The following is a 144,179-nucleotide window of genomic DNA, read 5'->3' as shown; positions in this document are numbered from 1 at the left end:
TTCTCAATGTCAACCCACTTCTTTTAGTTACCTCCAATGCATCTTTAACTCTAAAATCATGTTCATCCTGATTCTTGCCATAAACCAGGATATCATCCTGAAAATACACCACTCCAGTCTCATCCTTAAATAAATTGCTCATCAATCACCAAACCGAACGGCATTTGCACATAACTGTATGCTCCCTCAAATAACTCTACTTGATGGTAGCCTGAAGACATGTCAAGGAATGTGAAAAACACAGCTCCCTTCAGAGTGGTTAACATCTCATTTATATTGTGGTGGGGTTGTCGATATACTCAAATGCTGGTATTCAAACCACACATATCCTCAAGTATTTGTCAGCTTAGTGTGCAAGAAGTATGGGGGGAGCCATTCAGTTGGCTAAATCATACCCAAAACACATAATTTCTCTAATTCCGATTTCAATTCTTTCCTCACTCTCAGAGGCACTCTATGTACCTTATGCTCCACTGGGCGGGCTTTTCCCTTCAAGACTATACAATGTTGGAATCCTTTCAACCTCCCCAAGTCATGCTTGAATACACTAGGATACTGACTAACCCACTTGCAATCATCCACTTGGCACACGTTAGACCCACTTTCATTAACGAGTCTCTTCTTAGATCTTACTTGATCTGGGTGATTAAGATCCGCCCCAATGTTGCGATCCCCTTGTTTCTCTCAAACTAAAAGGTTTAAACCCCTCTTTATTATATATGTCATGCTCTCTATAGAGCTGTTTTCAAAAGTCAATTCAGCATTAAAATTCCCAATATTTTTCCACCTTAGGCAAACATTTTTAAAATGCGATTCTTCAAATTGATGACCTGGAAATCCCTTACATTTATCCAAACATAAATAAGTGATCTTTCTACAATTATCCAATGTCTCACAATATGGTAATTTTCTCTTCTTAGTAGAACTTAGGGATACAATTTCCACAATTTCTCCTTCTTAAGTCTCAAATGCAGATAATGTTAACACTTCATTCTCCTCTATCTTAGTTCTATCATCATCCAAAATGTTCATATTTCGACTAAAACCTTTTTGACTCGCTTCTGATTTTCATACACATGCATAAATCCCTTTTCTGCCACACTTGAAACACAAAACATTGACAGCAGGACATTTTTTTTACTGTTACTCAAATGCACTTTGCTTCCACAATGAAAACAAACAAGTTCACTCTTACCTTGAACAAACATGTCACGCACTGTGGAAACATGTGATAGCATCTTGTCAGCATACTCCTTTTCACGCAATTTCTCTGTTTGTTTTGATGATTGTTTCACCTCATGCATACTAGCATTGACACTTGTTTCCTTCACCCAAAATTCTAAATGTTCAATACATCTAGGTATAGTAAGTGCCATTGCTAGATCTGGATCCTCAGTTGATACCAATCTCTCTTGAATTTTCCTATTGTTTTTTCAATAAGCTGGTCACAGAAAATATCATCTTTAAATTCACAATAGTCGCATGTTGCTGATAATATGTGCAATGTTCCCACAAATTCAGCGAAAGATTCACCAGAAAGTTGCGACTGTTATAAAAACTTGTAACATTCTAAAACTGTATTATTCCTGAGAATAAATCTTTTATCCAAAGTTTTATTGACTGAAAGATACTCGTCAAGTACTTCATTGGCACCACTCTCCTCATAACGGGTACCGCTATGCACATTCATAATTTCTAAAGGTAGCGTTTCCAAACATTTCCATATTTGGGTTGCTAGATTAGAGATTAATAAAGCTTTCTTCTTTTTAGACGTGAAAGTGTCACAATCAATGGCCTCTAACGAGACTTCAAAAGCTTCCCGACATTCTTCCCAGCATTATGGAGGACTTCATTGCACAGATAAAAATAGAGGTGGTGCAGCAATTCTTTCCACAGTTATACTCACTGCTCAAAATATGCAAAAATGCAATGACACTAACTTGCATGGGTGAGTTGCTACCTCCAGAGAACTCAGAAGATAATCTGCAGTACTAAACGCAATGTATGGCCTGCCTATTGCCCAAAACGATGTAGGTGTGCCTGTCACAGAAAATGTAAATGTTGTTAACAATGCACAGAGTACAATTGCTTATGTTGGTAACTGGGGTTCCCAAGCCAAAATGGGTACTAATCAAACTAAATTTTCTTCAATGGTTTAGATGCCCGCCAAATTCTTCTGTCCGTCTCAGATCAAAATGGTGGCACCCAAATTGGGATGTTTCACAAGGAGTCAAAATGGCCACTAATAGTGAAACACATGATTTGTGCATCACCTGTTCAGCGCAGATCCGCAAATGTAAATGCCTGCACCCGAATTGGGATATTTCCAAAGGAGTCAAAATGGTTGGTAAAAGTAAAACGCATATACATCACACCTCACCTGTTCAGTGTGTATTTCTATAGGCGGTGGGCAGCACCAGGCCAGGGAGCACATCAGCAGATCACAGTCAGCACCACTGTGGAAAAATGGCAATGCAGGCACGAAAACCGTCTTAACCATCAGCTCCCCCTCAATTTGCTCTGGTGTTTACCTTGGCAATCATGGGAACATGCTCTGGTAATCACCTCGGCAATCATAGGGAACATCAGAAAGGCATCCTACAGCTCGAAGGCAGCAGGTGATGGTCACACAATCCCCAGCTGGGGTTGAGCCCAGTGTTGATGGTGTTCTTCTCCACTGAAAGGACGAAGAAGCAACGTAGGTAGGAGTATATCTTTATGATGTGCAACTATACCAGACTACAGGCAGCAACTACCATCCCGGAACCCCACATCACCTATCATTCCACCGACCCAAGATTTCATACGTACATTCCATTCAATCAGTACCCATCAGCTACACAAAATAAAAAGAAATTCATATTGCCAATGCTTGTTTTAATGCATGGTGTGATGAAGGAAAGAGAGAACACATAAACTACATGACTAGAGTCTACTCTTGGTTTTATATGTGAAACTAGCTGCTTTCGCAAATAGCTTAATGACTTTGTAAAATTTTAGAACATTGCTGACAAGGTGCTCCATGTTAATGTATAATGATTTTGGCCGATTCTCACATTTTAACCTACAGTATTTCAAATGCTGGAAGTTAATGCCAATGACAGTGTTAAAATCCGAATAAGGAGCCCCACAAAGCAGCATGATGTTTGCTGAACAGCCCGAAATTGCTAATAGGTATCATATATCATAGTGCCACTAGGCAGACTTGTGAAATGCAAAATAAAATGTAGTTCCTGACTTTCTGACTTTTTTTGTTGTCGGCAATCAAGGTCTCATAGGCCTGGAGGGTAAGAGGGCAGTTAGCTTTTCGAACGCAATTGAGAGCATCCCACTGCTGATCAGCTAACATTTTTTTAACAAAGCAATGCGAGCACCGCAGCAGCACACATTTGAAGAGACACCGAGAAAAGTAAAACAATGTCCTGCTAGCAATCTACCAGAGCCCATCTTCGTCCTAGGGATTGGTGTGATTTAGGTAGAGCATCTGTAATACTACTGTGACCAGGGCCGGCTCTAGGCTCATGGAGGCCCTGAGCAGGGAGTGTAGGTAGGGGGTCCGAGGCCGCCAAATCCCTGCCAGGGGCCGCCACGCAAATATGTATCTAAGGATATATATTGGCGTGGCGGCCCCTGGGGTTTGGCGGCCCTGTGCAGGTGCTGTGACAATGCCCTGCCTCGTAGAGATGCGGAACATCCTGCAGGTGATGTTCCGCAAGGGCCACCATTTTGCATCAAGGTCCCAGCATTTTTCAGAATAAAGTCACTTCCAAGAAATCTGATTTTAGCCAAATGCCGCCATTTTGTTTTGACTGCAGCCAGAGAAAACAGCCACTCTATTGGAGCTGCAAGTGCAGCTCGATGTTAATGATTATATATAAAAGATCTACGCTTTTGCAAGTCATCAGCTGTTGAAAGTTTCTAAACTTTTGAAAAGAACTATAGAATCTGCCAATGAGAAGTTGTGGCATAATACAGAGTCACATATGATTTCATATATATCCTCTGACCTTCTTTTGCTACAGTAGTTCATAAAACAGTAGGAAATCCTGCTCATTAATCGGGATTTGTTCTAACATGCCTTTGGCAGAAAGGGAAATAAATTCAAATATTTTGAAGTCTACTAGAATGCTCCTGATATTGCATGAAATGATTTTAAAAGAGAAATGATTGTTGCAAAAGGGAAATGAAACTGAAATGGCATGGAATGCAGGCCTATACTGACTGGTAACTCCATATATTAATCTATCTGCACATTTTGAAGGTAATATAGTTTTGTGCCTATGCTGGCCTTTGAACGGGGAGACTTGAGTTCTAATCCTTCATTAGGCATTTGGTTGAAAATTCTTTGATCCAATTAAATCTTCTCACCTGGCCCATTACTTGTTAGTTTCTGTAATCTGATCTTTATCAGATAGAACAGATCTCATGTTTGAGATCAATGGAAATGAAAGGAATGAATTAATTAATGACTGACTGTATAACTTTATTATCAATCTTAAACCCTATTTGGATGTTCCTAATAAGCTTATTTTAATTAAGCAACTTTCAGTGAAACCTATGTTACCCGCCCTTGCTGTCTACCCCAGAATGCACATGGTGTCTTCTTTCTAACCAACCATGACATTAAATATCCAGGTCCGCAGACCTCACTGTCCCGCTCCCACTCCTTGCCTACCAAACAATTCTACTGTTTGGTGGGCAAGGAGTGCGCTATTGCAGCACAGTTCACCTGTGACCTTGAACCCGTTTGTTGCTTCGAACGTTCTGCGCCAGTGCTGAACGTTCGAAGGAACGGGTGCAGCTGCGTCGGCCAACGGATGTGTGCAGCACTACCAAGGTAGTGCTTGCGACGACCGTTGGCCGACGGCAGCACTCAAGGGGTTAAAGAACTTTACAGTCCTCTCTCTTTTATTGCATCCATTCATGCCAAGTCATCAGTCGTGTTTGCCACACCTGAACTTCAGCAGCAACGTAGAGAGCCTTTTGACTCTCCTAAAGGCCCAGTCATGACATCCAAACTACTAATGCTACCACTAATACCTTCCCTGAATGCACCTACGCTACATTACAGACTCACCAGGGGCTTTACATGTCGACACTTTAACAAATTCCGAGAGGCCCTCTGGTCCTGTATATGCACTTTAACAAAAACACTGGGACCTCCTTGTTGGACCAGTACTCATGTCAGAGGCTGAACAGTGGAAAGCACATGGCTTCCAGGTGTACAACTCCCTTGAGTTTCTGGTCCAGCAACTGTGGTGGAAGTCCATGTTCACCCAAGTGAGCTTCTACAGATCCTTTGGCATGCCCTCAGACCATCACTTTTTACCTCACTCAACATGGCCTTCGACAGCACAGAGATAGAAATGTGGTTCCACTCAATACGGTTTCTAAAGTGCTGAAGGATTGCTGAAGGAGTGTGCCCTCTAGCCATGTTGAAATGACAGACAGCTTGAAGCATTCTGAACTACTATTATATTCCAAAGTGTTAGTTAGTTTGCATCCAAGCTATCATTAATAAAGTAATGAATGTAGCCTACCAAAAATATATTACAAAGAAAATACATCTAATAGGTAAGTTGGAACTTTACAATTGGCACAGATAACTCATTTGGGCTTCCAATATTAAAAGTAAATGGGTGCATACAGTCCCTTTCTTACCTCCCCAAATGTTTGACCGTAGCATTCACACTTCAAAAGTTTCTCACTACGAATATTTCTTAAAGGGAGCCTTCCACACAAATGGCACTACCAATCAGGCAAAAATGTGAAGCCGGAGCAGCTAGTGCCACAAAAGAACTGGCCTTTGATTTAGGTCTGATAAAGAAATAAGAGAGACCACAAAATCAGTAATGCTTTTTATCAAGCCTGACCTTTCTTAGGAGTTCCACGACAAATGTAATAACACTCTTTAATGTCCGAAAATGGTAAAAATCTCCACATTGTAGCTGTCAATGCAACAAAGACACAAGGCTTACATGCTATTCAACCATCACCCCAAAATAAAGGTATTCTGTCACATTTGTAATATTGTGCCTGTTTTCCTTCTGTGCATGCTACCCTTACCTCATCCAAAGCTATCTGCCCCACAGAATACTCTCAGAACACAAGCCTAAACAATGTCTTGGCAGCCCAATAGCTTTCCAGTCCATCTTTTAAACCTAGCTATTCTATTGCTGGCAGCCACCGGAGACTTGTTTGAGCATTGCTTCACATTTTAAGCCACAACATTATCACTTTAGATGTCCCGGTTTCCTTGGATGCTTGGTTCTCCCCTAATTCCTTCCAAATATAAATTCCTGCTATACATGTGATCCACATGGAGGTATACCTACCGCTAAAAATGGGCTTCATTAACATGTGTCTGCCCTGCACATATATTTTCTACACAAGAGCTAAAAATCAGGAATGACTACCCAGTCAACATCATTGGCATGTGATTTAGAGATATGTCAATTACCATCCTCATCAAGGTGATTCTACTTGACTTCAAACTTCGAAACAAAAAAGGAATTGAGAATGGGGGAGAAGTAGCCCTACTGCACTTCATGAAATTGATCTGTATGGAAAAACCTGTATGTATCATTCAAGTTTATAGTGCACTTTGGACAGTGTTGGACTTTGTTCTCTCTGCAAGGTCAGCCCCAAACTTTTTGCCTTGACCGTCCACCTTTATGTTAAATTCATTTTGACTGGCCCTATGACTCTCTGCACTTAATCACGGCTAAGCTGTGTTAAAGTGCTTATGCTCTCCCATCAAAACATGATAGAATTGGCTTACACCCATTTGGCCTACTTAATTTACTTGCAAGTCCCTAGTAAAGTAGTACTACATGTACCCAGGGCATGTAAAATAGGTGCTACTAGTGGGTCTGCAAGACTGATTGTGTCACCCCCTTAATTACCCCTTTTAACATGTCTCAGGCCTGCCATTGCATTGTGTGTGTGCAGGTTTAAACTGCCAATTCTACCTAGCAAAACAGACCTTTAGCCAGGCCCAAACCTTCATTTTGAAAACATATATGTCATCCCCAAGGTAGGCCCTGGGCAGCCCAGTGAGCAGGGTAAGGAGTATATAAAAAGTTGGACATGTATTTTTAAGTTTTACATGTTCTGTTAGTGAAAAACTCTTACATTTGTTTTACCCTACAGCAAGGCCTACCTCTCCCACGGCTAACATTGAAGTTACCTTATTACATCTAATAAGTGATCATTTTCGATTGAGAGCAGGTGACTAGTTCATGTTTGGTGTCTTTGTAATTATAAGGAACAATCCTCACTCAAGGGAAAGTCAGATCTTAAGTTAACATTTTGAAAATGCCAGTTGTAGAAAGTTTACATTTTCATGCTTAAGCCAATTAATGCCTGTAGCCTGTCTCTGGGTCCCATGACTGGGTGTAGTTGACAGTTGGACTTTGTGTATTCCTTCTAAACACCACACACAATAGAGAACTTAGGTGAGCCTGGATGGACCATCCCTAGTTGGGTAGGAGGCTGGAGCTGGGCATAGCCTAACTTAAACTTGAATAGGCTGGCATCCTTCCTCCACACAGAGAGCTGCATACCCCTGTAGTTAGTCTGGAGGCAGGGCAGGGAAGTTAAGATGCATGTGGACTTCAAAGGTAAACCTCTAGAAGCATGTCCCACTTCAAAGGAAGGCCCAGGAATACATATTAAACCCCATACTCCACCTATGCAGTACATATCTGGACCTGTGGATACTCATCCAGGAAGAAGGACTGCTGTGCTGCTGAAAGTACTACCAATCTCTGCTGCTACCCTGCTGGACTACTGGCCTTCTGGGCTGCTGCCACACTGTGCTGCCCTGCTGCCTGCTGCCCTCTTGAGAAGGTCTGGCCCTGCATCTTTTGAACTCAGGACCCCAATGTGACTCCAAGGGAAAGTTTCTGGCCTGCTGACTAGAGTCTCGGGGACAAAAGGCTCCAACAACCGTGCACCCAGCACCTGGACTCCACCATCTGTCGGTCTACCCTGCCAAGTTGTGCCACCCCAGTCCTGGATCCTTGGAAGAGGGACTAAGGTGCTATGGCAGCCTCTGTGGATCCAGTGGAACTGACGCATCCCGTCTGGTGCATGACGCAAGCCTGAATAGAAAAGATTTATTGCCACTGCTACCTACATCGGTGACCTCACAAAGACCCACACCACAGCCTGTTTCCTCATCATAGCCACTGCTGCATGATGCATCCTTGGTGCATGCCCTAACATTCCTCATCAATGGTAGACTCAACGATGATGACAGACTCTGCATTGCAGCCTCACAGCTCCCTAGAATCAACAAATTTCCCTGATTATACGGCGCTTCTTTTAATGTTAGACTTTTCATTGCAAGTCCTTGTTTTTGAGATCCTCAATTATGATGCAGGTCCCCACACAGCTGCCTCAGTGCATCTCAGAACTGATGCATCATTTCAATGACATGCAGCATCTTTGACTTATAATTTCAAGACTGTGGATGCACAGCAGTAAAGTACTGTGATGTACACCAATGGATTATAGGTGATCGTACTGAGCAGAATGGATAAAGTCCGCTACATGAGAGTGCAGTTTCAGTTTCATGGATGTCCCACTGCCCCAGTTTAATGGGTTAAAAAATGTATTAGAAGAAAGATATGTAGTGAGTCAGTTGACATTAGGTGCTTCAGTATCTTAGAGATTAAAGCGAGCAGGGATACTTGTTACAATGAGAGGAGCCATAGGCACTTGTTCTTTTTAAACTTTGGTTAAATATATAGAGTTTCCCTTTCTTTATTTATGAAGCTGCATTGGTTTCATTTTTATGGGGTTGAATCTTATATTTATGGAAGTGTGGGTTCTATCATGGCGAAGTTCTGGTGCAACTAGTGGTGCTCCGTAAAAACGGATTTGACTTTAGATCCTGACAAGATTTCAAAATTCTCATATAATTTCCAGGATTTTGCGTTATGACTGTTAGACGAAATGCCTGAGATCAAGCCGTTATGCCATGTTGTGTAATTGAGATCTTGTGCGGGTACAGACCCTATTGCAGGAGCATGGAAAGAAATCGCACAAATCGAAGGTGTACTTCTTCTGTGAAGTGGTCATTTTGTACATAAAATGCATTCTCAAGCCAAAAAGGAATGCGAGGACGTATTTTGTGGTAAAAAAATGTTTAAAATGCCAAAGCTGGCTTGTGCTTAATAACGTGTGATTTTGTGCAATTTGTAAAAATGTTGATTAATTTCAGCAAAGGAAATTATGCAAATTTCACCCAGACCAATATTGACTTGTGGTATTTGTAAGTACACGTGCTATGGAGACTCCAACAGTGAAGTGCAAGTCTAACTCAACTGCTACATAGTTACTAACTTAGATATTACAGAGCAGTACAACACATTGGAGTTCTCTGTTATTTTACTGTATTTTTCTAGATGCTTCTTGCCCTAAACATAGATTTTCTAGAAGCCCAGAGTTTGCCTACCATGCAATCTTTGAATCAATTTAGAAAGAATTAAGAAAACTCTCTTAATTTTATTGTTTTCCTTTCTATTTTTTTGTGCGTCTTAGGGCTATGTATGAGGGTTTTTTAATTGCCGAAGGTGACCTTCATGAGGATTTTTAAGAGTTTTGCTATGAGATGAGATGTTCTTGCGTTTCAAAATTATAAAAAATATGTAAAATATTAACCCACCAAACCAAAAGGTTGAAAAAGCAATTCAGTTCAAAACTGCCACCGTTGTTTCCACTATTGAATTGTAGAGATGTGTCTATGTCGAAAAGAGCATATTTCACATTCGAGGCTTCCTGTGCTGCAGATCTGCTTGCAGTATCTAAATCATCTCTAAATGATACAGGACTGAACCGGTTATATCCTGTAAACCTGCGCCATCAGATACTTTCAACCGGCAAATAAATCTGAAGCCTTTTTGAATGCCTGAGTAGCAGAGTCACAAGTATATCTTCAAAAGTTAACAAGTGTGACACCTTGCTGTACATCATGACATGCCTTCAATGCCAATAACATTAGAGAAGCAGAAAGCCTCCACAATTCATCAAGTTGTTTTTGTTCTTAAATTCACTTTTACTAATGCCTCATTTACGAAATTTATGGTGGAATAACACGAGATTAAACCTGCCTTTTAGCTCCTCGCCTTAAAAATGTAGAGGGCATTCAATTGTGTTAAAATCATTTATGTTAGGGAGAAATCATTCTCATAGCCATGGCAGTCAATATTGTTGTTTTCAACATTTAGAGCCTTATTTATGAGAAGTGTTGCATCATTCTGACAAAGCAGCGATCCAAAACTTCTCAGTGCGCCCTCCTTGCGACACCGTCGATCAGCCATATTTACTGTATGGCACATTATGTCGCAAGGAATGACAGATACGTCAGTATGGTGCATTTCTGGCGTTCTGTCGGAAGCGTGACGCAACTCCAGCAATGCAGGGGGAGGGGTATGATTATAGCACTGCGTCACCCTTACTCCTGCTATGAAGCAGGTGTAATGATTTCACGCAGTTGCGTCCTAGAAGTGATGCGCCACTTCTACAAGGCTTCGATGCAGGGGAACACACACCCTACATACATTATGCCTGACGCAGGTATAATGTAGTGCAGGGCCTTACGAGGTGACGCATCTGCCTAGATGCGTCACTTTGTTAATATGGAGCAATGTGGTGCATTATTTATGCCGCTGCAGTGTCACAAAAAGTGATGCAACGGCAGCATAAATGAGATGCATGGGTCCATAAATAAGCCCTATAATCATCTGGGGGTGACGGTTACTTATGGGAAACATTAATTTACCCTTTTCATCCACTGAGAGGGTTAGTTACAACATTGGTTGTACAAAATCTCATCTCAGCTTGAACATTCACTGCCTAATTCTGAGGCCTGTGGTTATTTCCTGCGGAAATATCTAAACCACTCCTTGTATTTTATTGCTCCCATGTGGTTTTACTTCACCTTTCTGAGCTCCTCTACTTGGAATTAGGGAAAATGTGCCAGACTGTTTTTACCATGCACAATGTCCTTCATTCCAAGCTGCAAAACTTGAAATCTGGACTTTTTCTCTGTACATAGTCCTCTAGGTGAATTGTTGTTAAATTTTAGTGCTGAAGAATCATGGGTGGAAGCAAAACTGTCCCAAACATCATATCTCTGACTGTTGATTCACCGTTGGCTACAGAATGTAGTCCTTACTGTCCTAACAAGAACCACAGAAAAAGAGAAATCACATCTTCACGTACACGCCACCGTATTCAATAGTCTACATCACATTTTTTAGACAAACTATATTGTAATGCATGTTGAATAAATAGCAAAATAGCTTGGTAGTAAATTTTGTGCAAGCACATGGCAAAGTGCAGAAGTTGGAGCATTATGTTTGAGGAAGACAGAAGGCTGACTGAATTAATCATTATTTCAAGAAAGAGAGTTTTTTTCTTCTATATTTATTCTTTCAATTGAGTTTATAGTTATATTACATAGGAGTGAATAATGCTGGGTTGGGCTTTAAGATACTATGTTTAACTGTGCACTGCAGGGGTAACCTGGGTCTTAATACAGCCAAGGAAAAATACCCTTTAAGCCACCTGGTTGAGTAGTAAAAGACTGTAATTGTAGACAGGACCACTGGACTTATGTGGCAGAGAGGGCCAAATTATGTGGCAGGGTTAAGTACATTATTCTGCAAGAAAAGACAAATCAAGCAGCATAATGCAGATCATTTTCTGATACTATTATTACATTATTGTTTACATATTATACGTGTTAACACTGTCTAGGCATTGGTTATACCTCATTTGTAACAGTTTAACACCCAAATATGGCAATAAGCAACAGAAATTTGTCCAAGGTCTTCCACTGCGGGGCAACATGCGTTGCTTTCGTTTTTTAAAACTTTTGAACTGCTTGAGCTGGAAAATATTTTGTTTTGTTGAAATCAGCTGATTATGTGGAAGATGGTGGATTATAAGGCAAACACAGCCACTCTATAATTATGCGAACAATTCCATTGCCTCACAATATCATGATTCCAGTGGCCCTGATTATTGGACTGCTGTGGGCCATGAACAACCCGTGGGCCTGTGCTTCAACTAAGGCTGCTCTAATTACAGCTATGCCACTGATCATCAACAATTGTGTGTCCCACTTTGACTGGTTGTTATGAACTGCATGTCCTAGTGTACTGTGATAGTGTCCCTGTACATGCACCAATAGAGGACAAAGCCTGGCTTGAACTGTTAGCTAAAGACCAAAAAGATCTTGAGACTTCTTCTGTTACTCACCTTGGCTCTTGAGCAACATTCCCATGATGATCCATCTAGCACCATCACTTTTACATTTCAGTAATAAACTGGAGAGCCATGTTTTCAATAGACACCTTATCGACAAGAGGGATATTTCTTACATTGTTTCATTCCTCGCACATGGCAACGTTCAACATTGATAGCATGACTCCGCTATTTGTACCTAAGTGAAAGTAATGAAAAGGTTTGATAATGTAATTACATTTCAGAGCAAAACTTTTTTTGTACTATGAAGTAGCCCTAAAAGTAATTCAAATAGCGCTGTCTGCTACTCTGTGCCAAGGGACATTCCATGGATGTTACAGGAGTGTTCCCACACTACGGCCCGGTGGTTTTTGACAGAAAGACCTCTCCACTAAAATAAGTAGGCAGGCTTTGTGGCAATAAATAGGGCCTCCCTCAAGGCAGGCACTAACATGGAGAAATATTTGTATTTCTCCTAATATGTCACACTTATGTTGGATTGTACAATGTTTTAAAGTTAATCTAAGCATAGTTTGCTCTTTCACAAAGATTTGCACAGGGTACCAGGGAGCCTTATGGAATGTCAGTGATGGGGACGAGAGCAGTAGAAATGACTCTGTGCTACGCTGCCCCCCCAATGCAACACACCATGAAATGCAGAAACTTTGGTTGCTGGGCTGTGTTGCACTATGGAGAACCAGCTAATGGGAAATGGAAAAAGACACCTTCAAAGCCACTCAGCATGTCGAAGACGCCGAGAGGAAGGCCCTGGTCAAGTGAATAAATGTCAACACCTACAGCAGCAAATAAATCTTTGCAATCATCAAAGACTTCAGCACACCCACAGCTAGCACGAGGGATATCAACCAATCTCAAGATCTTTGCAATAACCTCTCAAATTTCTTTTGCTGCAAAATTGCAACCACACATAGCAACTTCCCCCTGCAACCAGATGAAGAAGGAAGTCAACACAATCACCACATGGGACACCATTAGCAAAGATGAAACCACAACAATCATGAAATCCATTCACTCTGGGGACCCGGCCGACCCTTGCTCCCACAACGTCTTTGACAAAGAAGAATTCCTAAGCCACAAGGCCTTCACCCCTTACCTCAGCACCTCCATCAGTACAGCCTCCTTTCCAGAAGTATGGAAACACACAGTCATCAGTATTTTACTAAAGAAACCCTCGGCTGACTTAACCAAACTTGCCAACCATTGACACCGTCTTCCACCTGTTAAACTCGACGAAGCAGACATCCAGGGACTTGCTTTTTAAGTGACTCTACTCCTTCCTCACTAGAAGAACTTAAACCATCAACATGCCCCCCTACGCCTCTGAAGCTTGAGATTATATTTGCATAGTCTGGCAGGGCTTCTCACCCAGGCCAACACTCTTCAACATTGCATGACCAAGCTAGCCGATGGCATACGATCTCACAACATAAACATCCTCACTTACGCCGATGACACGCAGCTAATATTGTCCATGTTGGACAAACACCCAGCACCAAGAAACAGTTCAGCACATGCCTAACAGCAGTGGCCATCTAGATGAAATACAATTGCCTCAAATTGAAATCGGACCAGACCAAGGTGGAAGTCTTCAGGAAGAATGCCTTGCCATGGGACTCATCCAAATGGCCCATAGACCTAGGACCCACTCCCATGCTTCACTTGTAAGCAAAAAACCTTTAATCACCATGGACAAAAGACTGGATATGATCGCCCAGCTCAACATAGTGTTCTCATGCTGCTTCAATACACTAAGGATGTTGCAGAAAATCTTCAAGTGGCTACCAGAAAAAAACAGGAAAATGATTGCCCAAAAACTTATCACCAGCAGACTAGACTATGGAAACAACCTTTACGCAGGTATTACCAACCAGCTCACAAGAAGAGTGCAGAGTATCCAAAACGCAGCAGCTAGACTAGCCCTTAACCTTCCACGCCGAGCCCACTTTGCTCAACAGCTCAGGGAACTCCACTGACTCCCGATACACAAGCATCCACCCTTTAAAGTCCTTACCCACACCTACAAAGCTCTCCACCTCACTGGCCCTACCTACCTGAACAGCTGAATTTACTTCCACAAACCTTCCAGACCCCTTTGCTCTGCTGTTCGCCCAATAGCAACCACCCCACTCACACACAAAATAAGAGCAGCTGGCCGGGCCATTGGGTGCTTGGACCCTAAGGGCTGGAATGACCTCCCACAACATATCAGAGCCTCCTCCTCTCTTCTTGTCTTTAGATAAAAGCTTTTACAGAAACCTCATAGGGGTGGCCTTGCAAACCTGCTACAGAGCACCTGGATACGCTCACATGTGATTAGTGCACTATAAAACACTGGTAACATAACATAAATTTTAGTAATTGTGCCACACATTTTCAAAATGGAAGTGAGGCATTACATCCTGAATCTATTTTTAGCACACCAATTCTGCCTGGTTTGTCTGGGCTTTCTCTACTGATAAATGTTGACAAATTTCACCTGGAGGAATCTGTTTGGAAAACTGTGAGGGTGTAATAATAATTACACAGCTTGTAATTGTGTCTCTTGCAATCAGGATTTATCCCTCTATTTGTAATCAGGGTCTAAATCAAGTAATCTGTTGTCAAATAGCAAGATCTACAATCGCCATTGTAATATATTCACATTTGTGCCTCATTTGAATTCATCAACAGTGATACAAGCTGCTAGATATGTACTTATAGTACCTTGAAAAAAACGTCCTGCTAGCAATGGCTGATAATGTGATGCTAAAATGTTCTCTTCCTAGTCAATAGGTCTAGGGAATTAGAACATCTGTGAACCATATATTGCCAATTGTGAGTTCTTTTAACCCAAAGTAATCAGACTGATCCTTGTCCCTGCAAAGTTCCAATGATCTCTTCTTTCAAGGGTTTCTATCAGCACTCACAAGGACCCAGGTAAATCTTTTGGCATTATATTTAAAGTCAGATATTGGCATATATGTAGCAGAAGTTCTGCTTTTATTAAATTAAATTAAGTGATTTTAACTGCCATACCAAGTAGCAACTTTTTGAATTGTACAAAATACTTTCTGGAGATGAGGTTCCTAATACTTTAAATACTTTTGACAAGTGAATACGATACTATGCTTTGTTTCCTGGCACAAGTTTTTGCTGTGTGGTAACACAAAATGGCAAAGTACGTTTTCACTGGATTGGATGGAGCCCTATGTAGAAAAGTTGGTCAAATATCCGGACACAGACAAATGGAGTGTTATTTCCCCTGAGTGAATGGACTAGCTTTGAATTAAATTATCAAAGAAGCTTTTCCTCCTCCATCTGACTTAAATGACAAGACTCTAGACTCACAGATTTTTTGTGTCTCACACATCCATTAAAACAAGTTCCTTTAGAGGACACCAACAATGGTCCATAACTGCCCTCGTGGCGATAATATGAAACCAAAATAAGTAATCGATAATGTTCTAGCTTTTGTTGAACATGAACCAAACAGAAAACGAGGCATTAGTTTGCTGGTTACATTAATATGATTGCAGGTCACATTTTGATTTAGAATGTGTGGATGAAATATCAATTAAACATTCCAAAGTTATGTGTATTTTTAAGGGTCAGAGTTACACTGCTACGTTGCCTTATCTCTGGCAGATGTGGTGCCTACCATGTTATAGCCAGCCAGCTCATGGATATGTTTATTTACAACAGTACAGCAAAATGCTATGGGTTGGGGACCAGAAATCACACATGCTTGGCCGCCAGTAGAATTGCAGGGCTGATTCCTTTTCTGATCTTAGCATCCTCAATTGCCAATCCTAAGCCACTGAGAGTACTGGGAAAGGACAAGGTTTGAAAACACAGAAAGAAAAGAGGACTTTAGCTGTCTTACTCAGTTATGGCTTCTTCCTTGTGGTCTCTGCATCAACAGTGGGCAGGTTTGGTGGTACTGTGGACACTGTCAAGCCTTGGTTTAGGGTGGATATGTGTCTCCCACAATGGGTGAGAGGGTACGATCCAGCCCTCAGATCAAACTGCATTTGCTAGGGCACCCTGGGCATATCCAAGCAGCTTTCTGTATGCCAGGGCACATGAGCATTTGTAGCACTTCCATGGCTTACCTACTGCAGAGTAGTATGTTCTCAAAATGGACCACACAGTCCTATTGTGCAGCCACACCAATGGAGAATCATCTTCTTTATTAGCCCTCGACTGGTGCATATCACCATCTCGCTTGAGTAGAACACAGTGGGGCAGATTTATGAGGCACTTGCGCCACGTTTACGCCGCTGTTGCGTCACGCAAGGCGGCGTAAACGTGGCGCATCCCTACGAACGATTTACAACGTGACGCATCTAGGCAGATGCGTCATGTTGTAAAGCCCTGCGCCGCTTGTGGGCGTTCCGGCGCAGGGTGGGCGTTCCGGGGCAGGTGCGCCTCGCAAAAGTGGCTGAGTGAAATCTATAAGATTTCACTCAGTCACTTTCAGGCCAATGCTGCGTCAAAACCCTGCGCCTGCTTGAAGCAGGCGTAGGTCTTGACGCAGCATTGTTAAGAAGGGGCACCCCAGAGCCTTGCTGGAGCTGCGTCGCGCTTGCGACGCAACTCCAGCAATGCGCCACCTTTACGGCACAGATGCGTCACGCATCTGTGCCGTTTTTGCCCCATGGTGCGCCGCATTATAAATGCGGCGCACCATGGGTGGCGGAGCTGTGGCGCACTGTGGCGCACATTAACTGGCGCATCCCTGGGGATGCGCCAGTTAACATAAATCTGCCCCTAAGTCTTAAAGGGTAGAAGAGGGGCTTTTTTAGCTGGTCACCGTGGTCTGCGGTGAACTCATCCATTTCCCTCACATTGCTGAAACTTGTATAGCAAAGGATAGATAATTTAAGACAACAGCCAAGGGGCATAAACAAACAACAGATGTGTGAATGGAAGGAAAAGGGAAATTATAAAAAGGAAGAACATCAACCTGCCGCTTCTTGCAACAGAACACAGTTGAAAATACTTTATGCTGCAGAATATTTTCAATATAATTCAAGGGACTGGGTTTTACCAGCATATAAATCCACATATAACCATTACAAATCTTGACAGTTTCAAATCTTCTTTGCTGTTTCACTTTCTCAATCCCCCACTTTATTTCCTCAAGACATAAATCATGGATGGATATTGTGAAAGCTAATTAAACCTTTACAAGAACATCACTTTCAATACAGAAACATTAAAATATAGCCCCTCTGCATTGTATTTGACAAATACAAATGAGAGCCATGATTGAAACTAAAATAGCGAAAGGCAGCGCCAAGGAAACCCATTAAATTATACTGGAAAAGAGACATTCTATGTTTTTTAAATAAAAACTAGGCCTCCTGCCCAAGCTAGTGAAGTAAAGTTATTGCCACCCACTTGCAACAAAATATGGGGGCCACTTCGGAATGTAAGTACACAGTAAAATCCCTGTAGCAGCCCTGGTCTCCTCAGTGACGCAGTGTCTTACAAAATAGATGGGGAAAGTCACAAAGAAAGTAGCGAATCTTAACTTGTAGATTTACAACTACGCATGAATGTAAATTTACTACTTTCTGGAATGCACAAAAATTCCCAGGAATCCGCATTGAAAACTACCAGGCGCAAGTGTCTGTGAGGATTCCTGGGCAGTCTTGCGATTTTCCATTAGTTATACCATTCCTGTTTTGCAGAGTGGTGGAGAATTTCGCACAAGGGAAATGGACCCCCTCTTCATATGCCCATTATTTATTTAAAACAAATTCTCTCAAGGGCTATTTGATACCCAACGCAAGACCCTCTTTCTCCAGTGCGGGTATTCTACAGGCCTTCCGAGGCCCAGGCAGCAACTACCCTCAGTGCCTATGTCACTGCTGGGGGGGGACTCGGTCCCCCAGCAGGCTCTACTCAAGGCGCGGGAGGTGATGTTACCCTCCTGATGCCAGAAAACTGGCTTCGCTCTCCCGCAGCAAGGAATTCTCTCAAGGGCTGTTTGAGTCCCAACGCAATACCCTAATCCTCCAGTGCCGGGATTCTAGAGGCCTTCCGAGGCCCAGACAGCAACAACCCTCAGTGCCTCTCTCACCGCTGTGGTGGGACTCGGTCCCCCAGCAGGCTCTACTCTCGGCGTGGCGCGGAAGGCGACATCACCCTCCCAATCCTAAAAAACTGGCCTCACTCTCCCGCAGTGCCCGTCAGAGCACGGAAGATGCTGGGCCACCACCCTAACTTCTTGGATTGAGGACATCCTAAAGTACTGTACTCCACTGTTTATCGCATTCATAGTGGCGCCTATCTCATTTGTGTGGGCATCTCTGTTTGTCTAGGCACTGGGCCACACCTCCATGGGTCAAGGTCTTGTAGTCTCATAGTTACGAGCCTTTTTCTCTGTTTGCCCCCCCATTCACCCACCTAGGTACACTATAATCCAATGATGGGGAAATGCACTGGCCTACCATCTGCCCACCACACCATTACCCTGGACAGCAGGCTGGAGAGGGTGATCAGCATAGTGTCCTCAGAAATTGAACTAACAGAGCACAGACTGTCCCTGGGGAATGAGGCCATACATATTGATCTTACATCTGGAGGGTTGCCAGGGGAGCACCAGTGGATCTAGCACTTAACACCGCACCCTGTCACCCTGTGCACTAGACAGCTGGTCCCAACAACTCCCTACCCCCCAGCAGAGTCACCTCTGATGCTCAAGGGTCCACCTCACCTAGGATACCGCAAGCCACGAGCATCTCAAATGCGGTACTCACAGCCACAGTGACCTTCAAACGCAAAAAGACTGTCGGAAAGCAAGTCTTCTACAAAAAAAAGGAAACAGCCTCCACGGGCCAGCTCCTCCCGCAGCTTCCTGTCTTCATAGATGCAACCCTCATCATCATCTGGTAGCACCCTGGGCCTGGCAAAGAGCAGTAACCTTAGTCACTCTATCTGCACACAGACTGAAGTGGGTACAAGTGCATCAGACATTGGGGAAGTTTCTATTAATCCTGTTTGCTCACGGATCATCGATGTAATAGACATGACATTTAAATCGCTATGGGAACAACTGGATCATTTGGACTTCGTAGTAAACAAGCTTTCTTTGTGGGGGGACAGAGTTAAGTAATACAACACCCGGGTGGTACCCACCATTCCCTCACAGAACACCTGAAAAAAAGCCAACCTACCCACTGCTGTTTTGTGTCTACCTGTCGGTCCCCTATTCTCTCCTCTTGCAACACCTGCACTAAACTAAGGGAATACTTCCTCCGGAAGGCTAATACCGTGCCAAAATCTCTCCCTCTCTATAATGACTGCCGTGCCCCAATCCATCTGTGCCATTTATCCCCACGCTTGTACCCACCAAAAGCTTAATCAGTGAACGACTACCCCGAGCTTAACCTGTAGCACCATCCCTGACCCCCCGAGTGATACTCATTACAGACCCAACACAGACATACTGAGCCTGCCGCCAGCAGCATGCTACTAAGTTCTGGTACTGGCAAGGGTGCTACCCCTTAAGAGGGAAAAGAGGGAAACTTGGGATCAACTGCACAATAAATGCGCAGACTGGCTGTCAAAGAAAAAAAGGTCTAGGGTGTCAAATATGCAAGAGATTATCATGGTACGAAGAGTGGGCTGGGTCGGCGAAACACTCAAAAAATATTGAGGGGGGCTCAAGACTGTCCATGCTCAAATCACTGTTTAGCTGCCAGGAGATCATAACCAATAATTCGCCAACTATTTGGTCATTACCATTGGGCTATTACTACTAATACAAATATCAGTACAGAAGACCAAGCACGAAGGTCGAGGTAGGAAAAGGTCACTCCAGAAAGTTTCTTGGAGAATTTGTATACCACCTGTGCCTCGGAGCTTCAAGTATGTGTGGACCCGGGATTACAGGACAGAGTTACTTTATATGCCTTTGAATCCATAATTAAACCGGCTGCTTCTAATCTAGTGATTAAAACCAACGCGAAATCCCCAAAACTAAAAAGGTGGTTTGATGATACTTGCTCAGCCGCCCATAAGGAGTTAATGAAGGTTGTTAAGCAAAAACCGAGGGACCCAATACTAACTAGGAGCTGAAGGAAGGCGTATACATTAGCATTTAATGAGAGGAATAAACGACTAAGAGAGTATGCCTGGGAAGAGCTAAGTCAAGCTAGCGTCCTATCTGATAGCTCTAGATTTTGGTCTATAGTTAACAGTCCCCTTTTTCTGATGTGTCCAATTCTAGCAAGGATTGCATAATACGTGCAGAGAAATGGGTCCAGCACTTTGGCAATATTTATAGTAATACCAATTTAGCAGAAGTCGTGGGACATACAGTTCCCTGACTAGCTGGTTCCCCTCTTCATTTCAGAACAGATGAGATCTATAAAGCTATCATTTCAACATCAGGCGGAAAGGCTCCTGGTCCTGATGGGGTACCAGCTGATTTTTATAAGACTGACCCCAAAGTCTGGGCCAAGATCTTAACACATGTTGTTAAAGCTGCATGTGCTTATGGGCAAAGGCAGTTATTGTCCCCATCTTTAAAAATGGTCCCCGGGATGACCCGGCATGTTGTAGACCAATTTCGCTTTTAGATTCTGCATCCAAAATTATGGGTAAGGTAGTTCTGGTTCGCCTCACAGCCTGGCTAGATCATGCCAATGTTATTTCTGATCTCCAATATGGATTCAGGCAGGGGAAAGGGACACTAGATCAATGCCTGAATCTCCATTTGGTGATCAGAAAGTACACCGTTGCCAAGGGAGGGGTCCTGCATCTGGCCTTCATGGATCTAACCTCAGCTTTTGACCTTGTCATTAGGGCTAAGCTGTGGTTGATCCTTCGTGATATAGTGCTAGATGCAGAACTGATCTGCTTCCTGCATACTACGCATGCTAACACCACGGCCGCGGTGCGGTTTAATGAAGACGGCAGCCTGACAGACTCCTGGCCAGTAGGAAGGGGGGTCCGGCAGGGGTGTATTTTGGCTCCCCTACTATTTATGCTATACATTAATAAATTGGGGGTCACTTTAATATCATGCTGCAAGGGCATACCTAGGGCCGGCACCAAAATGATCCCCGCATTCCTGTACGCCGATGACGCGGTTTTATTGTCCAGAACTGCAAGGGGCCTGCAACAACCCTGAAACTGTTTTATAGATTTTATGAATTCATTATACTTAATCACAAATTTTAAGAAATCTCATGCCATGTCCTTAGGCTCTCGAATGGTGGCCAAGGCCAAATTTTACTGTAATGGGGATGAATTAACTATGGTATCCACGTTCCCATACTTAGGGGTTCTCTTTGATGACGAAGGGGCTTGGTGTGCACAACGAACACTTAAAAAGAATGTTCTAGCGAGAGCAGCAGGAGCCACTCCGGACTTTGCAAAGAGACTAGGGTCAAAACCACTCCCTGCACTACTGAAGGTCTATAACGCAAAATGTATAACTATGGTTACGTATGGATGTGATATTTGAGGCTACAGGGACGTAAAGGGTGTACAAGGAGCGGAGTATAACTTTATGCGCAAACTTCTTGTGGTCCCTGTTGCTACCCCCGTCTACAGTCTTCATGAAGAATTGGGGGTGGGTTATGTTTCGGACCAGATTGCAGTTGCCCCGTTGTTTCCTTGGCTCAGAATCTGGACCCAACCTTCCCCAAATTTAAACCAACTCATAATATCGGATTGGACTGTGCTAGAGGGAGCCCTACACATCCCTTGGCTGAAATACATAAAGGAAGAGACAATATGTCTTGGTTGTCCAGAATTGTTTTTGACCCCGAGGCCCTTGGGCAAGACCACGATTAGAGATTTTAAATGGCAGTTTTTGGATAGGCGGAAACGCCTCAGGGAGGAAGTTGAGTTAGCTAAACCCTCGGTTAGAGGGTCTGTTACATTGAGCTAAGGTCCGCAGCTACAACCATATTTATCTTATGTCAACAAACCATACCATTGTTTTGTCTTGACGAGATTTTGTCTGAATATGGTTCCCTCGCTGCTGGCATTTCCGAGAGGATACTCAAAACCGGAAACACTAAAATCCTGCCCCTGTGATAACTTCTTGGAACAGGATACCTGGCACCTAGTGTTCTTCTGTGCTTATTATGATTCTTTGCGCAGGCCGCACATTCTTTCTTTACTTAGAGATTGTCATTTTGTCCCAGTGAGGCCAGCCCTGCTCATCTACAAATGCTAGCCTCACCTATGGTTTGTTTTGGGTTCGCAAGCTTTTTAGTCTGGCCATTAGACATAGGACTAGACTATCATTGTAATAGCAATCTTTTGTTACTAGTTGGTCCAAATATGTTTTCTTAACTAAAACCTTGCATTTCAAATGTGATATTACCTACGTACTTGGTGTACTATTCTAGCACAGTTGCATTTTATATTATATAGCTTTTAAAGGTTTGTGTTTTCAACAGATTTGGATATCATACCGAACGTCTCGTCCGGCATATTATAACCAGGGGTAACCACACCGCCTTAGGAGGACATTTACATTTAATATTCAGACCAACAAAAGAAAATAAAGTGGTGTTTTTGAGAATACGATCTAACCTTTACTAAGAAAATTTGACCTAACGATTGGAGATTTTAGCTTTTTGAACTTGGATTCGATTAAAGAATAAATAAAAACACAAAGAGCCTTGAAGAAATCTCATGGAGACAAAACGCGCCGTGCCGGCTATGATGGCTATGATTCTGTACTGTGTTTTTAAAATATTCGAATGAAGTATCATCTATCAAATACAAATTAAAAGAAGAAGAACGTTTTTCATAATTGAAGTCTCAAACAATTCTTTCTTGGGAGATTACTTTTTCTGATTATGAATGACACTGCCTTTGAGAACTATTAATTTTGCTACATTACTTATGACAAAGTAATATATGGGTATGTGCTGAGTCTTTCTGAATCTTGTGTTTTTGGCTCTCCAAAATTGAGGGGACTAGGGAGGTCAGGTTCCCAGCTCTTGCACTACCATTATCGCCCACACTTGATAGAATCATACATGTACCATTGCAGGTCTAGGGTGCCTTGACCTTTCAACTTGTGTGTTTTTAGCTTTTAAAGGTTTTTTAACACGAATACTGGAATTATAATTTATAATCAGGGATGATTTTAATATAATATATTGTGATGGAATGTGTATTTCTATAATGTTGTACACTTTTATGACTCTTGGCTGTCAAATAAAGTACTTTTGACTGACTGACTGACATTGGGTTATTTTTACAAACCAACTCCCAGCAGTCTTTCAAATGAGCCCGCTTTCCCAGTTGCCCAAAACACATTTTTGGCTCTGTCCGACATGGACTCCCAGGACTGGCCACTACCACTTCCTGTCATTGTCGGGCCGAGCATACATCCATACACGCCCCAAATTCACCTGAACCACCTGAATCACATGAACATGTTGCCATACCAACCCCTAAGGCTTGCGTAAACTCAGACTTAAATATACTCAGTTGGAACATCGCCAGCCGACAATCCAAAATAGACCTAGCAGACTGGCTGGAACTGGTTGGACCGCAGGACATTTTGATGTTTCAAGAAACCTGGGCTACCAAAGATTTATATCTTAAAGGGTTTCACTGCTTTAATCTCCAGGCTCCAATTCCCAAATCTGGTCGACCATCAGGTGGCTTTTCTATCTGGGTGAATATAGTCGCTGGGGGCCGCATAAAGGCCCTACACACCCACAGCAACAAATTCTAAGCCTTGCTATATAAAAGGGGGGTATCCATATATTTACAACATTTATATAATAATGATTTTTAGAATTCACTCAAAATAAATTTCTCTAACCTATTTGACTTTGTAACCGCCTTAGAGAATAGTAACGGCCTTGACACAAAATTTTTGTGAACTTTTCATGGAACAAAAGACACGGGGCATATTACCAAGCAGGGAGATAGGCAATTATCGCCGCTTTAGCGGCCGTTTTCGGCCGCTAAGCGGCGATAATTCTATCGCTCTATTAGCAAGCTGTCGCTAACAGCAGTTAGCGACAGCTTTAGGCGATAGCGAGCGGTTTGGGTCCTGCTTTGCATGTCAGCGATATTAATTGCTAATGACATGCAAAGTGGGCGTACCCAACCTGTTAGCGAATGAAATCAGTCCCTAACGTCGCTATCGCCTATTAGCAAGGCAGGCGTACCGAGGGAAATATTCCCGCTATCGCCAAAAACTAACGCCTGCTCTGACCAGTTCTTAGCCATGTTATCCAATGGGAGGTGGATAACATGGCTAAGAGCATTTTGTCGCTAATGCGTGAATATCGCTGTATTCTCAGCGATATTTACGCTATCGCCGGAAAATTTATCGCTTTGGAGATAAACGTTGCTAATAGCACGTTATCTCAGCGATAATTTCCGGCGATGCTTAGCGATAAAAAATTTGTTGCTAAGCCTAGCTAGCGATAAATATCGGTAATCGTTGGTAATATGCCCCACTGTCTTTTTAAAGGGTTTCAGCTGAACGTCTTCATAGTTTTTACTCTTCAGTGTTCTTTGCTTCCAGTGTAAGCGATTAACCTTCTATCTGAGACACCCTATCTACATATGACAAGAAAAAGATTTCTAGTTTTCAGAACAAGGATTTTCAACCATATTAATGACCACAAAGGAACACCATCTCAATGGAAATAGCTGATAATAGCTAAGTAGTTTCACACAGGCCTCAGTTTATACCACATGTAGGGAGGATCTAGTAATATTTGATTGTTGTAGGGAATATCGAAGCCAGAATATCAACCGGTCACAATATCCTGAACAGATTATCAATGGACAAAATATGGAAGCGGTAAGTGCACAGAGGGAAACATATTTACTATTCTTAGCTCCAATACTACAGAATTTGATGATATATGTATGTAATTTATATTTTATATATATATATTTGGGAAGTTTTATTTTTATATAGTGCAAACATCACCCGTCTGGGTGTCAGAGCACTGTTCACATAAGCAGGCATGTGAACCAAGTAGACATGCAAATAGCAAATACTGTACATGTAACAACAGGTAAGGCATACAAAATGAGAAAAGGAACAACAAGAACGAAAGTAGCTATAGAGTAACAAAATTGCATGGTAGAGTAGGCTTCCAGAGCTGTATACACTAAATTATAGTACATTTGAATGGACTCAGTTTCATTGTTGAAGGTAATTATTCAGGTGCAACTGATTTACTTCTTTTTTTAATGAAGAGGTCGAAGGGTTAGATCTAGTTTCAGGAGGTAGTGCGTTCCATAACCTTGGGGGCATGAGTGGACCAGGAGCGGTTATAGGTTCTCTTCATTTCTATTTCTGTGGTTTCAACAGTTAGAGAGTTAGAACTTCTTAAGGACCGACTCATCCCAGATAGTTTGAGTTTTTTGCCAGGTAAGCAAGAGTTTTATCATGAAGAGATTTGTGTGCCAAGCAGGCTATCTTGACCTGAATCCTTGCTTCCAGAGAGAGCCTAAGGTACGTATATGTGGAGTTAGGTATAGAAAATCTATACAAATGTCTCTTTCAATATTTTATCCCATGATATTCAGGTCACAATATTGTGACTAATCAATATCCTGACTTCAATATTCCCAGCCCACAGAGTGACATTTCCTCCTTTGCCATCTATGGTGGTACACAAAATTCTACAGTGTAAGAATGGGATGGTACATACTGTAACGTAATTTTTACATGACATGTGGGACAATTGGATGGGTATTAGTGAAGTGATGATGGTGTCCGCCAGCTCAGACATTAAAGTAGCCTCTGACCGAAAGTTGAGGGAATCTCCTTGGGGCTGCCCACATGCCTATTGACAGGGTAGAGTATGCCAACTGGAAAGTTCAAAGAGTTTCTGATTTCCATTGAGATGAGCTCCCATCACACCCTACCATAATCAACCACTGTATTTCTAAGGATAACATTCTGTTGGCTACGCAAGCAACCCCAGAATAAAGTAGAATCACAGAGCTTTATTTGTCAATAGCACAGACATTCATAATATCACAAAGAGTTTCATTATTTGATACCAAAGTTCATTCTGTTGTGATAAGAAAGCTGCCACATTAAAGACTTTGGGATGCAGTGAACAGAGATATCATCTTGAACGTATGCATGTCAATCCAGGAGTGGAAAGTCAAATCAACTTGACAGGTTGAAGCCTTTGCAGAATGGACAGCCCAATGGCTCTTGAAGACACAAGTTGACCATAAGAAGCAGACTTTTAAAAAATGTAAACTTGTCATTGCTTCTTGTGAAGCTAGATTGCTGTCAAAGCGCACAGTAGATTTATTAATAGGAAAGTTACTCTCTGTGTCTATAATTTTATTGGAAATGTATGGGGGTTGTCAACAATAATCAGATGAAAATGATAACAAGATAAAATGACTCATTCAAATATATTCAAGTAATGAAGAGGTAAGCTGGAAGCTTAAGCATGCATTTTTTTCTCCCAAATAGCACTGATGTATATTAAGAGGAAACAGTTGGAAAGGTTGAGTGCCTAACACATTAATAAGCTGCCTTTGCCCATGTAAGTCTTAGCCTATGTCCTATGATAACATTCTGTAATTTGTTTTGGGGGTAATGCATCAGTCATTGCTGACATATCAACAATGAACTATCAGGCATTAACTTTTTCATTAACAGCAATGCTGCTCCGGAAATATTTAAATAAGGCTAAGTGTCTCTTCATGTGCATTGTCATGGGAGAGAGTTTTTCTACTTTTCCTAAACACATGAATAGACATGTTTTCTTGTCACTCTTCAGAAAATGGTATTCTACTTTTGACTATTATCCAGCACTATAAGATATTTGAAACAAACGTATAATCAGGCTGTAACCCTTTTTCTAACAGTTAGAAAGTGCCTGCACTTTGATCGTGTGCCATGCATGTGAGGAGGTCCAAGACGGACTGGCTAAAGGTCCCTGCACTTTTGTCTGAGCTTGATGTCAAAGAAAATAGCCCTCTGATCGGACCAGTAAAGAGGAAGTGTTTATGTGTTCCTCAAAGATGAATTATTCGTACAAATGCCATCTATGGTGTGGCCAACTTGGTGCGTGGTACCATCCACCAGTTGTTCCAAGCCAAGAGAAGACATAGTCAGAAGTAAAGCTGCAGTGTCATTCTCAGAGTGAACAGCAAGTTAAAAGTTAAATTCGCATAGCACCACGTGGTCACACAGCAAGATATCAGCCTCCAATAAGCTGCTGATTTTCTGGGCAAAACGTGGGTCTAGTGGGCGATAGATAACAGTGCCTTTGAAGGTCTGCATGTTAGACAAATCCCCGCAGAAAGAGACTGCTTTGCATAGCGTTGACTATATATATATATATCCAAGTCAAGGCAAAGCGGGGTCCTTCCTGAATCACTCCCACAGTCAGGTGGCGCAACAAGCCGGCAGAGCCCCAGCGCCGGTAGTCATTAATTGCAAAAAGCCAAAAAGGAAATCCAATGCGCACTCAGAGAGGGAAAGGTATCACCAGTTTATTCCAAAGTTATCGCTACGCGTTTCGACACCCGGCGGTGTCTTGATCACACGATCGTGGAATAAACTGGTAAAACCTTTCCCTCTTTGAGTGCGCATTGGATTTCCTTTTTGGCTGTTTGCAATATATATATATATATATATATATATGTATTCCAATGGCCTCAGCTTTTCAGGGTGCACTCAACAGCGCGTTACCACGAAGGTCATTGACATCTCTCGCCATCATCCGGGAAGTTACGTTCGCCTGACGCGTTTCTGTGGTCCCATTACCACTTCATCAGAGGCGTTCTCCTGCTTTTCATTGGAACGCGCTTCATTGACGCATGCTCATTTATTCATTGTCATTTGTGGAACTTACATGATTTTTTTAATTAATCCACACTGCATGCTGGTCATAGTAGTTCTTTTGCGCTGCATTGATTGTTCCATTAAAGCAGATTTGGAGATAATGTTTGTTTCCTTTAGTAGGATCCGATTTGTGAAAGCGAGTCATTTTTCCCACAACGTGCTGTGCTGACAGATTGGAAGGGTTCCTCTGCCTTGGCCGCTCGCTTGTCTGAGCCGGTGCATCCTGCACGGGAAGGCTCCCGTGTGAATTTTTGTATTCCAATGGCCTCAGCTTTTCAGGGTGCACTCAACAGCGCGTTACCACGAAGGTCATTGACATCTCTCGCCATCATCCGGGAAGTTACGTTCGCCTGACGCGTTTCTGTGGTCCCATTACCACTTCATCAGAGGCGTTCTCCTGCTTTTCATTGGAACGCGCTTCATTGACGCATGCTCATTTATTCATTGTCATTTGTGGAACTTACATGATTTTTTTAATTAATCCACACTGCATGCTGGTCATAGTAGTTCTTTTGCGCTGCATTGATTGTTCCATTAAAGCAGATTTGGAGATAATGTTTGTTTCCTTTAGTAGGATCCGATTTGTGAAAGCGAGTCATTTTTCCCACAACGTGCTGTGCTGACAGATTGGAAGGGTTCCTCTGCCTTGGCCGCTCGCTTGTCTGAGCCGGTGCATCCTGCACGGGAAGGCTCCCGTGTGAATTTTTGTATTCCAATGGCCTCAGCTTTTCAGGGTGCACTCAACAGCGCGTTACCACGAAGGTCATTGACATCTCTCGCCATCATCCGGGAAGTTACGTTCGCCTGACGCGTTTCTGTGGTCCCATTACCACTTCATCAGAGGCGTTCTCCTGCTTTTCATTGGAACGCGCTTCATTGACGCATGCTCATTTATTCATTGTCATTTGTGGAACTTACATGATTTTTTTAATTAATCCACACTGCATGCTGGTCATAGTAGTTCTTTTGCGCTGCATTGATTGTTCCATTAAAGCAGATTTGGAGATAATGTTTGTTTCCTTTAGTAGGATCCGATTTGTGAAAGCGAGTCATTTTTCCCACAACGTGCTGTGCTGACAGATTGGAAGGGTTCCTCTGCCTTGGCCGCTCGCTTGTCTGAGCCGGTGCATCCTGCACGGGAAGGCTCCCGTGTGAATTTTTGTATTCCAATGGCCTCAGCTTTTCAGGGTGCACTCAACAGCGCGTTACCACGAAGGTCATTGACATCTCTCGCCATCATCCGGGAAGTTACGTTCGCCTGACGCGTTTCTGTGGTCCCATTACCACTTCATCAGAGGCGTTCTCCTGCTTTTCATTGGAACGCGCTTCATTGACGCATGCTCATTTATTCATTGTCATTTGTGGAACTTACATGATTTTTTTAATTAATCCACACTGCATGCTGGTCATAGTAGTTCTTTTGCGCTGCATTGATTGTTCCATTAAAGCAGATTTGGAGATAATGTTTGTTTCCTTTAGTAGGATCCGATTTGTGAAAGCGAGTCATTTTTCCCACAACGTGCTGTGCTGACAGATTGGAAGGGTTCCTCTGCCTTGGCCGCTCGCTTGTCTGAGCCGGTGCATCCTGCACGGGAAGGCTCCCGTGTGAATTTTTGTATTCCAATGGCCTCAGCTTTTCAGGGTGCACTCAACAGCGCGTTACCACGAAGGTCATTGACATCTCTCGCCATCATCCGGGAAGTTACGTTCGCCTGACGCGTTTCTGTGGTCCCATTACCACTTCATCAGAGGCGTTCTCCTGCTTTTCATTGGAACGCGCTTCATTGACGCATGCTCATTTATTCATTGTCATTTGTGGAACTTACATGATTTTTTTAATTAATCCACACTGCATGCTGGTCATAGTAGTTCTTTTGCGCTGCATTGATTGTTCCATTAAAGCAGATTTGGAGATAATGTTTGTTTCCTTTAGTAGGATCCGATTTGTGAAAGCGAGTCATTTTTCCCACAACGTGCTGTGCTGACAGATTGGAAGGGTTCCTCTGCCTTGGCCGCTCGCTTGTCTGAGCCGGTGCATCCTGCACGGGAAGGCTCCCGTGTGAATTTTTGTATTCCAATGGCCTCAGCTTTTCAGGGTGCACTCAACAGCGCGTTACCACGAAGGTCATTGACATCTCTCGCCATCATCCGGGAAGTTACGTTCGCCTGACGCGTTTCTGTGGTCCCATTACCACTTCATCAGAGGCGTTCTCCTGCTTTTCATTGGAACGCGCTTCATTGACGCATGCTCATTTATTCATTGTCATTTGTGGAACTTACATGATTTTTTTAATTAATCCACACTGCATGCTGGTCATAGTAGTTCTTTTGCGCTGCATTGATTGTTCCATTAAAGCAGATTTGGAGATAATGTTTGTTTCCTTTAGTAGGATCCGATTTGTGAAAGCGAGTCATTTTTCCCACAACGTGCTGTGCTGACAGATTGGAAGGGTTCCTCTGCCTTGGCCGCTCGCTTGTCTGAGCCGGTGCATCCTGCACGGGAAGGCTCCCGTGTGAATTTTTGTATTCCAATGGCCTCAGCTTTTCAGGGTGCACTCAACAGCGCGTTACCACGAAGGTCATTGACATCTCTCGCCATCATCCGGGAAGTTACGTTCGCCTGACGCGTTTCTGTGGTCCCATTACCACTTCATCAGAGGCGTTCTCCTGCTTTTCATTGGAACGCGCTTCATTGACGCATGCTCATTTATTCATTGTCATTTGTGGAACTTACATGATTTTTTTAATTAATCCACACTGCATGCTGGTCATAGTAGTTCTTTTGCGCTGCATTGATTGTTCCATTAAAGCAGATTTGGAGATAATGTTTGTTTCCTTTAGTAGGATCCGATTTGTGAAAGCGAGTCATTTTTCCCACAACGTGCTGTGCTGACAGATTGGAAGGGTTCCTCTGCCTTGGCCGCTCGCTTGTCTGAGCCGGTGCATCCTGCACGGGAAGGCTCCCGTGTGAATTTTTGTATTCCAATGGCCTCAGCTTTTCAGGGTGCACTCAACAGCGCGTTACCACGAAGGTCATTGACATCTCTCGCCATCATCCGGGAAGTTACGTTCGCCTGACGCGTTTCTGTGGTCCCATTACCACTTCATCAGAGGCGTTCTCCTGCTTTTCATTGGAACGCGCTTCATTGACGCATGCTCATTTATTCATTGTCATTTGTGGAACTTACATGATTTTTTTAATTAATCCACACTGCATGCTGGTCATAGTAGTTCTTTTGCGCTGCATTGATTGTTCCATTAAAGCAGATTTGGAGATAATGTTTGTTTCCTTTAGTAGGATCCGATTTGTGAAAGCGAGTCATTTTTCCCACAACGTGCTGTGCTGACAGATTGGAAGGGTTCCTCTGCCTTGGCCGCTCGCTTGTCTGAGCCGGTGCATCCTGCACGGGAAGGCTCCCGTGTGAATTTTTGTATTCCAATGGCCTCAGCTTTTCAGGGTGCACTCAACAGCGCGTTACCACGAAGGTCATTGACATCTCTCGCCATCATCCGGGAAGTTACGTTCGCCTGACGCGTTTCTGTGGTCCCATTACCACTTCATCAGAGGCGTTCTCCTGCTTTTCATTGGAACGCGCTTCATTGATGCATGCTCATTTATTCATTGTCATTTGTGGAACTTACATGATTTTTTTAATTAATCCACACTGCATGCTGGTCATAGTAGTTCTTTTGCGCTGCATTGATTGTTCCATTAAAGCAGATTTGGAGATAATGTTTGTTTCCTTTAGTAGGATCCGATTTGTGAAAGCGAGTCATTTTTCCCACAACGTGCTGTGCTGACAGATTGGAAGGGTTCCTCTGCCTTGGCCGCTCGCTTGTCTGAGCCGGTGCATCCTGCACGGGAAGGCTCCCGTGTGAATTTTTGTATTCCAATGGCCTCAGCTTTTCAGGGTGCACTCAACAGCGCGTTACCACGAAGGTCATTGACATCTCTCGCCATCATCCGGGAAGTTACGTTCGCCTGACGCGTTTCTGTGGTCCCATTACCACTTCATCAGAGGCGTTCTCCTGCTTTTCATTGGAACGCGCTTCATTGACGCATGCTCATTTATTCATTGTCATTTGTGGAACTTACATGATTTTTTTAATTAATCCACACTGCATGCTGGTCATAGTAGTTCTTTTGCGCTGCATTGATTGTTCCATTAAAGCAGATTTGGAGATAATGTTTGTTTCCTTTAGTAGGATCCGATTTGTGAAAGCGAGTCATTTTTCCCACAACGTGCTGTGCTGACAGATTGGAAGGGTTCCTCTGCCTTGGCCGCTCGCTTGTCTGAGCCGGTGCATCCTGCACGGGAAGGCTCCCGTGTGAATTTTTGTATTCCAATGGCCTCAGCTTTTCAGGGTGCACTCAACAGCGCGTTACCACGAAGGTCATTGACATCTCTCGCCATCATCCGGGAAGTTACGTTCGCCTGACGCGTTTCTGTGGTCCCATTACCACTTCATCAGAGGCGTTCTCCTGCTTTTCATTGGAACGCGCTTCATTGACGCATGCTCATTTATTCATTGTCATTTGTGGAACTTACATGATTTTTTTAATTAATCCACACTGCATGCTGGTCATAGTAGTTCTTTTGCGCTGCATTGATTGTTCCATTAAAGCAGATTTGGAGATAATGTTTGTTTCCTTTAGTAGGATCCGATTTGTGAAAGCGAGTCATTTTTCCCACAACGTGCTGTGCTGACAGATTGGAAGGGTTCCTCTGCCTTGGCCGCTCGCTTGTCTGAGCCGGTGCATCCTGCACGGGAAGGCTCCCGTGTGAATTTTTGCATTCCAATGGCCTCAGCTTTTCAGGGTGCACTCAACAGCGCGTTACCACGAAGGTCATTGACATCTCTCGCCATCATCCGGGAAGTTACGTTCGCCTGACGCGTTTCTGTGGTCCCATTACCACTTCATCAGAGGCGTTCTCCTGCTTTTCATTGGAACGCGCTTCATTGACGCATGCTCATTTATTCATTGTCATTTGTGGAACTTACATGATTTTTTTAATTAATCCACACTGCATGCTGGTCATAGTAGTTCTTTTGCGCTGCATTGATTGTTCCATTAAAGCAGATTTGGAGATAATGTTTGTTTCCTTTAGTAGGATCCGATTTGTGAAAGCGAGTCATTTTTCCCACAACGTGCTGTGCTGACAGATTGGAAGGGTTCCTCTGCCTTGGCCGCTCGCTTGTCTGAGCCGGTGCATCCTGCACGGGAAGGCTCCCGTGTGAATTTTTGTATTCCAATGGCCTCAGCTTTTCAGGGTGCACTCAACAGCGCGTTACCACGAAGGTCATTGACATCTCTCGCCATCATCCGGGAAGTTACGTTCGCCTGACGCGTTTCTGTGGTCCCATTACCACTTCATCAGAGGCGTTCTCCTGCTTTTCATTGGAACGCGCTTCATTGACGCATGCTCATTTATTCATTGTCATTTGTGGAACTTACATGATTTTTTTAATTAATCCACACTGCATGCTGGTCATAGTAGTTCTTTTGCGCTGCATTGATTGTCAGCACAGCACGTTGTGGGAAAAATGACTCGCTTTCACAAATCGGATCCTACTAAAGGAAACAAACATTATCTCCAAATCTGCTTTAATGGAACAATCAATGCAGCGCAAAAGAACTACTATGACCAGCATGCAGTGTGGATTAATTAAAAAAATCATGTAAGTTCCACAAATGACAATGAATAAATGAGCATGCGTCAATGAAGCTCGTTCCAATGAAAAGCAGGAGAACGCCTCTGAAGAAGTGGTAATGGGACCACAGAAACGCGTCAGGCGAACGTAACTTCCCGGATGATGGCGAGAGATGTCAATGACCTTCGTGGTAACGCGCTGTTGAGTGCACCCTGAAAAGCTGAGGCCATTGGAATACAAATATATATATATATATATATATATATAACTTGAATTGTTACGATAAAGTTGATTATCGCCGTTATAACCTGACCAAAGACACCCTCAATAAATTGTTGTTAAAATGGAAAAGAGAAGGAATGATATTGAGTGACGAATATAAATTCATGAAAGTCGCGTTTCCAATAATACCTAGGATATATTTCATTCCAAAAGTCCATAAACACTGTACACCAATACCAGGCAGACTGATTATTTCAGCCATAGGCAGCATGGGTAAACATATAACTGAATATGTAGACTTTTTTCTACAAGGATTTGTTAAAAAATTGCCAACATATGTAAAAGACTCTGGGGACTTCTTGATAAAAGTGTGTAATATTACTTGGGCGGAAGATCTTATTTTCATCCCCCTTGATATAGAATCGCTCTATACCAGTATTGAACATCAGGCGGGTCTAAATGCTGTTGAATATTTTCTTAACTCTAGACGTGCAGAAATGTTACACTCACAACAAGATGCTTATGGAGTTGATCACTTGGTGTCTGAATGACAACTTTTTTTTATTTAATAATGAGGTGTATATCCAAAAAAGAAGCATGGCTTTGGGGGCCTTCTTCTCCCCCAGCTATGCGTGTTTACACGTAGGCTGGTGGTAGGAGCAGGTCCTCAGACGCCTGCATGCACAAATGTATGACAATCATGTACTATACTGGCTAAGGTACATTGACGATATTTTTATTGTATGGCGGGTGATACAAAGAGTGCTAGTGATTTTATTGCCAGTATCAACCAAAATTCAGTTAACTTGAAATTTACATCATAAATTGATAAAGACAGCATTGAATTCTTAGATGTTACGGTGTTCATAAAGGAAGGGAGAATTGCAACCACTCTGCACAGGAAAGCCACTGCTGGCAACTCCATCTTACATGCCAGCAGTGCACATCCCAAGCACCTTATTAGAAACATCCCTTATGGAGAACTTCTAAGATTCAAGAGAATATGCAGTGACCAAAGTGAGTTTGACTCATGTGCTCATGAGGCCCTGAATAGATTTCCCGCCAGGGGTTACAATGAAAAATGTCTACAAGAGGCATTGAGAAAAGTTAACACCAGATCTAGGGAATCCCTCATGCCCAAAATAGTTGAGAACTTTGAGCAAGTACAGGAGGATGAAGCGCCTAGATTTATTATAACCTATCGTAGGCAGGAAAGAAACATTTTAGGTCAATCATGAGACAAAATTGGCCAATAATTTTGACAGATGGGGTACTTGCTCCAAGGCTTCCCGAAAAACCAACAACCATCCATTCGGTCACAAATGGTGAAAAATAGTCCTGAAATCACCACTTCCAATATGTGGCTTTCCTCTAAAAAGGGATTCTGTAATTGCAGCTCCTGCAAGTTTGGGAATAACACCACCCACTATATGACTCCTTTCAGTCCGACTGCGGTTGCAATTGATGGCAATTGATTTCAATTGCCGAACTGAATTTGCGGTCTATGTTCTGACATGCAACTGTGGCTTAAGATATGTCGGCAGTACCAAGCTACAGGTGCATGTCAGAATCTTGCAGCACTTACGCGCAATTGTGAACAGTGACCCTTTGTACCCAGTCGCAAGACACTTAAAAAATGAACACAACAATGACCTTAAGTGTCTACAGTACTATGTTATAAAAGTAGTACCCAAACAGAAGAGAGGCGGGGACAGGGAAAGAAAGCTGCGCCAATTCCAATCTAGAACAATAATTGAATTAGACAGTAAGGACTCACTGTGGGTATGAACAATGTTAACTGTCCCGACATTTACTTAATAGAGCTACAAAGCGCACTACGAATCCCAAAATGCACAAGGCACACTAAATGCCATAAAAGTAAATTGGATACACGTGGGACAGCATCTGCAAAGCCTCCACGCCCAGAAGAAAAAGTAGACAGCTTTGAAACGCGTCGGTGGAGGGAAGTAATTACGGGAGAAATGCCACTTCGGAATGTCAATTAAAAAGGTTTACCTACCTGCTGTGGAGTGCGTCCTTGCTGCAGAGCATTTGGGAAACAAATATATATATATATATATATATATATATAAATAAATATATATATATATATATATATATATATATATCTATATATATATATATCTCAAAAGAACACCTCCGCTTTACCGGGGGCCACCGGTCCTGCAGGGCGGGCTCTAGCCAGGAACGGAGATCCTGGAGAAACTGCGCTTTCAGCGTCTCCAAAGAAAAGAGCCCCACAGTGTCTGATGATGCAGATGACTTTATTCGTCACATCCTGTGCAACATGCTCGTGTCCTTACGCGTTTCAACGTCACTGACGTCTTGATCACAGGTGAGCACAATTATTCAGACTCAGTGGTCACGTGCCTGTTCAACATACTTCAGGCCCCATAATGCATCACAATAGTTCTTAGGGACATGCCGAGTATTGCAGTCTTGCTTAATAGCGTTATTGTCAGCTTACTGTCCCAGGTCGGTGCAATTAAAATTCACATTGCTTAGTGCAAGAGTTGCCACAAGATGTTAAATTGTATACTGCATCCGCACTGCTTCCAAGAAAGGCGTTGTCCTCTCTTATCTCCCTTTCACCTACGCCTTTTGCCACATTGCTTCGGAAGTCCATTAGTGCTGGCAAACAGGCGAGGAGCGGTCCATGCCCCCTCGTTAAACATCAAAAGAACACCTCCGCTTTACCGGGGGCCACCGGTCCTGCAGGGCGGGCTCTAGCCATATATATATGTTGCAAGGATGCCTGTGTTGCATGGAGGATTGTTTGTGCTGGACACCTTCTGCACAAAAATAATCCTATGAGGAATATTCCTCTTTCTATGTGTGCTGCAGAATGAAAGTAAGGCAATGCAGTGATTTGCACTGCATTGCCTTACTCCAGATTTATGGAGCCACTGAGGACCATGCAGAGTGAGGTTGCGTGACATCATAAATATGACTTACGGTTTGCGTCACTCTTGCACCACATTGTGTTTTGCAAGAGTGATGCAAACTCGTTCATAAATAGGTCCCTAAGTTTTGGGCAGGTGTGGGAGACACTGTCTGGAAAAAATATGATGCACAAAAACTAAACCTGCAGGAGACATTTCGCAGGCTGAAAGGACATATTACTTATTATATATTTATACTACCAGTTGAATTTTACAAACTTTTGAATAATTGAGGACCTTTTGTGACATATTGAGGCAAATGTCACCACAGTGAATCACCATGAAGCACCAGGAATCATATCAACAAATTGGCAACATTCCACAGATTTCACAAGTGGTTTGCTCCATCCTTTCCTTCTGCATTTTGCCAAAAACGAAATCTAGGCCTATTTTTGGTGCAATCAGATATTTGGGTTGCACTGTTATACAAAACAAACTAAAACAAGTATTTCGAAAAACTTGTGATCACAGATAAACCTTTCGAGCAAACAGCATATGCAATGAAGTCACTGTAAGCAAGTCAATGCACTAATCTATAGGGCACATGCTGGCAAAATGAAGACGTCTGCCACATTATAATCGATACAAAATAGCCACTTGGTGAATTCCACCAGGATAGAAACATCAATGAATCTACTTATACCTTAAAGTGACTGCCGATGGCAGCGGCAACCAACCAACCAACCTAGCCCTTCCTTTTCAACATATGGACAAGGCTGTATGGAACACATACATCTTCTGTTGGCACACATATTCAAACAACACCTAAGGAGGAGGAGAGCAAAATGGAAAAGATGGTTCGGGAAAGGACAACAGACAACACTGAAAGACTACACTGACCAGGAGTGCAGGCAGAGGTTCAGAAATAGCAAAGAAAACAATCACTGAAGGTAACACTCTAAAAGAAAGAAGTGCTCACCTCATGCCATGACTATAAAGAGAGATCTCTCAGGCACTCTATGATTCTATGTTGTTGAGTCCCTCTACGGAACCATTAGAGATAAGGTACATCTTAGAAAGATTTATGACAAATCAACAAACATTCAAATCTAATCTGATGCATCACATTACATTTTGATGAACAACAAGAAGTCACAGTAAACATGGAGAGAATAAAGCAGCTTACTTGATGTCAATGTTTTGCCCTCATCATAGAGCCCATTAACTAGTCATAAACAAGACTTCAGTTTCTTCTTAATTTATTTTATATATTTGAGAGCCTCAACATGCAGTTGCCATATAATGCTAAGATACACTTCAATGTATAATGAGTTCTCTTCCCAGGTTGAAGAAGATGATACATCAATCTTGGAAGCCAGTCAGCAAAAACGCAAAGGCATGATACCAGGACTCTGTCCAGTTTAGTAAGTTATTCATTGATGTCTCATGTCAATCAGAATACAATGACTCTTCATGAACCTCCAAACACTCATGACTCTAGGTCCAAAAGGGTCAAAGTAGATTCCACCTGAAAAGATTGATGAAACTCTACCAAAACCCAGAAAAGAGGGAACAGAGATGGGAAAACAGGACATATGTCTTTGATTGGATTTGATGTGTGATTGAGCAGCAATTAGAGTGAAATATAGAAGCAAATAAGAATCATTTAAAAGCATAAAACCTGCTCTAGGTCAACCGTACATTCCACAAAAGAGCTGTCAATTGAAGACTCACTTTCATGTATAATTGTAATTATCAGGAAGCCGCTGGTAGCTGTCTCATGCAAAATTGATGTGTAAAGAAACCTGGCAATTCTCCATCTGAGATGTTTCCAAATGTACTAATAGTGCTAGCTGATCCCTGATCTGCCATCTCAAATTCACCACCCCCATAAATGTGGTTCTCACCCACTAATTCAACGGTACTAGATCTGAGATGTCAAAGGTTGTTTTAGGAGGGCTATCTCTATTCCAGATTTTCTGAACAACCATTAACTGGGCCAGTTCTTTCTATTTAGATCTACTGTAGGCACATATATGTTATTCAGATATCCTGAAGATTAGGCATGGTAGGGCCCTTCTGTTTTCATATTAGACACCCCTGCACAAGATGTCAAAACCCTGGCCAAAATATTTCAAAGTTTGAACGTGATGAAAGTAACACATTTTGGCAACCCAAATGTCAGAGGTGACTTAAAACAGGGAACTTTTGTTGTTTTGGGATAATCGTGTACGTCTTCCAAACACTAAAGTCCTCTAAAAACCTAACCACTATTACCTATGCTTGGTCAAAAAGCTCAGTCATATTCTCTTTGAATTGAGTATATTCCACAGTGGCCTTTGCAAGGAAACTACCAACCACACTGATTGTGTGGGTGACAGAGGCAAAGCAACAGTACTTTACTAATTTTATAGATTTGGCAGTTAGCACTTTGTTGGCTTTCAGTACCACACTTCCTTCATGCCACTTCTCATGATTAGCAAACAGAGTAGAATATGAATGTGATGTTTCTCCATAACAAAGAATAACTATATGTGGCCAGCGAGCAGTGACATCAAGCAAACTAATATTATTTTGTAAATTGGACGAATTTATGAGAGATTGTGGTACAAAGCAAACACTTAAAATTCCCAACCTACTGGAATTGTTGCAGAAATATATATCAAAAGGGGGTGACAGAAAAAGGGACTCTTAGCTACGGTAGCTACACACATATATGTTTATTATATCCCGAGCATTATTCTGGGATAGGCTGGGTTACTCAAAAAGCTGTTACAGTTCAAGCCGAATATGATCGCAATATACAGGACACACCATTTAAAAGATCAAGAACATTGAGAACGCTCTCTTTTAGGTAATGGAAAATGACCATGCTGTGCACTTGTCTCAAAAATGTAATAACCATATTCTGAGTGGTCAAGCAGCATGGTTGCAAAATTGTTAACCTAACTTAGAGCTCCATTTATTGATACTCTGTGATCAGAATGGTGCAAGGATTTTAAGTGCATCAACCTAATAGAAGTCTGCCAGTTTCATTACTACATTCACTTAATAAATGCATTTTTTCTAAACTTTTGCCGTAACTGAACCATCTTCCATCTCTGCCTGTTCCTTATCAACCAATTAGAATATTTTCATCTGCCAATAATTGTGTATTGTTGAGCCCAGTATTGCGATAGAGGAAATTTGGCAGTTGCTCCCTCTGCATTCAGGACTCTATGCTTTGCAAACTTTTGCTCTGTCCCCTGGAGCTTGAAAGTGACTACTACAAGTGTAGGAACTCCTTATAAATGCATCTTTTACACAGAATTCAACTTCAGCTCTCTCCGATGGCCTGCTGGTCAGATGCCTAGGCCTTTTTGCCCATCTAACCTGAGTATCAGGACTCCTGCTTGCTCAATGCGTGACATCTATTTTATGGTCATATTAGACGTAGAAGGTTGAACAGAATTGTCCATCATGGTGGAATGCTAAACTGGTACCCAACACCAGTTGTGGCATCAGTACTTCAATGCTATTATGATTTTCTCATTCATGTTCCCAGATTCAAAGTGCTCTCAGACCATAAAAGTGTGGTCTCAGAACACTTTAGTATCACCTTATGCACCTCGCTTTATGGAAGTCCTGACTATAACTCTAGTGAATCCAATACCAGGTTTGTTTAAATGAACTAAGCTTATCCCAAATACATTTTCATCTATTAAATCCATCACTTTAACAACAAAGTATGTAATTATACTATGACAGAATTACACCCGAAAACAATTTTAATATCAGCACATTTTTGGTGATGGTTGGAGGAAATTGGGTTTTTAGGTTGAGGGGAGTGTTAACTCTCCTCAAGCAACAACCACAATGCTTGTCAGTGTGAACCACACAAGTCACTAAATTAATCTGTGCTTAATCCTATGGTAGCTTGGCACAAAATCTGTCAATCTTAACTTAGAGGAAATGAGTAAAATATGTATGCAGTACACAAACAATAACAAACTGAAAACACAGCACATGAAAAATCCCACACCAATTTAGAAAAACCAGTAGATACATAGTTATGAATTGTTAAAGGTTTTTAGCAAAAGCAACTGATGGGCATTGCACCTTCAGTGTAACAGCGAGCACATCCAAGTGTCCAGAACTGGGTGGAAACCGCTCGGAGGGCAGGTCTCACAGGCAAGCTCCAGGTGTGGATTCAAGGTTAAAGGAACCTTTTGTGTCCCTGTAGGTCTGTACAGGAGGTCAGCAAACTAGCCCTTGGAGTCACTCTGGTAGCTATGGGATTCAGCAGTAGAGCATTCTTCTGAGGGTACAAGGCAGGCTTCAACAGCAGGGCTGTCCTCTGATAGCAGCAGGGCAGCAGGGCAGTCCTCTGAAGTACAAAGCAGGCTTTAAGCATCGGGGAAGTACTCTGAAGTACAACACATTACTTCTGTGGCTACTCTGCTGACCCAAGAGTGTACTGAAAAGTTGGTCTGAGGGGCCAATATTTATGCCTGGTGCCATCTTTTGAAGTAGGAGAAACTTCAAGGCCCTTCAATATCTGGTTTGTGGAAATGTTTCGCCTTCCCTTGCCCAGGCTCTAACAGCTGTAGGATGATAAAAGACTGGTGTGAGCTCTTTTGTAATGTATTTAGAGCAGGGAATGGCTCTGTCCCACACATATTGTTTGGATGGCCCATCCTGTCATTATCTACTTTCCTTTGTTTCAGTGTCTGGGAGGAATACACAGAGGCCAACTGCATGCTAATCACAGCCATGTGACCCACGACAGAGACTGCAGGCACCAAATGGTTAGGACCAAAAAATACAAATTTCTTAATGTGGCCTTCTCAGGATTATTACTTAAAATCCAACTTTACCATTAAAGACAATTTTCTTTTAAATTACAGTTCATTTCAGTCTAAACATGACATTTCTACCTGTTCCCAATCAAGGTTAGCAGGTATTAAATGTAATGAGGTAACCCAATGTTTTTTAGTACCAGCACATAGAAAACTTAAAAGTAAATGTCCAACTTTTTAAATACAATACACTCTGCCCTATGGGCTGTTTAGAGCGTGCTTTAGAAGTGACTTACATATATTAAAATGGAAGGTGAAGGCCTGGCAAATGTTTATTTCGCCAAGTCGAGTTGGCAGTTTAAAACTATACAGGCTGTAATGGCTGACCTGAGACATGTTTAAAATGGCTACTTAAGTGGGTGGTACAATAAGTGCTGCTGTTCCAATAACATCATTACATTTATGGGTCCTAGGTACAGACAGAACAAAATGTATCATGCTTAGAGGAGTGAGCACAAGCACTTTAGCACTGGTTAGCAGTAGTAAATTGCACGGAGTCCTAAGGCCAACAAACATGAACTCAGCAAAATAGAAGAAGTGGAGGTAAAAAGATTGGGGGGAAAACCACACCTAGGGCCCCATTAGGATGGCGGGCGGGCTTTGCCCGCCCGCCCCCCTTGCGTAAAACGGGACCGCCCGCCTTAAGGGGGGGGTCCCGATGTCTGCATTAGGATGCACCCGCCACATTGTGGCGGGTGGTGCTCACTGCACCGCCCACCACAATGTTAAAAATGAATGCGAGCATTTGCATAAAAGAAGCGGCAGGCACCGCACGGTGCCTGCCGCTTTGTTCATGCAAATGCTGGGGGGTACCACAGGTACCCCCGTGTGCACCCCCCACCCCTCCTTTACTCTGGGGGCCCATAGGGGGCCCCCAGAGTGAAGACCTCATGCCTTTCCGTGGCGGCGCATCCGATTTGGCCCATACTAATATGGCTGGCGGTGTCTATGAGACACTGCCACCATATTAATACTTTTCCGCCCCGGCCGCAAGGCGACCCGGACGGAAAAGCGGCGGGCGGTCTTCCCGTCCGCCGCGAACCCCCCCGCCATACTAATATGGCGGGGGGCATTCGGGAGTGGATGTCGGGCGGATTGCGCCCGCCAGGCCGGCGGTGGCTACTGCAAGCCTGGCAGGGGCAATCCGCCCGACATCGTAATGGGCCCCCAAGTATGTCAAGTCTAATATGGACTTACTCCAGTTCTGAGGTAGATTACATTTATAACTGTTTTGGCTCCTTTTTAGCTGCATAAGCTGTAGAAGTGCAGTTTGTAAATAGCAGTGGGCTACTCTTTTGTGGGTGGGAGCGTATCCTGCCTTATATTCGTCCTTAAACCACTGATAACCTTCATCTTTGCAAAACTCTTCCGTTTAGTCATAAGTATTGCCCATTTTCTAGCCCCTTTCCTATCCCTCCTACATTTACTACATAAACGAAGGCGTGCAAGTGCGGAGATAATAGATAGAAAAGGCATAGCTTCCGCATGTAGATTTGTGAATAGTATTTTGTAGAACATTAGTAGTACTATTGTAGTACAAATCAACGTACTACAAATTGCAGTTTGTGAATACGCTCCATTGTATCTATTTAAGCAAAAAAACAGATCCCTTTAAATGTTAAGAGGGAATTTAAAAAAAAGACATCTGATACAAATAAAAATTGTTCATTGGACCTATTGTGATAACAAAAGATTCCAACAAATATTCCAGACACACAATTGCTTATTGCGGTTTTGTTAGCAATGTCACCCTCAATGACAGGCTCTCTCTTGCTTGTTTGAATCTGTTTCCCTGACAGACAAAAACACAGTGCTTTGAAAACCCGTTTTAATATTTAATACTTCACCATACTGTTCCTACACCTCCAAATGCAGCTAGTGATTTAGATATGGGCTGCGCTCTGTGTAATTTTAAAAGCTCTTTTGGCATTTTCTGTTGTCAGCATTTCAGCGACAGTGTTTTCCTAGCATTAAAAATGAATTAATATCTTTTTACATAAGTACTCAGCTGCGCACCAGGAACCAGGGAAGCATGATGGGTTATTCATGTTTCACAAAGGCAGAACACTTCAGCGGGCCTCTTTGTGTTCAATGTTTTCAAAAAGAGCCTGCCTGTGAGCACAAAGAAAAGCTGAATAGCTCACAGGTCTTCCAAAGGAAGATCTACAATGAGACAAGGAAGATATTTATGTGTTTAATATTGTATAAGAGACAGTTCTAATCTCTCTATGTTCAGTCATTTTTATAGTGTGTTATGTTGTTTAAAACAGGGGTATTGATTCGCAAAACTATTCGGGGTAGCAGAAGTGACATTGTACACTCTTTTACCCTGAGGCCAGCACTATGGGGCATATTTACAAGAAAAGGTTGGAGCATGGAGCTACGCCAAATTAGGCAGCGCCATGCTCTGACATTTTGAAAATGCAGGGATGCACCATATTCACAAGCAAAGGGCACACCTCTGTGTTTCCCCTAGCACTGGTGCAAAAAAAGCTGCCTAGCGCCAGAGCAGGGACCGTGCTGCCATGTTGCAAGAGTGCAGACGCTGCTTGGATGATTTGCACATAAACAATCAATAATGGTCATTTGCACGCTCTATTCTGCAGCACACATGGAGAGATTGAAAAACGCGGAGAAATTAATCATTTCTCTTCATTGCGCTATTCTAATGCCTGGTATTCCATGGCATTAGCCTCAGTGTTCTAAATCTGGGGCAGCATCAAAAAGCAATGGCTATTACGGTGTATCGCCCACAGCAACACCCATTGAACGCCCCTTTACCACAGAGTACTGCATCGGAAAGGGGCATATTTACAAGGTGGCGTTAAGCCATGCAAAGTGGATTAGCGCTACCTTGTACATATGGAAAATGGCACTGCTCCACCAGAGTGTCAAAAAAAGTGATGCTCCGGGGCACATATGACATGAAAATATACCCCTATGTTTATGGTATTTCTTAAGGGCAAACCAGTGATAGGTGGGCTGGCTTGCTTGTGGGTGGTTAATATAATGTTATATAGTGTTTTTTAAAGAGGTACGTTTTCAACTCTTTCCAAAATTGGAGCAGTGTTGGGGCGGGCCTGATGGATAGTGCGATGGCATGATGTTAGAAATGGAGGTCTCTAATTGGCAGAGGTAAGGGTATGGGAGTTACACACTTTAGATAACCCCTGCTCGCCCCCTTGGTAGCTTGGAATGAGCAGACAGGCTCATGTGTAAAGCATTTGCACCCAAACACACAGTAACACAGTGAAAACACCACAAATGGACACCACACCAGTTTCGAAAAATAAATGATCTTTATCTAAACCAAAAGAGCCAAAACGACAAAATCCAGCATACATGTATCAAGCGTTATCTTTTAGAACAGTTATTTCAAAAATAGCACTTGTAGAAACAAATAGCTCCATCTGGGGCTATTACGTCGTTGTGAGAGGCGTAAATCCATAGTACAGTGCAGACCACAAAGGTGTGTGGGCCAGCCACAGAGTGACACCAACCCCCAAATAACAGTACCATGGAAAATTAAGTCAATAGGCGATGCACAGCGTTGTGGAGGTGAGGAGTCAGTGACGAGGCAAAGCCGGTTCCCTTCTTCCACAGGGGAGGCAAGGCATCGAGTCAGTGAGGAGGCGCGGTATGGAGTCCAGGAGAGGAATGTTTGGCGGTGTCGGCAGCAAGGCATCGGTTCTGGTGAGGCAATGCAAGGTCAAAGAGTATGTGTAGTCACACTTGTCGGTTATCGACTCTGTGATAATGGGAGGCTGGCTCTGGCGGTGACAGCGGTAGTGTGAGCACTGGCACCGGGAAGGCCGATAACTGCAGATGTCGAATGCGTCTGAGCTGCAGTACAGGTAGGGAAGTGCGTTGTGCAGTTCACTAGCAGTGTCCCTGACCTCGGTGCAGGTCGCGGCATCACTGGCGGCGGCGCTGATGGCATCAGAGTTCTTCTTCTTGCTTTGCAGCCCCAACCACACAATTCACAGGGCCCAAGATCAGGAATTTGTGCGCTTTTGAATACAGGAGTTCACAGAGGAGTTCAGGTGCTGGTCAGTGGGTGGAGGTGAAGTCTTTGTGGCCCTGAGACTTTTGAACAGGAGGCAAGCACACATACGCCCTTGGAGATTCTTCTTCAAGTAGGTTTGCAGCAAGGTTACAGTCTTTGTCCTCTCCTTGGCAGAAGCAGCAACTGCAGGCCAAACCCAACAACTCACACACAGCATAGGGGCAGTAGTCCCCCTTACAGCTCTCCATCTCCTCTCCTTGGCAGAGGTTCCTCTTGAGTCCAGAAGCTATTCAGACCTGTTTGCACAGACATGGCAGTGACAGGTCTGAGGTACATTTACATGGCAACTCATGTGGTTGGCGCAATCAGTGCTGCAGTCCCACTAGAAGCATTTGATTTACAGGCCATGAACACACATAGTTCACTTTACTGCTGAATTACCAGTAAATCAAATGTGCCAATCATGGAGGCTCACTGGCGTGATCTTAAATCCGCCTGTGCTGCAAAGAATCAAAGTCAATTCTGGGCCCTGGTCAAGTGGGACAGAGGAGGGAGAGCACAACCCCCGCAAAATAATGTTGCAAAAAAACAGTAGGTAGACTTCTTTAAACCACAATACGCTCGTTACCTAGCGGAAGGAGACAGTATACTACCCCCTACTGTTCTCTATCAAAGTCAGGTATTCACAAAAAAAGATGTTAGTCTAGCGCTAGACTGTGTAATAAGGGGCCGAGCCCCAGGAATGGATGGCATACCTGCCGATGTGTTTTTAAGTGATCGATTATCTTGGTGTCAGTACTTTGAGTGGCTAGCCAACTCTGTGGCTAGGGGTGCACCAATACCGACCTCATGGAAGGGTGCAGAAATCATTCCAGTTTTAAAAAAGGGAAACAAATCACTACCCAGTAATTATAGACCTATCAGTCTTATAGACTCTGCCCAAAAGATAATAGGTCGATTAGTGCAAAACAAACTGCAAACTTGGATAGTAGAAAAATATATTTTATCCCCTTATCAAGCTGGTTTCCGTCCCTGCACAAGTTCAGTTGACCAGGTCTTTTTTTTCATAGGTCTATACTGGAGGAACGTGATGTTAACTAATGGGACTCTTTACGCTGTTTTCGTAGATCTAAAATCAGCTTTTGATCTAGTTCCTCGTTCTAAACTTTGGAGGGTACTCGCTGAAGCTGGGTTGGCCCCGGAACTGCTGACGCTTCTTGTCCGCTTGCATGAGAACAATTATGCTAGAATCAGGTGGGGGGCTCAGGGTGAGGTGACGGACACTTTCCCTGTCGAGCGAGGGGTTTGGCAGGGGTGTGTTCTGGCACCCACACTGATTTCTATTTACATCAATGGCATTGTAGACCACCTAAGCCGTTCTCCCACCGATGCTCCTGTTCTAGCAGGGGCACGCGTGCCAGTCCTCATGTTTGCGGACGATACGCTGATAGTTTCTCAAACCCCGAGTGTGCTTCAGAAGGCAGTTAGTGCTTTCGGCGAGTTCTGTCAAACACGTGGACTTGAGATAAACACCTCCAAAACCAAGTTCATGTGTTTGAACCAGCGGAACACATTTAAGGGTTGAATTAACTTTAACGGTACTCCCCTAGAACAGGTTGAGGCCTTCACGTATCTAGGAGTATCCCTTCAGTGTAATATGAGTTGGAAAAAACATATTGACATGGCTGTTTTAAAATTCCACCAGCTGGCGGGTGTAGTGGCCCTTAAACATAAAGCCTCATTGACTAAGCCAATCACCCCTGCTCTAGAAATTTACAACATGAAGGTGATTAGTGCCTCTTTATACGGCTCGGAACTTTGGGGATTCTCCAATTTGAAACAACTAAAACTGGCGGAAAACAAGTTTCTACGCCGTCTTGTTGGGGTTCCCCAAAGTACCCGTACCGTTCCACTGGCATACGACCTTGGCAGGAAGAACATTGAGGATTTGGCACGGCTGCGACCCTTATTATACTGGAGACGCATTATGACTACCCCTGAATTAGTGCATTACGCCACGGCCCTGAAGGATATTACCAGGGCAGATCGCTTCCACTCGATCCAGTGGTTAAAGGAATTAAGAGGTTTGCTAATTAAGCTGGAACTAGACCACCTATGGAACACTCCAATTGCCGAAAGCATTCCATCAAAGGAAACACTGAAAAAAATGTATTGGGAAATGGTATGATTGACAGCTTATAGTATAGGATACAACACTAATTTAACAAGACGTTTCCTGGACATCAAACCTTTACCATCTTGTGAGCCTTACTGGGACATTATTGAAAGGCCGTTTGATAGAAAATTGTATTTTCAATTCCGAACCGGGACCCTTCCTTTAAAGGCATTTACCCGCAAATGGTCAGCAATTCAGGACGACAAATGCCTCCACTGTAAAGACTTGATTGAGAATATTGCTCACTTATTGTTTGTTTGTCCCCTTTATGTAAGTCCACGACGGAAGTGGATAAAACCTGTGTGTTTAAATTTAGGCACACGTAGGTACATAGAGGCATTAAGAGTGCTGGAATCAGATTGTACACCCAGCATGGCGATTGCCGTTGCAAAATTTCTAGGTTGGGCATGGACTATACGCACCCGCACTTTACAACAGTTAGATACTGCCCAATGAATTAACTGACACCGCTTATTGTAGATCTACTTTTAAAAATTCATGTTTTATTGAACTATTTTTAATCATCATGTATAAATTGTCTTCTTATTTGGAAAACGACAGCATTATGGTTTAAGGAGTTTTTAAAAAATAATGTATTTAATATTGTAGTATTTATTGTGTAGCGTAGGATGTATAACTGCTTTTATGACATGCTGTCGAATAAAGCTTTGAAATTTGATTTGCCAATCATGGATAACCAATCATAGTAACAATTTACACAGGTAGCACTTGCATTTTGACACTGATCAGCAGTGGCAAAGTGCCCAAAGCATCTAAGCCAGCAAAAAGAAGATACTGCATTCCGGCAAAAATGCAGGAAGTAGAGGCAAAACGTCAGGGGAATCCACACCAAGGATGTCAAGTCTCACACATGATGTCTTCTTTTTCCCTTTTTTACACTTCTTAGTCTGCAGTCCGGTAGTGCCCTAACTCTGATTATGCCAACAACCACCAGAGATGGTGAGCCTGTCTGCAAGGAAAAGCAGGGATGCTGGTCATAATGGATTTGTGTAACTTATGCAGTCGATTTTGAACATGATGACGGCTGGTGAAAGGAGCCAATGGAGTTCTTTAGGCCGCAAATGAGACATGCTGCACCTAGCAGGATGGTCTTAAGGGGTGCCCATGGAGAATATGGGAGGCCATAGAGCAGGGGTTAGACACCATCCAGATGTGAGAGCTATGAAAGTATGAGTGGTTTAACAGCAGTTCTGACAACTACTAATGGCTGCTGGATTGCTAGGAAAGGCCATGGAAAGGAAATTAAAGAAAGTAAACTACTTTGTTTTATTGCAGTTTCTGCCACTGTCTTCTCGGTTCCTGAGATCCGAAACAGGAAGGAAAGAACCTGGGATAGAAAGGCAAGTCAAGGGTCACAACTTCATTACCAGCTGATTCTCAATCATGATGGTCAATGGAGTTGTTTTACTGCAATTTCTGTCTTCCCTGCAGCTGCCCAGGTCCCTAGGAGCTGGTCCTTGGTGCTTCTATCACCTGTGCTGCATCAGCGCTATAAAGCGCGTCCTCTAGTCCTGCTGCGCGGGTCACCGGAGTTGTTTTACTGCTATTGCTGCCTTTCCTGCAGTAAACTACATTGGCCTGCTGCCCAGGAGATGGTCCTTGGTGCTTCTCTCACCTGTGTTGCATCAGCGCTGTATGCGCATCCTTTAGTCCTACCACTTAGGTCACCGGAGGTGTTTTAATGCTATTGCTGCCTTTCCTGCAGGGAACCACATTGACACGTTGCCCAGAGCCCCAGAAGGCAGTACTTGATGCTTTTCTCACCGGTGCTTCATTGGTGCTATCAAGCTCACCCCCTAGCGCTGCTGCATAGCTCCCAGCAGCTGTTTTATTGCTATTGCTGCCTTTCCTGCAGGAAACTACACTGGCCTGCTACCCAGAGCCCAATGAGGCTGTCCTTGGTGATTCTCTCACCTGTGCTACATCAGCAGTATAAAGTGCATCCTCTAGTTCCGCTTTCTGGACAAGCCCGTCCTGCACCAATTGGTGACAGGAGGAAGCAGGCTCTATTGGCTCTACCTCTGGGACACAGCAAGTCTGTCAAGAACCTACGGTATTTGGAGAGTGGATCCCGCATTTTATAACCAAATGTCCAAGAGCCTTATTGACTATATTTTGGTTGATTTAAGATTGTGGTCACAAGTTGATGACATGGTCATTTGGGAAAGAGTGGAGAGCTATCAAATCCATTGTGCCTTATGATGCTTGCTTTGTTTGATAAGTATTTAGCTTATCCTTCAACTTTTCTACTGGCGACGTTGTGCACCCACTTGATAGACGTCATCTTCAATGGTTACAGGTTCATCACAAAACCAGAAATTCTTTTAAATATTAGGAATGACATAAAGGCGATACTACCTAAGATAATAGAAAGCAGTGAAAAGGAGAGTGGCCTCTCAGATATTAGTGAGTTGCACAAAGTGTTCTTTGGGGACATAGCAGCACATTTTTTAATCCCTATTACTGCCAGTAAGAAGTTCCATCCAAAAAGCAATAGTCGGTTTACTAGGGAGTGTAGGCTCCTAGGACGTACCTTGACAAAGGCTATAAAGTTGTAAAACATTGTCCTGATTTCAGCTACCAGAAAGACGTACAAACTCAGCATGTTGAAAGCTAAGAAATAGTGGGACAATAACAGATGATGGAATTTAGCAGGTGCGTGCTTTTCCAAAGATCATTCATGCTTCTGGAAGCTGGTTGTCAGCTGTGAGAATTCTTTAGACTTTGAGCCACAGAAACATGTTCCACCTTCTGATTGGTTTACTAATTTTTCAGCTTTATACCATGACAAGGTTGATGTCTCCACTGAGGGTGCCTTGATGTACAATAGCCTTCATAATTTGAACATCCCATAATGTATTGTAGCAGATGTTATTCACTACTTGACCACCTTTATAATAAGTAGTGCTCCAGGCCCAGATGGTCTACTAGTAGATGTTTAGTACATAATATTGATGTCAGGGTAGATTATATTTTAGCTCCAGCTAATGCTATTTCGGTGGGTGCCCCTATCCCTGATTTGTGGCAGGGAACTGAGGTAATACTGGTATATAAAAAGGGTGACAAGAGTCTCCCAGCCGATTACAGTCTCATCAGCATAATCGATTGCATACAAAAGTATTTTGCCATATTATTCTAGTGAAAGTCCAGCACAGGTTTTCTGAAAATTATATCATAAGCCTGCTTCAAGCTGGGTTTGGAGCAAAAACATCTACCTGAGACCAGGTCTTTTGATTCATTACAATCAATTGGAAGACTGTTTTGATTAGCAGGGGCTTATATGTTGCATTTGTTGATCTTAAATTTGCTTTCTACCTTGTTCCTCGTCTGAGGCTGTAGCAGATTTCTGAGACAATGGGCATGCCCCATGATATTCTATCTGTATTGATTAGACTTCATGACAAAATCTTTGCTCGGGTCAGGTAGGGAGCTCAGGGCCAATTGACTGTCAAGATCCCAGTGATGACCGGTATATGTCAAGGGAATGTAGTGGCCCCTATTCTTTTTTCCATGTACTTAAATGGTTTGGTAGAGTATATCCTTGAAACTCCAGCTGATGTCCCTTCCATAGCGAATGTAAAGACTTGTATACTATTATTTGCAGATGACTACTTATTGAAATTGAAAACTCCAAGTGGTCATCAAAAACTTCTTAACAGATTTGGTGTCTTCTGTCGGGAACATGGGTTAGAGATTAATATAGCCAAAACGAAATTCATGGCATTTAACTACCATACCAAGTACAAATATAGCATAGCATTAGGGGACTAGACACTGGAGAGGACAAATCGTTTGATTATCTGGACATTAAGCTCTCGTCCAATAGGTAATGGTGCCACCACATCAACACAACATCCTTAAAACATAGACAGGTTGTTGGTGCAATTCTAAAAGAACATCGTGCCTCCTTCACAAACCCAATTGCACCATCTCTACAGGTTTATGAGGCTAAGGCCCTGGGAGTCGCATCATATGGTTCAGAGTTATGGCGTTTTAGTGACACCTCTGACCTGGATCAGAGAATACATTTTTAAGAACATTATCATCTCCTCCGTCCAGTACACTGTCGTATCATCTATCTTTGGACAGGTATTTAAAAAAGGTAGCTCTCAAATCATCCTTACGCCATTTGCTATTTTGGCGAAGAATTTGGGCTGCTCTAGAGTTGGTGCATTATGCTGCTAGCGTACAAGATATCATCAAATTAGACAGAATCAACAAAGTTCCTTGGCTGATTTAAATATAAAAACTATTGTTTTTCCTAGGCCTTGGTGGTTTTTGGTTCCATCCAACTGCAGCCCAAATTTCTCGTAAGAGCATATTTAAAAAAACAGTAATGACTATTTACATTACACACGAAGGAACAAATATTTGCAAGCAGTACACTGACATGGGAATTTTCACATTTTAAATCTATTCATAGTATAGAGTATCACCGGGATCTGATCACAGTTCCATTATCATAGGAAATTATACCATTAATTCATTGTGGTCACTCCCCCTGAAGTCTTTTACTGCAAAGCGGGTGGGATCAGTTTTTGCAGTAGGTCCTTTCTGTGATGATCAAACTGAGTCCCTAATGCATGTGTTATTCAAGGGTCAGGCAAGCGCACAGTTTCGATCCAGATGGATTGCATCTGTCTGTAGACAACTGGATACTTCTAGCCATCACACTGCCTTGGGGATAGTGAGAGCCAGTTCTTGTCCATTGTATGCCTGTCTGGTCGCAAAATTTCTGGGTCTGATGTAGGCAAATAGAAGGACTGCCTTTAAATGACTGTGATAATATTGTTGTGACATACTTGAACATGCTCTTCTATCTACTTCCTGGAATCTGTATCATTTGCTGCTTATATGTGAGAAACCTTTGCACAATGTATAACTCCAACATGCATGCTGCTAATCAAGACTTCTTCCCCTTTTTAAAGAGTTGTATTTTTTATATTCTTATTTTATTTATTGTGTACGTTTATGGCTTTTGCCAAAACAAAGTTATATTTGACTGGGGTCTTGGTTAATGGGGAAATTTAAAACGCTCAAGACACTGCAGTTTATCAGTTCTCCTTCTTCATTTTGAGTCAACCCTATTCAGTTAAAGGCGTTACTTAATTTGTCGGGTGGGCAGTTGGAAGATTATCCTGCAAATAGGTGGACTCCTAAGGCCATATAATTATATTTTTAAGTGGTTGCAGCCATTTTGCCATATACCACTGGCCTGATCTTGAAGCTTTTTCAGGATTTTAACAGATTACTCATAATAAGGGCCTATATCTCCATTGAGACTCAGACAAATGCATCAACACTAGGGTTGGGCCAGAAGGGACTCATCTGCTAACAACTAGATGAAGGATAAGGTAAGGTAAGGTAAGACTTTATTTGCATAGTTACTTAAAACCATTGCAATACATACAAAAAAATAAAACCATATTTAAAATGTTCGTGCTCCCTCATAAGCGTCGCAGCGTGAACAGCTAAAAACACTTCTATGTCATTACAGTTATAACGTCCAAAATGATTGTACCTTTGCAACCTATAAGAAAGATGCGATCCGCTGTGACAGTTAGTCGTCCATTTAATAAGATTACCCCCGTAATCCGATACCCTGCAGATTAAGAATCAGTTTGGCATTTTTGCCCGAGCTGCTTCAAGTAATCTGACTAGCCTTGTGTTCAGTTGTGGCGATGAGGGATCAAAGCATGCCAGAACTGCTTGTCTCCTTGTCCTGATCCCTCTTTGATTAAAGGGAATTTTTAGCAGCTGCCTCCTTTCTTGATGCATCTCCGTGCAAGTGCAGATGATATGTGTAATGTCGCCCTGGTCCTTTTTGCACAGGTTGCATAGAGTAAAAGCATGCACCCTTTTCCAGGGAGGGAGCTGCTGCGTGGTTGGTAACACTCCTAGCCGGAACTTTAAGAATTCTAATTTCAGTATTTTTGAACATCCCAAGTTAAAGTAGTGTTGTGGGGCTCGGTTCTTATATGTGGCCAGAGTCATCCAGGCGTGCGCTCTAACAGAAAAGGTCGCCTTGTACTCTAGCGATTAGTGTATCTTCAGCGTCTTCCACACCATTTTTTTAAACGCTGAATGGAGGTAGTGTGTGTCCCATAAGGGGGAAAGGCCTGTGGTTGTCAAAGCCTCCTGAAGAAATTGACCTGCGGGTGAGTTCTGCCTCTGTTGGATCTCTTGCCAGAGGAGGTGGTTTAATGTGTTAGGGTTTGCTGACCTGATCTTGTGCCAGCAATTGATGAAAGCTCCGTAGCTGGCCCAGGTTTGCTTTATGAGACCAAACTCCAACCGAATTTGTGCCGGTGAGGTGTAGGTCGGGAGGCTGAGCATTGTTCTATGTCCTTTGTCCCCACCCTGTTTTTCTGTGAACCTTAGACAGACTTCCTTTCGTCTCTATGGTTGTCTCTTCCCTTATCCTCACTCCCTCTCCTCCCCTACCCCCCACTACTTTCTCTCACCTTTCACTCCTCCCCTCTTTGTATTGCTGATTGTTTGATTTAATGTTTATTTGTTGATCTTCTTCTATTATACTGTTGAACCACATTGTTGCACTTCCTGTCGTCTCTCCTATCGTCTCCTACCGCATCCTCACTCTATTTATGTCTCTCCCTCCCTCCTCTCTCAATGTTTGAGACTGAACTATTTTGTCTGATGCCCGATGGAGCTACTTGGTTTCGCTATAGGGGAGATGGGCCTTGGATTCCCTCCTTGGTCGTCCCCTACCCAGTCGGTCTTTAGGCAGACTTCTTTTCATCTCTCCCTATTTGCCTCTTCCCTAACCCCTATCCTCTCTCCCCTGAATCTCTCCCCTTGCCTGCTACTCTGCCTACCCCATCCTTTGTGCCCTTTGACTAAGCACTCCTTCTCCCCTTGTTGGGGAAATTTCCAATATTTATACTCTGGAGTCTTAGCGAACCCGCTGAGTGAGTCCACTGCGCCAAGGGAGCCACTCACACTTGAGGTATGGTATGGCACCCCTTGCCAAAGCACTCCCTCTCCCATTTTTGGGGAAGGATCCAGTAAGTAGGCCTTGGAGTCTCAGAGACCTCTCTGAGCGAGTCCACTGCGTAAAGGGAGCCTCTCACAATAGAGATAGGGAATGGGATACCATTTCCCTTGGGATCAGAGCTTACTGGACTTTGGACGTTGCCTTGACTCGTCTACCGGTTTATGTCCCCGTCACCCTTCCCCTCTTCTCCCCATGCTGTGTCTCTCACCCTCCCCTCCTCTTTCCCACCTTCTTTATCTGTCTACTTTCCCTACTCCAACCCCCCCTGAATCTCGCACCTTGCCTTCTTTTCCCCTCACGTATTTGTGCGTGTTGTTTTTCTCGACCTTACAAGTAACTATGTTGCCATGCTCTAAGAACTGTGTAACCTTTGTAACGATGTAACCTGCAACTATGATATGATGCTCATGTAAAGCGCTCTGATACCTCCGGGTCTAGCCAGCGCTATATAAAACTTTTAAAATAAAATAAAATAAAATAAATAAAATAAATAAAATAAATAAAATAAATAAAATAAATAAAATAAAATATATGCTTTGACAAGTGTTTTATCCAGGCAGTTACTTGCTCTCCCACTCAGTGTCTCAGTACCGTAAGTAATAGAAGGTAGTATTTTAACCTGGGCTACCATCAAGAGTGGGCTCATAGTGGGGCCGAGCATAATCCTTTCATAGAAAGTGCAAGGATCATCCCTTTCCTTTTAATCGCCTCTTGCTGGCGACTGAATAAACCTTCTTTGTCTATGTAGATTCCCAGATACTTGTAAGCCTCCGCTGTTTCAATATGTTTGTTACCCAGGTACCATTGGTAGCTCTTTTTTCATTTCCTGTTGATTGTCATGGTCCTTGCTTTGCTTAAGTTTATTGAGAGACTGTTTTCTTCTATGTAGACCTCTAGGCAATTCAGGAGATGTTGCAGGCCCACTGCCGTGTGGCTGAATAGGACAATGTCATCCGCGTAAAGTAAATTAGATAGTGTGGAGCCCCCTAATCTGGGTGCGTGTGAATTACAGTTATTGAGTGCCAGAGTTAGGTCTGCCATGAATAGAGTGAATAACATGGGGGCCAGCACACAGCCTTGTTTGAGTCCTTTCGATGTTTTGATTTTTCTTGAGAGATGCGTTCCTGAGCCTAGTTTGACTTGAACCCAGGTGTCGGAATGTAGGAGCATGATCATTGATAGGAGGTTATTGGGGATACCCCATCTGGCTAACTTAGACCATAGTTTGGGCCTCTCCACATTGTCAAACGCGGCACTGTAATCAATAAAGCAGACATGGAGCTGAGATTTCCAAATTTTTGCCATGTCCAACTAGATGAAGGATAAGTAAGTTGGGGAAAGTTGTCATTAAAGCCGGCAAATACAGCTTGGTTGAGAAAATGAGACAGACATCTAAGGTGATGTAGTAAAATAATAGTAAATCAGTCTTGACCCTGCACCCAATGGGAACAGTCCAGCCCTAACTGCCAGGCCAGGTCCTACCTGGACTGAAACAAGCATCCTAGGACTGGTCAGCAAAAGAATGATGGATTTAACCCAGATCATTGTGACTGGGGTTTTGAATGTTTGCATTGTCCAGCATTCCATCCATCAATTGTTTCTTCTGCATATGTTGCCCTAAGTGTGAAGGGAATACCCAGACATGGGGGCCGTGCTCACTACACCACTGGATTCAAGCTAGCCTGGCTGACGAAGGGTGATGCCCTGAAACCAGTCCCAGGATGCTTGTTTCTGGTCCAGGGAGGACCCGGCTTGGCAGTTCGGGCTGGAGTGTTCCCACAAGGAACAGGGTCAAGACTGATTTGCATATGGCTGGGTCCAAACTGGAATGGCATGGTGAGCAAAAGAATGATGGATTTAACCCAGATCCTTTGTGAATAGGGCTGAAAGTTTGCATTGTCCAGCATTCCGTCCAACAATTATTTATTTTGCCTTCACAAATAATGCCTCAAATGTTATATGAAGTTAAATGTTTTTCCAGATGCACATTAGATTACTTTTTCCTTATTTCCAGTTCACATTAGACACACAATATGGTCAACAATAGGGCAAGTTTCATCTGATTCCAAAAGACGTTTTTTTACGCTCATGTGCTTCTATAATAAATAGCAAACCATTCTGTTATATATTCATCACAGAAAGTTTCCCTGGTACAGATAGGAGTGGTTTGATGACTTGAGGACGTTTTAGGATAAAGTGAACGACTGGTGCATGAACAGTTTCTATAAATTGGCTTCTTTAGGAAAGTATGACAATTTTAAAAGGGGGCTGTAGAGAATTATTCCCTTCCAAGTTTCTGTTGCTCTGTTGGCTCTAGGCAAACAGGGTTATTCTTTGGCATCTAAAGGCTGATGGCTAAAGAACCCCTTTTAAATTAAATTCATTAACTCATGTCTTTGATAGGTACCCGTTAGAGATGGCAAAAGAAAAGGCTTACTTAATTTTCATTGAAATGATTGAATCAGATTTTCAAGTGAAGGAAGCTCCCCAATCATATATAAAAAGTGATGTGGGGAACTAGAGTAAAAGTTAATTAAAATGCTAATGACCTTGTTGAGGAAAGGGCAAAGCATTGTAGACAATTCCTAGATTCAGCAGCTCCAAATTGTATTGAATGTGGCTGCAAGGCTCAAACTGGATTTGTTACATTATTACTCACATTTGGCCATCTTTAAAAAAAAATCAATGGCTTGCTGAAGCAAAGGGCAGGCTATTTATTGCCTTCTATGGCCTCTTGGTTTTAACATGGGACTAAACCTCCCCTCTCCTCTTATCTCTTTATTTCGATCACGTAGATCATAAAAAGTAAGCAGCACAAGTGAGTAAAACAGAGATATAAAAGCATTGTCAGATAAATATGCTAAAAAAGAGCATTACCATAAAATAGTTTTATAAATGCAGGGTACAAGTTAAAAAAGATTAAAATGCTTCATGCAAATGATTTCCTACGCCTGAGCGACAGTGCATACCAAAATCTTGAGAGGGCATAAACCATTACTCTACGTGTGTTAGTACATAAGATTCTCAACACCTCAAGATAATGGCCCGGGCCTGCCAATCTACACAATGGGAATATCCATGCTTTCCTCAAGGATAAATAGTGTGGGTAAAAGAAGAGTAAATGGACAATAGATTCCGGGCCAGCTTTACACACTGGGCACAGATCATCAATGGGAACATTACAGGACTACTTGGAGCAAAACAGTTTGGTGAGTAAAGTCTTATAGCGTAACTGTAAGAACAGTTTACGTGCCAGAGGGGGAACGATTTCATCAATACTAGTCTCGAAACTGGGGACAGATTTAAAGTTCAGAAAGTCATTAGTTAGACTGGTCACAGGTTTTGCCAAGTCCTATACAAGTATCAATTCCCAATACATTTCTTTGAGCTTTATCCTCGATACTCGAGCCATCATTTCTAGGTTGGACCAGAATGCCTCCATCCCCAACCTTCCTAGCCGTTCCCTTAAAGAGACAAACCACCTATTCAATGTGGCCAGGAGAAGCAGCTGCCCTGTCCCCACCCCCAGGCCAGCAGACCATTGGCTATTCAGCTACCAGGCAAGTCTAAGCCCTCCTCTCACACATGCCCAGGACCCTTAAGGCCTTGCTGGTTGCACCCCAAAGGATTCTCCTCTTTCTTGTGAGTTGCAGCCTACCTGTGTCCCAGATTGCAGTGAGCAGAATCCAGGAAGTGGTAAGGAGACAGACTAGTGCTGTCTCTTCCCAAGACAAAAACAATTTTCACTTTCTGTTTTTACTGTGTTTGCATGTGGTTGTTACAGTTATAAAATATGGTTTTAGCTTGCCTGTAATTGCATATTTGATCACCTATGTTGTGTTTTAAACTTGTGGTTTTTCCTGCTCATGATTGCCTCCATTTAGCGTGTTGAATTGTGGGATTTGCGGTCCAATCTCTGTAGTTTGTCTCTCTCATTCCTTGGTGACAATTCTGTTTTCCCTCCAAATTTCTCCTTTGCTCTGTGCTAAGACCTGTATGTTAAAACAGTGCACTCCCAGCCACCATTTTGTGTTCACAAGCCAGTGAAACCAGCCCCCTGCCACCCACCGCAGGAACAGGGATTTTCTACATCAGAGGGTGCTTCTGTGAGCTGTTTAAACTGTGTTTACTAGGGCCTGTGCACTTAGTTTTTTGGCCAGCAGAGGGAGTAAAGTTTTATTCAAACAGTATTGTTAGATTTCAAGTTAGTGAGGCCCTTACCTGCTGCAGTCCAAAGTGTGGATTGAGCCTGTCTGTCTCCTAGGAGATTCTGAACAGGAGAAGCAGCTTCAAACTCCCTGGCCAGCAAACCTTGTCTGAGGTCGCTGGGACGTTATATGGTCTGCTAGTGGTTGGTACATGTCTACACTGATTTGTGGTTGTATCTGGTGTTTCTATTGGATTAGGGTTAATGTCGTCATTGGTTTGGTATTTGAGGGTTCTGATTGGTTTCTGGGCCTGTGATTAAATCATTGTAGGGTTAGGACTAGGGCTAGGGTTATGATTTCTATTGGAAGTAAGGACTAGGGCTTCCTATGTAATTGTAAGTTGGGAGTAGGGTGGGACTAGGGCTAGGGTTAGACCTTTAATTGGAAGTGGCGATTAGGGCTTCTGATGTAATTAGTTGCTGGGCTAGGTGTGGGACTTAGAGTAGGGTTTGGCTTTCTATTGGAAGTAGGGACTAGGGCTACCTGTGCCATTGGTTGCATGGACTTGTTTTGGGACTACTGGTAGGGCTAGGCCTTTATTGGACGTAGAGATCAGGGTTTTTGAACTGATTGGGTGCTTGGACTAGGGCTACGATTGGCTGTAGGTCCTGGTCTCCTATTGGTTCTAGATTTTAGGGCTAGTGTTGTGATTGTATAGTGTTAGGGCTAGGGTTCCCATTGGCTGAAAGGGTCACCTGATTACTAGGGCTAGAAAAAAGGCCAGGGTTAAGGCGTCTCAGCCCGGGCGTCTCAGCTAAGGGCAGAGAGGAAAAGGGCTGCTGCCTGTTTGAGCCTGTTCGAGACTGGTCGGGACTAGGGCCAGAAATGCTATCCTTTTTCTCATTTAGCAATACCCAGCCCACACAATCCACATCCACAAACAGAGCAACACATTCACACAAAATGTACACCCGCACAACACTATGCACAGATTAATATACCAGCATGCACTACAAACCCAACCAAACCACATCTACACCCCCTACTATCCCAACTACAACACATATCCACCATCACCTACAAACAGTACACAACACTATCCTATACCACTAACCAATACACTCATCACTAACACAACGCCAATCAATACCATACATAACTACATCCCATTCAGACACACTCTCCCTGCTGTAATTACACCTAACAGACCACCTTTTATCACTAACAAACATATAATCATCCTTCTATCAGTTGTCCCACAAACACCCTCCTCTCCCTTTTACCATATTACCACTAAAGCACAACACACACACTGCACACCACCTCACTTTGTAACTCTTGCAACAAACCAGTCTAAGATAAACACTCTCACCTCTACTTCATTCCCTCTTACACACAAGATACACTCTACTCATAAACACATCACCAACCCCTCTGCGTCACAACCTCCTCTCACAAACAATACTACACAACCAAATCCATTGCATGAAACATATACATCAGCACCCTTTTTCACTACTCCTCAAAAGCAAAACATATCACACACACAAGCACAACAAGATCTTGAAAGCGCAACACCTCATAATACTTACCATCACAACATACAAACATATACCCACCTTTCAAACCACACAAAGGAATAAACTCCAATGCCAAGCTTTCACTCTTCCACCACACGTAACACAGATACAGCAATACAGCACCTCTCTTCTAATCGCCTCTCATCCATTGGACAATTTAGAACATTACTACATGACCCACATGCTGCACCACCTCCCCTGACTCATACACCTTCTGCCTTAAACACACGCAAAAAATATAAGCAACATGCCACACCTCACAAGTTTGCTTCCCGATGTCTACTTCCCAACAATGTTACACCACAAAAGCAACACAGCACTCCAACTCACTCTCAAACACCATCTCCAACACAAACACATGCAGACCCATCAAAAGGCCTTCTTAGCATGCTGGATGAGGAACACGATACAGAACAGCTACACGTTTGCTATCCTAATGCAGCTAATACCAGCACTAAAAACACACCTGTTACAAACCCACACAATACTGATCACTCTTCTATCAAACAAAGTCCCACTATCCCCAAAGTCCACTCACTAAACTGTCTTCTTATAAATTCTCGATCCCTCTCTAAAAACAAGCATCACATCTACGACCTTCTCGCCGATGTAAAACAAGACATACAATTCATAACCGAATCATGGTTGGGAGAAGAAATGTCTCCAGTCCTGCATGAAGCCATTCCTCTAGGCTATCAAATATTCACCCAAAACCGTATAGCCAAAAAAGGAGGTGGTCTAGCTGTTGTATTCAGGCAAACAATACATTTCACTAAAATTGACATCTCCATAAAGAATTGTGAGGCTCTTCTAATAAGATTCAATCCTACACCGTCTTCCTCCTGTACCTTTCTGCTCCTTTACAGACCTCCACCTAGCAAGGCAACATTCCCAGCCACACTTCTAGACACAGTTTCAAACCTGATAACAATACACTCCAACCTATGCGTTCTGGGTGACCTTACCATTTGGTTTGATAAACCCAATATGACCCATCCAAAAACTATAATTACCGGCCTAGATGCATTGAACCTGCATCAGATTGCCCACAATTCGACACACACCGCTGGACAAATCCTAGATGTCATTTTTGCTAATACTGAACTAGTTACCTTTCAAACTATAACTCCAGTCACATGGTAAGACCAGCACTTGCTTTCCTTCCAACATAAAACAATGCTAAGCGACTCACCTAAAACTACCTTACATCCATCCACCTATCGGCCGTGGAACAAACTCAATTTGGAACACTTGGAAACACAACTAACATCCAGTACAAATCTGGAAACCATACATTCTGTTCAAAATCTATATGTAGCCACAGGAAGCTTTTGACATCCTGATACCACTCAAAACCACACAACAGAACAAAAGAAAAAAAGCGCCTTGGAGAAACATAGAAATAAAAGACATAAGACAACAAATTAGAAAGCTGCAACGTAACTGGCTCAAAACAAACGCCAAACAAAACAAACTTGACCTACAGGAAATTAACAGATTATACAAGTCTGCTATCAAAAAAGCTAAGAAAAGGTACTATTCAGACAGAATTCAAAACGCTAAATGTGCAAATAAAGAATTCTATAAAATACTCAATGAATTTCGCAAACCAAATTGCCTAAAAGGAACTCATCCTGTTACTCAAGATTTCACAGACAAAGTGGCAAATCATTACACGGACAAAGCAGACACTTTGGAATCATACTTAAAACAGAAACAAAGCACCAGCACTAACCCTTGTACAAAACAACAATCAAAGAATGCTCTAATCAAGCCTCTCCGTTCCTTCCAACACATCTCACACAATGAATTTATGGACCTGGTCAAAGCAAGCAGGCCTGCCGTCAGCCCTTCTGACCCCTGTCCGCCACAAACTTTCAAGACAATTCTTTTAACAACCTCTGCTGCCACTCCAGTAAGAAGAATTATCAATGATCCCTTAACTACTGGAATATTTCCAGAAGAACTCAAAAAGTCATACATACGCCCTTTACTGAAGAAAACAAACTTGGACCCGCTGAACCCTGACAACTACAGACCCATTACAAATGGACCGTTTCTGGGCAAACTGATAGAAAGAGCAGCGTTCACTCAGATGTCACAATTCATTGAAGAGAATGACATACTTTCAGACTTCCAAACATGTTTCTGTCCGGGAAGAGGCACTGAATCTGCCCTCCTTGCAATCTGGGATGACCTAAAGAATATAGTTGACCGCAACGCGGTTGCTGCGCTACTCCTCTTGGACCTCTCAGCTACCTTTAACACGGTTGACCATGACACTCTGAAACAAAGAATCTATGAAGCCGGCATAGAGGGAACTGTTCTAGACTGGATCGCGTCGTACCTTGAAACAGAACTAATGTCCTCCATACCCCACCTTTTTTGTCGAAACCGTACTCCACAAAAGCAGGGGTCCCTCAAGGTTCTATCATTTTGCCCATGCTTTTCAACATCTACATGAAGTCATTACCAGTACTGATCAATAAATTTCACCTTATGTGCTATAACTATGCAGATGACACGCAAATACTCCAACTGGAATGCCCCAAAGACATTGGAAAATCACCAACTTTCAGCTGTCTCAGAGCCTTGGATCAGTGGATGACCTGGGGCCATCTCAAATTGAATGCTTCAAAAACTGAAATACTCACATGTGGCGATTGGAAACATTACAACCCACTTGCCGCATGGCCTGATGAACTGGGATCACTGCCTAAAGTATCGAAGGAAGTAAGAAACCTCGGAATGACCATGGACTCCAAGCTGTTGGTGAATGACCAAGTGGATAAACTAGCAAGATCAAGCTTTGCTACTGTAGAAACGCTGCGACTAATTTTCCCTCATTTGGGATTTCCACACAAGGTCCAAGCTACCATCTCCCTTGTTCTGTCCAAACTCGATTACGCCAATAGCCTCTACCACGGATCACTTTTAACGACCATGAAAAGACTACAGCGGATTCAGAACTCGGCTGCCAGACTTCTCTTTCATATCAAACCGCGAGACCACATCTCCCCTGCCTTGAAAGCCCTGCGTTAGTTACAGGTTGCCAGAAGATCCACGTTCAAGCTGCTTTGTATCACCCACAAAGCAATACATGGAATGGGACCACTCTTCATCAGGAATAAAATCACCAAACACATTCAACAAAGGAACCTCCGCTCTAAAGGAGCATCTCGCCTCAAAATCCCACCATACAAGAAAAAGAACATGGGTGGCACATCCTTCTCTGTTCAAGCAGCCAAACTATGGAACATAAGGTCCACCGACAACCACCTTATCTTCAGAAAACTACTCAAGATTTGGCTCTTCCCCACATAAGCACCATACGCAAACAGAAATTTACAGCATATCCCTCTGTATACAAGCATTTTTTTCACTATAGATATGTACCTATCTTTGTGTATTACTTTGTATAAACATGTAAAATAATTATGTTGTTGAGAGAAAATAATAATAATAATAATAAATAAATAGAAATCATTTTTAGTCTACATGTACATACTTCCATTGTGCATCTATGTACCTTCCATGTACTTGGATCTGTGTGTCTGTTACTTTTCTCCTGAAAAAGCATACCCAATCCACTACCCTATTTCTCATCATGTGCCTCTATCAATATCTTTAATCTACATATACTTACCTCCTTTATGTATCTATATACTTTCAATGTAATTATGGATCTATATATTTATCACTTTCTTCTAATTTAGCATTTCCAATGCACTACCCTATTTTTCAGCCTATACTTCACTCAATATATCTTCTAGCCCAACCTTCTGACTCATCTCAAACTTCTTCTACTACTCCTTCCAATGCACCACCCTGTCTCTCATCCTATACATCTATCAATGTATCCTCTACATCCACTATCTCATTTATCCCAAACCCCATACCACTACTATGATTGCCAAAATAACCCTGCTAGACTCTCTCCTACTCTACCCCTCCTTGCATCATCTGACACCTCTTTTACTATACCGATCCCCTAAAACAAACCTTTCTAAACTCTTCCCTCTGAAATCTCCCCTCCAAAACTCCTTTTTACTCACCCATATACCTCCTCCTACTGCTAAGACCTAAAAAAATGTTTTTTTAATAAAAAACCCTTCACTCTTTTATCGCTCCACTATCCTTTTCAATCGAAATTAACAGACTAACATGTTCACTTTTCAAATTCCATATTAAACTATACTAATATACTACCCAAATAACTGAATAACATATCCACTACTCAATTTTTTTTTTTTTACTATACTAATTTTCAACAGTAATCCTTTATGGGTTCTGGAGTGGCGTGCTACTCGCCAGAAAAGTGCTTCAACACCCATCAGGGGTAACAAGTGCTATATGAATGCAAATCTTTCTTCCCCTTTTATCCCTCCACTAACCTTCTCACTCCAAGTAACTGACTAATATCCACCACTGAAATTACTTCATATTTCACCATATTAATTCACCACTAATCCTTTGTAGGCTTCCTGAATAGCTTGCGTCAACAAGCGCTATATAAATACAATTCTTTGTCCTCCTCTATCTTTCTGCTATCATTCCGAATCCAATTAACTGACTAACCTATCCACCACTTAAAATGTATTTGCATGTTTCACTATACTAATTCAACACTAATCCTCTATGGGTCCCGCATTAGCGTGCTTCTCACCCAAAAAGCGATTTGACGCCTCGTCAGTGGTAGTAAGCGCTATATAAATGCAATTACAATACGATGTACAGGGGTATAGGTGGGAGCTGGATGGAAGATCTACCAATGATCTTAGGAAGCGATTTTCAATGACAGTGAGACAGGATGAATTGCCCGTACCACACAACTCTGCACCACAGAGTGCCCCACCTAGGACCTTGATGTTGTAGATTTCAAGTGCTGGAGCAATTTGATGAGAGACCGTCTTCCTATGAATTTTAACAATGTGGGCACACTGATGGATTAGTTGTAGCTTTACTTTCTCGATATGGGCACCCCTCTGTAGATCAAAGGAGTCACACGGATACCTAAGTAGTGAAAGACTTCAACTTGCTCCAGTTTAATACTACCAGCCAGGACAGGTCTTTTGGACAATTTAGCAGTGCCACTTTTAAAACTCATGTACTTGGTTTTAGCCTCATTTAAAACCAGACCCATTTCATCACAGAACCTTATAAAATCATTCACAAGTTGTTGTAGACCCTGCGGAGATTTGGACATTTAAAGGGTGTCATCGGCGAAGAGTAGTGCGTGCACTCTTCTTGCACCAATTTTAGGGACATCACAACCAACCCTATCTATGAAATCTACCACCCCATTGATAAAAAGAGTAACAAATGTGTGAGCTAACTCATCCCTGCATCACTCCTCGTTGGACTGGGAATATCCCTTTTGCTTGGTTGTTTACCCCCCCACCTAACCTGTGCTTGGCAAGCCCATGTCTTTCAATACTCTCAAGAGTCTGGCCTGGGGGACAAGGTCAAACACTGTGCGCATTTTTCAATGAAAGTACTGCCAAATTATGGAGGGTCCAGTAAGGGGGCTAATCTATACCTAAATTAAATTGCCCAATGAGACCAAATCGTCTTGTGTTTTTGTGGACAACCTCATGCTTGAAACATAGTTATTTCTGCCCTCATACATCTGTCCATGGCTCTGTTCCACCCACCTATTTATGGTGGAGAAGTCCCCTTTCAAGAATGGACGACATCCTGCTTGGCAAGTGTGAGGTCTAGAAATAAAAATGTTTGCTTCTTATTGTTTCCCCTACTTCCCTCTGTACTATGTAATAGGAATAACTTAGTTTCCAATGCTAACTGCCAGTACAAGACCTATGCCAAACAGGAGGATATCTTACGCCAGAACGGCTGAAGTGCCCCACAACTCCAAACTGTGTGTAGGAAGGTCCCCTCTGCTTCACCACATTTAAGACAAGTGGGGGACGTAATGACACCCAGGCGCCAGAGGTGGGAGCGTGTATAATATGCCCTATGTATATACTTGAATTGGATTAAGCGGTATTGAGTGGAAATGGTAGCACCACGGTGGCTAGCTAGGGCTTCAGTCCAGTCGTCATCTGTGAGGCCTGGAACTTCTGCCTCCCATGCTGCTCGTGTTGTGTTTAATGTAGTTTGGTTATGGGTGATCAATATTTGGTAGATTTGCCGGATTTTGTGGGCTCAGGTCGCCCATCAATAAGCGTCCCTTGAGAGGGAGGAATTCCAGCAATTCTTTCAAACAGCAGATCAGTGGAGTAAGGGCATGTCTTTGCTGTAGGTATCTGTGGAATTGTGTACGGTGGTGACGTTGTTCTGTTTGCAGCTTCTGAAAGGACTTAAGTGTGTTCCCGTGAATTATATTGTGTAGCGTTGAGATCCCAATAAGATCCCATACTAGGAAGACTGGGAGTGCAGTGACTGGTCGTAGATAGGCCCCATGCCACAGTGGGGTGACTTGTGTCAGGCGCCCACCCCATCCCATCTTCTTCACTATGTGGTGCCAAAGGCTGTATGACTACTCTACAAGCTGAGGCTAAATGTTGGAGATTGGTGTGCCTATAGAGGAAATCCACGAGACGGGTATTGCCCATTGCATGTCTTTCCACCATGATCGCCGGGTCTGTTTGCGAGCCGTACCAGCACTCATTTATGTTTAGCAAATCGGATGCGAATCAAACAAGGAAGGGAACCTGCCCTGTGATTTGGGAAAGCTGGCCTACAAGAGGTCCAAAACACTTTATGTAGCACTCTGAACCCTAGGAGGATATCTCACAAATGAATTAGACACATATGTATTATCAAACCTATTTATTACGAATTCATTTTTTTCGTTTCATTTTATATTTTAGTAGTATGAACAGATATGTTCAAGCAAAATAATTTTAAATATACATTGATATTTTTTTTTTTACAAGGGGATTAATTCCTATTCATATCCCATACTCCCACGACGCAAACCACCAACACACAAACACAATCAATCACACATCATACAGCACTTCACACGATAGCCACAGATGCATAGGATGAATTGGGGACAGATGACATGAAGTCCCAGATGGTTTTGTAGGTTCCTGGAGTGGAACAGACGCCGACGCGCGTTTCGGTATATAGCCCGGCATGGGCTATACCTTCATCAGGGCAAAGGTGAGGTGGAGGGAGAGAGGGCCACAGGGGGAAGAAGATTTTCTGTAGGGATGACATATTTAAAACAACATTTGTTTAGAGAACAACCAGCGAGGGGTTCAGAGTTTTTTTCAAAATTCATAGGATTACATTTCAAGAAATGGCACAAAATAACAAGGACATCCAGGGGTTCCAAAGACTCATTAGGCCCAAACGTACATTACATTTAGTCTACAAATAAACACAATTTACACATAAACACACACAGATCCCTAACAGATGAATGAGCCAATTGAAAAGATATGTATACCTTAAAAATGGAAAGGAAGGTCAGACGAACTGTGGTTCCCTGTTCGCTAGGTAGCCATCAGGTGGCAGCTAAGGACCCAGTTCATCATAAAGATTAGCTAGATGGTACAAAATAAATAGCTAAGGGTTAGGGGGGTTATCCCAGATAGATTCATTTTCAGAACCTGCTAGCTAGGGGGCTCACTCATACCATAACAAGCCTGGTGGGCTTCAGGAAATAGGATGTCCACGAGGTGAGGAGATTCAAGTTCTGGTCCCAGAATCAGATGTCGAGGGTTTAGCGATACTATAGGTTGAAAAACAAAGGGACCAACGTAAAAGATGCAGACAAAGTTTTTAAACAAGAAGATGATGCTTACAAAGAAAAATATTGCTAGTGCAGGCGTAGGGTGGACCTACCAAAAGGGAGTAGCTATTTCAGCATGTCCCATCAGGTTTCTTCATTAGGTCAATGTATGATAGCAGAGGATCTGAACCATAGTATAAGGAGAATAGCTGAAATAGTAAAATGAAAGGCTAAGTGGGGTATTTTACGTAGATGGTTTATATGGAGCTATTGTCCCCATATTAGTAGACTGGTTGAACCCAGGGTAAACTAAGCGCTAAGTGATTCGAAGTAAAATCACAGGACTTACCAAGTTGGGTAGAGACAAGCGAGAGAGCGATGGCTTCCTTGTACAGTTTGGCCGGAGCGTTCGAAAAAGAAGAAGAAGCCACCTAGGGGTCAAAAGATACGATTTAGGAAAATAATGAAGAGTCCCCATTTTGTGCTGGATTAGGGGCGCTAAATTTGGGAAAAACATGGCCAACTAAGTAAGGTATCCGGCATTATATGGTCCGTAACAGGCATGGGGGACCTAAAGAAATAGGCGGATGTCGTTTTTTTTTTTATACAGGCTCCCTTATGCACTCACGGCAGGGGCGGCAGGTCGTATACGATGCCTCCTAGCAGACAGAAAATACAAAAAATATACATAGCTAGTAAAAGGCTCTTGAAAATCCAGTGGCGTCGCGGGGAATGCTACATAGTATGAATATATGTTTTGCTGCAGCATCCCACCACAATATGTCGATTGGGTACAGGTTCACAGTGCTACCCGATAGGGTCTCCACCCCATAGAAAGTGATTTAGCAGTGTGTTTACTTGGTGAAACCAGGCTTGTGGAATGGTATATGGGAAATTTTGAAGCCGGTAGAGAATACGAGGCAGGGAAACCATTCTGAAAATTGCTGACCGCCCAAACAAAGATAGAGGTTGGGGTGACCATCCCCTTGTCTCCTTCCGGAGACAAGGTAGTAGTGGATTATATCATTGCACATAGCAAGATATGTACACCTAAGTATTGAAAGCCCTCCATTGCATGCGACAGCTGAGATGCCCATGTACCACACCCCTGGTCTCTGCAAACTGGGAATAGCACCAATTTCTCTGGGTTAGTTCCGAGGCCAAAGGTTTTCCCAAAAATGCAAAGCATCTGTAGTATTCGTGGACCAGAGAAGCCGGGATTTGTTAAGTAGAACAACACATCATCGGCGTATAGCACAATCCTATCGGAAGTGTCTGCTGACCAATCGTATCCGCTTACCAGAGGATTCCACCTCACCCTTGCCGCCAGTGGCTCTATTGCCAATGCAAATAATAATGGCGAAAGTGGGCAACCCTATCTCTTACGCCAATCAGTTGGAAATTGCGCCGACCGTACTCCTGCTAGCCGCACAGAGGCCGAGGGCTCTGTGTATAATAACTGTATATAGGACAGAAAGTGTGGTCCTTTGTTGAGGGCTCGGAGGCGAAGGAATAAATAGGTCCTACTCAAGAAGTCGAATGCTCTCTCTGTGTCGGCCAACAAAAGGGCCGCAGGCAGCCAAGTTCTGGGGCTGTCCTGTTGCCAGCTGCTTCCTACGTCGCACCTCGGTGCTGGGACTTCCTTTTCCCAGTAAACACATTGTGACTGTATCACACACTCCCTGCCCAATCCCCACACTGCAGAGCAGAGTGGGGATTGGCCTGGGTGGGCTGGAAAGACGCTCTGCTCAGGTCAGGGAGTCTGTGGGGTTTCGCTAACCCGGCTGTTTTATACAGCCGAGTTAGAGAAGCCTAGGTGCGTATGTGTGATTTTGGTTAGCCTAACCGGCCAAACACACTTGAGCACTTAGGGAGTGCACCTAGCACTCCACCCCCTACCCCTCCCAGGCCTCAGATTTGCCCCTCCCTGTACACGCTGCCTGAGACAGCGGATTAAAAAGAAACCAATATTGAAATATAGGTGGGTTTTTTGCTGCTGCTCTGAGCCAGTGTGTTGACGCTCTTCTCCCATTGTGGAGGAGCAGCCCCTGCCCGGGAATTCAAGACTGATCCTTGAACATTTCACTGTGACATCGGCCACGCCGCACACACAACTGTCTTTCTGTAAATTGCTACCCTCCCCTTGAAATCATTTTTGCAGTCTCACTAGAGATAGCTCTAGCTGTCTGTCGCAAATAGCAGTGTATATAATTCGCCACAGAATCAAGTCAACCATTGCTCATCATTAGATGGCTTTCCTGTCAATCGTAGGTGCCTCTTTATTGGTGGCTTTGCTCGCGATTCTGCTCTTGGCCCCTGGAACACAGCTTTCGTCCTTGCTTTTGGTTGGCTATAGCAAAGTCAACCATGCTGCTATCTCAACATTTGCAAATAAGACCAATTTACTTTGGGAAACAACCTTTACAACGCAACTTTTACAACGCACTACCATTACAATGAAACTTTTACAACGCAACATCCATTACAACGCATGCCATTACAACACAACCATTACAACGCATGACACTACAACGCACACCACTACAACGCATGTCTTTACAACGCAGTCATTACAACGGATACCATTACAACGCATAACATTACCATCCAACACTTACCCTACTTTTGCACCCCCTGGAGTTAGAATAGTAATTTTTACCCCTACACTATCCAACACTTACCCTACTGTTGCACCCCCTGAAGTTAGAATAGTAATTTGTACCCCTACACTATCCAATACTTACCCTAATGTTGCACCCCCTGGAGTTAGAATAGTAATTTTTACCCCTACACTATCCAACACTTACCAAAACATGCAATGTAATGTTATGCGTTGTAATGGTATGCGTTGTAAAGGTATTATGCGTTGTAATGGAATGCGTTGTAAGTGTAGTTTTTTAATTTTCGTTGTAATGGCATGCGTTGTAATGGATGTTGCGTTGTAGAGGTATGCGTTGTAAAAGTGTGCGTTGTAGTAACATACATCCATTTACTTTGCCTTTTCGTGTTTAGTGTGCCTCCCTTCAAGAGTCATCTTTTTTGTCTTTTAAGAAGAGCAGAAGCCCAATGGGCTACAAGTATATCTGCAAAGCTTATGCATTTATTTCAATGATGCACTGAGTCTTGCTCACAAATATCATTGCAAAGGAAGGATAGTAACAATACCCGGGTATTTATGGAATGGAACATAGTTTGTGTGTGCTTGAATCCATTGCAAGAAAATGGCAGCTTTAGCACGGTCACATAATACCATGGCCATTAGCGGATGTCACTACTATAATGCTCATGCTCAGGGCTGCCCCAATAATGGAGCATCATCGGATGAGCTGTATTATGCAGTCATTTATCATTCCGGTAATAGCTGAACTGTCAGAATTGAGGCAATTGCCAATACAAAGTTCTCCACTGGGGAAAGGAGAAGGAAGCAAATTGAAACAAAGCCCAAAGGGGAGCTCACTTACGATGTTTCGCTGATACCAACAACATCAGAGAGAAATGCTGTAGGTCAGGGCTGAGTCAAGCCCTGGTTTCATTGAGTTCAAATATTTAAGCATTTTAGTTACTTCTGTTCGTGAAGAATACAAATATCCACAATAAAATTGCAGTGTTTGTTTTTATGTTCCCAAATATTACTGACAGTGGAATTAAAAGACAGCATGCTTTTGTACATATAATACAATTGAACTATTAAACGACTGGGTCCAAAGGTAAAATCAATGATGCCTGTACAGCAACATGCAATCAAAAAGCCCTTTATAGCAATATGATGGGCACATGTCTGGAATGTGTGTGCCAATGAGAGACTGACAGAACTGCCTGCTGATAAAATTAATTATTCTGGAGAAAAAAACATACCTCATCTTAGAATGTTGTGAACAAGACAGGAAGGGGGAGAGATTGGACTGTGGGGCAAGGAGATAGTCAGTGCCTAATTTGAGCTGGTGGTTGCCAGTGGAGGCTACAGAACTTATTTTGGAGCACTGGCACTTATTGTTCTGAATCAAGGTAAAAACACACATATCCGAGAATGGAGGATATGAAAGATGTCAAGGCTGTCACAATAGTATAAAACAGTGACCTGGAAGAGTGAGATAAGGAGGCAGGCAGTGTCTGGTAGTGAATTAAAGGGACATAAGATGGATTTAAGACTACTAGCCTTGGTATTAGGCCCGCCAACGTTTAATTCCTATGGCTGGAGGCTTCTGAGCAGCGCTCCACGCACCAACACTTTTTTTTACAACTCAAGCTGTGAAAACATTGCTGGCCACATCAGGGATTGATAGTCTCTCGTCCACAATGATAGACAGCCCTCCGCACAATGAACAATGGTCTGAAGAGCCTTAAAACGGAGGTAGAAAAATAGGAGGATAATTGATAAATGCTAGAGAACACACAGTCTCCGAAAAATTACTAAGGTAAACCAGCGTTGGCAAAGCCAATAAGTATTGCCTATGCAAGAGCTATTGGCTTTGACAATCTGTTTTAACCATGGTTTTCACACCAGAACGGATGATGTTCAGCATGGCTAAAAGTCACTTACGGAGTGTCATAGAGTGTTGTGTACTGGAGTAGCATAGTGTGGAGTCGCGTAGAGTGGCATACACTGGAGTGGCATAGAGGCAACTGTACTGGTTTCGAGTTTATTGGCAAAGAGTGTTGCAGAGTATAGAGGCATAGAGTGCTGTGAATTGAGTGCAGTGGTATTGAATTTAGCGGCGTACAATGCAGCGTTGTAGAACGCAGTGGCGTAGATTAGAGTGGTGCATAGTACAGTGAAGTGGTGCAGAGTGGAGGGGCGCAGAGTTGAGGGGCACAGAGTAGACTGGTGCAGTATAGAGTTTAGGGGCATAAAGTGGTGTAGAGGAGAGTATAGTGCTGTAGAGTTCTGTGGTATAAAGTGCAGTGTAATAGAGTGGGGTACCGCAGAGTGGAGTAGTGCAGAGTAGAGTGGTGTAGAGTTCAGTGATGGAGAGTGCAGTATTACGGAGTAAAATGCCAGAGTGCAGTGGTGTAGCGTGTAGTAGAGTGGTGTAAAGAGCAGTGTCCTAGAGTGAAGTGATGAAGAGGAGTGCAGCGGCACGGAGTGCATTGGCATAGAGTGCAGTTGTGTAGAGTGCATTGGTGTGGAGCACAGTGCTTAAGAGTAGAGTGGCGTAGAGAGCAGTGGCATGGATTGGAGTGGTGCAGAGTGGTGTAAAGTCACATAGAGTGCGGTGGTGTAGAGTAGATTGTTTCAGAGTAGGCGTAGAGTGGAGTGGTGCAGGAAAGAGTGCTTATGCGTAGAGTGGGACAGTGAGTAATGAAGTAGAGTAAAGTGGTGTACAATGCAGTGGCATAGAGAGGAGTGGTGCAGAGTAGATTACAGTGCCATACAGTGGATTGGTGTAGAGTGCAGGGGAATAGCGTTAAGTGTTACAGAGTAAAGTACATTGGCGTAGAGTGTATTGGCATAGAGTGCAGTGTAGTAGAGTGGCATTGAGTATAGTGGAGTAGAGTGGAGTTGTGTAAAGTAGATTGGTGTAGCATAGACAGGAATCATATAGAGCGTAGTGTCAAAGAGTGCAGTGGTGTGGAATAGAGTGGCAAAAAGTGCATTGGCATAGAGTAAAGTGTTACAGGGCAGAGTGGAAAGGCATAGTGTGAAGTGGCATAGAATGCAGTTGCGTAGGTGGAGTGGTGCAGAATACAGTTTAATCTCCCTTTAGTTTTGGTAGTGGCAGTGCAATCTTCAACCAAAACTAAAGGGAGATCAAACAGTATGACCACAAACATTTTCTAACAATGCTTATCTAACAAATTGATCGCTGCAACTGAGAGAAAATAAAAGTGAAAAAAAGACATTGACATTTAAATAGCTGAACCGTATAATAGTAGAGACACTAGCAACAAATAAGGGCCAGATGTACAAAGCATGTTTTCCTCACAATTGCTCAGATTCTGAGTTTATGAGCTTAAAACTGCTTTTAGCAATGTACTAACCCCATTGTATGAGTCAGTTGCATTTTACTGACTCCTAAAATTGGGTTAGTAATAGGTAGTGGTCCATAAGACCACTGCAAACGCTCAGTTAAAGAAAAGTGAACTTGTCTTTTTAAACAGCCTGGTTTAGGTTAAGGAAAATCGGTTGAATTGAAATAAATAGTTGACTTTTTAAAAGGTGATGACAGACATCTGCTGTGCATCACTGCACAAGAGGAAGAAACCAGTAAACCATATTTACTAAAGCAATGGTCTGCTTTAACCTACCCTTGTGCTGGCATACAAAGAGGATGCCTAACAGTAACACCACACTCACCCTTTGCACCATGGTGCAGAGGGGTATGCATGCACACTAGCACAGGATTTGTAATGGACGCATTCAGTTACAATACAAAATCCTATGCCTAGACAAATTCTGAAACTCACCTCATATGGTATGTGAGCTGTGCAGTGCTGTACACATGCAATTTGTGAAATATTTGGAGAACAGAAACATTGCTCCTCATTTAGCGACGTCTTCAAGGAGGCATTATTTTTTAGGCAAACTCCACTTTGGCTTTGCACTAAAAGCTATGGGTCATATTTACAAGAAAGTAACGTAGCATAGCACTGAAAGCCATTTGGCTGTGTCGAGCAACTCTCAAAGCACAAGGATGGATCATATTTACAATATGTTGCAACGCTGTGCTTTCTTATTCCTGCACTTTGTGCACAATTGGGTGCCATGCGCTAACTTAGGCACCCTTGTGCCATGGTGCAAGGGTGTCCGCATTTTAGGGTAGATCGTTTTTGTAGAGAAAGGGGTATTCTACTGCACAAAAACAATCATGTGAGGTGTTTTCCTCTTTCTATGTGTGTTGCAGAATGTAGCATGCATAGAAAGAGGAAAAAACGAGGAGCAATAAAAGTATTTCCCCTCATTGTGCCTCATTACGCCTCCGCTGGGGAGGCATAGAATTCTACCACATTCCAAGGTTTACAAAATGTAGTAAATCTGGGAATACGGTAGAATCAATGGGTGTTGCATGGGAACACACTCAGCAACACCCATGGCACGCCTATTTCACACAAAGTGCTGCATGAAAAGAGTCTATATTCACAAGGTCATGAAAAGCCAGGCAAGGTGGCTTTAAGTGTCCTTGTAAATATGGAGCACCACACTGCACCACTGGTGCATCAAAAAAACGTAACGCACCAGCAATACAAGGGTCTTGTAAATATGCCCCTATGGGTGCATGCACTGATCTGGCCAAGTTACTCCCATGTAAAGCCCCCTTGATGCAGTGTCCCAAAGCAGCACACCAGGACTATTTGCGTTGCGAAAGAGGGAGGTCCCAGTGCAATATACTTTTTGCACTGGAAAGAAAATGCCCTTTCAAGAGTTTGCAGTGCTTTCACAAGCCCTTATAATATGACCTGACCCCAAGACTATGAGCGGGGAAAAGCTGCAGAAATTCAGATTTAAAAAAGACTCCATTTATGACCTTCTACTATTTATATGTCAACAAAGAGAGAGGTAGGGAAAGCAAGGACACTCTCTTAGTCCCCGGTTAAGTATCAAACAACAAGAAAAGAGAGGTCTGGTCAGTCATCAGGCTGCCAGGAATATGGAGCAAGGAGATAAGTGGTTTTTTTTGTTTGTACACAGTCACTCCGATTGAGTAGGAAAGCCCTCACACACCGACCTGGTCAGTGTCATGCTTCATCATCGGGGCCCACCGAAGAGACCGAGTGCCTCTTCGGTGTGCTACGACGCCAGAAAGACTGCGGAGCTGGTCGTGTGGGGAGGACGTGATGTGAAAATTAGAAATTTAAAAGTGCCTAACAGGGTATCAAAAAAACCTTTTAATGAGTGATCCCTAAGACACGTGTGGGTGGTTTTATGTGTCTGAATTTACGTGCCAAGGTTATTACGAGTTGGGATAAATTCAGCTAAATACCACGCATTTAAAATTAATCAGTCAACATGTTTCTGCCGTACTTGTGGTATGTATTCACCAAGGCATTCTTCAGGACTATACCCCAGCGGTATGGACACTCTAATAGTCCACCCTGACCTGGGGGCGTGAAAGTGAAAAAGAAAAAAGGGTGAAAAAGTGCTTAAAAATTAGAAGAGCAATTGCTCATTCTAAAAAAAACCCCAAAATTCAGGGGTGTGTCAGCGCCTGTAAGAGAAAGTATACGGACAAACAGATACAGACAAACATACAATTAGTATATGCCAGAATACACTTATCATAGTGCTCCTAAGATGGTGACAAGCTTTTGTGTGCACACAATAAATGATATCTTATGCACCATCCAAGTAGCCCTTAGGGATATTGTATACGCTAGGAGGTGGAGTGCTAAAGGTGGGTTTTATTTAAAAGCTACTATTGTAGCAGGGGAAGTAAAAACACGATGTGAATTCTCCATGAGCAGGGATCAATTTGACCAGGTGGTCGGTGACCCCCCTAAGCTGGTAAGTATGGAGAAAATCTCACTTTAAAATGGGGCGCTACTAGCACCATGGGTCTCGGGAGGAGGATTGGAGCGCGCCTGGCACATCCTACGGAGTGAAAGAGTTAAATGTCAGAATGACCCAAGCATACAGTTACTTAGCTCGTGGTGATCGCAAAAAGTCGTTCCGCCGGAGATGCAGACTCACGCCCTCAGCGTTCGCAATCCGCTTCTAAACCTGCAAGAAGCCTCTAAACCGGACCCCGACGATAGAGAGCGGGGCCGGTAAATGCGATTAAAAGCACTTTGTTTCTTGTTTGCGCGCCCGTTTCCTGGTTGGGCGTGTCTCGTCCAGAGCGAGGCTTGGAGCGCACACGCCCACCTGGGCGCGGTGCGCTTCATTTCAGAGTGAGGCTTGGAGTCGCGAGCCTATCTTCGAGCCATACGTGAAGGGGAATTTGGACGCGCTAATGGTTGCTAAGGCGATCCTCTCTAATGAGTGGTAGTTTGAGTATTGGTGAATAAATGCCAACTAATCAGAAGTATTTGTGCTGCGATGATGTAAGGGACACATGAGTCATATTCTAGTAGAAATGCACATACAGTTTATTCATTTCAACCATTAAAGTTTTGTTGACGGACATAAATCCCCTTTGGTATCTTTTTCAATGTGCACAGGATGTGAAAAATGCGGTAAATACTAGTATATAGTATTAGAAATTCACAAACAGTAGTTAAATGTCAAACATTAATGTTTAGTAGACGGACATAGTTCCACTTTGATATCTTTATGCTCAATGTGCATAGGGTATGAAAAATGTGGCAATTATTTAATATTTGATGGTATATTAATTCAGATCACCCAGTATATCTCATTGGAAGACGCCAAGGCCGGTAGTACGGGAGTTCACGATAGGACTGTGTTCCAGGGGATATCGTCATTGAGGCCGTTGGTATTTGTCCCCAGACGGTATACCCAACGCTGTTCTTTTTCAAACAGTCTGTTTTGTACATTCCTGGTACCTTCGATAGCTTCAATCACAGTCCACCTCATATCGTTGGTGGTGTGGTTTTTTTCTAGGAAGTGGCGACTCAATTTTGTTGTTACTTTTTTGCACCTTATGTTGCTGCGGTGCTCGCAGATCCGTTGTTTCACTTTTCTGGTGGTCATACCTATGTATCGGAGCTGGCAAGAACAGGTGATCAGGTAGATCACATTGTTCGAGTTACAATTGGTATGTCCACGTTGGGTCCATATTTTCCCTTCTTCTAGAGCCAATGTTTTGGTAGCTTGTGTTAGGTGGCACACACTGCAATCCGAACATGGGTAGTGTCCGGTAATTTTGGGGAGACCCCATGTTGTTGTCACTGATGGTGTCATGGTTTGTGGTTTCTCTTTTGGGCGTGTGTGTACCAAGGCGTCTCTCAAGCTGCGTCCCTTTTTGAAAGAGAACAGGGGTTTTTCCCAGTCCTTTTTAAGGGTTTTTACAATGTTCCAATGTTTGTTTACGCTCTTTTTCAAAATGTTTGAGAGACTGCTGTACGTGGTAACACATGTAAGTGGGATCTGGTCTGGTTTGTTAGTCCTTTCTTCCAGAAGTGCCTCCCTTGGCTGATTTTTAGCTCTTTTAAATCCTTTGTTAAGGGTGGTTATAGGGTAGCCTCTACTTTTTAGTTTTTCCGTCAGGTTGGCTGATTGGACTTTGAAATCTGTGGTCGTGCTGCAGTTCCTTCGTAGCCTCAGGTACTGCCCATAAGGGAGGTTTTCCTTTAGCGGACGCGGATGGAAACTGTTAAATTCCAGGAGGTTGTTCTTTGCTGTTGGTTTATTGTGGGTTTTGGTGGCGAGTGTCGTTCCACTGATTGAGATGACCACATCTAAGAACACAATTTCTCTTCTGCTTTTGGTGTTAGTGAATCTTAGGTTGTGGTCTAGAGTGTTGATCCATGTGAGGAAATTTTCCAGATCATTATCACTGCCTTTCCAGATGAGCAGAATGTTGTCAATGTAGCGTTTCCACAATAACATTGACGAAAAAAAGGGTGCAGTGGGTGGTAAGATATGTTTAGCTTCAAAGTCTGCCACATACAACCCTGCCACGCTCGGCGCGAATGTACTGCCCGTGGATGTCCCAGAGCATTGGAGGTACAGTTGGTCTTTGAACGAGAAAAAATTCTCTTTCAGTGCTAGAGTGGCACACTCAATAATGAATTTTTTTGGTGTCTGGAATTCCCAGTTGGTTGAATCCAGTACCTTAGTGAGGACCTTGATTGTGTCGTCCTGTGGAATGCTTGTGTAGAGGCTTTCCACATCTAAAGTTACCAGAGTGATTGAGTTTTCAGGGAAGGTGATCTCTGCCAGCAGACGCAACAGACTTTTTGTGTCCTTTAAGTAAGTTGGTGTGGACTGGACTAATGGTTTTAGAAAGTGATCACAGAATTGTGATAACGGCTCTAGGAGCGAGCCAATGCCTGAGACGATTGGACGTCCAGGTGGTGGTAGTTTATTCTTGTGCATTTTCGGCAACGTATAGAAGTAGGGTATAACACTACTTGTATTGTTCAGAAAAGCCGCTTCATTCTTGGATATATGGTCTTGATCCTCTGCTTGTTTAACCAAAGAGCTGATCCTTTTAGAGAGGTCCGGAGTCGGATCTGATGTCAGTGGAGTGTAGTTTCTGGCATCACCAAGTAGATTTTTACAGGTGATCTCATAGTCAATTGTGTTCTGGATAATTATCCCTCCGCCCTTGTCCGCAGGCTTGATGGTTACGGAGGTGTCATTTTGTAGTTGTTGTAATGCCTCAAATTCAGCAGTACTGAAGTTCCCGAATGTTTTCGGGTTTTGGCAATGTTCTAGGTCTTTAAACACAGCTTGCTCAAAAGCAGTTATTGCCGCTGGTATAGTATGTGGAGGCGGGATGAAAGTAGAGCTAGGTCTTAGACCTGTGTCACCTTTCCTAACTGATTCCATGGGGTCTGTTTTCCCATCAAAAAACGCTTTTAGTTTTAGTTTGCGGAAAAATGCTGCCAGCTCGCAGTGTAGTTTGAATTTATCTGGTTTTGCTGTGGGGACAAAGCCTAGCCCTTTTTCCAATACTTGAGTCTCCACCGGAGTGAGTATTCTGGAAGAGAGATTTGTTACTAAACTCAGACTCCGCTCGTGCCCGGTTGCTGATTGCTCCGTGTGTGGTTCGCTACTGAGTCGTCTTCTTGCCAGGTTACTCTGGTATTCCCTCTCCTTTTGCCTCGGCCTCTCCGTCCACTCTCTAAAAAAGGCTGTCTATACTGCTGTTGGAAATTGGCCGGGGGCATGAAGCCCGGGTTCCAGCCCATGAATGGATAGGGTGGCTGTTGGAAGGCATAAGGGTGTGTACCCATCCCCATTTGTGGGGGATACCACTGTTGGTGGTTGCCTTGATTACCTTGCCCGCTTCTGTTGGTTCTATTGCCTCGGTTCCCTCTTCTTTTTGTTTGTTTGAAGGAGTTATTGCTGGAACCACTGCTATTAGATGAATCATCATCTGAGTAGTCTGAGTTGTTGGTATTGCGTGCTGGTGGAGTGAACGAAACTGCAGAGTAAGGATATACTTTCTCGAACTCAAACTTCTTTTGGTCCTTTTGAAGTTTAGTCACCTTAGATTGCATTAGGTTATCTTTATATTCGTTCATCTCCTTGTTAAGTTCATCCAGTCGTTTCTTGTAGCCGGTGATGGTGGCTTTGAAGTGAGACTCTGTTTCTCTAATTTCTATCATGAGGGATTCCGAGAGTCTCAAGGCTGTCTTAATAATTAAGACCATCCAATCGCGTGTGCAGTGCCATGCGATTGCGGCCCAGTCCTTCCGAAAGGCAGCATCATTCAGAAAGATACGTACTGTCCTCCATGGAACGATCCTTAAGGGCTATCTAACAACCAACACAGCCCCGAAGGGCCTTCTAGTGGCAAATGCCCCACGCATCTTTCTGAATGATGCTGCCTTTCGGAAGGACTGGGCCGCAATCGCATGGCACTGCACACGCGATTGGATGGTCTTAATTATTAAGACAGCCTTGAGACTCTCGGAATCCCTCATGATAGAAATTAGAGAAACAGAGTCTCACTTCAAAGCCACCATCACCGGCTACAAGAAACGACTGGATGAACTTAACAAGGAGATGAACGAATATAAAGATAACCTAATGCAATCTAAGGTGACTAAACTTCAAAAGGACCAAAAGAAGTTTGAGTTCGAGAAAGTATATCCTTACTCTGCAGTTTCGTTCACTCCACCAGCACGCAATACCAACAACTCAGACTACTCAGATGATGATTCATCTAATAGCAGTGGTTCCAGCAATAACTCCTTCAAACAAACAAAAAGAAGAGGGAACCGAGGCAATAGAACCAACAGAAGCGGGCAAGGTAATCAAGGCAACCACCAACAGTGGTATCCCCCACAAATGGGGATGGGTACACACCCTTATGCCTTCCAACAGCCACCCTATCCATTCATGGGCTGGAACCCGGGCTTCATGCCCCCGGCCAATTTCCAATAGCAGTATAGACAGCCTTTTTTAGAGAGTGGACGGAGAGGCCGGGGCAAAAGGAGAGGGAACACCAGAGTAACCTGGCAAGAAGACGACTCAGTAGCGAACCACACACGGAGCAATCAGCAACCGGGCACGAGCGGAGTCTGAGTTTAGTAACAAATCTCTCTTCCAGAATACTCACTCCGGTGGAGACTCAAGTATTGGAAAAAGGGCTAGGCTTTGTCCCCACAGCAAAACCAGATAAATTCAAACTACACTGCGAGCTGGCAGCATTTTTCCGCAAACTATAACTAAAAGCGTTTTTTGATGGGAAAACAGACCCCATGGAATCAGTTAGGAAAGGTGACACAGGTCTAAGACCTAGCTCTACTTTCATCCCGCCTCCACATACTATACCAGCGGCAATAACTGCTTTTGAGCAAGCTGTGTTTAAAGACCTAGAACATTGCCAAAACCCGAAAACATTCGGGAACTTCAGTACTGCTGAATTTGAGGCATTACAACAACTACAAAATGACACCTCCGTAACCATCAAGCCTGCGGACAAGGGCGGAGGGATAATTATCCAGAACACAATTGACTATGAGATCACCTGTAAAAATCTACTTGGTGATGCCAGAAACTACACTCCACTGACATCAGATCCGACTCCGGACCTCTCTAAAAGGATCAGCTCTTTGGTTAAACAAGCAGAGGATCAAGACCATATATCCAAGAATGAAGCGGCTTTTCTGAACAATACAAGTAGTGTTATACCCTACTTCTATACGTTGCCGAAAATGCACAAGAATAAACTACCACCACCTGGACGTCCAATCGTCTCAGGCATTGGCTCGCTCCTAGAGCCGTTATCACAATTCTGTGATCACTTTCTAAAACCATTAGTCCAGTCCACACCAACTTACTTAAAGGACACAAAAAGTCTGTTGCGTCTGCTGGCAGAGATCACCTTCCCTGAAAACTCAATCACTCTGGTAACTTTAGATGTGGAAAGCCTCTACACAAGCATTCCACAGGACGACACAATCAAGGTCCTCACTAAGGTACTGGATTCAACCAACTGGGAATTCCAGACACCAAAAAAATTCATTATTGAGTGTGCCACTCTAGCACTGAAAGAGAATTTTTTCTCGTTCAAAGACCAACTGTACCTCCAATGCTCTGGGACATCCATGGGCAGTACATTCGCGCCGAGCGTGGCAGGGTTGTATGTGGCAGACTTTGAAGCTAAACATATCTTACCACCCACTGCACCCTTTTTTTCGTCAATGTTATTGTGGAAACGCTACATTGACGACATTCTGCTCATCTGGAAAGGCAGTGATAATGATCTGGAAAATTTCCTCACATGGATCAACACTCTAGACCACAACCTAAGATTCACTAACACCAAAAGCAGAAGAGAAATTGTGTTCTTAGATGTGGTCATCTCAATCAGTGGAACGACACTCGCCACCAAAACCCACAATAAACCAACAGCAAAGAACAACCTCCTGGAATTTAACAGTTTCCATCCGCGTCCGCTAAAGGAAAACCTCCCTTATGGGCAGTACCTGAGGCTACGAAGGAACTGCAGCACGACCACAGATTTCAAAGTCCAATCAGCCAACCTGACGGAAAAACTAAAAAGTAGAGGCTACCCTATAACCACCCTTAACAAAGGATTTAAAAGAGCTAAAAATCAGCCAAGGGAGGCACTTCTGGAAGAAAGGACTAACAAACCAGACCAGATCCCACTTACATGTGTTACCACGTACAGCAGTCTCTCAAACATTTTGAAAAAGAGCGTAAACAAACATTGGAACATTGTAAAAACCCTTAAAAAGGACTGGGAAAAACCCCTGTTCTCTTTCAAAAAGGGACGCAGCTTGAGAGACGCCTTGGTACACACACGCCCAAAAGAGAAACCACAAACCATGACACCATCAGTGACAACAACATGGGGTCTCCCCAAAATTACCGGACACTACCCATGTTCGGATTGCAGTGTGTGCCACCTAACACAAGCTACCAAAACATTGGCTCTAGAAGAAGGGAAAATATGGACCCAACGTGGACATACCAATTGTAACTCGAACAATGTGATCTACCTGATCACCTGTTCTTGCCAGCTCTGATACATAGGTATGACCACCAGAAAAGTGAAACAACGGATCTGCGAGCACCGCAGCAACATAAGGTGCAAAAAAGTAACAACAAAATTGAGTCGCCACTTCCTAGAAAAAAACCACACCACCAACGATATGAGGTGGACTGTGATTGAAGCTATCGAAGGTACCAGGAATGTACAAAACAGACTGTTTGAAAAAGAACAGCGTTGGGTATACCGTCTGGGGACAAATACCAACGGCCTCAATGACGATATCCCCTGGAACACAGTCCTATCGTGAACTCCCGTACTACCGGCCTTGGTGTCTTCCAATGAGATATACTGGGTGATCTGAATTAATATACCATCAAATATTAAATAATTGCCACATTTTTCATACCCTATGCACATTGAGCATAAAGATATCAAAGTGGAACTATGTCCGTCTACTAAACATTAATGTTTGACATTTAACTACTGTTTGTGAATTTCTAATACTATATACTAGTATTTACCGCATTTTTCACATCCTGTGCACATTGAAAAAGACACCAAAGGGGATTTATGTCCGTCAACAAAACTTTAATGGTTGAAATGAATAAACTGTATGTGCATTTCTACTAGAATATGACTCATGTGTCCCTTACATCATCGCAGCACAAATACTTCTGATTAGTTGGCATTTATTCACCAATACTCAAACTACCACTCATTAGAGAGGATCGCCTTAGCAACCATTAGCGCGTCCAAATTCCCCTTCACGTATGGCTCGAAGATAGGCTCGCGACTCCAAGCCTCACTCTGAAATGAAGCGCACCGCGCCCAGGTGGGCGTGTGCGCTCCAAGCCTCGCTCTGGACGAGACACGCCCAACCAGGAAACGGGCGCGCAAACAAGAAACAAAGTGCTTTTAATCGCATTTACCGGCCCCGCTCTCTATCGTCGGGGTCCGGTTTAGAGGCTTCTTGCAGGTTTAGAAGCGGATTGCGAACGCTGAGGGCGTGAGTCTGCATCTCCGGCGGAACGACTTTTTGCGATCACCACGAGCTAAGTAACTGTATGCTTGGGTCATTCTGACATTTAACTCTTTCACTCCGTAGGATGTGCCAGGCGCGCTCCAATCCTCCTCCCGAGACCCATGGTGCTAGTAGCGCCCCATTTTAAAGTGAGATTTTCTCCATACTTACCAGCTTAGGGGGGTCACCGACCACCTGGTCAAATTGATCCCTGCTCATGGAGAATTCACATCGTGTTTTTACTTCCCCTGCTACAATAGTAGCTTTTAAATAAAACCCACCTTTAGCACTCCACCTCCTAGCGTATACAATATCCCTAAGGGCTACTTGGATGGTGCATAAGATATCATTTATTGTGTGCACACAAAAGCTTGTCACCATCTTAGGAGCACTATGATAAGTGTATTCTGGCATATACTAATTGTATGTTTGTCTGTATCTGTTTGTCCGTATACTTTCTCTTACAGGCGCTGACACACCCCTGAATTTTGGGGCTTTTTTAGAATGAGCAATTGCTCTTCTAATTTTTAAGCACTTTTTCACCCTTTTTTCTTTTTCACTTTCACGCCCCCAGGTCAGGGTGGACTATTAGAGTGTCCATACCGCCGGGGTATAGTCCTGAAGAATGCCTTGGTGAATACATACCACAAGTACGGCAGAAACATGTTGACTGATTAATTTTAAATGCGTGGTATTTAGCTGAATTTATCCCAACTCGTAATAACCTTGGCACGTAAATTCAGACACATAAAACCACCCACACGTGTCTTAGGGATCACTCATTAAAAGGTTTTTTTGATACCCTGTTAGGCACTTTTAAATTTCTAATTTTCACATCACGTCCTCCCCACACGACCAGCTCCGCAGTCTTTCTGGCGTCGTAGCACACCGAAGAGGCACTCGGTCTCTTCGGTGGGGCCCGATGATGAAGCATGACACTGACCAGGTCGGTGTGTGAGGGCTTTCCTACTCAATCGGAGTGACTGTGTACAAACAAAAAAAACCACTTATCTCCTTGCTCCATATTCCTGGCAGCCTGATGACTGACCAGACCTCTCTTTTCTTGTTGTTTGATACTTCTACTATTTATCTCACCCCAGAAAAAACACAATAGCCCATGCTTTATTTCATAATTTGAAAGACACATATCCTAAGGGACTCATTTACAAGAACTGGCGCATTGCTCCTTCAAGGCAGAGATGCGTCAGAAAACGTTACGCTGCACAACGACAGAAAATAGTGACATGGCTGCGCCATATTTATGGTATGGTACGCCATGTCACAAGCTTCCTTTTTTTTTTTTTTTAGAAAAATAATTCCATTACAATTTATCCATATATATAGATAAAAAAGAAAACACATTGTATAGTTCATCTAACAGAAAAAGCGAAAAGAAAAACACATACGAATAGGTTACATACATTGAGCGACAAGATACTAATTCTAATGTTAAGACTACATAAAGATACAAATTAAGCAAAGGAGAACACATTAGAAAACAATACATGTCGATACATGTCAATTAGACATAGACTGAGTAGACCAGGCCGTGATAGGAAACCACATCTTTTCCCCCTGCATCCTGGACTTAAGCCCCCTAGTAGCATAAATCGCTGTTTCATAGTTATAAACTGCCAGGAACCTAGCGAGCCAGTTTTGAAAACACGGAGGATCTTCCTCTTTCCAGCGAGTAGCCAAAATAATGCGATATACAGCAGAGCCGATAAAAAGCATTACTACCTCACTGTGGTGCAGTCTCAAAGTACTATCATACCCCAGCATAAAAATAGTAGGTGATTCCGGCAGTTCTCGTCCAAACACATCCCTCCAAAACTCCCAGATCATTTTCTTAAAAAGCTTCAAGCTGTCACATTCGTAGAACATATGCCCAAGAGTCGCAGGTCCACTTTTACACCTAGGACAGTGATCGCTGTCAGTTTTCCCCCAAGCATACAATTTGGCCGGTGTATAATAAAGATTATAAACTGTTTTATACAGCTGAGCCCTAAGATTGGTGGAGAGTAAAAATTGGGAGGCCATTTTCAATACCATGTCTAAGTCCACATCTGGATTGCCTAATTTGCTAGCCCAGGTTGTTTCCGTACGTTCAATATCGTCAGGTGCATTGGCTAGTAGTGTATTATAAAATGTCCCTATTCTGGAGGAAGATTTCTGAATATCTTCCAACAGGGGTATTCTGTTCCAATTTATGTTCAGAAGCAAATGATTCATACTAGATCTGACTTGAAAAAATTTAAAATAATCGCTGCTAGGTATACTATACTGAGTCTGGAGGAAACTAAAATTAAACTTTTTCTCGGAACCTAGAAGATCAAAAAGAGATGTAATTCCATGATTCTTCCATTTGGCAAAAGTCCCATCATTGATGTTTTGCGGAAAAAGAGACGATTGCCAAAGTGGGGAGTATCGGGTATATTTAGGAATTTGCAAATATTTTGTTACTTTAGTCCAAGCTTTCCAAGCCCCTGTAACAATCTTAAATTTGACTTTTTTATAGTATCCAGGATCGTAGTGTCTGAGTAGAAGTCCTCTAGCTTTAGAACCAAGGGCCAACTGATATATTGATGGAAAATCCGCCCCTGCTTCATCTTGTATAGGACTAACCAAGGGAGCAAATTGCTGTATATATGCAGCCCAATAGTATAGGAACAGTTGAGGGATAGCCAGACCACCACGGTTATAAGGGAGGGACAAGTATTTGAATGATCTTCTTATCTTGCCATATTGCCAGATGAATTTGGAGATTTGGGAGTTGAGAATTTTGGAGCGGAATAAATATAGGATTTTGGGGAAAATAGTCATTTTAATATAGTTCCCCCTACCTATGATGGTAAGATGAAGACTATTTACCCTGACAAGATCCTGTTTTATTGTGTCGATAAGGGGTTCATAGTTAAATTTGACGATGTTTTGAGTTTCGGCAGTAATCTGCACTCCGAGATACGTGGCCTTATTGACCCGCCTAGGATCAGAGCAAAGCGTATTTTGTGTACATAAAATTACTGTCTTATTCCTATTTAAGGAGTATCCTGTATAAGACCCAAATAGGAGTGCAGTTGTCTCTATCTCTACTAGGGCTGTCTCCGGATCGGGTGTTAAAATGGCGACATAATCCGCGTAGGCAAGGACTTTAGTCTCATAGATTCCTGTTACCACAGGGTGAATTCTAGGATTAGCGAGAATATTCAGAATCAGAGGGTTAATATACAAGGCGAAGAGAATTGGCGAGCATGGGCACCCCTGTCTCGTACCTCTTGTAATGTTTATCAAGCCTGATTCCTGCCCCATCATATGTAATTTTGCTGTTGGATTGCAATACATAGCTTTAATTGCTCTTATAAATAAAGCCCCAAAGTTATAATGTTCCAGAATGACCCACAAGTATTCCCAAGACACCCGATCGAATGCCTTCTCGGCAACGAGGAGGATCATTGAAGCTTGGCCCCCTGTTGCAGATATGATGTCAAAGATCGTAATTGCTCTGCGAGTGTGATCGGTAGTGCCCTTCGTAGGGATAAAGCCATGTTGCCATGGACTGACTAGTTGTGCGATGACTCTACTCAGTCGGTTGCCCAGGATCTTTGAATAAAGTTTATAATCAGAGTTAGTTAATGAGATGGGGCGATATGAGGCAGTGGAGTCGGCAGGTTTGCCTTTTTTAGCAAAGATAATAATACTGGCATCCTTCCAGGACTCTGGCGTTCTTCCGCTCCATTGTATCCCAAGAAAGAGGTCTAATAAAAATGGGACTATTATTTTACCTAGCGATACAAAAGGGGGATGATGGACGGAGCGTTTGAACAAATCAAACACTCACCCCCAGTCAACTGATCTGGGTTTAATCCATCACCATTCTTTAGTTCACTCAGCCACCCCAGTTCAGACATGGCTATATGCAAATCAGTCTGACCCTGTGCCTTATGGGAACAGTCCAGCCCGAACTGCCAAGCCATGTCTTCCCTGGACCGGAAACAAGCATCCTGGGACCGGTTTCGGATTTATAATCCTCATCAGCCAGGCTATCTTGAATCCAGTGGCCAAGTGAACAAGGGACTCACGTCTGAGCATACCCTGCCACACTTAGGGCGAACAAAGCGATACAAAAGGGGATGATGGACGGAGCGTTTGAACAAATCAAACACTCACCCCCAGTCAACTGATCTGGGTTTAATCCATCACCATTCTTTAGTTCACTCATCCAGTGGCCTAAGTGTGGCAGGGTATGCTCTGACGTGAGTACCTTGTTCACTTGGCCACTGGATTCAAGATAGCCTGGCTGATGAGGATTATGAATCCGAAACCGGTCCCAGGATGCTTGTTTCCGGTCCAGGGAAGATATGGCTTGGCAGTTCGGGCTGGACTGTTCCCACAAGGCACAGGGTCAGACTGATTTGCATATAGCCATGTCTGAACTGGGGTGGCTGAGTGAACTAAAGAATGGTGATGGATTAAACCCAGATCAGTTGACTGGGGGTGAGTGTTTGATTTGTGCAAATGCTCCGTCCATCATCCCCTTTTGTATCGCTTTGTTCGCCCTAAGTGTGGCAGGGTATGCTCAGACGTGAGTCCCTTGTTCACTTGGCCACTGGATTCAAGATAGCCTGGCTGATGAGGATTATGAATCCGAAACCGGTCCCAGGATGCTTGTTTCCGGTCCAGGGAAGATATGGCTTGGCAGTTCGGGCTGGACTGTTCCCACAAGGCACAGGGTCAGACTGATTTGCATATAGCCATGTCTGAACTGGGGTGGCTGAGTGAACTAAAGAATGGTGATGGATTAAACCCAGATCAGTTGACTGGGGGTGAGTGTTTGATTTGTGCAAACGCTCCGTCCATCATCCCCTTTTGTATCGCTTTGTTCGCCCTAAGTGTGGCAGGGTATGCTCAGACGTGAGTCCCTTGTTCACTTGGCCACTGGATTCAAGATAGCCTGGCTGATGAGGATTATGAATCCGAAACCGGTCCCAGGATGCTTGTTTCCGGTCCAGGGAAGATATGGCTTGGCAGTTCGGGCTGGACTGTTCCCACAAGGCACAGGGTCAGACTGATTTGCATATAGCCATGTCTGAACTGGGGTGGCTGAGTGAACTAAAGAATGGTGATGGATTAAACCCAGATCAGTTGACTGGGGGTGAGTGTTTGATTTGTGCAAACGCTCCGTCCATCATCCCCTTTTGTATCGCTTTGTTCGCCCTAAGTGTGGCAGGGTATGCTCAGACGTGAGTCCCTTGTTCACTTGGCCACTGGATTCAAGATAGCCTGGCTGATGAGGATTATGAATCCGAAACCGGTCCCAGGATGCTTGTTTCCGGTCCAGGGAAGATATGGCTTGGCAGTTCGGGCTGGACTGTTCCCACAAGGCACAGGGTCAGACTGATTTGCATATAGCCATGTCTGAACTGGGGTGGCTGAGTGAACTAAAGAATGGTGATGGATTAAACCCAGATCAGTTGACTGGGGGTGAGTGTTTGATTTGTGCAAACGCTCCGTCCATCATCCCCTTTTGTATCGCTTTGTTCGCCCTAAGTGTGGCAGGGTATGCTCAGACGTGAGTCCCTTGTTCACTTGGCCACTGGATTCAAGATAGCCTGGCTGATGAGGATTATGAATCCGAAACCGGTCCCAGGATGCTTGTTTCCGGTCCAGGGAAGATATGGCTTGGCAGTTCGGGCTGGACTGTTCCCACAAGGCACAGGGTCAGACTGATTTGCATATAGCCATGTCTGAACTGGGGTGGCTGAGTGAACTAAAGAATGGTGATGGATTAAACCCAGATCAGTTGACTGGGGGTGAGTGTTTGATTTGTGCAAACGCTCCGTCCATCATCCCCTTTTGTATCGCTTTGTTCGCCCTAAGTGTGGCAGGGTATGCTCAGACGTGAGTCCCTTGTTCACTTGGCCACTGGATTCAAGATAGCCTGGCTGATGAGGATTATGAATCCGAAACCGGTCCCAGGATGCTTGTTTCCGGTCCAGGGAAGATATGGCTTGGCAGTTCGGGCTGGACTGTTCCCACAAGGCACAGGGTCAGACTGATTTGCATATAGCCATGTCTGAACTGGGGTGGCTGAGTGAACTAAAGAATGGTGATGGATTAAACCCAGATCAGTTGACTGGGGGTGAGTGTTTGATTTGTGCAAACGCTCCGTCCATCATCCCCTTTTGTATCGCTTTGTTCGCCCTAAGTGTGGCAGGGTATGCTCAGACGTGAGTCCCTTGTTCACTTGGCCACTGGATTCAAGATAGCCTGGCTGATGAGGATTATGAATCCGAAACCGGTCCCAGGATGCTTGTTTCCGGTCCAGGGAAGATATGGCTTGGCAGTTCGGGCTGGACTGTTCCCACAAGGCACAGGGTCAGACTGATTTGCATATAGCCATGTCTGAACTGGGGTGGCTGAGTGAACGAAAGAATGGTGATGGATTAAACCCAGATCAGTTGACTGGGGGTGAGTGTTTGATTTGTGCAAACGCTCCGTCCATCATCCCCTTTTGTATCTATTATTTTACCTAGGACTTTATATAATTCCAGGGGGATTTTGTCGGGGCCAGCTGCTTTCCCGGACGCCAGTTCCGACAGTGCACGTTCCAGTTCTAAGATGATGATTTCTTTCTCTAGATCATTTTTAGTAAGGTTATCAAGGCTTTTGTCTGGGCAGGATAGGAAACTAGTGAGAAAGGTTTCAACATCTTCACTGTTGTGGTCCTGGTCCTCTTGATATAGGTTTTGGTAATACCCCTGGAACACTTTAAGTATGTCTTCTGTTTTAGTGTATTCTACGTTATTCTCCTTTATTGAGGAGATTGCATTCAAAGAGGCCTGCTGTCTGGTTCGTAGGGCTAATTGTTTCCCAACTCTTTCGCCATTCTCATATACATTCTTACGCTGAGATCTATAAGATTCTGCCGATTTTTGTGTTAACACCTTATTAAGCTCTGTTTTACAGATTAAAATCTGGCGTAGTATATGTGACCCATCTATACTCCTGTTCTCGGCGATTGCGGTTGTATGTGCCGTTTCTAGGTCAGCCAGCTCTGAAATTTTTCTATAGTGCTCGGAGGCTTGTTGCTTCTGTAGTCTAGCTACATAACTAAGGGTTTCTCCCCTAAGAGCTGCCTTATAGCTGTCCCAGACTATGTTTCTGGAGGCACTAAATCGATTTGTATCAAAATAACCCTGGGTCCAACTCCTAATATACTTAATGTAATCACTATTGGCCAGCAATTTCCGATCGAATGTCCAGTTGCGAGTCTTCCGGGCAGTAGGAGACATATTTACTGTCAAAGCCAAAATATTATGATCTGATATCAGCTTCGGGTATAATGGTGGCTTTATCTGAGATATTTCTAGTAGTGAAAATATAATCAATCCTGGTGTATTTATTATGAGGGTGAGAAAAAAATGTATATCCTGGTTCTTCAGGGCGTTTTAAGGACCAAATATCTACAAGATTATGACTAGTTATTAGTGAGCTAATTGCTTTGAATACCCTAGGTTTGCGTCCAGAATAATTTGCGCTGATTAAGTTGTTGTGATCTGAACCTAATGAGATATTAAAATCCCCTGTCAGAATTAATGGGCTGGGCCATCCTGCTAGATCCATTTCTAATGTCTCAAATATAGATGGATCGTCCTGGTTAGAGCCATAAACCGAGCATATTGTCATTCCGAGAATCAATTCGACTATTGCCCATCTACCGTGTTGGTCCTGGGCCTGTTTAACCGGCCTACCTAGAAACCTTTTACCTAGGATAGCAACACCCCGTGTATTAGCTGTATGTGTTGTAGTAACCAGGATATCATACCCCTGGATTTGTAAAAAACTCTTATTATTCCAAGTCAGATGGGTTTCTTGTAGACATATAATGTCTGGTGAATGTCGCTTAATTATTTCAGCAAGTCGGCCCCGTTTATCCCTATCAAGGAGCCCCGCAACGTTCCAACTCCATACAGTTACCCCCTCCATTGAATACCGAATATTATTCCCTTGTATCTTGTCGCAAAGTTTATGTTTGTTTTGAAAGTGATTACCTTATAAGAAAAGTGTTTTTCTCTTTGCATTGGAATTATTTTCAGTTTTTTGTGTTTTCCCCCTTCTCCCACCCACCTTCCCCCTGCTCCTTCACCCCCCCCCATCCCCTCCCTTGCTCCCACATTGAGGCAAACAGACTCCATCAGAGTCTTTAAGAGCGATGTGTGTGATCACAACAACCAAGTCCCCTCCTAACGTGCTAACAAAAGAAATAGTTTATTACAAATCAAGAAGAAACGGTGAGACGGAGCTCGACTATAACACCGGACCAGCTACATAAACTTTGTTTTCATTGTTGCTAACTCTTAATGAGCCACAATAAACATACACCTTGAGGTGAAAGGAAAAACAAAAAAAAAACAAGTCCACCTCAAGCTACCCTTCAGATTCCTTAAGATTGTAGACTGGCTAACACTGAGCTATAAAAAAATAAATAAAAAAAAATCACAATGTGGCCTGTTAATATCAAGTAGCTCGTCTACACACAGTGCTGAGTCGGTACTTGTGTTACCCTTGTATTACCCTAGTTTCCTAAACCAACAATTCACTTTACCCTCTGCATCATTAGGGTTTCTGCTTATGTTAAACTATTCAAATATTCTTGGGCTTTAATTTCAGAATCAAAGAATCTTGTCTGGCCCCCAAGAATAACTTTTAAGCGTGCGGGGTTATTGAGGTAAACCGTCGCCTTTTTGTCTTGAAAAGGTTTGATGAGCTGGCGAAAGCCTCCACCTCCTCTCGACTGTGGTGTGACAGAAGTCGGGCCTCGAAAAATAGGGGATGTCATTCAGGGTGCGTTTGGTCTCCGGTCTAGCTTTCTCAGAAACCGCCTGTCTCAACAGGAAATTCCCAAAATAAACAAGAATAGCCCTGGGGTAGGCGCCTGTTTTCAAGGGAGTTCTCAGTGTGAATGGTACACGATGTGCCCTCTGTATCTCAATATCCCAGTTCCATTTTGACAGCTCGGGAAGGGAGTCTCGTAGCAGCTTGATAACAAAGGAACGGACATCATCCCCCTCGGCCTTTTCGGGTACACCCAGGATGCGGAGGTTATTCCTGCGTTGGCGGTTTTCAAAGTCCTCCAGCTTCCATCAAATGTCCCCAATTTGTGCTTCATTAGTCTCAACTCGTTCTCTGATGGCGACCACCTCTGTCTCATTTGTTAAGGTTCTATTTTCTACTTCGGTTAACCGATCGCCAAATGATCCACATGTCTTTACTAACTTCCTCACTACACCTTGCACCTTTCGAAGTGCTGCTTGTGCTTTTCGTCCATCCTGAGAGGTCTCTTCCCGATGTGCTGCAATTGCCTGTAAAACAGCATCTATATATGGCGGGGCTGATTCCAAGGTGGTGACTGTGGTTGCGCCATGAGTGGAGAGAACCAAGGGGGTTAGTTGCTCAGTGTTCGAATGATCCCAGTCGAGGCCTCCCCCATGGGTCTTGCTGGTCCGTTTTCTGCCAGCTTTTTGCTTGGGTTTCACGGTCTGGGCATCATCCACTTCAGATTGGGTATCAGATTCATCCGTGAGACACGATGTATTCCCCCATTCATCCTCAAACTCAGCATTGTCTGAGAAAGAAAGCTTCCAAGTTCCATCAGAAATTCTGATACATCTGAGAGAAGGATGGTGCAGTGTATCACCCCCCCCCCCCTCCCCCACCCCCAGCATGGCTAAATTTAGGCTTACGACAAGCTCACCTTTAGCAACACATCACAAAACAGAGGTGATGAGTTGGATTTTACAGTTGGCATAGTCTACTTATGTGTACAAAGATACCTAAGCATGTGTGACATATTGAGTGAAACTTTCATAAGATACAAGTGATTAATGTAATGTAAAGTGATCATTTGTAGGTTACCTACCTTATGTGTGTACTTACTTTTGGTGGTTTGGTGTAGGCTTGGCTGGACTTGGGGACCCATTCCCATATGGATATGTGGCAATTGTGGCTTGTCCCTTTCATTCAGTACACAGCATCATGTTGAATTACTGCAGCTGATAATATATTAGGAATCATGGTGCCAAGTTGCTCAAGGGTTGCAAAAACATGACTTATACATGTCTAGGCCTACTACTAGTTGAGGGGATGTGATTTAGTTACCTATTACAGTGTTTTAAATGACTTCAGCTGGTCACTTTCCTATACTTAAGCCACTAAATCATTCCCTATGCCTGGGTTTCAGAGGCAAAGGAATTTTGGCACACTTCAGGTCTGCGCACCCCTTGCCAACGATGCGTCACTTTTGGAACAACTCATAAATATCACAGCGTTAGTTTTACAGTGGATTTTAGGTGAAAACGCCTGCCTTGCTGATATTAATTTCTGTGTGCCGCAGCCGGTTCTAGCACAGGTATGTTCTAACGAAGGCCTACAAATACTGACGCATTTGGCCTAATGCATCGGCTTGTAAATATCGAGCAAAGAAAGCGCCACCAGAGCATCAAAAGTTATCCCACAGTGGCAGCACAAGCTCCTTGTAAATGAGCCCCATAGTGTGCAATAATATTATGCCAGAGGTGTCTACAGAAAGTCAACAGTCACACTTACAGCACACAACCATCCATCTCTATGACTCCATTGTAAGTCACTAATGGGCTTAAGCTGCATTTGACAGCCACACCAAAGCGCATATCTCAAAATTACAGAGCTGTCTAGCATGAGCTGATTAACAGAATGTTCTTGTCTATCCATGCATTATGTACAAATGCTGTGATATATGCGCTGAAGGCAATACTTTTCGCATACATTTCGAAACTATGGGGCATATTATCAAGAACAGGCGATAAAATTATCGCCGCTTTTCGGCAGAAAACTGCTGCTAAAGCGGCGATAATTGTTTTGATAATATGTCATTGTAAATTCCCATAGCAGCCGAGGTTCTGGTGTTAACCTGGGCTGCTATGGGAATTCACAAGGGCATATTATCAAGCCCATTATCGCCACTTTAGCGGCAGTTTCCTGCCGATAAAGCGGCGAAAATTGTATCGCCTGTTCTTGATAATATGCCCCTTTGTCTGGTCAAATAGCATTTATTGCAGCGAGTCTCGGTAATATATAGTTTCTCCCTGTGCACAGATAGAAAAGCAGCGTTATTCCAAAGAGGTATGTTTTTATCTGGTAGAAATGTCATTTCTCAATGTGACCTCCCTATAGTGTTTTACTTTCTTAGACTAGTTTTGCTTGCATTTTGACTAAGGGCCCTATTTAGACTTCCATTGTATCTCAGAGTGTGTGTGCTGTGCTCACATAACAGGGAATACAATTGAGTACTCCCAATATGATCATTTAACTTTTCACTAAGGCCAAAGTAAGTAGCCAGGGAAAATTCACCAATGGCTCAAGAGTTGCATGTCACATGTGGACTGCACTGTACATTTACTACTCCTACATGTGTGACTGGAAATATATGATTCCAGGTTCACTGCAGAGACTTGGCCAGCTGCAGCTCGAAATACTGCAGTAACAAACATATAACAATGGAAAGTTCTTTGCCATGTAGAAATAACTTACTATTGTAGGTAAAATAAGTCACCCATAAGTGTGCCTTGTAGCTTATAGGGCTGTGTGTTATATGTATGAAAATGTGACGTGCTAAGCGCTAATGAGAATTGTGTCCCTACAGAACAGCTGCAAAATAATATGTTCACTGCATAGGTAAAATGCAATTTTTCTATGTGGGAGGCTTAACTCTAATTAAACGTCTACTTTGATCATTTCGGCTAAGGCACTACTAAAACTCCAACCATTTTAATATTTAACAAATATCTAGTTTAATATTGTAAGCAGATGTTCCAAGGAATAATGGAAAGGAAATATTTAGGAATCATACTTTGTGCTGCCTGAAGGCTCCAGTAGTAATTAAATCAGTTCTGTTGTTTTCCATCCTGTTTCTGATTAGTTTTTATGAGGTGTAAAAAGCTCCTTCGCTAGTGAAACAATAGCACTGCTTCTGAGAGCTTCAAGGGTGGGAGGGGTAATTGATATTCACATATTGAGGAATGTGATTCTGGAGAGTGGACAGGAGAAGTTGCCAAACAAAAGGGCCCAGAATGAAGACTGGCATTTGACATGGTTATTTAAGTGGAGGCTTGGGTGGCAGAAGACATTCCAGTCTGCTCCTAACAGGGGAGAATTACCAAATCAGAAATAGATGGTGGTTCCTCACATCCATAGAACAGAAACTGAGACGGGACTAGGAGCTCTGAAGAGTGGAGCCTGACCGTGCCATCTAAGAAAAACAGTTCTGGAATAGTTTACTGGGCATGCAAGATAGAAAGGGTTTAAACATGGAAAGGTTCTTGGTAGAAATGAAACTACACATTTCAGACATCACTAGACAGTGAAATAGATAAACATGGCACCATACGACCAGCTCAAAAGAACTCTCAAGACATGGAAGATTTAGAAGAAGAAAGAATCCTGCCTGGCCTTCATGGGAAGACGTGCGTTGTGTCTCTTTAGCCACACTTGAACCCAGCGACAGGAAGTTCTTTCAAATGGTCTATTGAGAGGCTTTCTTTCGGTATTCACAAAGGGCATTTACCAGTAATCAGGTTAGACTTTTGTATCGATTTGGTCTTAAGTTTAACTGAGACCAAAACTGAGACAAAATTCTAACTTCCCTTTGTGAATACTGAAAGTCGTAAAGTTAGACTTTTGTCTCAGTTAAACTTAAGTTTTGGTCTTAAGTTTAATTGAGACCAAAACTGAGACAGAAGTCTAACTTTGCTACTTGAAATGCTCTTTGTGAATACCGAAAGTCGTAAAGTTAGACTTTTGTCTCAGTTTACCTTTGTGAATCAGGCCCAAAGAGTTAAAAAGAGAAGTGGGTTGGGGATGCTCCAACGTAAATGTTGGCAACAACAAATTATACCTAAGGCTCCCTGTTTTCCGTTTTTACAGATTTTTACAGATAAATACAGACAGAAAACCATTTATTTTCCTGTCTGTATTTATTTTTAAATCCGGATAAAAACGGAAATTGGGTTGTTTTTGAGTGACTGTGAATGCTGTCAATCCTGCCTGCCAGGCCAAAAGCTGTGCGGATTAAAAGGCAAGGATTAAAAAAAAGAAAGGAACTTTAGTAAAGAGCCTTAAACAGCAGATTTGCACAGCCTTGATACTAAAATGTGCACGGTTTTTTATAAGTTCATATTTTATCATCTGAATGTGTGTATATATTATTGAAACCTGTCAGGTGTTCAGGTATGAGTGCACATTAACAGGTTAAATAAATACAGAAATATACAGATGCAAGCTTTATTTTCTCACAAAACCTACAAGAAATATGGATAAATACAGGTAAAATTTGCACAAAAAAATATTAATAAATACAGATGAAATGACAAAAATATAAATAACATAAAACCAGGAGGCCTATTTATACCTCAGTGCAAATAAAAAAAATAGATGACTTGGCTATCAACTCAGTTAAAGATTTTAATTATATGGTTATGTGAGGGTGGGGGAGTTAAGGTGCTTGTAAGGAAGTGGGTCATAAACTGCAACAGCAAAATAAAATGCCATTATACATTTTGCTTTTGGACTTCTAGTGTGGTGTGGAACCCCTTCATGGTGGATGATGCTTGTACACACATGAAGGCTGAGAGAGGAAGCTTGTTTCCTGGCTCAGCCAGGCATCTGCACAGAAGAACTGTCAAAGATGGGATCCAGATACATTTGTGTGATCTGCTAAGGTTTTTGTAATGTAATTGGCAATCTAAATAAATATATCCTTTTTATTTTTGTTGAAGTGCAAATCTTCAGTGTTTAAACTGATTTGCACATTGGGCAAAATATGTATAATATTTACCTTTCGATTGCTGCAGGGTAGAAATGTTGATTTTTCTCTACTTCGATTTGTTCTTCTACTTATTAATTTGGCACATACTGTAAATTAGCCTTAATGAGATTCCTTCCTTGAGATGCCTATCCGGGAAAGTTAATTACTCTGCAGCCCCTACTGGCAGATAAAAGTCTTCAGAAAACAATGGGCTCATCAAGGGGAGTTTTGGTTTCTCCTGGCAGAGGAATGGAGTGGGCCTGAAATCTAAATAGGCTAATTAGCAATGCCTCCTTGTTCAGCAGCTTCAAGGGTGTTCCCAGATGAAGCAAAGGAGGATGGCAGAACCCTGGTACAAGTAACAATGGTTGTGGGGGAGAAACCACACCACAGTGAGTATGGTGGGCTTCTGAAAAGAGACATGCTTTAATTTTCCTCTAAGTCACCACCTGTAATTTAAACACATAATGCTATGCCAGGGGTGTACAGTGAGTTGTTAGTTAGGGGTGGAGGAGTGATGTGGCATTGGACTGGAGAGGCAACAACCTAGCACTGGGAAGAACAGTTGAGAGGAAATGAGGAAATAGAACAGAAGACAAGAGATAGATAAGCTGTCCTGATGAACCTGGAGTGTATCCATAGACTTTGTTTTACATCAGGGCTAGATGAAAAAGTCTCCCTCTCTCCCTCTCAGCAAGACTAGATAGTGAACATCCTGGGAACTTATAAGTAAGGGGTTCCCTTGGAGTTCTGTGAACTGGTTCAGTTTGTGGGTCCCAAATGCGGGGAACACACCGTATCCAGCAAGTGGTGGGAGGACTGGGTGCTTAAGACTTACAAACAATGATGGTGATCTGCTGTGAGGAGTACCATGTGCTGAGCTTGGAAGACCACTGCCCAGGAGACCACAAGGGGTGGACAGGTGGCTGTAGAGCAACACATGAGCATAACACAGAAAGCCACATGAAAATTGTTACAATGAGGCAGAGATATTGCAAAAAGAAGAAGGAAAACCTCTAATGGACACTCAAAATTTGAAAATGTCATCCTGTGTAATCCCCAGAAGGATTGAGTCATCACAAAGATTCTTGTTGGTTCTGTGACACTGCAAGGAGCAACAGCACCTCAGCACCCCATAAGCACCTCAGGTGCAGGGAGGAAAGTTAAACACTATGTTTTCCTGGGGAAAGCGTTAATTATTCTGGGAAAAGGCAGGGACATTCAGAATGATGCTTCAAGAGCAGAGTTTAAGTTTTACGTGGAAATGTGAGAACCTTAATGTATAGGGTTTGGAGAGGTTACAAGGCAATTTGGAATAAAAGCAGAAATGCGGATACTCACTGAAATGTTCACTAGTGTGAAATGTACATTATTGAAAAGTATTTTCCAATCATAAAAGTTCTTCTTCTGTGACAGTGAAAAGCCAACAAAATCATAATTGTGATAACCGTATTTGCACTATATGATTTATTAATTCTGAAATGTGCCTGTTTCATTTGCTGATTGAAATGTCCATTTTCTATTGCTGATCCAGCTGTGCCATTAGGTCAGGATTTTTTATAATGAATAGTTGAGGTTATATTACCGTTAGAGGAACTATATGCAGCTGGGATTTAGGAGTATGATATGCATTGCCAAAGGCTGTAGGCCTGATTGAAAGATGGTGACCGCTCTTTGACCAAGCCTGACATTTTATAATTGCATGCCTTTGAATACTTTCCTCTAGACACATCTGGTTGTATTGTGGCTTTAGGTGTTAGCCTTTGAGGGTGCATAAATCTTTAACAGTGCCCCAGAATTAAGGGGTTTGTCTGAGTTTTGGTGGGTTAGATGACGGCTAGGACCTTATTCTATGGTATTTGTTTTGCACCCTAGAGAATTGATAAGGCCAATTTGTAAAGGCTTCCAAGTGTATTTCTTCACCTGCCCTTTTCTACATATGTATAATTTTCTGGGTAGTATGTAGTTGCTTGTGTATAAAAGTACATCTCCTGTTTAGAAGAAAACATACTGACTGGACAATTATTTCTTGAGTGCTATTTGTTTTGTTGTTGAGTTCCTAGTGTCTAGCCCTCAATACTTTCTGGAGTCAACCTTGGACCCTCCTGACTTGTATCCTGGGTGTCAAGTGAATGTCAAGTGCAAAAATGGGCACTTTATGCAGGGTTGAGTGTGCCTAGAACAGTGGACCCATGACACTAGAAGCTAAAATCTCCACTTGGCACATTTGGGCCCCAGCTTTTTAATTCTTTGGGACCTTCCGACTTGTATTTCTTAGAGTGCTCCTGTTTGTTGATTGAGTAGGCTGTGCCATAGATTGACAATCATTCTCGCTCTACAGGTATTTGATCATAGCATTAGAGGGAACTATGCAAGTCTAGGAATGATCACTAACACTTGCACAGATTCAGATGGTAGGTTATAAAAAGAAATAGCAATTGAAAGGCAAATTCAAGTGTCCACTCTGAAATGGCACCCAAGCCAGGGATGATTTGTGTACAAGCTACATCATTCCCAGTAACAGAGCTGTTACAAATGTATAAAAACATAACATTCCATTTTCTCCAACATCCAGGATACTCTGGAACCTGGAGCCAACGTTTTTATAGGTATTCAGTTCAAAATCTTCTGGATCAAATTGAATGCTGTGCAATAAATGTTGTGGAAACATTATGCACAGTTATATTAGAAAGTTATATGATAACCAACTGTTGATGTATACTCAAGAGACACAAATCATTTGATTAATATTTCAATATAGTCATGTTACATATTTAGCAGTAACTCCCAGAATTTGTAAACTTTAAAACTGTTATATGCCATAGTTGAAAATGGAATAGCTCTTGGTATAGTGTGAACAATCAATATCAGAACAAATAACATTTCCCTATATTGAAATTATTTGTTAGGTATGTGGTAATTTACAAAAGCAGATGATCACCAGTTGTTTGACAAAACAACAAGAACAAAAGTGTTGTTACACCAGAATATCATGACAGAAAATTGTCTACAAAACTATTGAGTTTAAATAAACACGAGGATATTCACAAAGGCAACTTACACGTGTGAGTAATTTACACATGCAATTTATTCTTACACTTTTGATTAACTTTGCTACTTTTGGCTATTCACCAACTCCAAGTTTAAAGTTACTCAAAAGTGTAGATTTACATGTCTCTACCCCGTGAAAAAGGAGATTGAACCATATTTGAGTGTAAGTTAAACTCACTACTGCAAAAAAGAAACAGTAATAAGTCCAGCACCATACATGGCCAAAACTCTCATATAGAAAATATTAGAGACAGGACTTAAAAGAAACCATATATAAAATATAAATAAATATAATTTAATGGTAAAAACATATGTACAAATAAAACATATCTATTATTTAATTACAAAATGTTTTCTTAACTTTTTTATTTATAGATTAATTTTGATTAAAATGTAACTAAGCTACTTTTAATTAATTCCATACATTACTTTTAATAATTATTAGTGCATAATAAAGGAAATAATTTGTACTTTATGTGGGAAAAATGTTTTATAATTTAAAAATTCCAATAACTGTTTCATTTATTTTAATATGTATATATAAATTAGTTAAATATTTAACTGAAAATTAAGTTAATAGTGCTGTATTTTTTTCTTTTGTTAATATGAAACAAAAACACAAAGTGAAATTACAGTAATATTTATCACAATGTGTTTATGCTACAGTATAAAAAAAAGTAAATATGTTTATTGAACTAAAAAATAGTAACAATATTTTTATGTTACATAATAATGAAAACGAATGGGATATATTTATTTTAAAATTGTGTGCAAACTACCAATGCCAAAGACTTCTGTGAAACAGGCCTTTTTTCTATGACGCATGAGTAATTCCTGGAATACTGTCAACTCAGCATTCCTTTTATTAGATGAATCACAATTTATTAAACATTTGTTCACAGATAACATGTTAAAACAAAGTATTACTTCAGCACATGTTCTTTACACTGAAATAAATTAGATTCCACTGGAATTATGAGGCTATGGATTTCTAAACTATGTGGCATGGTTGACAAGATTATATGCCAAAAATAGACAAAACGTGCAGCAAATGTGGCAGTATCTCTGTCAATATTATTTTGTCATTTGCCATTTCAACTCCTATTAAAACTTTTTTGGCAGGTTTGGCCAACGTGCACCTCATTAGTACCAGTTTAACACCTGAATATGGTGGACCCATTAACCTTTGCAAAGGATCTGCTATTGCGCAGAACCATATTTTAGTGTTTATTTGACGTTTTGATTGCTTTGAGCTGGAAACAATTTCGGTTAGGTGAAATCAGTAAACTATGGAGTAGATGGTGGATTATAAAGCAAATTTGGATAATCTATATCTATGCAGAATCGCATAATTAGAGGGGCTGTGGATACAGGTCAAAAGAAACTATCTGATGGTGGATCACTCCAGAACCAAAATACAAAATAGAGAGCTGGAATACAAAAACTCCTGACAATCAACACACAAGTGTTGTGTTGTGTATGATGTCAATCAGGAGCATGGCATGAAAGACATTTTATTCACAGTTGCCCATCTATAATGTAAGATTATATATACCTGCCCAAACCTTTTTCCCCGGCTAAATTCAACAGTATGATGGTAGAGTCATGGGGATGCCATGTACAAAACAGCCTTACTTACTTCCCTCAGTCACGGTTCTCTGTGATGTCAGTGCATTAACAATGATATTAGGTACCCTGCACCCCTGCCCACCCTCACTTCGACTAGCTACTCCCCCACCCACTTAAAAAAAGAAAAAATCTGGCATCCTGACAATTTCCCACATCCAGTGGCATAGCTAGGCACTCTGCCACTTGTGGCAGTCCCTGCCTTTGCCGCCCGAGCTGAAGAGCAGGGGGGGGTGCTGTCTCCAAATTCTGCGTTTTCCATGTAAGAACACGGGGTAGGAGTTGCCCACCAAACCCGTGCCCGGGGCAGAACCACTCCCCCCACACCCCTTTGCACCGCCACTGCCCACATCAAACTCGCCATTCAATTTCATTTTTCAAAAAGTAAAATAATGAAATACCTAGTGTCCTACGAGCCCAGGGCCAGCTTTAGGGCAGGAAGACCGGTGCAGATGCCCAGGGCGCTGACCTGTTGAGGGGGTGCTGAACTCAGGGGGGAGCGCTGAGTTTAGCAATAACTTATGATTGGAGAGATGAGGGGCACTTTATCCCTTGGTAGTGAGAGATTCTGAAGAGGCAGTCATGGGGTGTGAGGGCGCCAAAAATGATAGTCGCACAGGGTGCCACCAGCGCTAAAGCCAGCCCTGTATGAGCCTCTCACCTTTGACATTCCCCCGTCCTCCTACCTCCGAAATATTAAGAATTATAAATATATCATGGTCTCCTGCCCACTTACTCTCCCTTTACATTGTCCCGTTCCACCAATTAATAATAGGAGAGGATGAAGCCATATGGCTAGAGAAGGCGACCTCGAAGCTGGGGAACCAGGTTCGAGTCTCGGCAACAACGCTCAACATACTGTAATTCTGGGCAAATCACTTAATCTCCCCATGCCTAACAAAAATGAATGTGTCCTCATGTAACGAAACTGGTGCTCAAGTAAAGTGCTCTGATACTCGATGTCTCGGGTCTAGTTTGCGCTATATAAAACTCTAAAAAATTAAATTAAAAATAAAGTACCTGATGGCCTGCCACCCACCACTTTCAGTGCTTAACTCTCCCACCCTTTATTACCTCACTGAAGATACACTTTCAAGTGGAGACTCAGTGACATGCCGACAACAGTCCTGTCACAAAGGTGAAAACTGTGGGCAAGATTGCCATCTGACACACCAATGCTTCGTTATGGTCTCTGGAGACCATGGGGAAGCAGTAAAAAAAATGGTGGATGTGAGCTCTAGCTTATGATGTCACAGTAGTGAAAAACATTTTTTTTACTGCTGTATCTTTAATTATCGCCTATAACCAGATTTCGAATCATGAATCCATTAAAATGGCTTCCTTCAAAAGTAATGCATAAGAATACATTTTAAGTGTAGAGATTAGTACAGTTGAACAGTTTTATGTTACTCATCCTTCCCCACTGCAACAAAACAAATTATGCATATTTGAAGTTGCTTACAGCTATGTCTTTGACCTTTTTTTAAATTCCCAACTCATCACTGTTATTTGTTTTTCAAGATCCCTGTCTTTCAAAGGATTTGGAAAAGGGCGTTTTGAATCTTATCAGAGAACAATTTGAATTGACTTCAAAGGCGAATGCCATTCTAAATCTCCCAGCTACTCCTGACCATATGCCACAAATCCAGAAGCCAAATTAAGGATTTACAACAGCTAAACTGTGCTCAGCATTAGCAGCTGTTAAGTGATTTTCTCTTCCTGGTACCAACTTTGCAACTCGAGGATGAATCATCTCTGTTAGATTTTGAACATTTGTTTACAGTAGATAACGCATATGAAAATCTATTATCCATTTTATAATTTGGCTGGTTGAACTTTCAATGTTTTTCATAACTTAAAATGTTGTGTAGAATTTGATGATAGTAGTCTAAGCAATCGGAAAACACGTAGGCATTGGCAGTTAAATAAATGTTATAATGTTGTTTGTCTTAAAAGTGCACCATATTTTTACAAACTTTGTAGTTCTAAATCCCAATCCCTGGAAGATGAACTTCTTTGCAAAGGTTGTCGTGTATTATGATGTTGTATGTGTAAAATTTGCATCCAGGTCAAGTTGGTTCTTGGGGGTTGGGCCATTAGCTCATTCGGCACCAAAAGACTTTCCACTATTTGTCATAATTTCACCTTTGTGTGCAAATATAGATTGAGATTCCAAATTGTGGAAGAATTGGTTGTAATTGGTCACTGTTCGTATGACCATTGATGCTAAGGTTTATGTACTCTTCAGCTCTTCTGTTTTCGGCAGCTAAGAGCACCCTCAATGGGTTCCCTTCAGGGAAATGAAATAAACATACATTTTTTATGTGATGTTCTATTTTTTTTTTTGGTCCTCATTTACCGTCTTTCTCACTTTGAGTGTGCATTCCGATCGTTCGTGCCCACACTCAGCGCACTGAGAGGCATAGGCGGCTAAGTGTTTTACCTCGCCCACCTGCCGGCACTAAGACTTGCTGATATGTGCACCCAGAAGTTCACTGAGATAACTCTATTTTGCAAGCTTCCAGAGCTAGATGACCTTGCCTTAGAAGCTCCTCCCTTATGCTGGGGGTAGTTCCTACCTGGCCTTAGAGTGTTCAGGCATCATAATCATCGGACCCAAGAGGGGAGAAAAAAATAAATTTAAAAAAAATAAAAAAACCCTCTCCGGGTCTCATCTTGATTTCAAGATATTCCAGAAGCTTCTCTTCATTTGGCTGCCAGTTCTCGATAGATCCAGCTTTGATATCACCGGGACCAAAGATTGCCATTCTAAAAAGGAAGGAGGGATAGGATCTGTCCATTTTATGCAAATTTGCCTCCTGGCCAGGAGCACAGCGTAGAAAAGTAAGGATCTTGTGTGGCCTCTTACATTCTCCTGAAGGCCAAAAAAGACTAAAGAAAAATCAGTAACACCCGGGGTTCCAATTAAGTCCAACATACATTTGCCAAAGCTGTCCCAGAAAGAGGCCAGAGCTGGGCATTCTTTAAACATACCCATGCTTCATTGGCTGCCAATGAATCAACGAGCCACGTTTAAGGGCCTATGCATCACGCATAAAGCCTTATATGGGCAAGCCCCCAAATACATTAAGGAGCGTCTTGTCCCATACGCCCCTAGCAGGAACTTACGATCAGCAGAGGCCGCACTACTGATCTGCCCACGGTTCAAACTGTCCTCTCTAGGAGGACGCACGTTCTCCTACACAATTCCCAGTGCATGGAATAAACTACCTGAGAACCTGCGCAAAGAAACAAGCCTGTTGTCCTTCAGAAAAAAGCTAAAAACCGTGCTATTCCAGGAGGCATGGGTACCATCTAGCCTGCTCCCCTAACAACTTTGGGTCCACTCTCCGCTAAGCGCTTAGACACCCCTGGGTGATAAGGCGCTCTACAAATCAAAAATACAAATACAAATACAAATACAAATGTCAGAAGAAAGGGCCAGACCACATTTCTTGCAACATACGGGCAGCTCTTTGTTAATTTTAGAAAGCTTCAACGGGGTGAAGTAAGCCCTGTGGATAGTATACCGATGATTCCTGTTTTGCCATGCAGGCTTTACTATATTGTATAAAAGATTACACAAAGCTAGCCACAGGGTATCACACTCTTGACCTGGTAAGACACTCCCCCATAGATCTTGAGCGAGTTTAAACTCTCCATCCACTGCCTCCAACACTGCCTAGTACCAAAAGGAGACTTCTTTCAACCCTCGTGGTCTGGACAGAAGATTAAACTCTAGGTCGGTGCCTACCCCCAATAAGCCGCCCTTGGTAGTTTGTAGCTGAGCCTGAACCCAGCTAGCCAGCTGGAGGTATTTGATCCTAGATAGACCTGTCCCAACCCTCTAACTAAGTTGTTCCCATGTTAACAGTGTACCATTTAAGATCAGGTCCCCCCAGACGACCAGGCCCGATCCCTGAAATTCTGGACCCCTGGGTGAATCCCACAACGGGGCCATACTAGAAAAATAACCCAAAGAAACTGCCCTCCTTAAGTATGCCCATGTTATTGCAAAGCCCTGTAACACCTTTAGCCTAACTTTCTTGAAGAACTTAACATCACCACACTTGAACAAAAAGCCCTTCACCAGTAAATATGCTCCCTGAAGCATTGCAAAAATATCTCTCCTATCACAGTGTTAACTGGCACTTTTAAAAGCATACGGGCGTGAGAGAGTTGGAAGGCCCAAGCATAAAGTTGAATTTCAGGCAGAGCCAGGCCCCCCTTCTCTCTACGGCGTCTCAGGTTTTTCCAGGCTAATTTCGCATATTTGTACCCCCAAACAAAAGAGTTAATCTCCCCCTGAATTTTATCAATTTGTATTTTATCAAAGTACAATAGGATGCAGTTAAAAAGAAAAGAGATTTTAGGTAGGATCGACATTTTAGCCAAGTTGACCCTACCGATGATTGAGAGAGGCAATGAAGTCCAGGTCTTCATCAACTTCACACACTCTCTCGCCACCGTCATCAAATTATTTCCCGCAATCTTGGCTATGTCTTGAACTATCTTGACACCTAAATATCTCATAGTGGGGCTTATTTGGTACTGATGCTGGCTTGTCACCTGGTTCCAGACCATTACCTTGGTTTTAGCCACGTTGATTTCATACCCCGAGACCAAACCGAAATCCTGGGCTTGACTCATGACAGCTGGAAAGGCCCTTTCAAGGTCAGCCATAAAGATTAAATATCATCGGAATACAGGGCTACCTTCCTCTCCCACTCTCCATATCTAAAAGGCTGGATGTTAATATCCTCCCTTAGCAGTTGAGCACATGGCTCGATATATAAATCAAAAAGGAGAGGGGAGAGTGGTCAGACCTGTCTGGTGCCCCTGGATATATTAAAGGGTGCCGTAAGACCACCGTTTACCAATAACCTAGCCAAAGGGCTCCTGTAAATAGATTGTAAGGTGCGACAGAACTCCTCGTCAAGGTTGAATTTTTTCAAGGCCTCCGACAGGTATAACCAATTAACCCTGTCTAATGCTTTGGTGGCGTCTAAGTTCATTGCTGCCAGTGGTAGGGCATATGTGGACACCAGGTCTATTGCCCCAATAAGATCGTAAGTTAGATGTGATAACTGGCGGTCCTTCACAAAGCCCATCTGATCGAGATGCAGGACATCCCCCACTGTACCCAATCGTGCTGCCATAATAGATGTAAAGATTTTATAATCAGCATTTAGTAAAGATATAGGTCTATAAAACCTACAATTAGATGAAGCTTTCCCAGGTTTTAGTATCAATACTATGGTAGCCTCGTTCCATGAGTCTGGCGGGATCAGGCCTTCTTGCAAAATCTGATTGAAGAGTTTGGTCAGAATAGGAATAACCTGATCCCCTATAACCCTATATATCTCAGAGGGTAAGCCATCTGGCCCTGCGGCCTTGCCCTTCTTAGTATTAAAAGTTGCATCCCTTACTTCCAGACAGGAAAAATCCCTGTCCAGATATCTTTGTTGCTCCGGGGTAAGAGAGGGAAGAGTCATGTCCTCAAGCCACCTGTGGGCACTCTGACTATCTACTTTGCCATCCTCGAGGTAGATATTCTGGAAGAAGGACTGAAAAGCATCTCAGATTTCCTCACCCGTTGCAGAAATGCCTCTTTCATCCCTGATCTCCCTGATATAGCTCCTTGAGGTCAGATTTACTCTTCCAGGCAAGGAGCTTGCCCGCACCTTCCCCATATTCAAAATGTGAGATTTTACTGGCTTCCCACCTTCGGATAAGCCTGGTATTCAAAATGCTTTTGAGCTGGGATTTCAAATCCCTAATCCTATCTCGCTTCTCCTGTAGGATTTTGGGGGGCATTGGAGCAGATAGATCTACCTCTGCATCCTTCAACCTATGCTGTTTATCTGAGATTTCCTCTTTATATATTCTATTCCAGTAACAGGACCTGTTAGTAATTTGCTACCGTAGAAAGCTTTCAGAGAGTCCCAGACTGAGCTGATTAAGGTTGTGCCCACATTCACCTCTAAAAACCAAGACACTTCTTGTGAAAGATATAGTTCTTCCTCCTTCTCCCTGAGTATAGCGGAATTGAAAGACCAGGTCCTAATTGGACTGGGTGCTTGGCAATTGAGAGTCAGAAAGACCCCAGAATGTTCAGAAAGGTGGGGTGCTAAATATACTATGCTCTTAACCAAACTCCTTAATGAGTAGCTTATCAGCATAAAGGCGATACGTGACTGATGTCTATATTTAAAGTTTCGATATGACACCCCCTGCTGCTGCCCAGATCTATCTCTTCAAATGTCCGATAGAGTATACTGTTTCATAGTCTCCAACAAATACTCTTGAGATTTAGACAGGGCCGCTGCCCTGTTAGATGGAGATTTGTCCAATACAGGATTTAAGACAATATTAAAATCACCTGTAAGGACCATTGTCTCTGAAAAATCCAGTAAGTGTGAAAAAATGGTCTTCAAACTGGAAGGATCATCCTGGTTGGGACCATAAAATCTGGTTAAAATTAAAAGGGTATCCATAATTAAGGTTTTGACAATCACCCACCTGCCATTTGGGTCTTTTATGTGAGAGCAAGCCTGGGCCCTAGCTGACTTCTTGACAATAAATGATACCCCTGATTTGTTTGTGCTGACATGGGAGTCCAACCAAATGTGGGGCCTTAACAGGGAAGTCATTTCCTCTTCCAATAGATGTGTTTCCTTAAGGACAATGACCTGCACCGTAGAGTCTCGCAAATACTGTTTACTCTCATCTCTCCTTGGCCTAGCGCGCAGGCCGTTGACGTTCCAGGAAAGAATCTGCAAAGAAGTCATGGTGGCTCCCCCTTCTCTACCATATCCAACTGCAGGATGTTGGCTACTAGCGCCCTCAGCACCTTGCCTACACCCTTTGCCTGATTCCAAGACTAGACATATTCAATATAGCGGAAATGAGGATTTTATTGAAGATTTTCTCCGTCCCTCCACCCACCCCGACCCCTGGAGAACCCAACCCCCAGTCATCCGGACAGATGTAGCCAGATACTGCTACCTGAAATTTCCACCCAGAACCTCCACTACAAAAGAAAAAGATAAGGAAAAACCCACCCAGGAGTGCACTGCGAAAAAAGAAAAAAAAGAAAGAAAACACCCACCTGAAGAAAAAAAAGAGAACAGACCTGCCCACACCTATCTATAATGTGCCTCTTAGTACACTAAACCTTAAATATAAATATAGGTATAAGCCTGTCATTTTATAAAAGGGGGGGAGAATAGAAATAGAAAGAGAAGTAGGAAGGAGGAAGACCTGATCAATACCTATCTTAATTTGACTTATCTCCTCTCCCTCCTCACTCTTCCCCCGTTATCTAAAAGAACCCTACCGATCCTCCCCCAACAATTTTCTACAAGTACATTAAGTTATATGTAAATGCAAATCTCTGGGAGCTAATCTAGAAGCTGACATTGCCGATGGCTTGTGTGTGCTTACCCCGACTGTAAATTTACAAGTAGGTCCTTAGCCTCTTGTGCTGATCTTACATTGTACATCTTGTTTTTTAACATAATCCTCAAGGAAGCAGGACATTTAAGTTGGGCCACTGCTCCCAGTTTTTTTAATTTCTCCAGCTTCCTTCCCAATTCCCATTGTCAATCTAGCGTGGCTCTTGCCAAGTATGATCGGATCTGAAAAGGAAAATCCTTACCTCTCAGCAATTTAAGTTTTAGAGAGAGATTCAAAATCTTCTCTTTTTGAAGAGGGAGAGAGCTGCTACGCAGTGGGAGAACATGGTGGTTGCACGCTGAGCAGCCGCTGCGCCTGATATTTTCACCCGACTCACCAGCGCTCGTTCAAACCACTTAATGGAGTGCCGAGGTCCATGAAGAAATGGTGAGGTAACCTACCTATTGTTGGTGCTCCCCGGGTGCTCCCCGAGTCTGTCCTCCTTTCTTTTCCCCCACATGTGGTGCGGTGGGTGGCGTGCGCGGCAGTGAGGCAGCGGGGCTGTAGTGGCTGTGCGGTCCATGAGTTCCGGATCCAGTTCGGGGCTTGGGGCTGGAACAGGAGGCCTTTTCTCTTTGTGGTGGTGCAGCGGGGGCTGCGAGAGGTTGTTGGGGCCAAGACTGAGGCGGTGTTCACCCGCGGAGCAACGAGGCTGCAGAGGCTATGTGGTCTGCGGGTCCCGAATCTAGTTTGGGGCTTGGGGCTGGAACTGTAGGTACTCTTCTCTTTGCGGCGGTTCGGCGGTGGCTGCGAGAGGTTGCTGGGGTCAAGGCTGAGGTTGTGCTCTCCCGCGGACTGGATTCTGCTTGGGCTTGGTCTCCGGACCTGATTTGGCTCTCTTTCCCTTTCCTGGTACGGATGTTTGCCGGCGGGGGCGGAGAAGGTGAAGAAGAGGGCAGCTTCCCCGGCTTCCCTGGTACGGCCACCAGGACTTGCACCTTTTTTTCCTCTTTCGGCTCGTGGAGGAGAAGCTTCTGGAGAAAAATTGTGACGACGGCCACGTACATAATTCCCGTAAAGCGGAGTTAGGACTGGTGAAGACTCACATTGACGTCATTCAGGGTACTAAGGATCACGAAGATCTGCAGGCTGAAGGGGTCAGCGGGGGTTCTCTAACCAGGTGGGACATGCTCCTGGAGTGGGCTTAGCTGGAGGGAACGTTTCTGTCCCTGCTCCTGCCTTTGCTTTTTTCCCTGCCTCCCCCTCGAGTAACAGTAAGAGCTACGGGAAGGGTAGAAAGCGTAGGGGTGGAGGGGGGTTTGAAAGGTCTAAGCCCGTTAAAAAAGCTGACCAGCTGTAGTTAAGTAATTCGAGGGGTGGCTCAGATACCAGCAATCTTATTCCCGGGGACATCTTGAGTGGCAGTGATTGCGAGGATCTGGACAGTGGCAGTGGTGGCAGTGGGGGTGGTAAAGATGAACCTAGCTGGATGGTGAAGGCGAAGACCCAAAAAGGCAGGAAGATTGGCAAAAAGTGAATCTATACAACTTATCAGAGGAGGTTAAAAAGAAGAACCCCAAACTTTTTGAAGTTAAGGCTAAGGGTATCTTCTCAGATTCCAAGCCTAAGATTACCCCCTCCCTCAGGTCCTATTTTAAGGTCTTTCCAGAGGTATGTATGGGGGTAGCTGGCAGAACGGTGGGAGAGGTCAGATTTCAGTCAGAGCCAGATCCAAGCGAGTTGGGTACCCCTACCTCAGTAAGAGTAAATCTTGGGATTTACAGTCCTGTGGGAGATCGTGCTTAAGTAGACACAGACCGCTCTGGGCCAGAAGTGAGAGGCAACAGGATAGAGGTCGTGAAAGAAGGGGGAGAGGAACTCTCGGGCCAGACACCTCATGAAGTCACCTCAGGAAACCGTCAGGATATATTCAAGGGTTAGAGATCTGGCGTTGTGGAAGAACGTTCAGATGGAGGGGCGATGGCCAAAAATTCAGAGGTTCTCATCCCGGCTCCAGCCCTAATTCCAGCTCCTACTCCTGGGGGAACTCAATCCCCTCTTTAGAACTTCTCATGGCCTCACTGGCGGTGGATATAAAGAAGGTTTCTGCTTCAAATCAAGGGGAGATTAGAAGCTTCAGTCAGTCATTAGATAAAAAAGTAGATCTTCTAAATGTAAGGACAGAAACTTTAGAATCTGAAGTGGGGGCACTAACTGGTCAGCTGAATGCCATGAAGGGAGACTTTGCAGCCTTGAAGAAAGAGGAGGGAGCACTAAGAGATAGGCTGGAAATTATAGAAAGAAACTCCCGCAGGAATAACTTACGGGTATTAAATGTCGCAGAGGGCAGTGAGGGGAGTGACCTTAAACCCTTTATTATAAACCTCTTAAAAGAATCATTAGATTGAGAGATTTCAGTGGAAGAGTTGGATAGGGACATCCAAATAATTCATCGGGACCCCTTCAGACGCAACCCGAACCATCCCAAGCCAAGGAAAATCCTTATTAATTTTCATGTGATGTTCTATTGTGTATAGAAGCCTTTTTGATTAGTCGCATGACTTTACCAGTCAGAATCGTGGAAGGTTGCTCCTGGCACAGGTTTCCAGGTGTGTTACTGCAAATGCTTGCGAATAGGATGGAATGGAGCGAAGATATATTGTCAACATGACAACAATTTTAAGAGCACAGCTAATCCCCTAGGAACTAGGGGCCTCATTTATGAAGGACTTGCGCTGCCGGTGCGTCACTTTTAACATGGGAAAAAGTGACGCACCGGTGGCGCAAGTCCTTCATAAATGAGGCCGTAGGCTTCTAGTGCTTACCACCTGTGATGGGTTCAGGAAAGTTAGGTTTCCTATAAGATGTTTTGCTGGACTATCTGGGCTTACATCAAAAAGGTAGTTAAAATCACCCAGGATGGGAAAATCTGTTTTTTTTAAATAAAAGTGGGGAGTTAGGGCCTCAATAAGTTCAACCAAAAAACTGGGTCGGTATCCATACGGTCTGTAAATCAACTCCCCTGGGAGCAGCTGCGGTCCGTGCAGGGAACAGCAGTGGGGCAGTGAGGCCGGGAGGGCGGATTCCGATGGACAATGCAGAGGGAAAATTAATTATTTATTTAATTTTCCCTCTCCATCATCCCTCGACATCCCCCCCACCGCCCCACCACTGTTATCTGAATTGACCGTGGCTGCCTGGGAGTGAGAAAGTTGAGGATCCTCTGAGAGTGAAGTTTAGGGCCTTAACCTTTAGGGTGCTGCTGGCAGTGTTAATCTTACTGTGACATCAGGTGCAGAAATATCCCACAATTGTGTTTCGGTAAGGAAGATAGCATCCCGTGCACTATCTGTGGAGAAGCTGACATGGAATAATTGATGTTCGGGAAGTAATCTAACATTGATTAAATACAATTTTAGGGTATGGACACTAGTTGAACCTGCCGTTCTTGAACTGGATGGGGTTTCACCTGTTTAATAGATCTGTTCTGAGACTGATTGCAATTCATAGAACATATTGGACATATAGTGGTTTTAAGTTTAGGATTTTTGGTCTAAAGGTGGGCTCTTACTTGTTGGGTAGCAGATGTGCAACAGCTCCACTTTTGTAGTCCTCCATTTTGATGGGGCGTGGCCAGGAAGACTTGAGTGAGATGTGCTTGTTATGCGTGACCAGCACAAAAACAGAGCGGGCTGAATTTAAATACAAATTGGATCCCAGCTGATCCTGTCTGTATGGTCAAGGCCACTTTCATCACACACTATCCAGTAAATAGAAGGTAATTAAAATAAAGGTCAGGAAGGTAATTCATAAATGGAAAACAAAGGCTCTCCAGAATTTGGGATGCCCATTTGGAACTAGGCCCCTCCTACACAAACACAACTTCCATGTATTTTATTGTATTGTATTGTCATTGCATTTATATAGTGCTTACAACCCCTGATGAGGCATCAAAGCACTTTTTCAGTGAGTAGCACGCAACCCCAGAACCGATAAAGGATTAGTGCTGAATTAGTATAGTGAAATATAAAAGTTATTTAAGTGGTGGATAGGTTAGTTAATTATTTAGACTCAGAAGGATCGCAGAAGGGTAGAAGAGGGAAAAAAAGGTTTTTTATTTATACACCGCTTGTTATTCCTGATGGGGTGTTGAAGCATTTTTTTTTTGGGTGAGTAGCACGCTACTCCAGAAACCCCGAAAGGATTAGTGGTGAATTAGTATACTGAAATATGAAAGTAACTTGAGTGGTGGTTATTAGTCAGTTATTTGGAGTGAGAATGATAGCGGAGGGATAGGAGAGGGAAAAAAAGGTTTGCATTTACATAGCGATGACACCCATGATGGGGTATTGAAGCTCTTTTTTGGAGAGTAGCATGCTACTCTGGAATCCATAAGGATTAGTGTTGAATTAGTATAGTGAAATATGAAAGTAATTTGAATGGTGGATATGTTAGTCAGGTATTTGGATTGAGAAGGGCTGAGGAGGGATAGAAATGGGAAAAGGGTTTGCATTCATATAGCGCTTGTTACCCCTAATGGGGTGCTGAAGCACTTAATTGCCGAGGAGCACGCTACTCGGGAACCCATAAAGGATTAGTTTTGAAAATTAATATAGTGAAATATGAAAGTTATTTGAGTGGTGGATATGTTTTTCAGTTATTTGAATAGAGAAGGGTAGTGGAGGGAGAGAAGAGGGAAAAAGGTTTGCATTTATATAGTGCTTGCTACCTCTGAAAAGGTGTTGAAGCGCTTTTTTGGCGAGTATTGCGCTACTCTGGATCCCATAAAGGATGAGTAGTGAAATATGAAATTTGAGAAGTGAACATGTTAGTCGGTTATTTTGATTGAAAATTACAGCGGAGGGATAGAAGAGTGAAGGATTTAGACTTTTTTTTTGGAGGTCATAGCAATGGGAAGAGGCTTTAGGATGAGTAAAAAGGGATGTTGAGGGGAAGAGTCAGAGAGAAGAGTTCAGAAAGGCTTGTTTTGAGGAATCGATATAGTGACCTATTAAAATGAGGACTGGCCCTCACAAAAAGCCTTTAGCTTTGAGTTTCAAGTGAAACCAGACTCAGCCTCCCTCCCAGTGCATTCTGGTCCATGTGGTTCATCTTTGCAGAGTTGAAGCTCTTCCAATGGAACAAAGCTTTATAACTGTTAACTTCATTTAATTATTTATTTTGTCCTATCTGCAGACACATTTCCCACTTCAGTGGAGCCAGCAGGCATTGAGCACCAAACCTGTTTGCAGCCTAACTTTTAAAGTCCAGTTTCCTCTTAGTCAGCAAGCAGACAGCATGTTACTGCAAGTCTCATTCCCCTCTGGTGAGAGCTTTTGCCCCGGGAGCCATTTTATGCAAAACAACTTACATGTGGCCACACTCAAAACAAGATTGGCACTGTGAGTTTTAAGTGAAACCAGATTATGTAGCCCTCCCAGTGAGTGCATTCTGGTCAATGTGGCCATTCTTTGCAAAGTTGCAGTCCTATACAATATATGGAACTAAGGAGCTAAATAGGTTATCCAACACGTCACCCAAGACAGAATAGCTATTATCATTTGCTACTTGTGCCTTCTGCTGTCAAGTGATGCAGACATGAAAAAGCACAACTTTTGTAGTCTTGTATACTGATGGGAGCCATGGCCACGAAGACTAGAGCACATTGCTTATATTATTTTTGCTCAGCCTCAAAATAGGGGGGGTGCTTGGAAGCAAACCAGATCCTGACAGATCTTGTGTTTGAGACCAAGCTCTCTCGGCTCACTACCAAGGAAACAAACTCAACTAAAATAAGTGTGAGGAAAGAAACACATAAAAATAAGACACTCCAGGAGTGGAGATGCCCAATGGGAGCCTTGCACCTCCTATACTAGAGAAGAAACTTAAAGGAGCTAAAACAGGTGAAGCCATAGGTCATCCAAGACAAAATGACTCACAATTTCTAGTTTGGTGTTCTGCTACCAAGAGAAGATCTAAATGTCCAACTGCAATTTTCAATTTATGTTTTTGCTCAATAGAACCCTATATATTTGTTCTTGAGTTTATTTGTGTTTTCAGTTTTTGGGACTGTGAGGCACTGTATGTGCATGGTTTTCAAGAATGTTTTGTGGCAGTTCAATATTTCAGTGTCTACACAAGTGCAAAATATAATTTGCTTATTGTGAATCTTTGTGATTTTTGTTGTTCACTTTTCATCCGATTTTGTTATGTTCACCTAATGTGGAGGCATTTGGTATTGGGCTTTGAGCATGTCTAATGTTCAAGTTTCCATCGAACTGTGTCAGGGGGATCTTCGTTCCAGGATTGCACGCATCTTTTAACTCAGGTGATACCTTTGCTTTCGTTTCACATAGATGTATTCACATTTTTCTTCAATTGTCATAGCAATTACAAAATACAAAAGAAATACAAAATACATAAGTAATTGCAAAACACACAAAAAATACGAAGGTATGTATTTTTCCTTGCCCTGACAATGTACATATCCAGCCTTACTTCCTGTCTTGATTATGCACAAAGAAAACAAAAATGTTTTGGATGGAATGCAGGAAATACTCTCAGACACCAGTGATGACTGGGTGCTGCATTCCAATCCATCATTTTCTCTCACATTGACACTAGTTACAGGGACAAACAATATCGAAATCAGTCTTGACGACCCACCCCTGAATGAGAGAGTGCAAAACGATCAGCTATGCACTTTGCTTGACATGGACTATTGCCTTGAAGGAAACAGAGGCCTTGACACAAAGTGCCACTGGTGAAACGTGTTTACCTACATTCGTGTTCGCCTAACTAACGATAGAAATGCATGGTACACTATAAAATCTCCTCACGACGAAGCACAGCAACTTACTGAGTTTTCCCTCAAACTCCATCAAAGGGAGAGACTTTTGAAAGGTATGCTTTGCGAGTATTTTCTTTTGAAGTTATAAGAAGTGCAATCACTATAGCTGACGAATGCTCTTAAGAGAAAATGTAAACCGGCAATTCAGAGGTGGTACTTAAACCATAAAATTATTATTAGAAAGCCTGGGGCTGCACTGACAAATGCTCAATCTCCTCTTCTGCTAGAAACGTGAAAAAAAATCCCATGAAAATTGTCCCCCACAGACCAGGAGGCAAGTACTGCACATTCCTGTTTGAGCATCTTTAAATGAGGGGAAGCAAGAGCCATTAGCAAATTATCCCTCTATTTGAGAACTGCACCTCGGAAAAGAGTGCTCTTGAGAGAGCACAAGTCTGAAAATGTATAAGTGCACCATATTTACAAGCACGTAGTTAGTTTAAACATGCTTTTGCACACAAGTGTTTTATATTTAGAAGTGAAATACACAGAGTGTCTTATATTCAGTAGTGAAGTGTATAGAATGTTTAAGTAGAGTAACAATAATCATAACTGTGTGAGATTAATGTAGAAATGTTGGAATGAATATGAAAACCTCATGTTCTCATGTTAAAGGAATCATGTTAGAGTTGAATAGAACTCTGAAAGTCCAGTATATTGTGTAGGCCTTAGGGCAATTCACAGCAAATCTAAACGTGCTGCTAAAATAATGTGAGATGGGGTTAACATGGTTCTTCCAAAAATTGTATTATCGAATTAAGTTTGAAATATATGTTTTATAGATGTGTTGTTTTAGAAACGTATGCTAGTTAAGAATGTTGTTTAAATCAAGTTAATGTTTTAGAGTGCAGGGACTCGCTTCATGTAAATCAAGGAGGCCTGTACTGATAATGTCATCTCCTTTGATGTGCCATGTGCTCGTTAGAGGAGAAGTCGAGAGGTGTCCAGCACAGAGCTTCGAGTGTGCTTTATGACCTATAGATATGGTGGAGTCTGGAATTTGAGGCCCACTGCAGGACGGACTGTATGCAGGTGCGAGGGTCCTAATCAGCTAGAATGAAAGGGGCTTTGTTCAGTGGCGCTTGGCGCAGGCCTGTAGGAGTTTCCAGGAATTTCAGGGGGTATCAGCGCACTGGAGAAGAAGCCCGGGAACCAAGGTCAACTATAACGAGGGTCTTGAAGAGTACCATCATGGAGTTTACCGCGCAAAGATGTACCACGTGAGGGGCGTCCCAAGGGGCGTTTCTATTGGAAATGTGATTTGGTATTAGGGAAAGCGACCCGGGAGGAGAGTAGAGCAGATGATTTTGGGAGCCTAAGGAAGCGGATGGGTAGGCAGATAGGCTGATCAGGAGAGACCCATTATCAAAGAAGAGACAAAGAGAAGTGCGTGATCTTCTTAGGAAGTCACCACGGCTGACACCTAGAGGGGTAAAGATCTTGTTAAGTAGGGATGTCACTTAGTATAGTGTAGGGACAGACTAACCTGAATTTTCTTTTCTGTAATGACTTTGAGGTTGCAACTTGGATCCATTTTGGCAACGCTCATGTTATTTGAAATCGTACTCATTATTCTGTTTTTCAGACTCAGACTATTCAAAAAGTTCATGTTCATAGTGATACCAATTTATCTTCTGAATCTCATTTTGAGAAGTTTGTATCTTCAGTTATCTTTGACTTTATATTAAATCTTTGAAACTTAATTTTGGTCAGTGGTCATTTAGAGTGGTGTAAGTTCTTAATTGATTGACCTATTGTTAGATTACCTTTTACTCAATGACAGGTACCAACGATTCAGTCGACTTGGTTTGGGATTTGGTAAGGTAACCAGTAACCAGTAATCCCGCGTTAGCAGTTGGTAGCAGAGTGAGGATGGTTATCTTCTTGAGGAAGGTAATCTAGAGAGGTTAGTTTACCCCAAGGCCCCTAGACGTCGAGAGACGAGCAGCGGAAGAATCGTGTGCCGAAAGGTGCAGACGGTGCGAGAAAAGCAGCAGTATCGGAGGAGAGTGAGTATAAAAAGGGTCATGCGTGAACAGATTGCGGTGTTTTGTGTTGTATTTGTATTGTAATGTCTTGCGGAGTTGAATGCCTGTAGTGTGAATGAGAGAAGGTTGTGAGCGCGCGCAACCTGGTAAACTGGTTACCTGGTAAACGGGTGAACTGGTGAAATCTTAAGTTCAGGCCAGAGCTTAAGTGGTTTTGGGTGTATCGAACATCCAGGGTAGGTGTCGACCATAGTACGGAGGTCACGAGGTACCATTGACCGCCGTGGATCCAAGATAGGGGGAGTGTAAGAGTGAGTGCATGAGTAACGGACGCTGGTCGAAAGTTACTGCGAGTGAGTAACCTATCGGAGAAGGCGATTGTCTGGAAGTAAACGGAAAGACATTTCGCCAAGTTAAGGTGACAACTACAGAAAGACTGTGGGCGTACAGTCAAGAAAGGTGATCGCTTGGACGGAAGTAATCATTTTTTCGGAGTATGAATGGGACGCGTGCATGACCGAGGAGACGAGCTGAGAGAGGAGGGGAACTGCTGCGAAGGGGGACGGGTGACGTCGGCTAGAGCCGCGCTGTGATTGAGCGGTTGGTGTGACGTTAGCTAGAGCCGCGCTCTGGTTGGGCGGCTAGAGTGACGTCGGAGGAAAGTCGCGTACGGATAGGCCAGTTAGTGAGAACGGGGCTGAGATTGGTGGAATATCATCAGGAAGTAAACGAACGCGGAGAAAGAGCGAAATCATGAAGTGTTTTAAGTGTTTGAAAGGGATTTTTAAACGAAAACGAAGTGAACATTATTATGGGGAAGAGGCTCCGCCGGAGGGTACACCAGCTCATTATATGGCAACGAATGTTGGGCTGCATACCATATTATGGATTGGGGCTTGGAATAAGCTTATGGAAGGGAATGAGGAAATGCAGTTCCCGAGGTACGGGACGTTTAAGTTAGAGGTGTTACATCGGCTAAAAGCAACCATGTCCTCATTGAAACCCTCGCCCAGACCAACACAGTTTGAGGCCCTTAATGCATGGATTAGGGCTGCACACGACAGAAATTTGAACAGGCGTCAACAAAGACTGACGCGATCGGTAAGAGCAGTGCGAGATTCTAAATGGGATGAGGAAGCAAAGCGGTGGAGGGTACAGGTTATTGAGGTGGAAAAAATGTATCCGATAAGGGAGGTGGCAGGAGGAGGAGGAAACCTCATGGAAGAAGACGAGGAAAGCGAGTCGGAGGACAATCTGATAAACAGATTGTTAATGGATAGACCACCTCCGAGAGTGGGGGTGATAGAAGATAGGGGGCTCGCAAGGGAAGATGGGAATGCCATAGAGGGGTATACACCACTCCCTATATCGGAATGGACACCTACCAAAGGTGGGGAGACACCTCAACATAGCACAGGACAGAGTGTAGTGGGAAGGTTTGTGGTGCAGAAAACGTCAGCCACCGATAGGGTTGAGTCCTTTGGATTGCCAGACGCTCTTCAAGTGCCTGTTACCATAGGACCTATAGTATCGATCTATAACCCAGAGAGAGATAGAGAGGAAGAACAGAGGCAATTGGATAGAGAAAGGATTGAGATGGAAAGGAGGAATAATGTGACAAATGCATGGAAGCAATTGCCAGGTTCGGTAACGTGGAACACTCCATTAGATACATCTGTAGGTCCCAACACAGGACAGGGAGGTCAGAGAGGACCGATGGACCTAAGGGGACCGCGGCCAAGGCCCTATTCAGAATTAAGAGCTGATTTGAGGGAATGGGATGGGTCCGCAGTAACCCCGAGTAATAGGTCAAGAACAGAACCAGAATGGGAAAGCAGAGGTAACGGGACTGTATCTCATTGTGGGGCCAGCGAAAGTAGTCAGGGGCGGGAAGGCCAAAATCAGGAGAATAGAGGAGTTACACGTCCTACGGATGAGAGGGAGCAGCAGGAACAAAATAGTAGGAGTGTAGAGTGTGAAGAGATGTCCCGTCTCTGGGAGAAAGGGGGAGACCAAATGGTACAGGCTTTTCAGAATAGGTTTAGGTGCCTTCATCATGTGCTCGGAGAAGACGTTCAACATTGGAGAAAGGAGAACAGTGATAGGTCCCGCCACGCCTCGAATAATCAGGAATCACAGGGAAGTAGTGAAGAAAGAGGGAGTAATGGAATATCTTACCCTGCATCCCGTGAAACTAGCCAGGATGGGGAGAGAGGGGCTATGAGGCGTGAAGGAGTGTTTCACCACCCACCTCGAGAAGATGGAAAGGCATGGGACCTAGAGAGATGGGAACAGGGGAGGACTCCCTATAACTCACCAGTACCTAAACGTAGATCTCGGAGGTGGGATGGGAGAGATGTGGATGGAGGAGCTAAATTTAGTGTGTTGAAAACTGAAATTAAGGCAAAGAGACTCGATGTTACTAGTTTAAAATCAGATGTTGATGAGATAATAGATGGAACATTGCCTTTGGAAAGGATAGAATTGTATGAACAGGATGAGTTATTGTTCATGGCAAAGGATATTACTAGGAAAGCTAGAGCGTTTCATGAGAAACTGACTGATTTGGCAGACAGGTATGCCGTGGATTTATCTAGGACAAGGGCATTGCAGAGTAACCACAGATTACAGTACGCAGACCAGGATCTAGATGAGAAGAGAACTACTGGATTAAAAACACACATAAGAGAGCTGGTATCAGGGATAAGGGTGTGGAGAGAATTGGACAAATGGGAAGAAAGGTGGTCGAAAAAGGGCACGGTTAGACGAAGTACAAATGTGATGACCCCAGAGGGAAGGGTAATGCATATGGAGGCATTCCCTTTGCGAGAAATATCAAATGGAAATTATGTACATGTGCCCTGGAGTAGAGGAGACTTAGCTGCATTTACCAACTCATTTCCGAAGTTAAGGGACAATCCAGTTGAGTGGTATAAGCAGGTAGAAAGGTTTGTTAAAATTTCGAAAGTACTGTGGATTGATTTGAACACGTTGTTTGACATCGTGGTCCCATCTGATTTGTGGACCCCGTGCAAGACTAGTGTTGAATGGCCAAATACTGAACCAGTGAGGGATGTTCGGACTAATGGACCGTCCGAGATTGTCATGCGAAAGTATGAAAGGGTAATAGCATGGCTGAAAGATAAGGTACCACCGCAGGATATAGATTGGGTGAAAATAGATCGAACGAGGCAGGAACCCAAGGAGACAGTTCACGAGTTTTATGAAAGATTATTGAAAACATTCAAGCAATACAGTGGACTAGATGTAATGGATCCCAAAGATATAGGGCAGTTTGTGTCAAAGTTTGTCTTGGGGTTGAGACCTGATATTTGTTTGATGATACAGCAACATTTAATTTGTTGGCAGAACAAACCACTAGATGAGATTTTACGTTATGCAAGATACTGTAGCGACGAGATTCTAAGCCAAGAATCTAAAGGAGAAATTGATGGTGGTGCAAATGCAGTCCGCTGGGAAGGGTGGCCAGCAGAAGCAGGGGATGGGACGAAAACCAAACGGTCAGAATAAGGATAATGAAGAAGGGCAGAGACCTAGGATAGACTTTGCCACTTTAAAGAAAACGACAAAGTGCCACCAGTGTCACCAGGTGGGACATTGGCGACGCGAGTGTCCCTTTAACCCTGAAAATGGAGAGCTAGAAGTAGAAGAGCAGGTTCAAGAAGTCCCAACTCCAAAGGTGACAGTTCCAGGCAGCAAGGTGGCCAAAGGGGGGACTTCGGCTCCACGGGCCCAGTTCCCACAGCCACCGAAGGTAGCGACAGGGGGAAAGGTCTTTAAACAAATGCCTCTATTCATCGAGGAAGAAAAGTGTTATTACATTGATCCATTGACAGGACAACGTGTGAGCAGTGAAGAGGACTATACCCTCGGGGCAGTCCTAGAGGTGGATCAGAGAGGGCCATTTGTTGAGGCAGAGGTGGCAGGGTGTCCCACAACGTTCTTGGTGGATACTGGGGCTACCCGATCAACTCTGAGATCGGCGGTGGTTCCAGACTTGCCGATGTCGGGGGAAACAATTCAGGTGGTAGGAGTCGCAAATAATAAGGCTGATTAGTCCATTGACGGAACCAGTGTCTGTGAAGATAGGAAACCATATGAACGAACATCAGTTTGTTGTTTGTGACTCGAGTCCGGTATGTCTGTTAGGAAGGGATTTGTTGTGCAAATTGAACTGCACCATATACTGCACCCCGCAAGGAGTGGAGGTACAGACTACCGACGATGATGCTACCTTTAAGGTGGCCAATTCAAAATCCTGTGTAGAACTATATCCTACTCTGACAGTAGAAGATCTTCCCCAAGACTTACGAGATGCAGTGGCGTCAGAGGTATGGGAATTCACAGGAGAAGAAATAGGATTGATTAAAGGGGTAGAACCGGTAAAAATATTGGTAAAACCAAATGCCGAGTTTCCAAGAACGCCTCAATACAAATTGTCCCAGGAAACGATTGCGGGGATAAAACCTGTGATCGAGTCAATGATACAACAGGGAATACTGAAAGAAATCGTGGGTAGTCCTTGTAACTCCCCGATTATGGGTTTGCAGAAACCTAGCGGGAAATTCAGGATAGTGCAGGATTTACGAAAGATTAACAACATAGTCGTTTCATGTTGTCCCGTGGTACCGAATCCTTCAGTGATACTGTTTCAAATACCATGTCAAGCAGAATGGTTCACAGTGATAGATCTTTGCCAGGCTTTCTTTTCCATCCCATTGGATGAAGAGAGCAGATATCTTTTTGCTTTTAAAATGGAAGATCGCGTTTTAACATGGTGTCGAATCCCACAAGGATTCACAGACAGTCCATCCATCTTCAACCAGTTGTTGAAGAAGAATCTCGAAAATCTAGTACTGCCCCAGAACTCGGTTCTGGTCCAATACATAGATGACCTACTTGTTGCGTCAGAGACCGAGGAAGCCTGTAAAGTAGACTCAATTGCCTTACTGAACCATTTAGCCGAAAATGGACATAAGGTATCTCCGAGCAAGTTGCAGTATTGTCTGACAGAAGTACAGTATTTAGGGCACCGGTTAGAGAAAGGAAAACGTAAGGTGTCACCAGAGAGGATTGAGGCGATAATGAAGATGAATGCGCCTAAAACACAGAGGGAAGTTAGAATGTTCCTAGGAATGGTGGGTTACTGCCGACAGTGGATAGTTAACTTTTCACTGAAAGCAAAGCCCTTACAGAAACTGACGCACAAGGAGGTGAGTGATCCGGTACCATGGGACGAAGAATGCTTGGTGGCGTTCTTGCAGCTGAGGGACGATTTATGTCGTGCTCCGGCTCTGGGAATGCCCGATTACGAGAAATCATTTTCACTCTATTGCTGTGAGAGAGAGGGATGTGCTTTGTCAGTCTTGGCACAGACCCACGGAAATGCCCGTAGACCAGTTGCATATTTTTCGGCTACATTAGATCCAGTAGCCGCAGCGTTGCCCGGATGTCTCAAATCCGTTGCTGCAACGGGTGTCAGCATTGAAAGGAGCGAGAGTATTGTGATGGGACATTCAGTGGTGGTGTATGTACCACATTCAGTTGAATTGCTAATGACCAGGACGAAGACGCAGCATCTGACCAATAGTAGGCTCACGCACTACGAGCAAGTTATTCTTGCCGCGGAGAACGTGACCCTCAGGAGATGCTCTGTCTTGAATCCTGCTACTTTAATGCCATTACCTACTGTAATAGAAGGCGAAGGATGTGAAGACCACGATTGCCTTGATGTGACTGAACTATGCACGAAACCCAGACCAGATATTGTGGATGAGCCGTTGTCTGACCCCGATGAAATTTATTTTGTTGATGGCTCATGTTTAAGAGACGATACTGGTCGGTTGAGAGCAGCTTATGCTGTTTGTACCATTACTGGAGTTGTGGAAGCCGCTTGCCTGGAAGGAGTACATTCCGCACAGGTAGCAGAAATTATTGCCCTAACTCGTGCCTGCATAGCAGGAAACGGAAAGAGAGTCACCATATACACTGACAGCCAATATGGTTTCGGTGTGGTTCATGATTTCGGGCAGTTGTGGTCTCAGAGAGGTTACATGACCTCCTCTGGTTCGCCCATTCGAAATGGAGAATTTGTGAGACTGTTGTTAGAAGCATTACAAGGTCCAGTTGACATCGCAATAGTAAAGTGTGTAGCACATACTAAAAATACAGATTTTGTGTCACAAGGCAACAGATACGCTGATGAAGTCGCACGTTATTGTGCAGAACAAAATTACTCTTTCTCAAAAGTGGAAATAGATGGTGCTGAAGAAAAGACTGAATTAAGCATGATGTTAGAAACTGTAGACACTTGGGAGGATTTAAGAATGATGCAGGAGAACGCACCTGAAACAGAGAAAAAGGCATGGGAAATAGCAGGTTGCGTGCGAAGCGAAATGGATTTTTGGGTTTCAGCAGATGGGAGGGCTGTGTTACCTGAAGAATTAGCTAATCCCATGGCGAGAGAAATACATGGTCCAGTACATCTAGGAAGGGATGCTATGATGAGAGTGTTTAGGCAAACTTGGTATTGCCCTAAATTTAGAATAGCAGCAGAATCAGTATGTAAGCGATGTGTTACCTGTCAACAACTGAACGTAGGCAAACGAACACCAGTCACACTGAGTCACATTGGGAGGTTGGGGGGGCCTTTCAATAGAATGCAACTAGATTTCATCGAAATGCCAAGAGTTAATCGCCTTCGGTATGTGTTGGTGATAGTATGCGTATTTTCCAGATGGGTTGAAGCGTACCCTACACGTAGGTGCGATACACTCACAGTGGCAAAATTGTTGCTCAGGGAGTTGATACCGCGCTTCGGGGTGCCTGCCTCTCTGGAATCGGACAGAGGAAAACATTTTAACAGCGAAATAGTGAAGATGTTGTGCTCCACACTGAATATCGATCAAAAACTGCATTGTAGCTATCGACCAGAAGCTTCAGGAATTGTGGAACAAGTGAACGGCACTTTGAAGAATAGATTGGCTAAAGTAGTGGCATCCACATCTTTGAGTTGGCCAGATGCTCTTCCTTTAGTGCTTATGAGCATGCGCAGCACCCCTGACAGGAGGACAGGTCTCTCTCCACACGAGATTCTGATGGGGAGGGCCATGAGACTTCCCACAGTTCCAACTGCTGCCCTATTGAATATTACAGATGATCTGATCTTGGATTATTGTAAAGGATTGTCTGACGCCATCCATTCTGTGTCCCTTCAGGTGCATGCGGCTGAAGTTCCAGCATCGAGGAACCTGTGTCATGACCTGAACCCAGGGGACTGGGTGTTGGTTAAAAAGCACGTCCGGAAGAACTGCCTAGATGTTCGCTGGCGTGGGCCCTTTCAGGTAATCCTGATCACGAACACCGCGGTGAAGTGCGGGGGGCTACCAAATTGGATCCATGCATCCCATACTCGAAGAGTTCCAGCACCTCTAGAAGAAACAGCTCCTATCCCAGACGAAAGCCCGGAAGTGGAAGAAGAGTCGCAAGAAGGGATTGAAGCAGCTGAAGGGGTGTCGGAAGAAGTTGGGAACGCATCGGATTCAGAAGAAGAGCGAAGGCAGGACGGCAGTGAGACTGAAGACGCAACTGAAGGAGAGAGCAGCAGTGAATACAAAACAGACACAGATCAGTACCAGAGTGATCAAGAACCGAGTGTGAGGACGAGATATAGGAGAACAAGGTGTGAGGCTGCCACTTGGCCGGGGAGAGACAGGAGGCTAAGTTTGAGGTCGGCCCAGGAAGAAACACTTGTTCCTATATCCGAAGACTCGGATCAGGAAGAAGATACTCAGGAGGGAACCGAGGAGGGCCCTAGAAGATCAAGGAGGGTGCGAGTGCCTAGTAGAAGATACTCTACTCCTGATTGGACCTACCTCGTTGCAGATGTCGGTGGGGCACAGAACCGGGAGGGTCAGGGAAGTGAACCTGATCAGAACTGACCCAATCATCACTGTACAAATACTGTTCCTGCTACCGGGGGCGGAGACTGAAAGGTTGCTGACACTCAACATCGTCTATCCTCCTCTCCTAAGCGGAATAAGAAAATTGATTTTAGAAACAGTTGAATTTCCAGTTTGCTGTTCACGATATCCAGTGTTGGAGGGAACCCTCCTTCGGTTAGAAATGCTTGAGCGAGTAGTGGAAGTTCTTGGAATGCTCATTATTTTGGACTAACACTTTGTTGTAAAAAGACTTTTTGAAAGGACTTTGAAAATTACTGCAAGATAACCTAGCGCCGAGTGGAAGAAGAAAATTGGTAGGGGTTTCCTTTTAGCGGATGGAGAAGGGCTAGGGTTGTCTGTTTTCTACAGGACTTTAAACTGTTTTGCGGAGTAAATTGTCGGCTTCCAAGTGTTCCAAAGAGGGACAATATGTAAAAGAAAGACTTTGTACAGAAGGAAGAAGAAGCGAATGCTGGAAGAACGTCAAGAACTACACTGTTTGAGAACATGGAGGCTGGCAACCCGAACCGCAGGGCAAAATGTATAGTTGGCACACTGTTGGGAGTGGTGATTTCCCTGATAGTTTTAGTGGTTACTGTTTCATACATAGTGGGACACGAGAGAGATGCAACTGCAGTCAAGGAGGTCAAGGGAGTGTCAACACCGAGAACCACTATTATTAATGATAAGGGAAACATCAATGATAAAGACAAAGCGTTGTTAGATGCAGAAATAAAAAGGTTACACACAGATGAGTCCCAGGGAAATTTCAGGTCAAATGCTTATGCTAAATTGCTTTATGAGTACATTGATGTCATGGAGGCGAAGAATTGCTACGTTTGTATGCAATTACCAGCTTCGGTAGAGGAGGGTATCAGATACCATCATCTTCCATTGACATATGGAATCACATGCAGTTTGTTGTTGAGCATATTTTATGGACGAGAAGGATTTGAGTATTATTTCTCGAATTTCGACTCGACATTGCCAGAGGTCCCAAATTACAAGCATTTGAACAAGTGGGACTATTACAAAAGCGAAGACAGATTACACAAATGGTTTATTCCATGGAAAACGTTAGATACTTCACATGCTTGAAGAAACAATCTGACTTGTCAAGTGTCAGAAATTGAGAAAAAGTTTATAGGACAGGTAGATACTAGATACAGGAGGCAGAAGATTCTAAAGGCCTCAGGACAATGGGAAACAGATTGGACCAAGGAGGAAAGGATACATCAAAGAAAGGGTAGCTTTGGTCCAATTGCTTTAGACAAAGAGAAATGGGGGAAACTGTGCATTCACAGGAGTTACTCCTATTATGAGAATCTGTATGTAGGTCAAGTCAATTGTGAACATGCCTTTCAACTGGAGTATTACTCTAAGGATTTTCTGAAAGAGATGCAAGCAATTCCAAATGTATATTTTGTATGTGGAAGAAATGCCTATGTGAAGCTACCAGATAATTGGTACGGATCATGCTATCTGGCTATTGTCTTCCCTAAAATATATCATGTTGAGAATTTAGAAACGACGAAGAAAGAAATACCAACTAGAGGGAAGAGAGGGCTGGGTGCAGCAGAAGTAATTGGAGATGTATTCGGTGCTGCATTCCCTATCCTAGGAGTGATATTGAATGACATTAAGATTAGGAGGTTAGCTACAGTCGTAGATAGGCTATCTGCCAGTACTGCTAGATCATTGATGCTGGTGGAAGGTGAGATGCAATCGATTAGGGCAATGGTTCTTCAGAACCGACTTGCTTTAGATGTTCTGTTAGCTAAAGAGGGAGGAGTCTGTAAGGCTTTGAAGGTCCAGGAATGTTGCACTTACATTCCAGACAATTCAAAACCTCTAGAGAAGTATATACGAAACATCACTGCCATACACTACGAAATTGAGGATCTGACAAAGATAAATGTGTGGGAAAAAGTAGGTCATGGAATGGGTAAAGTTGGAGGTTGGTTTGCCAACTTAGGAAAGGGTATCGTTTGGTACATACTGAAACCCATCATCATAATTGTGATTTGCGTAATCACTTTGTGGGGATTGGTGCGTTTGTATCAGTGGTATAGAGCAAATAGGTTGCAGAGATCCATGAGGAAACAGGAGGAAAAGTTGACAGCGATGCAGGACACTCAATACAGAAGTCTGAAAGCATTGGAGACAATGAAAAGAGGTGGCACTGCCACGACTTCACTTTGAAGGGTTCTACATTTTGTGATGGTGTCTTGATGGTGATGACCCCTGAAGGTCATCAAAGGGGGGATTGAGAGAGCACAAGTCTGAAAATGTATAAGTGCACCATATTTACAAGCACGTAGTTAGTTTAAACATGCTTTTGCACACGAGTGTTTTATATTTAGAAGTGAAATACACAGAGTGTCTTATATTCAGTAGTGAAGTGTATAGAATGTTTAAGTAGAGTAACAATAATCATAACTGTGTGAGATTAATGTAGAAATGTTGGAATGAATATGAAAACCTCATGTTCTCATGTTAAAGGAATCATGTTAGAGTTGAATAGAACTCTGAAAGTCCAGTATATTGTGTAGGCCTTAGGGCAATTCACAGCAAATCTAAACGTGCTGCTAAAATAATGTGAGATGGGGTTAACATGGTTCTTCCAAAAATTGTATTATCGAATTAAGTTTGAAATATATGTTTTATAGATGTGTTGTTTTAGAAACGTATGCTAGTTAAGAATGTTGTTTAAATCAAGTTAATGTTTTAGAGTGCAGGGACTCGCTTCATGTAAATCAAGGAGGCCTGTACTGATAATGTCATCTCCTTTGATGTGCCATGTGCTCGTTAGAGGAGAAGTCGAGAGGTGTCCAGCACAGAGCTTCGAGTGTGCTTTATGACCTATAGATATGGTGGAGTCTGGAATTTGAGGCCCACTGCAGGACGGACTGTATGCAGGTGCAAGGGTCCTAATCAGCTAGAATGAAAGGGGCTTTGTTCAGTGGCGCTTGGCGCAGGCCTGTAGGAGTTTCCAGGAATTTCAGGGGGTATCAGCGCACTGGAGAAGAAGCCCGGGAACCAAGGTCAACTATAACGAGGGTCTTGAAGAGTACCATCATGGAGTTTACCGCGCAAAGATGTACCACGTGAGGGGCGTCCCAAGGGGCGTTTCTATTGGAAATGTGATTTGGTATTAGGGAAAGCGACCCGGGAGGAGAGTAGAGCAGATGATTTTGGGAGCCTAAGGAAGCGGATGGGTAGGCAGATAGGCTGATCAGGAGAGACCCATTATCAAAGAAGAGACAAAGAGAAGTGCGTGATCTTCTTAGGAAGTCACCACGGCTGACACCTAGAGGGGTAAAGATCTTGTTAAGTAGGGATGTCACTTAGTATAGTGTAGGGACAGACTAACCTGAATTTTCTTTTCTGTAATGACTTTGAGGTTGCAACTTGTATCCATTTTGGCAACGCTCATGTTATTTGAAATCGTACTCATTATTCTGTTTTTCAGACTCAGACTATTCAAAAAGTTCATGTTCATAGTGATACCAATTTATCTTCTGAATCTCATTTTGAGAAGTTTGTATCTTCAGTTATCTTTGACTTTATATTAAATCTTTGAAACTTAATTTTGGTCAGTGGTCATTTAGAGTGGTGTAAGTTCTTAATTGATTGACCTATTGTTAGATTACCTTTTACTCAATGACAGGTACCAACGATTCAGTCGACTTGGTTTGGGATTTGGTAAGGTAACCAGTAACCAGTAATCCCGCGTTAGCACTCTCTAATTACTGAACCCCGCATTTACAGTATTCAGCATGTGTACAATTAGTGTGCGTGTCTTTAAATCAGGTCCTATGAAATAGCAAATACGTCACATTTGCCACACTATGTCGTCTGATCAGCCTGACAGCCCTCAAAAGCTTTAGCCAAAAACGTTGTGGGTGTGATGAGAGGGGGATGCGTGTTTAACGTGACCGTGCAATTTATTTTCATACAGTACCCTGGGAGGATGCCACGGACCCGGATGCAAGCAAGGAAAATGGCCACTGTTTTTGGTGCAGTGAAATACAAAAATGTCAGTATCCAATGGGTCGCACAGTGCTCCGTGCCCCGTGCCGCTGCACCTACTGCACCACAGCTAGCTTTGCCAATGAATTCTGCAACAGCTGCGGTCACGAGCAGCTCTCTTCTGCGTACGACTTATATGTATTGCGGGGCATATTATCAACAAATAGCGATATTTATCGCAAAGTAGGGTTAGCAGCAATTTTTTTATCGCCGCGCATCACAGGATTTTATCGCTGAGATAATGTGTTATTAGCAACGTTTATCTCAAAAGCGATAAAATTCCCCACGATAGCGCCAAAATCTGTGAATATCACTGAGAATACAGCGATATTCACGCATTATCGCTAACAAGGTCTTAGCCATTATATCCACCTCCCATTGGATATAATGGCTAAGAACTGGTCTGAGCAGGTGTTAGTTTTTGGAGATATTCGCCCTTAGCGCGAATATTTCCATCGCTACCCCTCTGTTGGTAATAAGTGATAGCGATGTTAGCGACTGCTTGCAGTCGCTAACAGGTTGGATACGCCCACTTTGCATGTCATTAGTGATAAATATCGCTGACATGCAAAGCGGGCCCCAAACTGCTCGCTATCGCCTACAAGCTGTCGCTAACTGCTGTTAGCGACAGCTTGCTAATAGGGCGATAGTATTATTGCCGCTTAGAGGCCGAAAACGGCCCCTAAAGCGGCGAAAATTGCCTTTCGCCCCCCTTGATAATATGCCCCTGCGTTCGAACGTTTTGAGACCTGGGGCATAAAATACATTTCTTATCGAGAACCCTTTCCTAAAGAATATAACGAGGAAGTGGACTTGAATTTGGCTGACGTTGAGCGGTTGCAAAAGTTACACGGGAGCTCAATATCAACAGCCTCCAAACGCAATGTTGTTTCTTGCTTGCATAATTCCTTATTTGAGGCTTTTCTATTCAAATGTTATCTTCATTTATCAGTTTAATTTAAGAGCAAAACAATACTTAGAGAGCAAATGTTCCGTGAACCATTATCATTTCATTAGTGTAACAAATGTTTGCTTTGGCACAGCTCAGGAAGTGACAAATTAATCTGAGCCAGAACTCCAGCCTCACAAAAGATGGTGCTCGTGAATTCTGAATAAAAAAATATGTGATTTGGTTAAAGAGGATATTCCAAGGAGCAGGCTCGTGAAATGTACCGGTATGTTTTATGAAAATGTGCAATATTTCAGGTTGTTGTCTTCCGTCTGCCATTAACCATATGCTCACAACAAGCTTCGGTCTCAGACCTTGCAAAAGCAAAAACCACTCAGACAGTAATTTCACACTTTTTGACTTTATTTTCAATCCGTGTATTAAACTGCGGTGATTTAATTAGACCATAAAGTAATTTCAGTCTGTGGGATTTTATCTTCCCATAGCTGCAGTCAGGCCACACAGGAGGATAGCGGGACTCTGTGGACTCTATGTTTTATTGGGTGACTTAATGTTTGTATTTATTCAAGTTTTGCACTTTATGGTTAGAAATAACAGAATAACTTTATTTACAAGCTGTGGACTAGAGGGAGAAGATAGAAATTGGCAATACCATCCCTCATTTAGCTCACACATTCTGCAGAAAGAACAATTAAATGTTCTAAAGGTCATGATGAGTAGTTTAAGGGCATCAATCAATCAATCATAGGTTTGTTAAGCTCAGCTACTCACCCGAGTGGGTCCCAAGGTGCTGGGGGAGGGAGGGAGGGGAGATCGCAGGTCGGGGGTGTTCAAGGAGATCCGTCGAAGAGCCAGGTCTTTAGGTCCTTTATGAATTTGGAGAGTGTTGGCGTTTGTCTGAGGGGGAGCGGGGGGATTCCATGCATTGGCCGCTAGGAAAGAGAAGGAATGACTTGCTGTTCTGGTCTTCTTGATGCGTGGCACAGTAGCAATGGAGAGCTGGGCTGAGAGGAGGGATCTTCGGGGTGCATGGAATTTGTGAGGCAGTAGTTCAAGTATTCAGTTCAGGTGTTGTGGAGAGCTTTGTGGGCTTGGGTGAGAAGCTTAAAGGTGATTCTCTTCTCGATGTGGAGCCAAAGTAGTGTAAGCAGGTTTTGGGTGATGTGGCAGGGATGCAGTAGGTTGAGGACTAGTCTGGTGTTGGTGATCTGGATATTCTGGAGTTTGCGGGTGAGGTTCTTGCTGATTCCGGCATACAGATAGTTGCTGTAGTCGAGTCTGCTGCTGATGAGTGCATGGGTGACGGTCTTTCTGTGTTTGAAGTGGATCCATTTGAAAGTCTTTTGTAGGAGTCAGAGGGTGTGGAAACAGGAGGATAAGGTAGCGCTTATTTGGCTGTCCATTATGAGTTTGGAGTCCAAGATGATTCAGAGGTTGCCTGCATGATCCGTGGGCGTTGGCGGGTTCCTGAGGGCGGCGGATCTACCAGGTCTTGTTCCAGACCTTGGTGGAGGAGCCCATGATGAGTACTTCGGTATTTTCCATGTTGTGCTGTAGGCTGCTGGTCTCCATTCACTTGGCGACATCTTCCATTACTTCTTGAAAGTTCTGTTTGGATAGGTTGGGTTTGTTGGATAGGGAGAGGATGAATTGGGTGTCGTCTGGTGGGGTACAATGTTAAGTCCGTGGGATCAGACGATGGGGGCGAGCAGGGCCATGTAGATGTTGAACAGGGTGGAGCTTATGGAGGCTCCTTGGGGAACTCCACAGGTGATCGGTGTGGGATCCAAGAATACAATACCTTCAGGTTCAAAACTGAGCTGCCTGGGCTTTAACCTCTCACTAGGGCTGCAAAGTTGTAGCATTTTGTCTACTATGGAGATGTGTCTCCTTGACTTGCAACCTCACAAGATCGACTTCTAATAAGGTGATCCAGTGTTCTAGAGCTGTATGCCAGGAATGTGATACAGGTCCCTGATGCCCTTGAGCGTAGGGGGAACCAGGCCTTCAGGGAACCCTTTCTGCCCAAATCCAATGATTTTTTGTGAGAAATGGGAGACTTAGTGTGAATTCATTAAATTTTTTGGGAGGTGGTGAGATCCTTTTGCTTACACCACTACTTTGGGCATATATTTGCATATGGAGTGGAGGAGGATCCACACCATCCATCCTCCTCAAAGAAGCAATTAAAAAGTATCCTGACAATTACCAGGCAATATCCCTTTTGGGTGCAGCTGGGGAGATCTTTGCTAGGCCAAATTAAAAGAAAACATACAAAATGTAACTGTTGATAATGGTGTCCTGAGCGATTGCATGATTACATCTTGTAGAAGAATGTGGTTATTGACCAATTAAGGATATGGTAGCATTTTTCTAGGCTCATATTTTCATAAATGAATAATTATGATAAATAATTATTTTTATGGTTGATTCAATATGCAAATGCTGAAATAATAGTATTGGAGTTCCGCTTACACAAGGGTATTTTGGAAAAGACACTCTTTGGTAAAGAAACCACCTATACAGGTTATGAATTGCAAGAAGTACAAATTCAAGAAAGGGATAAAGACATGAAATGCGTAATAGTAGATTAATACAGTTCCCTCAGATGATGCATGAAAATACCAATGCATGTTTTACAACCAATTTGAGCAGGAGTAAGACTAGACTCAAACCTGTGACCGCTGGAGTAAGGAAAGGCTGCTGTTGTACCCTACATTATTTAGTTCGTTTTTAAATGATTTAGATGTATACCTCCTGAACTTGAAGCTAAGTTACTGTATGAAGAAAGTGTGATTAACAAGGGAAGCCAAGACCATGGTTATGGTTTTAGGAGGTGAAGCGAAAATTGAAGTGCTTATATAAAATCGATTGCCAAGTTTTAGAGCTAAACAATTAAACGGATTGCCTTGGTCTGATGTTTACTAGAACACTGGTTTTTGTAAATCAAGAAAAAAATTTCTGTGTTGAAACAGATTACAGGAGAAATTAAATATTTCATTATTGCACTTTTATTAAAGTGGTGAAAGAAACATCTATAATGCCAAAGTTGTATCCACAGCATCCTCTAGAAGTGAGGTGTGGGCATCTCAAGCAGCCGGGATTGGCAGGTGGTAGAGAATCAGTTCTATAGGGCTTTTTGGAGATGGACCAAGGGATTCCTCTGCCTCAGTTAAGAAGAGATTTGATTGCCAATGCCACTAAATATAGTATTACATTGAATCCAGCAGTAAATTACATTGCAGCTGACAGGACCGACATCTGTCTTCAGCCTGGCCTTGATGGATCTAATTGAATTGAGATGGGTGTCTATTTAGCACGGGTACCAACATACAGAAAATCCTATGTGCTCTGGATTTCAGGAAATAACAGATTGATGCAACCTTTTGCATAAAAGGGATTAATTAGGCAGACATGCAGCGTTGCTTCAGGTAAATCTGTAAGGTTTTGATAAAGGCAGAATGGTTCTTGTTCAGAATACAACTTTTGACTTTATCCAAGCCTTGCACCAAGTGTATAATAAAGCAGTCTATTCTTTCCACAAAGTCCCTGATTCTTAGGCCACCTTATTTGGTAAAAGTTACTATCCCACGAAAACCTCCACTGGGCAATGGTGTGTCATGACAAAGGTCTGGAAGGCTGTCGTAACTTTGCAGAGTTCTCTGCCTCATGCAATTGAGGAAATATTACCCATGCCAAAGCGACCCTATCTCAAGTAAACCAATACATTTTGTAACAGCAGCTGTATAGAAGATGCGCTAGATATACATACAAAATGTCACAAAAAGTTAATTTGCAGTTTACATGTGCACAGCTCAATTATTTCTGTGGATTTGAAGTATTTATAGCCATTTACTATTAATGAATATCATCTCTTTGTTAAGACCAACGTGAACTTCGTGATTGTCATCTTCATTGGCAAGTCAAGTTCACCTCTGAATGGTGGACTGAAGGGATAGCATGGCTTCCTCCTTAAAACTTAATAAGTATGCCTCAATCCCCATCATCTGACACACAATCAAAGCATTAATTTGTTTATATATTTTATTTGGATGTTTAGACTCAACAAGAGGCCCAGCCATAGTTCCAGAGAGTTTGCTGCAAAATCTGTGGTAAAAGGGGTCACACAATCAGACAATGAACAGTGAAATAATTGATGGTAATGTTTGAATGTGTTTTATTAGCGTACATTGGGCATTACTATACCAGTTAGGGGAAACAGCCTTCACAATGCATGCCTTTACCATGCAGAAATGATATTTGTGTCTTTGCCTCCTATACTAAGATGACAGTATGAACTCATGGTTTAGCATTATGCGGGACATGGTCCCTTGTTAGATCTTTGGAGAAGAATACTTCATTGTTTCTGTAGTTTCCAATAAGTTTTTTAGAAAAATGGTTTTCAATTCTCTTTCACTGGTCATATGTTTCTTGCTGTGCACATTCTTTTCTTTTTATCTGTAGTTTTGGTTGGTTGGTTGGTTTGTAACTCATCATAACTCTTGAATATTCTTTGAGGAAAGCTTAGTTGCTCGTGTCTAGCATACAAAAGAAAGCCAATGTAACCCTTATTGAAACCCAGGTACATCTGTGGCTCCTTCAGTTTAAGTAGTGTTAGAGTTCAGTCACAGCTTACATCAAGAACGTGAGCGTGGTCGTTCTTATTCTAACAGTTGGATGCCCTAAAGTATCGATTATAACATTGCTGGAAATTTTGATGGAGATTTTTATGGCGGAGGATTTTGCAGTCACTGTCGTAAATAATCAATCAATTCCAAGAGAATCCATGTAGGTCAGAAATAAGCTCTTCCCCTAATGCCTACTCTCACCAGTACATTTGTGTGGCATTTGTAGCTAGTGGTAGCAGCTGGTGGATATCATAATTATGTACTACAGAAATTATGTTTGGATCCAAGAATATTCCTGCCCAAAAATGTGTGTGGCTAGTGCTGCCCAGTTACAGAAACATTGGGCAGTATTGTGTGCTAAGCACACTGATATTAAGACATTATGTTTTTCTTTAGACTTTACTGTGCATGGTCAAAACACTTAGCAACCTACTTCAGACCTGTGTGTAGGTCCTTAGCTTGGTATAGCGAGTTGCACAAATCCATACCACTTTTTTGAAAATATATTTTCAAAAGTCAATTTTGGGATTCCATAAACATACAATGACTCTTAAAAATCCTTGCGGGCATATTACCAACGATGAGCGATATTTATCGCTAACGATGCTTAGCAACGAATTTTTTAACGCTAAGCATCGCCGGAAATTATCGCAGAGATAACTTGCTATTAGCAATGTTTATCTCAGAAGTGATAAAAATCCTCGTGCTAACTGCCAAATGAGAGATTATCGCTGGAAAACCAATGATAATCTCTCAAAATTTGGCGTTAGCTTGATGATAGGGGCTCACAAACTTAGCCATGATATCCACCTTCCATAGGATATCATGGCTAAGTCAGGAAAATAGCAGGTGTAAAAAAAGCAGTGCTAACCGCGGTTAGCGCTGCTGTTTTTATCACAAACAGGGTTAGCGAAATCCTTGATAATAGGAGAAATGTCGCTTAACAACATTTCCCCTATTATTTTTCTCTGGAACGCCCCCTTTGCATCTCATTAGAGATGCAAGGGGAAGCGTAGAGTCAGTCAAAACCACTTTATTCGATTTAGTTAAAAATCATAAAAGCAAACTACATTCATATAGAAGCGACAGTATTACAGCTTGAGAAAATACAAGTTCATTGAGTCAGTACTATATACAAAATCACACTGTTAAAAAGTTAAAAAGCATCAGTTAAAAACATATGAATCATAGGTTAAAAATACAGCTAGAAATAGGAGTGCAATATTGCGCTTTTAGCAGATTACAAATGCACAGAACATTATCCAATTTTGCCTTCCATGCAAAAACCCAGGTATTAAATTTTAAGTCTTTTCCTCCTGATCCTTACTGCAGCAACAAGGTAATTGGCCACGCTAAACATAGCCAAAGCAGAATCCAAAAGTTGAAGATACAGGAGGGCTGGTTTAGCCTGTTGGAAGGCTTTGTCCTTCAATAGTGGAACCAAATATTTCTGCCTGGGCACAGTAAAAAAATGACAGAACAACATAAAGTGCATATTGTCTTGTGCTGAAAAGTTATCACAATTACAGACCGGGGCGTCCTCTTCCCTATACCAGCATTGACTATCACAAAGCACCATATAAATCTGATTAAACCGAAGTTTAACCAGCAGCCACCTGTGAAAGGGGATGTTAACAGTAGTAAGGTATGGTTGTATAGAGAGGGAAGTAATGGTCAGATAATGAGCTCTGACCATAGTTTTGGTCAGTTGTCGTTCCTCCCTCTCCATATTTTTGATTTTAATAAAGTTAAGCTTAACCCAATCCAAATCAGATTTCCTTAGGTCTTGGGGGGCCGTAAAAATATCGGGGCGTCCAAGAACCAAAGAACATTTCTGAATATAAGAAAGCCAAACTATTTTATTAAAATTATCCAGTTTTAGAGAGTCCACCAGAATTTTATGGTTCAGGCCTAGATTGGTGTTAATCCAGGTCCTTATCCATAACAAAATTGGGGCCATAAGAAGCGTGTCAGAAATGTACCCTAGACCAAGTTCCTGGTGGACTGAAAACGTGGCTGTGGACTGTGGTAACCCTAATATTGAACGAAGGAACTTATTTTCTTCCCTCTGGATCAACTCACCATTCACATACCCCCACAGACCTGAACCATACCTGGCTATTGCCACAGGTTTCGCCCTATAGATGTTTAATAAGGCACCAGTTGGTTTTCCGCCCAGTCTCCTGGAAAAGCTTAAAATGGCGTTAGCCGAACTCCTAACTGCTTTAGTTTTAGCTGTAATTTGGGGAACCCAGCTTCCTCTGGAGTCAAAAATCACACCCAAATAAGTAAAAGATTTGACGTTAGTGATCACGTCACCATTACAATAGAACTGTTTAGAGTTATTTTTAACAGTCCCAAAAGTCATGACGTGCGATTTAGAGTTATTTATCACTAAGTCCAGTGAAGACATAAAATCATTAAAACCATTTAAAAGTCTTTGTAAGCCAATGGGCGTACGCGCTATCAAGGCTGCGTCGTCCGCGTACAGTAGAACGGGAATTCTAGTCTCCCCTGCACGCGGAATGTCCAAGGTGGCATTTAAAAGGGTTTCCTCAAGTGAATTTATGTAAAGGGTGAACAGCATGGGAGCAAGAATGCAGCCCTGCCGCACCCCCCTGCTTGATTTGAACCAGGCTGTACAATTCCCCTTTTGGTCCATCCTAATAGAGGCTTTTAGATCCTTATGTAATTCAGCCAAAAAATATACAAGGGGTGGATCCAAACCCAGTTTTAATAACATGGTCCACAGCCGGGCTCTATTGACTAAATCAAAGGCTGTGGACAGGTCCATAAACGCGACAAAAATGGATCCCTTCTTAGCAATAGTGTATTTCGAGATTATCAGATGAAGATTGAGGCATTGATCCTCTGTCCCTCTGCCTGTACGAAACCCATACTGGGTTTCTGCAAGGATGTCATTTTCAAGGGACCAAGTATTAATTCTCGCTAAGAGGACCTTGCCCAATATCTTCATTGAAGAATCCAATAGAGAAATTGGGCGAAAACACTTGGGGTCACTTCTTTGGCCCTTTTTAAAAATAGGTACTATAGTTGCACATGCCCAAGTTTTTGGGAAGCCCCCCTCATGTACACAATTGAAAACATTAGCCAGGATCTCCGCCCACAGCTCAGGTTTGCTTTTGTAGAGGTCCAGTGGAACCCCATCCGGTCCCGGAGCCTTGTTGGCAGCAGAGCCCAAAATTGCCAACTCTACTTCTGCTTTACTAAAGGTTAGCTTGGTGGGGTAGGATAGGGAGTATGGTATTGCAAAAACCTCCACTGTATCATCTGAGCCATATATATGGGAGAAGTGGTTTATCCAGACTGCTTCCGGGATATTTATATCAAGGTCCGAGTTATTGGTGTTAGCAAACAAGGGATTATTAATTATAGCCCAGAATTTGGAGCTTTGATTGAGAGTTGTGGAATCCATTAAAGAATCCCAGGCTTCATCTTTAATGGCTTTTTTCCGTGATTTAACCGCCAAAGCATATTCTCTTCTCAGCTGTGCCACCAGAGGCCTATTTCTGGGCAATTGTTTGAGTGCCCTCAGCAGAGCCGAGTGAGCCTTTGAACAAGTGTGGTCGAACCACCTAAACACTGGGGCTGGGCCCCTCCTAGGTCTTTCTGTAAGCTCTTTATCTATTCTTGTACAGATAGCTTCAAAGGCATCAACAACAACCCCCCCCTACTCACTCCATCCCGACATTTCTCGATTTCTACTGCCATATGTTGTTCAATTTGGGCATGAAAGTCCTTCGGACATACCTTGCACCATTTCAGGCGCCTTCCCTGGTCACTACTCCTTACATCCCTAGCAGAACTAGACATTTGTTCCCCTTTACATAAACCAGAAAGAGTATCCAAAACCAGCAGCACCGGATTATGGTCACTGAACCCACTTACAAAAGCATTGTAAAACAAAACATAGCGTAAGAGCCCCGGGGACATAAAAAAATAATCAATGATTGTCTCACTACCCCTCGCGTTGTACGTGGGAACTCGAGTTGTATGGTCTTCGAACCCTGGCTCATATAAATCGTTGGATGATAACAGAGTTTCCATTGCCATGCCCTTGGGGCTATGTTCAAAATGAGGCAATGACGTGTGATCTGGGCCGGTATCATCTACAATGTGGCAATGAAACTTACATAAGTGTACATTAAAATCACCCATCATAATTAACTGAACAAAAGTGGTTTGATTTGACATATAATTCATTAAAAAGGCCGATAGGCCATCTAAGACAGCATTGGGGGCCCCCCCTTGGGTTGCGTTATAACAATTTATGAACACAATCTTGTTCTTGTCTAACAGACAAATTTCCACCAACTGGAAGGAAGGAGATGAACTGGGTATTTCTCTAACCTTCCCTGCCAATTTAATTGAGACAAGCAATAACAGGCCCCCTCTGTCCCTTCCCGCCACGGAGCTCTGGGCATCAACAAAAAAAGATCTGTAACCATCTAGCCAGAACCCCTTTCCTTGCGACCAAGTTTCTTGCAAGGCAACTATGTCATTTTCCTTCAATTGTTGTATCCAGATAGGATCATCCTGCTTTGCCCGTAGGCCCGCAATATTCCAAGATAAAAGCCTGATATGCCCTTCGCCCCCTGATAGTGGGGCATCTATAACAATTGTGGCCATGTCCTCTGGTGTGTTGGCCTCTACAGAACCTAAACATGGGGCAGTCAGGTTTTCATGTGCGGGCACTAGTCATTCAGTATCCATACTATCAGTGAGGGCCGCAAACCTATTTGATAACAATAAATCTTTTTTGGGAAAGCTCCTCTCAGCATTAGGTAACCCAATCCCCTTAGTTGGCTTAGTAACCCAATCATTAGTTACTGCTGATGAAATAAGTTTGTCCTCCGCCCAGGATTTTTCAATAGGGTATGTCGTATTATTTTCTACACCTCTCAAACTATGAGCTCGGGGATAAAAAAAGCCAAGAGGCATAGCCCGGACACCATTGCTTACAGGGTCCAAATGGGAGTCATCCCAAAAGAGTCGACAAGCGACGTTTCTGGATTTGAAATTAACAATGACACAGTCTCCCAATGCCTTTTTCTTACTTGTGCCCACCCAGTTAACCCTTCTGCTTGACAGAATATTGTCAGCAATATTGCTTTCACCTGTGCAATTAGCATTACACCATTTTTTTACATGCCTAAGAAGGGTATCATGTTGTTCCACCTCCCCCTCTTTGAGTTTTGGCACATTTACAAGGATTGCGACAAAGGGTGTTGCCTCTGGCGGTAAATTTACTGGGGGTACCCTTTTTGCCACAGCCTCCTGCTGGCTTCTTAGGTTTGCGGGGGAAATTACTTGGCGGGCAACCTCCATTGAGGGAATGTATATTCCCTTATCCACTATCCCTTTTTTATGAACAGGATTATCAATATTAACTATAGGGGGGCTAGCCAACCTAGTTATGGGTTGACCCCCACCCTTAGGGGCAGACACCTGCACAACTACTGGGAGAGATGGTGGGGATGTACAAGGGGGTGGGGCCCGGGAAATGAGAGCATCGTTAATACGATCACATTTAGCCATAAGATTCTTAACACAGTCCTTCAAAGTCTCGTTAATGTCAGAGGCAATCTGGACCAAGGCAGATTCCAGTCTTTCTGTAAACAGTTTTTCTAGGAGGGCTGCGATACAATCCACAGTTACATAAGTTGGCTGTTGAAGACCAGACTGACTAACTGGCGGCCTTTCGACACCCCCCGTGCTCGATGAAAATGTTGGTATCACAGTTTCGGGCAAAGCCGGGAACGGAAGAACTGTGGCAGATTGAGGCAAAGTAGGTCTACATGACTCAATAATGACCCGTGGCTCCAACGGGATACAGTTTAATGTGGAGGCAGATACATTAGATGAATTGGCAGCCCCCGGGCTGGGAACAAGCCCCAGCTCACGCTCGGACTCAGCGATCTGCGTAGACAATTCACCCACCTTAGATGTTAAATAAGTGATGATGCTGGTGGTGTATTTAGGTACCTTCGCATTACCCTCGCCTGCCGCCGCTGTAACAATTTTCCGCTTACCCATGATGGAAGAGACGTAGCCCGTCCCGTCCCTGGTCGTCCTTGGACGGCCTTAGACGGCCCGCCCTCTGCCCGGGCTCCGCCCGGCACCGCCCGCGCGCGTCCCGCGAGGCGGGAGGAGAGGCTCGCTCTTATGCGCCTCCGGGCGCGGGAGTATTACGCTGCTGCCGGTGTCCCCGTGTGAGAGCAGGGGACGCTGGATGCTGTAGTCTCGACGCTCCCCCCTCTCGGCGGCCGCGGTGCTGGAGCGGCGGCGGGGGAGAGCGGAGCAAGTCTGCAGGGTAGCTGGAGCAGGTAGGACTTGAACAACAATGCCCCCAAGCTAGCTGACACCCCCACTCGCCCGCAGAAGAGGCTCGCTCTTATGCGCCTCCGGGCGCGGGAGTATTACGCTGCTGCCGGTGTCCCCGTGTGAGAGCAGGGGACGCTGGATGCTGTAGTCTCGACGCTCCCCCCTCTCGGCGGCCGCGGTGCTGGAGCGGCGGCGGGGGAGAGCGGAGCAAGTCTGCAGGGTAGCTGGAGCAGGTAGGACTTGAACAACAATGCCCCCAAGCTAGCTGACACCCCCACTCGCCCGCAGAAGAGGCTCGCTCTTATGCGCCTCCGGGCGCGGGAGTATTACGCTGCTGCCAGTGTCCCCGTGTGAGAGCAGGGGACGCTGGATGCTGTAGTCTCGACGCTCCCCCCTCTCGGCGGCCGCGGTGCTGGAGCGGCGGCGGGGGAGAGCGGAGCAAGTCTGCAGGGTAGCTGGAGCAGGTAGGACTTGAACAACAATGCCCCCAAGCTAGCTGACACCCCCACTCGCCCGCAGAAGAGGCTCGCTCTTATGCGCCTCCGGGCGCGGGAGTATTACGCTGCTGCCGGTGTCCCCGTGTGAGAGCAGGGGACGCTGGATGCTGTAGTCTCGACGCTCCCCCCTCTCGGCGGCCGCGGTGCTGGAGCGGCGGCGGGGGAGAGCGGAGCAAGTCTGCAGGGTAGCTGGAGCAGGTAGGACTTGAACAACAATGCCCCCAAGCTAGCTGACACCCCCCGTAGAGAAAGGGTGCTAACAGGCAAATTTGCGTGTTAGCACCCTGTTGCTGATAGGGAGATAATTTATCTCCGCTTTCTTGGCTTTTAAAGCCAAAAAAGCGGAGATAAATCCCTTGATAATATGCCCCTTAGTGTTATATCAAATGAAGCCTATTCTTCTTCCTTCCATTGCAAAATCCAAAATGGTGCTTCTAGGTATGCCTCTATGTCTTCCACATGTGCTTTGCATACATAAATCACTTCATCAGGGTAAATTATAATGTTCATATGAACTTATCAGGGCACTTGCGTAGTTTTCTTGTGTAGTTTTCATGTACTAATATTTTATCCCCTGTCACAACCATGCTGGTACACTGATGTTTGAATGTAATATTCTAAAAGAAGATCTATGG

Source organism: Lissotriton helveticus, chromosome 8 (assembly GCF_964261635.1).
Source record: "Lissotriton helveticus chromosome 8, aLisHel1.1, whole genome shotgun sequence".
Taxonomy (NCBI): domain Eukaryota; kingdom Metazoa; phylum Chordata; class Amphibia; order Caudata; family Salamandridae; genus Lissotriton; species Lissotriton helveticus.
The sequence above is the reverse complement of the archived record's forward strand: the minus strand, read 5'-3'. Positions refer to the sequence as shown.